This window comes from Scylla paramamosain, chromosome 25 (assembly GCF_035594125.1).
Source record: "Scylla paramamosain isolate STU-SP2022 chromosome 25, ASM3559412v1, whole genome shotgun sequence".
NCBI classification, from domain to species: domain Eukaryota; kingdom Metazoa; phylum Arthropoda; class Malacostraca; order Decapoda; family Portunidae; genus Scylla; species Scylla paramamosain.
In genome coordinates this window covers 14,995,893-15,135,892 of record NC_087175.1, presented here as the reverse complement: position 1 = coordinate 15,135,892, position 140,000 = coordinate 14,995,893, and the positions used below count along the sequence as shown (strand labels likewise).

Genomic DNA, 140,000 nt, shown 5'->3' with positions numbered 1-140,000 from the left:
GGAGAAGAACAGTGAGTGTCTACCACACCAGCAAAAGAACGGTCAGAAAGGAAACTTGAAATTAAGCTACAGAGAAAAGGATATAAACTGTAGGAGCGTGGTTTGGAAATCGAAAATTTAAGCATGACTATCTAAAGCTTTTGATATGTCTAAGGCAACAGCAAAAGTTTAACCAAAATCTCGGATGACCAAGACTCGGTAAGGAAAGCCAGAAGATCACCAGTAGAGCGGCATTGACGGAACCCATCCCAGCGATCAGATACAAGGTTGTGAAGTGATATATGTTTAAGAATCTTCCTATTGAGGATAAATTCATAAATTTTAGATAGCCAGGAAATTAGAGAGATAGAACAGTAGTGTAAGGGATTATAACAGTCACCCTTTTTAGGAACAGGCTAATACGCAAACTTCCAGCTAGAAGAGAAGGTAGATGTTGAAAGACAGAGTTGAAAGAGTTTGAATAGGCAAGGTGCAAGCATGGACGCACAGTTTCAGAGAATAATAGGGGAGACCCGATCAGGTCCATAGGCCTTCCGAAGATTTAGGCCAGCAAGGGCATGGAAAACATCAGTACGAAGAATTTTAATAGGTAGCATGAAGTAGTCTAAGGGTGGAGGAGAGGGAGGAACAAGCCTTCAATCGTCCAAGGTAGAGTTTTTAGCAAACGTTTGAGCGAAGAGTTGAGCTTTTAGAGGTAGATGTGATAGCAGCGGTGCCATTTATTTGAAATAAAGGAAGGAAAGAAGAAGCAAATTTTTTTGAGATTTTTTTGGCTAGAAGCTAGAATTCACAAAGGAAGTTAGATCTTGAAAGATTTTGACACTTTCTATTAATGAAGAAATTTTTTGCTAGTTGGAGAACAGACTTGACATGAGTCCGGGCAGAAATATAAAGTGCATGAGATTCTAGTTGATGGAAGGCTTAAGTACCTTTTGTGGGCCACATCTCTTATTATGTATAGCACGAGAACAAGCTGTGTTAAACCAAGGTTTGGAAAGTTTAAGTTGAGAAAAAGAGTGAGGAACGTACGCCTCCATGGCAGACACTGTCACTTCGGTTCTGTTTTCGATCCACAGAGATGGGTCTCTGACACGGAAGCAATAGCCATTCCAAGGAAAATCAGCAAAATACTTCCTCAAATCCCCAAACTAGCAGAGGCAAACCGCCAGAGCCACCTCCGCTTAGGGGATTCTGAGGAGGGATTGGAGCAATAGGACAAGATACAGATAGGAAACTGTGATCGGAGGAACGCAACAGAGAAGAGAGGGTAACAGCATAAGCAGAAGGATTAGAGGTTTGGAAAACATCAAGAATGTTGGGTGTATCAGTTAGAATACGAATAAAGTGTTGCACCACCAATGGGGAGTTTTCAGAACTAAACCGCTAGATGTCGTTGCTGCTTATCTAACTGTAGGAAAGAGAGCTAAAATATTGTTGTAGTAAATCCCAGGTGCGTAAAGATGCATAGAACATTGATCATCATGATACTATTGAAATGTATCGACTTTTCAATATCCGGTATGGATAATATTGAAAGAATGTGGTCAAACTTTTTTGTGTGTGTGTGTTATTATCGAGTAAACTGCTAGCATTATCTTAATTAAAGCATATTACAAGTATTAAAACTATTGATTTGGACAATGAAAAAAATAAAAAATCACACTGTAGTATATAGTATGACACAACCTTAGTAACATCGTGATATATGGTTCTAGTTTTTTTTTTTTTTTTCTTTTGTGGGAATTTTAGCATCCCTCTCACGAAGCGAGCGACAAGGCTAAGCAATCGAGAACCAAAACAAACATCTCTCAGGCGATCCTGCTGCTACTGTAGTGTCCAGCTACCGTAATCCATTGCTTAGGGCGTAGTGGAGATGTGCACCACAGCAGCATTCAACTCTTGCATTGAACTCTTCGCTCAAACCTTCACTAAAGTCTCTACCTTCGATGATATAGGGTTTGTTCCTTCTTCTCCTCCACCTTACCTTAGTCAAACTCTTTCAACTCTATTCATCAACATCTACCTTTCCTTCTTGCTTGAAGCTTGCTTACATGCAGCTTATTCATAAAAAAAAAAAAAAAAAGTGACCGTTCTTATCCCTCAAACTGCCTTCTTTATTGCTTTAATTTCGTTCCTATCTAAAGTTATTTATTTATTTATTATTTTTTTTACATATCCTCAACAGGAAGATTCTTCTTAAATATCTATCAACTTTACACTGATCGATGCCTCTCTAATGGTGATCTTTCTGGCTTTCCTTACTACGAGTAAGTCTTGGTCATCTTTTAAGAGATTTTGGTGAAACTTTTGCTGTTGCCTTAGATACATCAAAGCTTTGGTTTCCTACGGTTTCTATCTTTCTCTATGTAACTTCATATCGAGTTTCTTTACTGATCTTTCTATTGATGATTTGGCTGACGCTCACAGTTCTTCTCCTAAATTTATTAACGGTGGTGTTTCTCAGGGTTCTGAAACCACACTTCCTGTCCTGTCCATCTCCTACGCTGATGATACCACCTTGCACTTTTCCACGTCTTTTCGTAGACGTCAAACCCTTCTGGAAGTAATCAGTTCACGCAGGGATGCCAGAGAACGTCTGACTTCTGATTTCTCTAAAAAATTCAGATTAGGGCAGATTTCAGATTAGGGCAAACGTGGTTGCTCAGTGCCTGAAAAATTCAATTCCTCCATCTATCAACGTGACAACCTTCTAGACAACTATCCCCTTTTCCTCAATGACACTCAACTCTTCCCTCTTCTACACTGAACATCCTCGGTCTGCCTTTTACTTATAATCTAAACTGGAAACATCACATCTTATCTCTTGCTAAAACAGCTTATATGAAGTTAGCTGTTTTGAGACTTCTCCGCCAGTATTTGCCACACACCCCAGTTGCTAATTCTGAACAGGGGCCTTATCTGTCCATGTATGGAGTAGCTTCACATGTATAAGGGTGTTCCACTCATACCGCGGTTTTTAGACAGGGTGGAATCAAAAGTTTTTCATCTTATCAACTCCTCTCTTCTAAAATGACTATCTTCAGCCTCGTTCTCACCGCCGCAAAGTTGCATCTCTTGAAGGGATGGCCAAAGAGATGTCAGGAACCAATGACAGAGGTCGATATTCTGTCCTATGCCCTGCGAGGAAGACTCAGAGAGGATGCAGTTGTTTTCCCTAAGAATGTAAGGAAGGAGTGATATTACCTTGAGAGGGAGAAAGGAAGGAGAAAAAAGTTAAAAATAAATCAGGCAGGCTAGCTACGTGGGCACACGTGGTATGATATATATGATTGATGAAACACACCGCACGTGGAGTGAAATATATGAATGATGAATATTTATAATGATAATTGTTATGATTTTCCCCACGAAAAATGCATTCGAACATAACAATAATGAGATAGAAAATATATGAGCAATTAATAGATAATACATGACATCAGAGAGAGAGAGAGAGAGAGAGAGAGAGAGAGAGAGAGAGAGAGAGAGAGAGGGAGGGAGAGAGAGAGAGAGAGAGAGAGAGAGAGAGAGAGTACAGAAACAACAATCTTAATAATAACATACAGGCATGATAACGTAATATAATACATATACAACAAATATAAGTAATATAAATATACACATATATACAGGATATTGAAACTGTGTCATGGATCGGGGTCTCTTTTCACTTTAACACCTGCCGATCACATGCGACTCCTGGTTGAGTCTCCAGGTAGACTAGAGTAGGACACTCAAAAGAAAGCACAGTCATAAATTTCTGACTTATATTTACACAGTAACTACAACAAAGGCCTGGATAGCTATGGCTACACTCAGTGGCGCTTGGGCGGCACACAGAAAGAAATACCTATTCCTCCGGAAGTGAGGCCAATGCCCGGTCCTTTTACGTTGTGAGAGCACAGCTTTACGTTAAGTTACTGGATCACAGAGGTAATTAGCCGGCACTATGCACTGTATCACTCTGCCGCACAAGGAGCGACGACCACGTGGTCGCTGGGTGACTGGATATGCCCTCGAGAACAGGCCTTACCACAAATAACTCACCCAAGGCGTTCCACTGGTGTACTCACTCCTCCAGTCTGCTTCGATGAAAGCCAGCTTCGTCGGTCAGGGCTTCGGCTTACCGCTGCACCACGCTGTCCTTTCTGCAGGCTGATTCGGGAGGAGTCGAGGAGGGCACGTCTTGGGCGCTGGGTAACCAGGTCGGGAGTGAGGCCTGGCGAGGTCGTGACCTGCTCACCTGGGCCCGCGCGCATTGATACAGGCTCCGCCCACCTGCCCGCATGGCAAATGGTTCTCTCCTATGACAGGGCGGTAATTTATTGCCCTCTCAAAATCTAGTGTTCCTGTGCTCTCACATTACCCCATACGAACGAGGATTCTTTTTTCCTGGAAGAAAAAAATTCTAAGCCTAACTAGCTACCAACGGGTGTGTGTAGACTAAAAGGGGTCTTCGGGTGGAAGCTCAGGTGGCTCATGAGGTTAAAACCCCGTATTTACGTTAAGAATCTAGCTTAGGGGAAAAAAATCCTGAACCAGCTGAACCTTCCCTTGCCTTTTGCAAGACGAAATATCGTCAGACTTAAACCACCTTCCTATTGTTATGTATGTTTGTGTATAACATAACGGAGTGTAGGTGTTCGAGTGTACGTAATGTATGTGTAAGAGACACACAGACGCTACACCAACACGGAGTGGTGTCTTCGGATTCATCTTGGGGAAGACGCGGCGTGATGACACCCCTCTCTGGGAGACACGAGGGTGGTCTGAACGGCCTTCAGGTCGGGGTTGACCTCAGAGCCCCTCTGCCAACAAAGAGAAAATTTAGTGTCTTCATAGTACCATATACATCTCATATTCAAACACAGGACACAAGTGACAACTCATCCTGTAGTTGGGGTGTAGTAGTGTGGGTGGTTACTCGTCTCGCGGGGCCACCACATAACCTGGTCCACACTCTTCCTCTCCCGGCACCCATCCTCCCTAAGGATGCTGCTGCTCCTGCTAGGGGCGAAACTGGGGTGATTATGTGCAGGTACCCACACATTTTCTCAAAGTAGGGACACCTGGTTCTGGAATGGGTAGGCATTATGCATGACATGTAAACATAAGCACACTCCTTCAGACCGATCTAGAATATTAACTTAGTTATCTAACCAGACGCATGGCAAGATCATCTCTTTACTGATGGTGAAGAGGTACTACTCGCTCGTCTCAGCCGATGCGCTAGTTCCTTCTAAAAGGCGAGACAGCACGTCGGCCCCGACATTGTCTCGGCCACGGATGTACTGAACTCGCATCTGAAATTGTTGCAAATACAGAGCCCATCTCATTATTCGGGAGTTTGCATTCTTAGAGATACGCAGTGACTCCAGGGGCATGTGGTCTGTCTACAATACAAACTCATCCCCTTATAAGTAGAAGTAGAATTTCTTTATTCCGTCTACTACGGCGAGTAGTTCACGTTCTACCGTGCTGTAGTTCTTCTCTGCCGGTTTGAGCTTCCTGCTGTGATAGGCCACGGGGAAGATGTCGCCGTCCTTTTCCTGCAGCAACACAGCACCCTGACCTTCACAGGAAGCATTGGTCCTAGGTACAAAGGGCTTTGTAGGGTCAGGCAACTGTAGGATAGGGTCCTTGCACAGCAAAGACTTCAGTGCCTTGAATGATCTGTCCTCGTGGGGGCCCCACTCAACCTTATCTGGTGCTCTTTTCTGAACAAGCTCGTAGAGCGGCAGCGCCACCGCTGCAAAGTTGGGGACAAACCTGCGGTAATACCCTGCTAACCCTAGAAACGATCGGACCTGTCTCTTTGTGCGAGGAACAAGAGCTTCCTTCATTTTCTGAACCTTGTCCTCCAAGCAGAGGCACCGTCCTTGACTCACCTTGTGGCCTAGGAATTCGACATCTGTCTCACACTTGCTCATCTAACACTTGCTCGGCTTAACCGTCATGTTGACGTCTCTGAGTTTATCTAGGACCGTACGTAACAGTCTTACATGGTCCTCCAAATCCGTAGAATGAATCAGTACGTCATCTACGAAAACCTCGACCCCATTCAGGTCACTAGTACCTGTCTAATTCGGCGGTTGAAAACCGCGGAAAAATTGACAAGGCCGAAAGGAAGGATCCGATATTGATAGAGGCCTCTGGGGGTGGCAAAAGCCGTTATTTTCCTTGACTCGGGGTCAAGCGGGATCTGAAAGAATCCTTTCGTGAGGTCCAGTTTGCTAAACACCCTCGAGTGTGACAGCCTGCTAAATATCTTCTGTGGGTCGAACATGGGCTCTGCGTCTATTTGTGTTATTGTGTTTACCCTTCGGAAGTCGCCGCAGATCCTAACACTACCGCCTTTCTTGTGTACGACGACCATAGGACTACAGTACGGAGAATCGGATCTTTCGATAATGCCTAAGTCCTCCATTTCTCTTATTTCCTCAGCCACAGCGTCCCTAAGCTGCAGAGGAACCTGATATGGTTTCACCTTCACTGGCTTCCTGTTCGTTAGGATGATCTTGTGTGGCGCCACCAGGGCCACGCGAGGCTTGTCAGAAAAGACCTCCGTGTATTCACCCAGAAGATTCTTTATTATCGATACTTCCTCAGGTGGTAGCCTTTCAGATAATGCGACGTCATCTACAGTCTCCGTCTGACGCTTGTGTATAGTAAGTGGACCGTCTCCTACGTCCTCTGCGTCGTGAATCATGGCTGCACCGCATTTGATCTCACCTTCCTCCTTCGCAGCTGTTGAAAGGGAAAAAAATACCACGCACGGCTTTCAAACAGGCGGCCTTGTCCTCAGCATATGCTGGTTCCTGAGCCCCAGCGATACCAGAGATGGCAGGCGCATGATACTCCTTAAGCATGTTAATGTGAAGACGTTTCCGTTTTCCATCAATCAATACTACATAATTTAAGTCGGAGACGCGCTCTAGGACCTCATAAGGCTCTTTCCACTGCGCCAGCAACTTATCATTAGCAGTGAGTAGGAGTACTAAGCACTCCTGGCCAGGCTGCAGGGTACGTAGTCATGCATTCCGATCAAAATGAGCCTTTTGTACCTCCTGGGCCTTCAGGAGTTCTTCCTTGGCCATACGACAGGTTTCCCTAAGTCTGCCAGCCAGGTTTATAACGTACTCGTATGTTGTACGTACCTCCGGACTTGCCACGTCCTCGTCCCATAGCTCTCTCACCACTTGGAGTGGACCGCGCACTGCTCTCCCGTAGAGTAGCTCGAAAGGTGAGAACTTCAGTGTACTCTGCGGTGCTTCCCTGTATGCGAACAGGAGAGGAGCCACAAATCTCGGCCATTCCTTGGGTTGCTCGGCGGCCAGCCGCTGGCGCATTTTTTTTCAGGGTGCCGTTGAACCTTTCGCACAGACCGTTACACATGGGATGCCAGGGTGTCGTGTTAAGGCCCTTCATAGAGAGAATCCTAAACGTCTCGTCCATCATGGCAGACGTAAACTGAGTGCCTCGGTCGCTCAGCACCTCCTTGGGAATGCCCACACGGCAGAATATCCCTACCAGCGCTTCAGCCACCGTGGTGGCCTCTATATTTTTCAGAGGTACTGCTTCAGGCCAACGGGTGCTGAAGTCCACACATGTGGGTAGATATTTTGATCCGTCAGTCGCGCGTGGCGTGATAGGCCCAACAGTATCTACCGCTTCCCTCTCAAATGGTTCGGATATAAGGGGCATGGGTTTTAGCGGCGCAGGTTTCACACGTCCCTTGTCTACAGTTTTTTGACACACGTCACAGGATCTCACGAATCTCACGATATCGGCCATCATGCCAGGCCAGAAAAATGTGTGACTAAAGCGGTCTTGTGTTTTCTGTCGCCCCATGTGACCACCCAAGGCCGCGCAATGCCCCATCTCCATCACCGCGTGGCGGTACTGTGCAGGTACCACGAATTGCGACCGAGCCTCACCGAGGTCGGAGATGACTTCTCTATACAACTTCCCTCTGTGTTGGTAGAAGCGAGCCGTTCCGTATTTATTTACCCTCGATACCCCCTCAGCGACTTGCTTCCGAACGTTTGCAAGGGAGAGATCGGTCTTTTGTGTGGCAGTGACGTTAGCGCTATTGAGCAGCTCGTCAGGTGATGTGAGCTTGAGAGGGACCACGGACCGTGTGTCTCGTGCCTGGGCTCGCGTCAGGGCGGCACCTACTTGATCTTCGGTTTGGGTCGCGGCGTCCGTGTTCCGAACGTCCCTCACTCCTTCAACGTTACCGATTATCAATTCATAGATCGGCTGTTTCATCACAGTGGCCTGAATTCTGCCAGTAAGGAATGGCGTCTCCACGTCGACTACAACTATCGGGCAAGTAGCCACAGAGCCGTTAATCATGACGACTCTCACTTGTTCTCCTGTGAACTGAGCGGGGGCAACCAGGGCCTCTTTCACTACACAATCAGTAGAACCATTGTCCAGCATTACTCTTACCGACCTGCCCCCTACTCTACCGTTTTTCACAATCAATCCCCGCGGTGAATCTACTGGTACTGAGGAGGTGGCTGCTAGTCAAAATGAGTGGGGCTGTGGGGTCTTGTTATTTGCTTCAAGGGTCACCTGAACGCTATCTACGGCCGGCGAAGGGTGGTTCTGAACAGCTGTAATTGGAATAGTGTCTGCCGCTAATACAATATCGTCCGGCGTATCGAGTAGCGCGGCAGCATATCTGCCTGTGTGTGGGACAGCTTTCATAGGTGGTGCGGGACGCGATGAGCCGGTAGTCCGCCCACGTGATGGTTGAAACTTATTACCCTCCCTGGGGTGTCCTTGTGGCTTATTCTGCCGGAAGGGAGGCGGTGCCTGCTCCTTCCTTACTGGCTCCGGATCATTGGGTTGCGCCTTGTTGCCGCTCCCCGCGGAACGAACTCGGGGAACATTTTTACGTTCATGTGCGGCAAAATGGAGGTCCAGGTTTTCCGGCATTTTATTTGCCTGTAAGTTTCCCGTGGTCTTAGTTGTGGCCACAAACTCAGGCGGGCACATTTCCTCAAACCTGTCGCGTATGACTAACTCCCGCAACGCTTCATACGTGAGGTAAAAAAAAAATCCCTTCCTTTTGCACTCGCTCGTCAAAGAGGCGAGAAATTCTGGCGTGAGCCTGAACGGCAGTTTCGTTATGACTGATAGCGGCACTGCAAAATGCCTGCTTGGCTGCCTCCGCCTTTCTGCCAAACGCCTTCAAACGAGCGCATTTCATGTGCTCGTACGAGTTATCTTCGGGCCCTAGCTCATGTACGATGGAGAAAGCTTTGCCTGTAAACAGGCTGTAAAATTGGATGGCCTTCTCTTCAGACTCCCTTTGATACAACTTGGCCAGCCTCTCGAAACGGGAAATGAAGGCATCGATGTCTTCCCCTTCACGGTAAGCATTAAGTTTCACCCTATGTAAGGCACGAAGAGTGCTTCCCTCAGAATTTTGAGATCGAGTCTCTTCTGCCTCCGGACGGCGAAGCTCCCTCCATTTCAGCCATCGCTTTCTCGTGTTCCTGTTCTTTGGCACGAATCATTTTCTGCCTCACACGTTCCTGCCTTTCCTCCTCCCGCAGGCGGTCCTCTCTCTCACGTTCCTCGGCACGTAAGCGGTCCTCTCTCTCCTCACCTAGCCGCTTCTGTATATACTCACTAACCTTCGTCGCTGCTGTTATGTTCAGCGCCGCGATTTCAGGCCTAAACCTTGCAAAGGGATCGAAAGATTCACTATGACCCTCGGACGCCATTGTCTACAGCAAAAGATGTCAGCAAGGTTACTCGGTACCAAAGAATTACTCTACCGTGACTGCACTTAGTATGAGATCCCTGTTCGGGCGCCAATTGTCATGGATCGGGGTCCCTTTTCACTTTAACACCTGCCGATCACATGCGACTCCTGGTTGATTTTCCAGGTAGACTAGGGTAGGACACTCAAAAGAAAGCACAGTCATAAATCTTTGACTTATATTTACACAGTAACCTGGCTAGCTATGGCTACACTCAGTGGCGCTTGGGCGGCACACAGAAAGAAATACCTATTCCTCCGGAAGTGAGGCCAATGCCCGGTCCTTCTACGTTGTGAGAGCACAGCTTTTACGTTAAGTTACTGGATCACGGAGGTAATTAGCCGGCACTATGCACTGTATCACTCTGCCGCACAAGGACGACGACCACGTGGTCGCTGGGTGACTGGATATGCCCTCGAGAACAGGCCTTACCACAAATAACTCACCCAAGGCGTTCCACTGGTGTACTCACTCCTCCAGTCTGCTTCGATGAAAGCCAGCTTCGTCGGTCAGGGCTTCGGCTTACCGCTGCACCACGCTGTCCTTTCTGCAGGCTGCTTCGGAAGGAGTCGAGGAGGGCACATCTTGGGCGCTGGGTGACCAGGCCGGGAGTGAGGCCTTGCGAGGTCGTGACCCGCTCACCTTGGACCCGCGCGCATTGATACAGGCTCCGCCCACCTGCCCGCATGGCAAATGGTTCTCTCCTATGATAGGGCGGTAATTTATTGCCCTCTCAAAATCTAGCGTTCCTGTGCTCTCACAAACTGGATGATTAAACCTTAGAGTAGGAACGAAGTTTTAGTCTGTAAGAAGGTGTGTATGTGGTTAAACTGGAGTCGCTTGGAGGATCTGGTTAATCGGAATGAAATGGTACCTGATGTGCACACTCATCATCGAACCCTTTGTTCACACGCTTCAAATGATCGGCATGGACGATTTGTTCAACTAAGGTCTGGAACTTCAACTAAGATCTGGAATTTTTTAGTTTATGGAGAGATTCAATTACACGATGTGGCCCAGAGAACAATGGATCTAATTTAGAGCTGCAATCGTGAATTCTGGTGAAGACGATATCACCGACCTCGATAGAAGAATATGTTGCTTTACGATGTGAACTGTTGAGTTTATAGAGCAGGCTGGTTGAGGAAACCATTCGTCCCATGAGTGCTTCCTTTTATGTAACGCAGAACGTCAAGGATACGTTTATTACAACGCTCTACTTTGCCATTTCAACTGGGCAAGTGAGGAACAATGTTACATTTTCTTTATATTAAAAACTTTACAAATCTTCTGTAAGACAGAGTTAATGAATTCAACGCCATTATCAGATAAGATGACACGAGGAGAGTCATAGGGATATATTATGTTGTCAATGATCGCGCGACCAAGAGAATTTGCAATTTTGTCCTTGAGAGCAACGAGAATGGTGAAACGAGTGAAACTATCCATGCAAACAAAAAGATACTGATAACCATTCTATGTAAATGAAAGTTTCAGCAAATCAACAGGGAATGAATTCCAAGGAGCTAAGGCGATGGGGTAAGGAAGTGAGGGACTGTCGTGAGCGAGTTTAAGACGGTGCGAAGTACACTGAGAATGAATCGCACAATGCTGAAAGATATCTTTCCTCATAGTCGGCCAGAAATATGATCGTTTTGCTTGTGCGAAGCATCTGTCCCGACCTGGGTGTCCTGCGTGGGATTTCTCGTAAACATGGTGAAAGATGGTACTCACTAACGACTGAGATATCACGATCTGATATAAACGCTCACTAGAACTGTCAGTAGAGACCACTCGACTTATACAGGAGACCATGAAAAAAAAAAAAATTGGAAGACTTGTCTCATCACCAGATTTGAGGTAATAAGCAACACTAGAACAAAACGCGTCGGAATTATTATTATTATTTTTATTTTTTTATCCATAACATAGCAGGATTCCCTGTGATGGCTGAGATAGCGGCAACATTGCGTGAGTGCATCAGTCACTGAGTTTCCCTTACCAGGAATGTATGAAAATGTAGGATTGAATTCTTGAATCATGAGATGCTATCGAGCAAATTGACCTATGAAGTTGTTGCCTTTGAAGGTCTCTGTGACAGCAGTGTGGACATGAATTTTATAGCTTAATATGCGCTCACGAAAATTACTTAACGCCCAGATCACAGCGAGACATTCATGTTTCGTGACGTCAAAATATTTCTCTGCCTTATTGAAAAGTCTGCTAGCATACGCTAATACGCGATGTTTACCATGAGAACAGCAGTGATTCCAGAGTCTGAAACGTCAATGTATAAGATGAAATCTTTCTCGAAATTTGGAATAGCAAGGACTGGTGCTTGACACAACGTAGTTTTGAGAAGATTGAAGGCAATTTGTCCCTTTTCAGACCAGATGAATACAACATTTTTCTTGAGCAAATGAGTGAGAGGCTTAGACAAAATTTTTTGATGAACTGGTGATAAAATCCAGCAAGACCGATAAATTGCCAGATCTGATCGATATTAGTAGGAACAGGGAAATTTTTCATAGCATTTACCTTGTCATTTAAAGTGTGAATACCATCTTTGTCGACTTTAAAACTTGCTGTTTGAGAAACGAGCATTTGCTGAGTTTGATTTTTAAGCCAGCAGCCTGAAAGTGTGACAGGACGAGAGACAGTGTGTGGAAATGCTTTGATGCAATCATAACGTCAAGGAAGAAGAACACGCTTCTACCGATGAGACCTGAGAGAAAAGAATTCATCAGTCTTTGAAAAGTTAAAGGTGAGATACGTAAACCTTGAGTCATGCGTCTGAACATGAATTGGCCAGAGGATGTAGTGAAAGCAGTGTAAGGCCGCGAACTTTCCTCGAGTTCAACTTGAAAAAATCCTGATGGAAAATACCGCATTTGAATCACCAAGAGGCTGAAGATCACCTAACCTTGGCATTAGATAACGGTCGGAAACAGTAGGTGTGTTTTATTTCCTGAAATCGACAACGACATGCCAATCGCCTTGTTTCTTAGGAAAGAGTAACAATGGAGCGTTATGAGGTGAACCGGCAGGTTCCACAACATCCTGAAACAACATACCTTGCACAGCTTCGTCAAGCAGAACTCTATGGCTGTGTGGCATCCTGTAGCTGGGGATGTAAGATGGTTTGGACCCAATCTAAGATGGGTGCCAATCAGATGCTAGGAAATAGGGTAAAGGGACCAATGACAGAAGTCCTTATTCTGACCAATGTCCTCCGAGGAAGACTCGGAGAGGATGCAGATGTTTTCCCTAAGGACTGGCAGGAATGTAGGGAAGGTGTGATATTCCCTTGAGAAGGAGAAAGGAAGGAGAAAAGGTAAAAACATAGATCAGAGTGGCTGGCCACGTGGGCACACGTGATGTGAAATATATGAATGATGAAACACCGCACGTGGAATGAAATATATGAATGATGAATATATATAATAATGATAATTGTTATGACTGATACAGATATTTCATGTCTTTCAATTTTATTTATTTATTTATTTATTTATTTATTGCTAGTAATCATTTGGGTTGCATTAAAAAAAAAAAAAAAAAGGTTGTTGGGTTCATGTGGGCTTCAAGAATCCATCCCATTGGCACAATTTTGTAAAGGTCTCACTATACAATACCGTACAGTAAGAGAGCAGAGCGCAATGTACGTATATAGATAATTAATTTGAACACTGAACAGGGTTACTAACGTTCATCATAGGAAATGGAAATTACGGTGGGGTTGGCTACCCAACCGTTCTTAATGTATGGTCTTCAAGCTTATGATATGGAAATTAGGTAGGAAACTAGGTCAAGACCTGGTTTCTTTTCATTACAGGAAGGGGACGGTTGTAATCTATGCTCATAAATGAAGAAAAACTCATAATTTGATTCGTGGCACACAGAGAGCGTTTTCCTGGTTACAATTGTTGCATGTATAAACATTGTGACATAACTTCCAATCTGTGGAATATCATCTCACTATCTCTAAACCTCACCCTCTATTCCTTACTGAAACACATGTCAGAGGCCACGGCAAAACGATATTTTCATGTCTTCTCCTCCTTTCTTTATACTTAAGTTCAGTATCAAGCTCTTTGCTGTGTCTGTGCGCAATCATATAACTTACTTTCGTGTCTACACTCTTGAGTCTTCTTTGTCACTCTCGCAAATAACTTCTCAGAGTATTTAAAGTTCATTGACTATCTGACTTCCGGAGCAGAGCACATTACTGAAAATTCCATTTTTGGAGAGTTCCGTGTTCGCAAGCAGCTTTGGCTATCATCTTTCATTGATTAATTTGAGAACAAAACGTAGATGCAGCCGCAAGAACCAGGCTCCAAGGTAGAGTGCTTATACACGTTAGATACTTTTTTTTTTTTCTTTCAGAGATAGGAAGCGTAGGATGACAAAGTGCTTACCACGGGCAAGGATAGGGAAGGTAGCAGGTACGCTATACACGCACTTGGATAATGATGGGACCAAACCCTTTTATTTTTTTTTTCCTAAATGAGGAAAGGAACGACCTTGGGAAGGTCAACAACGAGTTGTTTAGGAGGTTAAGATTTTGTTCACACTAGCGGTTTTAAGCACACGGAAGCTGTGTTACTGACACTAGCTAGCATAATAAGTCGTGACACACACACACACACACACACACACACACACACACACACACACTCTCTCTCTCTCTCTCTCTCTCTCTCTCTCTCTCTCTCCTGTGTTTCCGCAGAACTCCAGAAAAAAAAAAAGCTTTTTCCCCAAGCTACATTTCTTTGCTCCTTTGTACTTGTAGGTACTGAAAGTCATGTTTCATATGGCTGGACGTTTTTCCACTTCATCAATGAAGAGATCTTTGTCGAAGCGGTCTCACTCCATCCTCGTATTCTTCCAGTTTTATATCCCCCAAATATTAATACTAAAGCCAACCTAGACTTCGGCAGGACTTACCATGTATTATGACAACACTCGACGTGGATACCCGCATAGGATGTGATGACAACGGTACATCTCTCTTCTGATTTCCTAGGATCAAGGGCCAAGCTAACCAATAGAAGCGTAGTGTGGCCTTCAAATCGTCAAGTGTTTACATACATTCCCACTGAAATGCATGTGAATCGACTCGTGCGTTTTTCGTGTGGGTGGGTAAGCCTTGACCCGCGCGGAAACAGCAGCGGAAGGAAAAACTGGCATTGTATGAACGCCTCCATTGACTTCCATTGTAATTGCACCGCTGTAGTTTGAACAGCGCGAGTGAAACCGCCTAGTGTAAGCACTTCCAATATACAGACGTGGTATAAGATAAGGGACATTGTGTATGCAGTGTCTTGCCGAGGAGTGGAGGTAGTGCTGAGTGGCTGTTACGGCTTATTTCAATAAATCCCAGACTCACGATTCATTTTAAGAGTATGGGATGGCCGTTCATTGAGATTTAGAACAACTGGGACACCTATTATGCCTGGGGTACAGTGCATTTATCTCTCCAGGATGTTCGGGTTTTAACCGGAACACTCGAGTTGGAGGTAACTATTTTTTTTTTTTTTAATTAGGAAGAGACCAATGAGGATGAAAAAAAAAAAAAATCTAGATATGTAACCAACTCAGCGGAGGCGAGAGATAACTGAAATATTCATCATACAATATGTAGTGAGAGATAGCTAAAGTGTTTATCATACAATAAATAGGAATAAAAGAGAGAGAGAAAAAAAAAGAATTGCCTAGGGAGAATGACAAGTATAACTTTGATATTAATACATTAACAGAAAATTGGCTTGATATGTCAGGAAAAATATTTCATCCAGAGGTTCAGGTAGATGACATTATTCTATAAAGACAGGCAGAGGAAGAGAGGATGAGGCTTCACGCTTTATGTTAGGAATGCAATGATGTGATAACAATAACATGAAATTAGATAGCAAGACAGAGTCGATATGGGTTAATATGAAGGCAATGATGTGATAACAATAACATGAAATTAGATAACAAGACAGAGTCGATATATTTTAATATCAAGGTAAGAACACAGTCAATAGTACTGGGATTAGTGTACTTCAACTATCCTAACCTCAACTTAGCTAACCTGACCTAACTTCGCTTCATACTACCACTGAATAGTACAAGAGAAGCTTGCAGCTCAGTATGCAAGGAGATAAACAGAACAGGCAGATACTATCAGGTATGTGTGATAGATTTTTATTTTAGGAACTTTAACTAGAGCCTAATAGTGCGCAATTGGCAACCATCCCACCAATGACATAACGCACTGATGAAGTTTGATAAGATATCACGCCCAGTGAGTGCCCGAGTAGCCGGGGACTGATTGTCCATCACTAATATGTGTGCGTGATAAAGAACGTTGTGTAGGAGAAGCCTAAGTTTTCATGAAGCTCTTTGCGCATTCTATTAGGCTAACCAACACTGCTCCCTTCCCTATCTCTCTTTTTCAGTTATGAATATTTGAATATCCGCTTCGAGAAGTTCGGACAGCTCCTCGACAACGGATCCTGGACGGGGCTGATGGGAATGCTGCAGAGAGGGGTGAGTTATTTGTAATTGCCACACTACACTCAAGACATGATTAAGTGCATAACTGATTCGGTGCTAAAGGTTTTTGATCACTTAGCCTTAATAATGTTATTGGAGGGTTAGTATGGACAAAAAAGCAGAACGTACATATTGAGGTCTGTAACAAGTGTTTTGACGCAAATAAACATTTTCTCACAATAGAAGTTGGTGATGAGGCAATGACAGATGGATGACCTGAGAGGCTTTGATGAAAAGGCATTTTTTTTTATTTATTTATTTATTCATTTTTTTATGTAGGAAGAACGCTGGCCAAGGGCAACAAAAATCTAATAAAAAAATGCCCACTGAAATGCCAGTCCCATAAAAGGGTCAAAGCAGTGGTCAAAAATTGATGGATAAGTGTCTTGAAACCTCCCTCTTGAAGGAATTCAAGTCAGAGGAAGGTGGAAATACAGAAGCAGGCAGGGAGTTCCAGAGTTTACCAGAGAAAGGGATGAATGATTGAGAATACTGGTTAACTCTTGCGTTAGAGAGGTGGACAGAATAGGAGTGAGAGAAAGAAGAAAGTCTTGTGCAGCGAGGCCGCGGGAGGAGGGGAGGCATGCAGTTAGCAAGATCAGAAGAGCAGTTGGCATGAAAATAGCGGTAGAAGACAGCTAGATATGCAACATTGCGGCGGTGAGAGAGGGGCTGAAGACAGTCAGTTAGAGGAGAGGAGTTGATGAGACGAAAAGCTTTTGATTCCACCCTGTCTAGAACAGCAGTATGAGTGGAACCCCCCCAGACATGTGAAGCATACTCCATACATGGACGGATAAGGCCCTTGTACAGAGTTAGCAGCTGGGGGGGTGAGAAAAACTGGCGGAGACGTCTCAGAACACCTAACATCATAGAAGCTGTTTTAGCTACAGATGAGACGTGAATTTTCCAGTTCAGATTATAAGTAAAGGACAGACCGAGGATGTTCAGTGTAGAAGAGGGGGACAGTTGAGTGTCATTGAAGAAGAGGGGATAGTTGTCTGGAAGGTTGTGTCACGTTGATAGATGGAGGAATTGAGTTTTTGAGGCATTAAACAATACCAAGTTTGCTCTGCCCCAATCAGAAATTTGAGAAAGATCAGAAGTCAGGCGTTCTGTGGCTTCCCTGCGTGATATGTTTACCTCCTGAAGTGTTGGACGTCTATGAAAAGACGTGGAAAAGTGCAGGGTGGTATCATCAGCGTAGAAGTGGAGAGGACAAGAAGTTTGGTTTAGAAGATCATTAATGAATAATAAGAAGAGAGTGGGTGACAGGACAGAACCATGAGGAACACCACTGTTAATAGATTTAGAACAACAGTGACCGTCTACCACAGCAGCAATAGAACGGTCAGAATGGAAACTTGAGATGAAGTTACAGAGAGAAGGATAGAAACCGTAGGAGGGTAGTTTGGAAATCAAAGCTTTGTGCCAGACTCTATCAAAAGCTTTTGATATGTCCAAGGCAACAGCAAAAGTTTCACCAAAATCTCTAAAAGAGGATGACCAAGACTCAGTAAGGAAAGCCAGAAGATCACCAGTAGAGCGGCCTTGACGGAACCCATACTGGCGATCAGATAGAAGGTTGTGAAGTGATAGATGTTTAAGAATCTTCCTGTTGAGGATAGATTCAAAAACTTTAGATAGGCAGGAAATTAAAGCAATAGGACGGTAGTTTGAGGGATTACAACGGTCACCCTTTTTAGGAACAGGTTGAATGTAGGCAAACTTCCAGCAAGAAGGAAAGGTAGATGTTGACAGACAGAGCTGAAAGAGTTTGACTAGGCAAGGTGCAAGCACGGAGGCACCGTTTCGGAGAACAATAGGAGGGACCCCATCAGGTCCATAAGCCTTCCGAGGGTTTAGGCCAGCCAGGGCATGGAAAACATTATTGCGAAGAATTTTAATAGGTGGCATGAAGTAGTCAGAGGGTGCAGGAGAAGGAGGAACAAGCCCAGAATCGTCCAAGGTAGAGTTTTTAGCAAAGGTTTGAGCAAAGAGTTCAGCTTTAGAAGTAGATGTGATAGCAGTGGTACCATCTGGTTGAAATAAAGGAGGGAAAGAAGAAGAAGCAAAGTTACTTGAGATATTTTTGGCTAGATGCCAGAAATCACGAGGGTAGCTAGATCTCGAAAGATTTTGATATTTTCTGTTAATGAAGGAGTTTTTGGCTAGTTGGAGAACAGACTTGGCATGGTTCCGGGCAGAAATATAAAGTGCATGAGATTCTGGTGATGAAAGGCTTAAGTACCTTTTGTGGGCCACCTCTTTATCATGTATAGCATGAGGACAAGCTGTGTTAAACCAAGGTTTAGAAGGTTTAGGACGAGAAAAAGAGTGAGGAATGTATGCCTCCATGCCAGACACTATCACCTCTGTTATGCGCTCAGCACACAAAGACGGGTCTCCGACACGGAAGCAGTAGTCATTTCAAGGAAAATCAGCAAAATACCTCCTCAGGTCCCCCCAACTAGCAGAGGCAAAACGCCAGAGGCACCTTCGCTTAGGGGAATCCTGAGGAAGGATTGGAGTGATAGGACAAGATAAAGATATGAGATTGTGATCGGAGGAGCCCAACGGGGAATAATGGGTGACAGCATAAGCAGAAGGATTAGAGGTCAGGAAAAGGTCAAGAATGTTGGGCGTATCTCCAAGACGGTTAGGAATACGAGTAGGGTGTTGCACAAATTGCTGTAGGTCATAGAGGATAGCAAAGTTGTAGGCTTGTTCACCAGGATGGTCAGTGAAGGGAGAGGAAAGCCAAAGCTGGTGGTGAACATTGAAGTCTCCAAGAATGGAGATCTCTGCAAAAGGGAAGAGAGTCAGAATGTGCTCCACTTTGGAAGTTAAGTAGTCAAAGAATTTCTTATAGTCAGAGGAGTTAGGTGAGAGGTATACAGCACAGATAAATTTAGTATGAGAGTGACTCTGTAGTCGTAGCCAGATGGTGGAAAACTCGGAAGATTCAAGAGCGTGGGCACGAGAGCAGGTTAAGTCATTGCGCACATAAACGCAGCATCCAGCTTTGGATCGAAAATGAGGATAGAGAAAGTAGGAGGGAACAGAAAAGGGGCTACTGTCAGTTGCCTCAGACACCTGAGTTTCAGTGTGGAAAAGAAGATGAGGTTTAGAAGAGAAGAGGTGGTGTTCTACAGATTGAAAATTAGATCTTAGACCGCGAATGTTGCAGAAGTTAATGAAGAAAAAGTTGATGGGGGTGTCAAGACACCTAGGGTCGTCGACAGAAAGGCGGTCCGACCTGGGGACATTTATGGTCCCCTCCCCAGATGGGGACTCCGAGGCTGGTGTAGGAGTCGCCATGATGATTTTAAATTTTTTGAGTGAAGGGTGTGTGTGTTATTAGGTGCTTGTAGTTTTGTGTGGAGAAAGAGAGTTGTCTTTAGAGGGCAGGCTGTGACTGCCCCCTTGTATTGTGAGACACAAAGGGAAACGTTCAGTGAGGTCACAGCTGGGTTTAATGATAAGTTCACAGCACCCCCTGAACAGTGCTTTAGACCTCACTGGGAGTAATTATCGTTTCGGCAGGTGTCTTACTGCCTCCTCCTGAGGCTGACACAAAAAAAAAAAAATATTGCAGAGTACAATTCATACAATCCACTTACATTATAAAATATATTTTGATGCAATTAATTCAAGACCTACAATCCTTATACTTCCTATTTTATATTATTGTTATTTTCACCTCAGTTACATAGATATAATCATAGTATTTGTAGATTTCATATCCCTCTAACTTCATACAATAATTAGTTTTCCTTAATAATGTAGTTAGTAGTACAGTAGTGTACTTAATTAAAAATTACTTAACTAAATCTTAGATAAATGTGTGTTCCGACATGGAAATACTTGAACTTCGTTTATTAAATTTTTATTATTATTGTATATAATAATAATAATAATAATAATAATAATAATAATAATAATAATAATAATAATAATAATAATAATAATAATAATAATAATGATAATAATAAACTAATGGGATCTATGGATATGACACAATATGATAATGTAACTATTACAACGTTTCACATGTGTATACTTAAGATGAAGGAGGAGGGGGAAAGGAATAAGAGGAAAAGAGGGGGAGAAGGAGGAGGAGGAAGTGTAAAAGAAGGAAGGAAGGAGGTAGTGTAGAGGACAAAGTCAAAATGTATAGATGATTAGGTTAGGTAAAGCTACATAAGTGAGATTACGTTAGGAGAGGTGAAATGAGGTTACGTGAGGTGGGATGATTAAAGTTAGGTGAAGTTAACACTGCTCTAAGCTGTATTCTGCTGCCGCGGGCATCGCTGCGTTACCCACCCCCCTTCTTCCATGTCAACAGGTCATCTCAGCTGACGACCCGAACAAGGGCTTCGTTCTCACGTAATCTATAGGTCAACATTTTTAGACGTAAACATCGTGCCCTTACCACACTTACAACACCTCCTCTTTTCTCTCTCTCTTTCTCCCATCTTCGCTACTTCCTATCTTTCTCTAACTTTCTCTTCTTCTCTTATCTTTACCATTCTCTCTCTCTCTCTCTCTCTCTCTCTCTCTCTCTCTCTCTCTCTCTCTCTCTCTCTCTCTCTCTCTCTCTCTCTATGGCAGTACTATTTCTCATCCACTCAGACGCAGTTGACAGACATACATATGGCGCTACAACATGCCCACAGGTCCTCATACATATGGACTCTATAATTGTCATCAGATCCCTACACGCACAACTGAGTAACAATCCACACTTAACACAAAGGTTTTGCACAACAGCCGGAAGCATACAAGCCATGGGAAAGACCATCACCGTCAACTGGACCCCCTCCCTTGTGGGCATAGTAGGGGATGACAGGGCCGACACCCTAGCCAGGAAAGGCGCGCACCAGAATTGAACTTTAATATTACCAAAACCCTGAGACTGCTGATGAACAGGATGCTGCGACAGGTAAAGATATGCCAACAACAAAACATGCAAGCAGTCGGAGGATGGAGGAAGTGTCAGCGTAAAGTGGTTCAATGAGGAGAATGAGGGCGCAGTCATCTGGCCAGCCGGGGACTGTCAAGGCGGTATGAAGTGGTGCGTTCGCGGATACACCTCGGTTATCCCTGTAATTATAAGGCAGATCGGTATTGCCACAGCGGAGTAGAGACGGTGTCGCCTTTGTGCAGCGAGTGACTCTCACATACTTGAACACTACCTGAGAAACTGTGTGTGAGTGTCCTACCTGCGGGAAAAGTGTCCAGTGTAGTCCCCTAGATTAAGTCACTTCATCAACATCATCCCACAAACACTTACTGCTCACCCAGTTTTTATGATGCTACCTCATGACACCCATGAATATACATCCTTTTAGATTGTTAGTAATTATAAGCCATCAGGCGCCAAGACTGGTCCCTGGCCGACTTATATATATATATATATATATATATATATATATATATATATATATATATATATATATATATATATATATATATATATATATATATAAAATCGTTACTATTTGTGAATAAAAGTTCTGAATCTGAATTTCAATTTGTAGTGTTCTCCACGCCAAGGACACGGAGGCAAACACAGACCACAGTCTTGGGTTTATTACTGTTGTACAACAATGCCCGGGCGAGCTGCCACGGGTGACCAGCGCGAGAGTCGAGGCGAGACTGACCGCTATCCCGTGGGTGCCCCAGCTCCCAGGTGTTTGACCTGACCTGACTTCGAGTCTTTTCGGTCCCACACCTAGGAAGCTTAGCATGTAGGGAATCCAAGGGGATAGCGCGGAGTGGCTAGTCGGCTGGCCAGTCAATACATTACCCCTCTCCCCACGGAACGAGAAACAAAAGGGTACTACGAAGGCGGTGGCTGGAGAGACGGGAAAGGGACAGGGAGTAGTGGGGGTAAGAGGGGCGGGAGGGGGGGCCTGTCTCCAAGGCAAGGGAGTGGCTGGGCACAGGGCTCAGCAGAGAAAATCCATGCCGAGGAGGCGAGGGCAGGGGCTAGTCGGGTGCGCTGCAGGGACGGGCGGCGGACGGGTAAAGCAGGCGATGCACCAGAGGGCGGCGGGTGGATAGGACAGGTGGTGCACCAGCGGGAGGCGTCGTTGCGGGACTGGAGGTGATGCACGAGCGGGCTGCGTTGGGGCGGGACGGCAGGTGGCGCACCAGCGGGCGCGGCGGGCCGGGACAGGATGCGGTGCACCAGCAGGCGGCGGTGGGCCGGGACAGGAGCCGGTGCACCAGCAGGAGGCGTCGGGGAGGGAGAGGAGGTGGTGCACCAGCGGGCGGCGTCGGGGCGGGACGGAAGGTGGCGCACGAGCGGACGGCGGCGGGGCGAGGACAGGAGGCGGTGCACGAGCTGGCGGCGTCGGGGCGGGACAGGTCACATCACACCACAGCTGCGAGGGGGAGTCCTGGATGCGACACCGAAACCTCTGTAGAGCCGTAGGGCCTTCCCGCAGGGCCCGCAGCTCTTGGTCGCCTTCTTGCGCCGCCACTAATGCTGCATAGTCCACGGGAGGGGAGGCGTGTGAACGTGGCCACGCTGCGTGGGAGGCCACCGTCCCCAGAGCGCGTATCGGCACACCATCCCAAACAGTTTCGAGGTGAGGAAAACATGTGGCCACGTCAGGCGTGACGGCGGGAACGTCACGCATGTCGCTTGTGGTCGCCGTCGCGTGTCACGGCGTCACTCCAGGGATTACCAACTGTAGTGTTCTCCACGCCAAGGACACGGAGGCAAACACAGACCACAGTCTTGGGTTTATTATTATTGTACAACAATGCCGGGGCGAGCGGCTGCTGTCACTCATGGTTGCAGAGAAGTATCCCTCACTCTCAAGTAAACCCGTAAGTTTTATAATATAAATCATGACATTTTTTCAAATGCAGTATGTAGAATTAATGTGGATGTCACTCATAAGAATGCGGAAGATGCCGCTACTAATGTGCCTGAGGTTTTGTACGAGTGTTGTCAGCAGAGTCGATGCAAGGCAACGGCAAGGAGCCCAGCCACGGGTGGCCGACACACAGACGGCTGGGACACGCTCCTGCACGACCCTGATGACTCTCGTGTGTGGAGGGCCATAGACTGGAAAGGACACTATCAGACAAACACTAAAACACATACTACGTATCCTACCGATCAAGATTTTAAAACGTTTTTTGATGATTTTTTAAATCCAGCAGATGTGCACCCTGTAGGATCATATCCCTGTAGGATCAGATGATTCATTCGTCTGTTAATATCCCCCCTGTTAGATGATCCCATAGGTACAGAGGAAGTTCAACACCAAATCAATAATATTAAACCTGATAAGGCGTGTGGCTCCGATGGTATTTCACCTGGCATTCTCAAAATATTCCCAGCACAGTGGCTATTGACACTTACTGCAATGTTCAACAACGTATTTTTGTCAGCCACCTACCCTCTGTCATGATCTGTAGCCAAATTATCTACATTATACGAGTATAAGCGTGGAAACAGAGAAGAACCAAAAAACTATCGTGGTATAATACGGTGTGATAAATTTGTTAGCCAAGTTGTATGATATGGTGCTGTGTGCACGGTTAGGGAGATGGTTCAAACCTTACAATGAACAGGCTGGTGCACAAACAGGACGTGGTTGCATCGAACATATTGTAACTTTACGTTTATCAACCGACCAGCAAGGAAAAAAAAGAAAAAGAAAAAGCTTTTTGTAACCTTTGTAGATTTTACCCAAGCTTACGATCTGGTTCCGAGGCACATGTTATTCAGGATTTTGAAGCGTACTGGTTGTGGGTCGGTAATGCTCGCGGCGCTCGCCTCTATGTATCAAGTGACGAAGAGCATTATTGGTACGGCGCTTGTTACAGCCACTGTCGGTGTGCGTCAGGGAAGCTCCACGTTATGTCTACATGTGTTCGGTCCACATACTCTGCCGTTGTGACTCATGCTCAAAGTAAGATGTTCCATCTCAACAAATTTGTGTAATTTTTTAGTAAGAACAATGATGTCCCTTTTACTGTAAAAAAAAAAAAAAAAAAAAAGAGAAAGAATTTTTGATGCTGCGTTAATGTCTGGCATTTTGTATGGTTGCGAGTCTTGGCTGAATGCTGATGTGAAGCCGGTCATAAAAATATATAATTGGGGACTCAAACAGTTACTCGGCGTCTATAAAACAACTTGCAATGATGTGTACTACATCGATGCTGGCTATCCACCTTCACAAGATCTTGTACGTAGTAGGCAAAGAAAGTTTTCCGGGAGAATGTGGCGAAAACAATCTCAAATGAGGGATGACCCTCTCATGTTTGTTGTGCGCATTGTCATAGACGTACGATTCCATTGCGATGGAAACACTTAAGACCAATACACTGACTTCAAATTCGTCACGGAGAGTAATATACAGGGATATCAATCGCGATTTATCTTTACATGAAATTTACGTCAAAAAGCATAACATCCCTAAACATGAGAGGTTGTCATTCACCCGTTTCAAAATATCACCGTTTCAGAATATTTCCTGCGGTAGAGTGTGGTAGATGGAATAGAAGAGGGCGCGGGCGCATACATTTTGATTTTTTTTTTTATTATGTAGGAAGGACACTGGCCAAGGGCAACAAAAATCCAATAAAAAAAATGCCCACTGAAATGCCAGTCCCATAAAAGGGTCAAAGCAGTAATCAAAAAATGATGAATAAGTGTCTTGAAACCTCCCTCTTGAAGGAATTGAAGTCATAGGAAGGTGGAAATACAGAAGTAGGCAGGCAGTTCCAGAGTTTACCAGAAAAAGGGATGAATGACTGAGAATACTGGTTAACTCTTGCGTTAGAGAGGTGGACAAAATATGGGTGAGAGAAAGAAGAAAGTCTTGTGCAGCGAGGCCGCGGGAGGAGGGGAGGCATGCAGTTAGCAAGATCAAAAGAGCAATCAACATGAAAATAGCGGTAGAAGACAGCTAGAGATGCAACATTGCGGCGGTGAGAGAGACGCTGAAGACAGTCAGTTAGAGGAGAGAAGTTGAGAAAGACAAAGAGCTTTTGATTCCACCCTGTCTAGAAGAGCAGTATGAGTAGAAACCCCCCAGACAATGTGAAGCATACTCCATACATGGACGGATAAGACCCTTGTGCAGAGTTAGCAGCTGGGGGGTGAGAAAAACTGGCGGAGACGTCTAAGAACACCTAACTTCATAGAAGCTGTTTTACCTAGAGATGAGATGTGAAGTTTCCGGTTCAGATTATAAGTAAAGGACCGAGGATGTTCAGTGTAGAAGAGGGGGACAGTTGAGTGTCATTAAAGAAGAGGAGATAGTTGTCTGGAAGGTTGTGTCAAGTTGATAGATGGAGAAATTGAGTTTTTGAGGCATTGAACAATACCAAGTTTGCTCTGCCCCAATCATGAATTTTAGAAAGATTAGAAGTCAAGCGTTCTGTGGCTTCCCTGCGTGAAATGTTTACCTCCTCCACAGGAGGAGGCAGTAGACACCTGCCGAAACGATAATTACTCCCAGTGAGGTCTAATGCACTGTTCAGGGGATGCTGTGAACTTATCATTAAACCCAGCTGTGACCTCACTGAACGTTTCCCTTTGTGTCTCACAACACAAGGACGCAGTCACAGCCTACCCTCTAAAGACAACTCTCTTCCTCCACACAAAACTACAAGCACCTAAAAACACACACACACCCTTCACTCAAAAAAAATTTAAAATCATCATGGCGTCTCCTACACCAGCCTTGGAGTCCTCATCTGCGGAGGGGACCATAAATGTCCCCAGGTCGGACAGTCTTTCTGTCGACTACCCTAACTGTCTTGAGACCCCCCTCAACTTTTTCTTCATTAACTTCTACGACATTCGCGGTCTAAGATCTAATTTTCAATCTGTAGAACACCACCTCTCCTCTTCTAGACCTCATTTTCTTTTCCTCACTGAAACTCAGGTGTCTAAGGCAACTGACAGTAGCCACCTTTCTGTCCCCTCCTCTCTATCCTCATTTTCGATCCAAAGCTGGATGTCACGTTTATGTGCGCAATGACTTAACCTGCTCTCGTGCCCACGCTCTTGAATCTTCCGAGTTTTCCACCATCTGGCTACGACTACTGAGTCACTCTCAAACTAAATTAATTTGTGCTGTATACCTCTCACCTAATTCCTCTGACTATAAGAAATTCTTTGACTGCTTAAGTTCCAAAATGGAGCACATTCTGACACTCTTCCCTTTTACAGAGATCTCCATTCTTGGAGACTTCAATGTTCACCACCAGCTTTGGCTTTCCTCTCCATTCAGTGGCCATCCTGGTGAACTAGCCTTCAACTTTGCTGTTATCCACGACCTAGAGCAATTGGTGCAACACCCTACTCGTATTCCTAACCGTCTTGGAGATACGCCCAACATTCTTGACATTTTCCTGACCTCTAATCCTTCTGCTTATGTTGTCATCCTTTCTTCTCTGTTGGGCTCCTCCGATCACAATCTCATATCTGTATCTTGTCTTATCGCTCCAATCCCTCCTCAGGATCCCCCTAAGCGAAGGTGCCTCTGGCGTTTTGCCTTTGCTAGTTGCGGAGACCTGAGGAGATATTTTGCTGATTTTCCTTGGAATGACTACTGCTTCCGTGTCGGAGACCCGTCTTTGTGTGCTGACCGTATAACAGAGGTGATAGTGTCTGGCATGGAGGCGTACATTCCTCACTCTTTTTCTCGTCCTAAACCTTCTAAACCTTGGTTTAACACAGCTTGTTCTCGTGCTATACATGATAGAGAGGTGACCCACAAAAGGTATTTAAGCCTTCCATCACCAGAATCTCATGCACTTTATACTTCTGCCCGGAACCATGCCAAGTCTGTTCTCCAACTAACCAAAAACTCTTTCATTAACAGAAAGTGTCACAACCTTTCAAGATCTAACTCCCTTCGTGACTTCTGCCATCTAGCCAAAAAGATCTCCAATAACTTTGCTACTTCTTCTTTCCCTTCTCTATTTCAACCAGATGGCACCACTGCTATCACATCTATTTCTAAACCTGAACTCTTCGCTCAAACCTTTGCTAAAAACTCTACCTTGGACGATTCTGGGCTTGTTCCTCCCTCTCCTCCACCCTCTGACTATTTCATGCCATCTATTAAAATTCTTCGCAATGATGTTTTCCATGCCCTCTTTCAGATCTGTCTGTCAACATCTACCTTTCCTTCTTGGTGGAAGTTTGCCTACATTCAACCTGTTCCTAAAAAGGGAGACCGTTCTAATCCCTCAAACTACCGTCCTATTGCTTTAATTTCCTGCTTATCTAAAGTTTTTGAATCTATCCTCAACAGGAAGATTCTTAAACATCTATCACTTCACAACCTTCTATTTGATCGCCAGTACGGGTTCCGTCAAGGCCGCTCTACTGGTGATCTTTTGGCTTTCCTTGATCATCCTCTTTTAGAGATTTTGGTGAAACTTTTGCTGTTGCCTTGGACATATCAAAAGCTTTTGATAGAGTCTGGCACAAAGCTTTGATTTCCAAACTACCCTCCAACGGCTTCTATCCTTCTCTCTGTAACTTCATCTCAAGTTTCTTTTCTGACCGTTCTATTGCTGCTGTGGTAGACAATCACTGTCCTTCTCCTAAATCTATTAACAGTGCTGTTCCTCAGGGATCTGTCCTGTCACCCACTCTCTTCTTATTATTCATTAATGATCTAAACCAAACTTCTTGTCCTATCCACTCCTACGCTGATGATACCACCCTGCACTTTTCCAAGTCTTTTCATAGACGTCCAACCCTTCAGTAGGTAAACATTTCACGCAGGGAAGCCACAGAACGCTTGACTTCTGATTTTTTAAATTTCTGATTGAGGCAGAGCAAGCATGGTATTATTCAATGCCTCAAAAACTCAATTCCTCCATCTATCAACTCGACACAACCTTCCAGATAACTATCCCCTCTTCTTCAATGACACTCAACTGTCTCCCTCTTCTACACTGAACATCCTTGGTCTGTCCTTTACTTATAATCTGAACTGGAAACTTCACATCTCATCCGTAGCTAAAACAGCTTCTATGAAGTTAGGTATTCTGAGACGTCTCCGCCAGTTTTTCTCACCCCCTCCCCCAAAGCTGCTAACTCTGTACAAGGGTCTTATCTGTCCATGTATGGAGTATGCTTCACATGTCTGGGGAGGTTCCACTCATACTGCTTTTCTAGACAGGGTGGAATCAAAAGCTTTTTGTCTCATCAACTCTTCTCCTCTAACTGACTGTCTTCAGCCTCTCTCTCACCGCCGCAATGTTGCATCTCTAGCTGTCTTGGCCTCGCTGCACAAGACTTTCTTCTTTCTCTCAACCCTATTCTGTCCACATCTCTAACGCAAGAGTTAACCAGTATTCTCAATCATTCATCCCTTTCTCTGGTAAACTCTGAACTCCCTGCCTGCTTCTTTATTTCCACCTTCCTATGACTTGAATTCCTTCAAGAGGGAGGTTTCAAGACACTTATTCATTAATTTTTTACTACTGCTTCGACCCTTTTATGGAACTGACATTTCAGTGGACATTTTTTTTTTTTTGTTGGATTTTTGTAGCCCTTGGGCAGTGTCCTTCCTAAATAAAAAAAAAAAAAAATGAAAAGACGTGGACAAGTGCTGGGTGGTATCATCAGCATCGGAGTTTATAGGACAAGAAGTTTGGTTTAGAAATTGATAGATATAGATATTTAAGAATCTTCTTGGGACCCTATCAGGTCAATTAGCCTTCCGAGGGTGTGTTTAAGTCAGCGAGGGGATGGAAAATATAATTGAGAAGGATTTTAATGGGAAGCATGAAGTTGTCAGAGGGTGGGGGGAGAGGGAGGGACAAGACCTGAATCATTTAAGGTAGAATTTTTACCAAAGGTTTGAGCGAAGAGTTCAGCTTTAGAAATAGAAGAGATGGCATTGCTGCCATCATGTTGAAATAAATGAAGGAATGAAGAAACAAAGTTATTGGAGTTTTTTTTTGGCTAGGTGCCAGAAGTCACAAGGGTAGTTAGATCCCGAAATATTTTCACACTCTGCTGATTCCCCGGTCACATTTTTAAAAAGAATGAAAATAAGATAATAAACACTCACCTATTCAGGAAATAAAGATAAAATTAAAGTTAATGAAGTTGAGGGAGGTGTCAAGACATTTAGGGCCGAAATTAGAAGAGCAATCAGACCCTGGGGACATTTGTCGACCCCTTTCCAGATAAGGATTCTGAGGCTGGTGTAGGAGTCACCATACTAATTTTTAATTTTGAGTGAAGGATTTGTGTGCAATTAGGTACATGTAGGAAGGAAGGACATGTGTGAAGGAAGAGGGTTGTCTTTAGACAGCAGGCTGTGACTGCCTCCTTGTGGAGTGATGTCACGGGGGAGAGGGGGGTGCTAGGTTAAGGTTGAGTTTAGGTTAAGTGTTGTTTCTTTGTTTTAAATAAGAAAAAAATATATTAAATTTTGGGGTATTTTATTTAAAGTTGGTATTGATGTGCTTTTTATTTTGATTTACTTTATTGTTTATTTTAGTTTTGATTTAGCTGTTATTAATATATATATATATATATATATATATATATATATATATATATATATATATATATATATATATATATATATATATATATATATATATATATATATATATATATATATATATATATATATATATATATATATATATATATATATATATATATATATATATATATATACACTAGATTAGGTGCCACAAGTCATGCTTTCTGCCAAATACTTTTGACCTTGCTTTATATGGTACCGTTTTAGCTGGAGGTCTATAAGGCACAAGGAAAAAAAAAAAATCCGTGACAATCAGATTGAGTTTTATTGATGTTAGCTTCTAAATAAGAAATAGTTTTCTCTTCTGATTCATAATGATATCTAGAGAAATTAGTTCTGTTACCTTGAAGTTGTGGGACCTCCTATATCGGGGACTATGATAACTAACCAGTTCATAATAATAACAATTTAAAAGAATATATTTTAACAAGTAATCGGTGCCTCAGGAGTTTACCTTAATTTTTTATAGAAAACATCCTAACTGTGTAGGTGTTACATTCTACTCGTATGGTGTGTGTATCACTGGTATTTGACAACTATCTTATCATGACTTATGACTACTACCTTATCATAGAACAATTACCTTAATCTGTTTACACTCCAATATTTGTTTCCTTCCCTCTAAAAAAAAATAAAATAAATAAATGAATAAATAAATAAATAAATAAAAAATAAAAAATAATAATAAATAAATTAATTAATTAATTAATTATTCAAATAAATGAATGAATAAATATATGAAAATAAATAAATAAATAAAAATGAATAGATAAATAGATAACTGTTAAAGGGAATTTATACATCCTTCTCTCTGTGAACAACGATGTCGGTTAGGCTCTCACACAAATAATAATTTTGTGATCTAAATATTAACACAGAATTTCTCTCAAAATACATATCATAATCAGTTCTGGTATATTTTCTCTTAACCTACAATGTTTTGTGATTAGTATTTTTCATGAGACGAGCCCAGGAGAACCCGGGAATATTATGATAGTTTGTCCATATATATATATATATATATATATATATATATATATATATATATATATATATATATATATATATATATATATATATATATATATATATATATATATATATATATATATATATATATATATATATATATATATATCATATATATCTTTCATTATTTATATATATATATATATATATATATATATATATATATATATATATATATATATATATATATATATATATATATATATATATATATATATATTATAAGTTCAAGTTTGTCAAAGTGAGACTCAAGATCACGAGACACCAAGATCATATCATCAAGGTATACAAACAAACTATCGCCAATAAGACCTTGAAAAGGACTATCAACAAGTCGCTGGTAAGTCAGGGGTGAGTTACGTAAACCCATTGAGGTACGGAGCCACTCATAATGACCTGATGGCGTAAAGAAGGCAATAATCTCACGGCTACTAGAATCCAAAGGAATTTGCTAAAAATCTGATTCGAGGTCAAGAGTATTGAACAAAGAGTTATCTTTCCCTATGGACGGCAAAAAGTCCCATAAAACAGGAAGAGGATAACGATCAGGGACGGTCTGAGTTAACTTTTCGAAAATCAACTACAGCACGAAAAGAACCGCCTTTCTTTGGAACTTAAAACAGTGGTGAGTTCCATGGAAAATGTGATCCTTGGATGATACCGTCTTTCAACATTCCATCAACGAAATTCCGAACAACAGCACGCTGATTGTGAGGGAAACGATAGGAAGGCACAAAAGAAGGACGTGTACCACGTTTTAACCAAGAGGCTCATTAGGCAAAGCAACAGCTGGTTTGTGTTTGACTAGCAAGTCGAGGAGACGAGACTTTGTTGTTGGGAAGTGAAAACTGAGAAATGAGATCAGCAGCATCATGAGAAATATCTGTATTAGGAGAAACAGAAGCAACAAGGTGTGGAGAGTCATGAAAGAACCTGGTGTCGCAGACTTCAAAAGAACCAGGAAGTATGCCGTTCTTGAGGGAAATCGGGACATCAATTAGGCATCAGTTACATGATCTCGGACACAGGAAAGAGTACTTTCAAGAGCCAACCTATGAATGCGGACAGACTCTGGCAAAGATAAGACGCAGAAGTCAACATGTGTATTTATCACGCGAACGGGAGGGCGAACAGCATTGTGTTTGACTAGCAAGTCGAGGAGACGAGACTTTGTTGTTGGGAAGTGAAAGCTGAGAAATGAGATCAGCAGCCCAGCAGCAGCGAGTGGGCCCCATCGCTGATCTCCAATCACAACACCAGAACAGACATCCAAAGTAGAGACTGAACGTTTCGACTCTGTGAAATCAGGCAATGACAAACCGTGATCTGTAGTGCATGAATGCTTTAAAGTGCGATTCCATTGCATAGATAACAATATCCTGACATGAAACAACATGATGTTGAGGAAAAACAGCAAAACCATGAGTCACAAGTGAGTCAACTCCTAAAAGACCATTGCTGTTGAGGAAAAAATCATAAATTCCCCCCCCCCAAAAAAAATGCTTCAAATGGTGGTGAATTTTTGGCAAGAGACAAGGGGGGAGCAACTGTACCAAGGACACGTAAGGAAGAACCTTGTACACTGAAAAGATTATTGTTAGCAGGCTGTAAAAAAAAAAAAAAAAAAAAGTTTTGTATCCCACCGCTGCCATCAAAGATACGGGGCTGCGTTAGTACCTGTAGTAATGTGTAAATCCAGGGATAACATCAAACACTGTAAAATATCTCCCAGTATAATAACAAACTGCCAAGTACATAGTAAACCTTACTTCTCAGAGGCCGGCCGTTGACAAGAGAGACGTGCATGACGCCCTCTAAATAGTGAAAAAAAAAGAGGAAAGAGAGGCGTCGTACATACAAATCAATATAAAAATAATACTCATATCAGTTGGAAAAAAAAAGGTTAGTAAATATAATTCAGGGTGGGTGGTATGATATTCGGTGATCCAGTCTACTCTCTCATCCCTTTCTCTCATTTTATTATTATTATTTACTTTTTTTTTTTTTTACTTTTTTACTATTCCTCATTCTATACCTCAGCTGAGGTTCTTGTGTTCGGCCGGAACACGTCCCCCGAGATCCAGTTTCCTGTCTCCCATCATCAATCTTTTTATATTAAGTGCAGGCAGTGTGGTTTGTTAGCTTCTTTATCTAACACAGCAGGAGCGTAATACTGCTACTACCCTAACTGTAACTACTATGTATACCCCTCAAAAATATACCAAAATCCTGCAAAATAGCCACGTCCTTCTCTAGCGACCAAACAAAGCCGACTAAGATGGAAACGATAGTGAGGATGCAGTCTCACTGCTGCGAAAAAGGAAGGTGCGGGGATAATGGATGCAAGACGGAGATGGGGTGAAGCCAGCCCGCTTGGCTCCCTGCTTTCACTGTCATTGCTACAAAAAGAACATTTCTTAAAAAAAAAAAAATGTCATGGTTGTATTTGAGGGGGTAACTGAAAACTGGCTACGTTATTCAAGAGGGCAAGTCTTCTTGCCCTTCTTGTCTTCTTCGTCTTGGTTTCCAATCGATTTGTACATTCCTTACTTGTAGTCTGAAGGTGTTAGCTACTGTGAATATCTTGGTGATGGTTTGGGTGTTGTCAGTTGCTGTGGGGTTTTTAAGTGCGTGTATGGCTCCGAGGGAATCTGTGTATTATTGTGTTTCTTTGTGTAGAGTGTGTTGTAGTGTTTTCTGGATTGCCACTAGCTCGATTTAGAGTGTAGATGACTCATGAGGAAGTCTGTAGTGTTCTGTTTTATTCATAATGCTGAAAGCTACACCCGCTCGACTGTTTCTGAAGTCCAAAGAGCAGTTCGTGAAATAGGTGTCCGTGTCTTCTGTAGAAGGTCATTAAATGCATTCTTAGCTACCACTCTGAGGATGTTTGGGTCCATGTTCTTATTTTGCTTCTGGTAATAGGTGTCTGGATGTTTTGATGATTTTTTTTTTCCCAGGGAGGCGTGTTCCCGTAATTTACGTCGGGATGGTCATTGTGGAATTGTGAAAAAAAAAATTGGTTTACTCCTATTGCTCTGATGTTGCTGCTTGTTGTGAGAGCCCACATTAATTTCCAAAACATATCCTGGTCTTGGGCTGGTGCTTGCTTAATTCTTGTTCCAGGTTCTTTGTTTTGTGCTCTGAAGAACTTAACTAGGTACCCAACAGTAGCTTAGTACAGTCTTCAGTTGATCGAGGGTACCTATGTTTGTTTCCATCCACTTGGTGCTCACATCTCTATTTGGGTGCTTCTGTTATCGTTCTTAGTGGCTTGTTTTCGATCCAAGGCGATCATATTGAAGTGGGAAGTGTTTGCCAGGCATGGAGCTCCGTATTCCACGATGGAGCGAACGGCTTGTATATAGTACACGTGTAGTCACAACACCTCTGGAACTGCGTCTCCTTGATTGCCTGTGATGGCTCTCATTATCCTGAGTCTTGCCTCAGTTCTTTCTTTAATAGCTGTTATGTGCATGTTGAATTTAAAGCAACACATGCCAATATATTGGTGGCAGATTGTCCACTCGATTTCAGTGCCGCGGATGGTAAGGGTGGTAAATGTTTTTGGGAGTCAGTGCAGGGCACGTCTTTTTTTTTTTTTTTTTTTTTTCCCGGGATGATTTTCAGCCCGGGATCTTGGCATTTTCCGGCGATGGCTTGATGTACTGTGGTGATATATTTATATTGTGTAATCTCTACTAAATCACGATTTCGGGTCCGTGATCCCTCTTCACTAGGATGCTTTACTCTCGATGGTTGGGGAGAGAATGAGCAGCTGGCTTGACTTGATTGATTCGTGAGGCACAAATCCCTACATGGGCTATAAGTGTCCTTGAACAGCTGGTTTAGATGACTAGTTTTTAAGGCTGCCCACTTCCTCCCGCGCGCGGTGTCGTGGCTTGTGATTAGTTATTTTGCAGCGCCGCTGTTCTCATGTTAGGCAACATTTTCAAGGCTTCTGATTGGATGTTGGGGCTCGACTCATCTCCCTTGTTGTACAGTGCTTCTAGGATGACAAAGCATTTGTCCTCGGAGCACGACGTGATAATTTCCGAGTTTTGTCCAAATATTTTTTTTATTGTTGGCCTTGAATTGTGTTCTTCCAGATGTTCCTTCGGGACGCCTGACGTGAAATGATAGCTAAGGCGTCTGGACAGCTTCAGCTCTCTCTCTCTCTCTCTCTCTCTCTCTCTCTCTCTCTCTCTCTCTCTCTCTCTCTCTCTCTCTCTCTCTCTCTCTCTCTCTCTCTCTCTCTCTATATATATATATATATATATATATATATATATATATATATATATATATATATATATATATATATACTTACCTGTATCTGTATTTCTTTTTCCTTTCTTTTTTTCTTTGTTCATTCCCTCTTCCATTCTTTCTTTATCATTATTAATCCATACGCAACAATAGTTTTGCGTCTCCTCGCTGTCCGAGGCTTAGTGGCGGTGATGTATTCAGTCTGGCGTTGTCGGTGTTCTACACACTGTGATAGTGTGTTAGGGTCCTTTATCCCTAAATCCTTTATATTTGATTATAGTTAATTATAAGTTATATCATAGTTGATAGTTGATTATATTATAGTTGATCTTGATATCGCAACTGAGTTACGGGCACCCGCAGTAGCTCGTAAATTTCGAGGACTATTTATGATATAATATGGCGGCACCTATGTTTCGAGTATGCATCGTAATCAGTTAAGAGAGCGGCTGTGTGATTTATGAGAGCTTGTAGGAGATGCGAGGTTTCCTGTATTAGGCCCCAGGAAGCTGGCTGGAGTATTAATTGCTGTTTGAGTGGAAGGCAGTAGATATCTGCTGAAGCATTGGATCAATGGGTACTGTGAACTTAGCAATAACCCAGCTTTGACCTCACTGAACGTTTCCCTTTGCGTCTCACAACACAAAGGGGCAGTCACAGTCTGCCTTCTAAAGACAACTATCTTCCTAGCACAAAACTACTTGCACATAAATACACTCACACCCTTAGCTCAAAATCCTAAATTAGTATGGCGACTACACCAGCCTCGGAGTCCCCATCTGAGGAGGGACTACAAATGTCCCCATGTCGGACTGCTCTTTTGGTATCGCCCCTAAGTGTCTTGACACCCCTATCAACTTTTTCTTCATTAACTTCTGTAACATTCGCGACATTATATCTAATTTTCACTCTGTAGAACACCTCCTCTCCTCTACTAAAGCTCATCTTCTTTTCTTCTCTGAAACACAGATGTCTGAGGCAAGTGACAGTAGCCCCTTCTCTGTTCCCTCCTACTTTATCCTCATTTCTAATGCATAGCTGGATGTTGCGTCTATGTGCGTAACGACTTAACTTGTTATCGTGCCCACGCTCTTGAATCTTCTGAGTTTTTTATCATCTGACTACAACTACAGAGTCAATCTAAAAACAAAATTTGTCCGTTCTGTATACCTATTACCTAATTCCTCTGACTATCAGAAATTCTTTCAATACTTCCAAAGCAGAGCACATCCTGGCTCTCTTCCCTTTTGTGAAGACCTCCATTCTTGGAGACTTCAGTGTTCACCACCAGGTTTGGCTTCTTTCTCCTTTCAGTGACCATCGTAGTGAGCTAGCCTTTAACTTTCGTATCCTCAACAACCTAGAAAAATTGGTGCAACACTCGTATTCCTGACCATCTTGGAGATAAGCCCAACATTCTTGACCTTTTTTCTCACCTATAATCCTTCTGATTATGCTGTCACCCTATTTTCTCCGTTGGGCTCCTCCGATCTCAACCTCATATGTATGTTTTGTTTTATGGCTGCAATCCTTCTTCATCATCCCCCATAGCAGAGATATTGCTGACATTTTGCTTCTATTAATTGGGGAGGTGGGGACCTAAGGAGATGTAGGATTATGTATGATGTATCATGATGTATTATGATGTAGGATTATGTTGATGTTCCGGGTCAGAGACCCGTCTCTGTGTGCTGAGCGCATAACAGAGGTAATAGTGACTGGCATGGAGGCGTACGTTCCTCACTCTTTCTCTCGCCCTAAACCTTCTAAACATGGGTATAACACAGCCTGTTCTCGTGCTATACATGATAGAGAAGTGGCCCACAAAAAGTAATTGAACCTTCCATTACCTGAATTTCATACTCCTTATATTTCCAGCTGGAATCATGCCAAGTTTGTTTCTCCAAGTAGCCAAAAACTCCTTCATTAATAGAAAGTGCCAAAATCTTTCAAAATCTAACTCCCCTTGTAAATTCAGGCACCTATTCGCCTTTCCCTTCATTATTTCAACCTGATGGCACCATTGCCATTTCATTTCACTGAAGCTGAATTCTTAGCCCAAATATTTGCTAAAAAATCTACCTTCAGTAATTCAGGGCTCTTTCCTCCCTCGCCACCACCCTCCGATTACTTCATGCTACGCATTGAGATTCTTTGCAGAGGTGTTTTCCATGCCTCCGCTGGTCTTAACCCTAGGAATGCTTATAGACCTGATAGGGGTCCTTCCTTTTGTTCTCCGTGCTTGTACCAAGCTCAGGCAAACTTTTTCAACTCTGTTTATTAACATTTACCTTTCCATTCTGCTGGAAGTTTGCCTATATTTAACCTGTTCCTAAAAAGGGTGACCGTTCTAATCTTTCAAACTACCCTATCGCTTTCATTTCCTGCCTCTTTAAAGTTTTTTAATTTATCGTCAACAGGAAGATTCTTAAACATGTATCACTTCACAATTTTCTATCTGATCGCCGGTATTCGTTTCGTCGAGGCAGTTCTAATGGTGATCTTCTGGCTTTCCTTACTGAGTCTTGGTCATCCTCTTTTAGGGATTTTGGTGAAACCTTAGACATATCAAAACCTTCTGATAGAGTCTGGCAGAAAGTTTTGATTTCCAAACTCCTCTCCCACGGCTTCTATCCTTCTCTCAGTAACTTCATCTTCAGTTTTCTCCCTGACCGTTCTATTGCTGCTGTGGTAGACAGTCACTGTTCTTCTGTAAAGTGTATCAACAGTAGTGTTCCTCAGAGTTTTGTCATGTCACCCATTCTCTTTCTATTTATAAATGATCTAAACTTTTTTTTTTTTTTTTGTCCTATTCACTCCTACGCTGATGATACCACCCTGCACTTTTCCACGTTTTCTGTAGACGTCCAACCCTTCAGGAAGTAAATAGTTCACGCACGGAAGCCACAGAATGCCTAACTTCAGATCTTTCTAAAATATCTGATTGGGGTAGAGCAAACTTAGTATTGTTCAATGCCAAAGAAACTCAATTGCTCCATCTATCTACTTGACACAACCTTCCAGACACAACCTTCCTCTTCTTCAGTAACACTTAATAGTCCCCCTCTTCTACACTGAACATCCTCGGTCTGTCCTTTCTTATAATCTAAACTGGAAACCTCACATCTCATCTCTGGCTAAAACAGCTTCTATGAAGTAGGTGTTCTGTGTTGTATCCGCCAGTTCTTCTCACACCCCCTCTCCCCTCCAGCTGCTAACTCTTATCCATCCATGTATGGAGTATGTTTCACATGTATGGAGGATCCACTCATACTATGCTTTTAGACAAGGTGGACTCAAAAGCTTTCCGGTTCATCTATTCCTCTCCTCTAACTGATTTTCTTTAGCCTCTTTCTCATCGCCACAATGTTGCATCTCTTGCAAACTTCTACCGCTATTTTCACGCTAACTGCTCTTCTGATCTTGCTAACTGCATATCTCCTCTCTTCCCGCAGCCTCTGTACATAAGACTCTTTTCTCTTTCATCCCTATCCTGTCCACTTCTCTAATGCAAGACTTAACCAGTATTCTCAGTCATTCATCTCTTTCTCTGGTAAACTCTGAAACTCCGTACTTGCTTTTGTATTCCTATGACTTGAACTCTTTCAAGAAGGAAGTTTAAAGATATTTATCCTCCATTATTTGAATTTTCTCATCAAGAACAACTGAGAGATTATCGAATATGGAAACATTGCCTTCAATAACCTTATAGTACTTTCCCAATTCTGGAGCTTTGCTAAAAATGAGCTTTGCTAGAAGGGCATGAAGATAATCCATTAAGTGAAACTTATTTATGTTCTTGCAGCTTATCAAATAAGTCTTTTCAAATAAGTCTGCTAAATATGCAAGACGTGGCTTCCACAACATCTCATTGAAGTGATAAGATAATTTTTCGTGCATTTCCAGGAACAACTTAAGCTCTCTCTCCGAAGTTCAAACACTCGACTCACACCATTGCCTTTGGAGTAAAAGAGAAGGTTCTCAATCCATGTTTCGACAGTGTTTATGGAATAAACAAGATTTGAGATCTCTAGCTTTTCACGAACTTAACACATTTGACCTCTGTCTCCATGATCTAGCAAAGTTCTTCTTGGAGAGTTTTCGATGCCATTGCAAAGCGATGCATTATGCAATGCATTCATTGCCTTGACATTCGGAGCTAATTCACTGATAGGCTTATGGATCCCTGATTGCTGGAGCTCCGCAACACTTTTCCCAGTTGATCCCGTTAGCAGTGAAAAAAAGAAACCATTTTTCCATCACATTTACAGCTTTTGTTGTGGCTCCAAGCTGAGTACAGAACAGATATCCATCTTTGATGCCACACAAGATAACACACCTAACGGACACAAATACCTCTGAACAAGAACCCACGTACGTTGATTCATCCAGTTGTATTGCAAACACCAGTTCAAGATAACTTGACCTCACTCTTTCCTTTATATCATCTGACATTTCATCAATTCTCCGTTTCACTGTGTCGCTTGACAAAGGAAATTGTTGAATTTTGCGTGCATTTGCAACTCAAAACATTCGCTTGACAATTTTTAAAGCTTAATCAGTTTTCACCAATACCGAAAGAAATCTCGTATGATGCCTCGTTTGTCGTTGGAAAACACCACTCTCTTCCAGCTTCTTTTTTTCCCAAACTCCGTTCATGGGGCCTGAAGAAATCGGTGTTCCTTTCCGCACACTGTGGGTGAATCGTCATCAGATGATGCTTCAGCTCACTAGGCCTCAAAGATTAGTTCCGCGGCACTTTGAAGCACAACATACACTGAGGTTTTCTCATTGCCATCAGCGAGGATTGATGTGAAGCCATAGTTAATGTATCTATCTATGTACTTCTGCTTTTTCGTAAACATTGTGAATTTAGGGAAAATAGAGAAAAGACATGTCTGATTAGACAAACTCGTGATAAAGACGAGAGAATGTTAAAGACTGACATTTATGTCGTAAGTATGAATACCGAAAAACACCAATGGGATATTTAATATAAGTAGATCATACGTATTTCATCCATGTAATGTAGCGATCACTTATGAAACAAACTAAGTAACACCATTCAAAGGACAGCATATTATGCTTGAATCAAACTCAAACACAGTAATAGTTCTGAGACAATATACTGCAATTACATGTTTCTGTGATGATTTTCACGCATGCACGGATATGTACTTTATAATGGATCGGGTTAACACTCACACAACACCGATCTCGTGTACCCCCTGGTTCAGTCTCCAGGTAGACAAGGTTGGAACACTCAAAGGAAAGCACATTCACCATTTAATGAGGTATATTTACAAACATTACAGTAACGGCGGTATGGATAGCTAAGGTTAACACCTGTGGCGCGTGACTGGCACACAGGAATGTCCGTCCCCTGCAGACACCACGACGTGCCCACCAGCTAAGACTAACGCAGCCAAGACTAACGCCCGTGGAGCAAGCGGCTCAGAAAAATGTCTGTCCCCTGCAGACACCACGACGTGCCTAAGACTAACGCCAGTGGCATGTGTGCAGCACACAGGAATGTCTGTCCCCTGCAGACACCATGACGTGTCCAGGTGGACGGTGAACGAGAGAAGACAAAGTTACATTACAACAGCACAACGTTACTTTAGGTTTCAAAAGCACGGAGATGGTTAATAGCCGATACACACTAAATTCGATGAAGGGCAGCTTCGTCGATCAGGGCTCCGGACTTAACGCTGCACCACGCTTCCCCTCTGTAGACCTGGATCTTGGAGCTGGTGAGGGGAACGTCTTTCTCGTTGAGTGGCTGGGCGGGAAGTGAGGCGAGGGGAGGTCATGACCCCTTTACCTTAGCTAATCCCTTCACGAAAATATTGCTCACATGCCTTCACATTATCCTATACAAATGAGGATTTTTTTTTTGGGGGGGGGGAAATTAAGCCTTAAATAGCTACCGCTGTGTGTGTAGAATAAATGGGTCTCAGGTGGAAGGTCAGGTGGTTCAGGATGGGAGAAAAAAAAAAAAAAAAAACTTACTTTAAGACTCTAACTTGAAAAACTCCAGAGCCCTCCTGAACTCTCCCGCACCCCAATGCCAGACAAAAATTTGGCAGACTTAACACGCCCTCCTATTATTATGTATGTACGTGTATGACATAATGCATTGTAGATATTCGGGGTGTCCGTGGTGTATATGTAATAAAAACGCAGACGCTGCACCAACGTGGAGGTGGTGTCTCAGGATCCATCATCATGAAGACGCAGCGCGACGACACCTCTCCTTCGAGAAAGTGGGTGTTCTCCGAACGGCTTCAGGTAGAGGGCGGCTTCAGCGCCCCTCTGCCAACAAAGGGAAAAAAATAATGCCTTCACAGCACCATATACGCCTCACATTAAATACCAGAACACAAGTGACAACTCATTCTGCGTGATTAGAGCGGCGGTAGTCTCGGTGGTTATTCGTCTCGCAGGAATCACCGTGTAGCGGCACCATGAATACCATAAGGTTGTTGTTGCTGCTGCTGTTAAGAGCGAAGCTTGAGGGATTATGTGCCATTTTCCTGAAAGTATTGACACCTGGTGCTGGAAAGAGTAGACATTATATGTGACATGTAAACATCTACGCCCTACTGCAGATCGACCAAGACTATTAACTGTAGTGATTTAACCAGATGCACGGCAAGATCATCTATTTACTGATGAAGAGGAGATACTACTCGTTTACCTCAACCGACATGTTAGTTCCTTCTAGGAGGCGAGACAACAAGTCGGACCTAATATTGTCTTGGCCGTTTATGTACTGCACCCGCATCTGAAACTCATGCGACAGCCCTTCAGATAACTCTACGTCATCAAGTCTCCGTCTGACACTTCTGTATAGTGAGTGGGCTGTCTCCTGCATTCTCCGTATCATGAATCACGTCCGCACTGCATATAATCTCACCTCCCTCCCTTGTAGCCGATGAAGGGGACAAAATACCACGCACTCCCTTCAGACAAGCGACCTTGTCTTCACCATATGCTGGTTTCTGAACACCAGCGCTACCGGATATAGCGGGAGCATATTAGTGTGGAGACGTTTCTGTTTCCCATCAATCAATATGAAATAGTTTAAGTCGGATACGCGTTCCAGGACCTCATAAGGACCCTTCCACTGCTCCAGCAGCTTATTATGAGCAGTAGGCAGGAGCACTAAGCATTCCTGGCCAGGCTGCAGGGTGCGTAGTCGCGAATTTAGATCATAATGCGACTTTTGCCTCCTGGATCTTCAGGAGTTCTTCCTTGGCTATAAAGTTTTCCGGCCAGGTTTACAACGTACTCTTATGTTATACGTACTTCTGGACTCAGCACGTCCTCGTCCCATAGTTCTCTCAACACTTGGAATGCCCCGCGCAGAGCTCTACCGTAGAGTAGCTCGAATGGTGAAAACTTCAGTGTACTCTGTGGTGCTTCCATGTACACGAACAGGATAGGGGCTACAAATCTCGGCCATTCTTTGAATTGTTCTATGGTCAATAGCTTCAACATCTTTATTAGTGTTTCATTGAATCTCTCGCAGAGACTGTTGCACATGGGATGCCATGGTGTCGTGTTAAGGCCCTTCACGGAGACAAATCTAAATGTCTTGTCCGTCATGGCGGACGTGAACTGAGTGCCTCGGTCGTTCAGCACCTCCTTAGGAATACCCACACGGCAGAATATTCCTACCAGCGCCTCAGCTACTGCAGTGGCCTCTATATTTTCAGAGGAATTGCTTCCGGCCAACGAGTACTGAAGTCCACACACGTGAGTAGATATTATGATCCATCAGTCGTCCATGGCATAATAAGCCCAACAATATCTGCTGTTACCCTCTCAAATGGCTCGGATATAATGGGCATGTGTTTTAGAGACACAGGCCTCACACGACCCTTATCTACACTCTTTTGACATACGTCACAGGACCTCACAAATCGCGCAATATCGGCAATCATGCCGGGCCAGAGAAAAATTTGACCAATATAATCATGTGTTTTCTGTCCCTCCATATGACCGCCTAGAGCCCCGTAATGTCATATCACCATTACCGCATGATGGTACTGTGAGGGCACTACGAACTGTGACCGAGCCTCTCCGAGATCGGAGATAACTTTTCTCTACAACTTTCCTGTGTTGGCAGAAGCGAATTTATTTCGTATTTATTTACTCTCAAAATTCCCTCAGCGACTTGCTTACGAATGTTTACATGGAAGGGATTGGTCTTTTGTGCTCCCATGACGTCAGCACTGTTGAGCGGGTCATCAGTTGATATCCTTAAGAGGCACTAAGGGCAGTCTCTCTCAGGCTTGTGCTCGCGTCAAAGCGGCATCTGCTTGAGCTTCGGTTTGGGTCACGGCATCTGTGCTTTGGGGGCCCCTCACGCATTTACTAGTAGTGTTATAGATTGGACCTTTCATCACAGCGGCTTGAATTCTGCCATGAAAAATGGCGTCTCCACGTCGACTATGGCTATCAGGCAAGTGGTTTATCATAACAACTCCAACTTGTTCCTCAGTGAACTGAGAGGGAAGAACCAGGGCCTCGCTCACTACATAATCAGTAGAACCGTTCCGCATTACTCTTACCGACCTGCTCTCTACCCTACCGTTTTTTAGTCAATCCCCGCGGTGAATCTACGGGTACTGAGAAGGCAGCTGCGAGTCAAAATGAGTTTGCTTGTCGCGTGGTGTTCTGTGCTTCGGGTGGCACCTGAACGTTGTTCACGACCTGCGAGGGATGGGGCTGGACAGCGATAACTGGAGCAGCGTTAGCCACTGGTGTATCATCTTATGCCTCGAACTACGCTACGCTCGAACTACGTTGTGTCTATAAACAGTGTTAATGGTAGCTTAATGTTGATAACTTGTCAATCTCCTTTCTGTGGTGCGGATGCCTTTGATTGAGAGGAAGTAGCAATTAGCAATTAATGGGATTTCTTATTGGGTTGGAACTCGGCGATTTCGTTTATCAGCTTTGAAGCTGTGGCCGTGCATTTTTGCAACATTCGTGGTGTTCACCATGATCCAGATTTGTATCTCTATAACAGAAGAATCTTTTGTGTGGAGGAAACTCGTTTCCTGGGACTTTGGTAACTCGACTTCGTTATAATATGGCAGCATGTATGAAGGCGCAGTCACTCCTTAGTCTTGGCTCATACCTCTTGGCGTGCTGACAGACAGACCCTCGTCTTCTTGCACCGCACTCTTATTCGAAATTGGAGTATGGTTGCGAGGTTTATTCGTCTTTTACCGAGTCACGAATTCGTGTGTTGGACTCCTATCCTATCCAAGCTTTAAGAACTATTTTTACTCATTCCGCCTTATGTTTTACAATTTTTAGCAACTTTCGCAGTGTTCTTTCCGCTGTTCAACATTTTAGCCTTTCATCCCTTTATCCGTTTATCGTTTTATCGATTCTTGAGTGGCTTTACCTTTTAAAGTGTACAGATTACCACATCGGGTTTTGCTAGGTTCCTGCACACGTTTGAGTTCAGGGGAATGAGACGGCCGATAGGCTGGCTGGAGAGGCGGCAGTTCAGGTAGCTCCTTCCAACCCCATTTCTTTTCATAACTTATACTATAATATAAGGGTGCTAGTTCTTTCCAATATGATTAATACACTTGATATTATGCGCTACGTTTGCCGATATCCCTACATTTCTACTCTGCATTAACATAAATTTAAAGAAATTTGAAATTTAAAGAAATTTTTATTCCTCAGCAGAACAATATCGTGGCTTTAGCATTGGAACAAGATTTGATATTTATCCTCTATTAACCCACCATTACACTTGGTACAATAACGTTCCTCCCTATCTATTTCATTATGCCTACAAGAGATAATTGCCAACTTATTATTTTTCGTACGAAATTTTGATAAGCATATAGAATTTTTTATATTAAGTTTATCCAGGCATTTCTTAATTCCATAAACTTTACATAATTATTAAGTGTTGCATATACCTTTGCATGTTACATTTCCATACCACTTAGTTATCCAGGTACCTCTTAGTTTCTGTTCCATAGCTTTCCTGAACTATTTGGGATTTTATATATATATATATATATATATATATATATATATATATATATATATATATATATATATATATATATATATATATATATATATATATATATATATATATATATATATATATATATAAAATCCCATATAAGCTATATATATATATATATATATATATATATATATATATATATATATATATATATATATATATATATATATATATATATATATATATATATATATATATATATATAAAATCCCATATAAGCTATATATATATATATATATATATATATATATATATATATATATATATATATATATATATATATATATATATATATATATATATATATATATATATATATATATATATATATATATATATATATATATATATATATATATATATATATATATATATATATATATATATATATATATATATATATATATATATATATATATATATATATATATATATATATATATATATATATATATATATATATATATATATATATATATATATATATAATTTTTTTTTCTTATTTTATGTAGGAAGGACACTGGCCAGGCGCAACAAAAATCCAATAAAAAAAAAATGTCCCCTGAAATGCCAGTCCCACAAAAGGGTCAAAGCAGTGGTCAAAAATTGATGAATAAGTGTCTTGAAACCTCCCTCTTGAAGGAATTCAAGTCATAGGAAGGTTGAAATACAGAAGCAGGCAGGGAGTTCCAGAGTTTACCAGAGAAAGGGATGAATGATTGAGAATACTGGTTAACTCTTGCGTTAGAGAGGTGGACAGAATAGGGGTGAGAGAAAGAAGAAAGTCTTGTGCAGCGAGGCCGCGGGAAGAGGAAAGGCATGCAGTTAGCAAGATCAGAAGAGCAGTTAGAGCAGTTAGGATGAAAATAGCGGTAGCAGACAGCTAGATATGCAACATTGCGGCGGTGAGAGAGAGGCTGAAGACAGTCAGTTAGAGGAGAGGAGTTGATGAGACGAAAAGCTTTTGATTCCACCCTGTCTAGAAGAGCAGTATGAGTGGAACCCCCCCCAGACATGTGAAGCATACTCCATACATGGACAGATAAGGCCCTTGTACAGAGTTAGCAGCTGGGGGGGGTTGAGAAAAACTGGCGGAGACGTCTCAGAACGCCTAACTTCATAGGAGCTATTTTAGCTAGAGATGAGATGTAAAGTTTCCAGTTCAGATTATAAGTAAAGGACAGACCGAGGATGTTCAGTGTAGAAGAGGGGGACAGTTGAATGTCATTGAAGAAGAGGGGATAATTGTCTGGAAGGTTGTGTCGAGTTGATAGATGGAGGAATTGAGTTTTTGAGGCATTGAGCAATACCAAGTTTTCTCTGCCCCAATCAGAAATTTTAGAAAGATCAGAAGTCAAGCGTTCTGTGGCTTCCCTGCGTGATATGTTTACCTCCTGAAGGGTTGGATGTCTATGAAAAGACGTGGAAAAGTGCAGGGTGGTATCATCAGCGTAGGAGTGGATAGGACAAGAAGTTTGGTTTAGAAAATCATTAATGAATAATAAGAAGAGAGTGGGTGACACAACAGAACCCTGAGGAACATCACTGTTAATAGATTTAGGAGAAGAACAGTGACCGTCTACCACAGCAGCAATAGAACGGTCAGAAAGGAAACTTGAGATGAAGTTACAGAGAGAAGGATAGAAACCGTAGGAGGGTAGTTTGGAAATCAATGCTTTGTGCCAGACTCTATCAAAAGCTTTTGATATGTCCAAGGCAACAGCAAAAGTTTCACCAAAATCTCTAAAAGAGGATAACCAAGACTCAGTAAGGAAAGCCAGAAGATCACCAGTAGAGCGGCCTTGACGGAACCCATACTGGCGATCAGATAGAAGGTTGTGAAGTGATAGATGTTTAGGAATCTTCCTGTTGAGGATAGATTCAAAAACTTTAGATAGGCAGGAAATTAAAGCAATAGGGCGGTTGTTTGAGGGATTAGAACGGTCACCCTTTTTAGGAACGGTGAATGTAGGCAAACTTCCAGCAAGAAGGAAAGGTAGATGTTGACAGACAGAGCTGAGAGAGTTTGGCTAGGCATGGTGCAAGCACGGAGGCACAGTTTCGGAGAACAATAGGAGGGACCCCATCAGGTCCATAAGCCTTCCGAGGGTTTAGGCCAGCGAGGGCATGGAAAACATCATTGCGAAGAATTTTAATAGGTGGCATGAAGTAGTCAGAGGGTGGAGGAGAGGGAAAAACAAGCCCAGAATTGTCCAAAGTAGAGTTTTTAGCAAAGGTTTGAGGGAAGAGTTCAGCTTTAGAAAAAGATGTGATAGCAGTGGTGCCATCTGGTTGAAATAGAGGAGGGAAAGAAGAAGAAGCAAGGTTATTGAAGATATTTTTGGCTAGATGCCAGAAATCACGAGGGGAGTTAGATCTTTTTTGACATTTTCTGTTAATGAAGTTTTTGGCTAGTTGGAGAACAGACTTGGCATGGTTCCGGGCAGAAATATAAAGTGCATGAGATTCTGGTGATGGAAGGCTTAAGTACCTTTTGTGGGTCACCTCTCTATCATGTATAGCACGAGAACAAGCTGTGTTAAACCAAGGTTTAGAAGGTTTAGGACGAGGAAAAGAGTGAGGAATGTACGCCTCCATGCCAGACACTATCACCTCTGTTATGTGCTCAGCTCACAAAATCGGGTCTCTGACACGAACGCAGTAGTCATTCCAAGGAAAATCAGCAAAATACCTTCTCAGGTCCCCCCAACTAGCAGGGGCAAATCCCCAGAGGCACCTTCGCTTAGGGGGATCCTGAGGAGGGATTGGAGTGATAGGAAAAGATAAAGATATGAGATTGTGATCGGAGGAGCCCAATGGAGAAGAAAGGGTGACAGCATAAGCAAAAGGGTTAGAGGTCAGGAAAAGGTCAAGAATGTTGGGCGTATCTCCAAGACGGTCAGGAATACGAGTAGAGTGTTGCACCAATTGCTCTAGGTCATGGAGGATAGCAAAGTTGTAGGCTAGTTCACCAGGATGGTCAGTGAAGGGAGAAAAAAGCCAAAGCTAGTGGTGAACATTGAAGTCTCCAAGAATGGAGATCTCTACAAAAGGGAAGAGGGTCAGAATGTGCTCAACTTTGGAAGTTAAGTAGTCAAAGAATTTCTTATAATCAGAGGAGTTAGGTGAGAGGTATACAGCACAGATAAATTTAGTATGAGAGTGACTCTGTAGTCGTAGCCAGATGGTGGAAAACTCGGAAGATTCAAGAGCGTGGGCACGAGAGCAGGTTAAGTCATTGCGCACATAAACGCAACATCCAGCTTTGGATCGAAAATGTAGGATAGAGAAAGTAGGAGGGAACAGAAAAGGGGCTACTGTCAGTTGCCTCAGACATCTGAGTTTCAGTGAGGAAAAGAAGATGAGGTTTAGAAGAGGGGAGGTGGTGTTCTACAGATTGAAAATTAGATCTTAGATCGCGAATGTTGCAGAAGTTAATGAAGAAAAAGTTGACGGGCATGTCAAGACACTTAGGGTCGTCAACAGAAAGGCAGTCCGACCTGGGGACATTAATGGTCCCCTCCCCAGATGGGGACTCCGATGCTGGTGTAGGAGTCGCCATGATGATTTTAGAATTTTTGAGTGAAGGGTGTGTGTGTTATTAGATGCTTGTAGTTTTGTGTGGAGGAAGAGAGTTGTCTTTAGAGGGCAGGCTGTGACTGTCCCCTTGTGTTGTGAGACACAAAGGGAAACGTTCAGTGAGGTCACAGCTGGGTTTAATGATAAGTTCACAGCACCCCCTGAACAGTGCTTTAGACCTCACTGGGAGTAATTATCGTTTCGGCAGGTGTCTACTGCCTCCTCCTCTGGGCATATATATATATATATATATATATATATATATATATATATATATATATATATATATATATATATATATATATATATATATATATATATATGTATATATATTGTCATGTTATTGGCCGTGTTTACCTTTCTTAGTGTTCTCCGTGTTTCGTTTGCCTACCTTTTTGACATTATCCTTATTCATATTTATAAATTAGTATAAGGCTTATTTACTGATTTTATATCATGTAGTATTATTCTCTTCATAATTTAAGTTCTCCATATGTTTGCATGTGTAAGGGAAGAAGTGTAATTGAGGTGGAAACATGTTAAAGTGAGGGGAGCTTGAGTGGGCAAGACCGCATTCCAGAGAGCGGAAAGCAGGGTGTCTTGAGTTTTTGAGGGGAACAGAGAGGGTGGCGTTCTCAGGGGATAAATTCGAGTGTGGAATGGTGATGGAGTGAGTGTGTGGAGGTATTATTGATGTGGCGCTATAACCTTGATATACAGGATCAGGTTGGTGACTCTTTTGTGGTACCAAGAGCTCTTGTCCGCTGAAATTTGGTTGGTGAATTGTGCCGGTGACGCTGGTGTATGGGGCAGAGAGACAGCCATTTTGTGAGTGAAATCTATGGTGATATCCTGGAAGGCTGCGGTTGTGACCTTGGAACCGATGTTGTGGTGTACTGGTGATTTTCCGGACGGTGTTATGGCGTTATAGGTGATCGTTGATGATGATTGTGATGTCTTGTGAGGTTTGTGGAAGTGAAATACGGGAATTATTGTTTGGGAACGCGACGACAGCGTCTGGGTAAATTCCTGTAGCTGTGGGAAATATTTCAGTGGCCAGTGAAGGTGTAAACGAGTTCTGATGTTAGCTGAAGTGACGGAAATGTCATATGTTAACTTGTACTACCTCAGTTTGTTTGTGAGTTATCATTAGTACTAATATATCTGTTTATGACATGGAATGATTGTGTTTTCTACTCACTAACATTGATCTGGCATTTGAGGTGATTCCTGGTGTGCTGTGTCAAGGTAAGGGTACAGTGAGAGGGTGTAATTCTGGCAATTGCGGATAGGATGGGTAGGCATTCTAAGCCTTTAAAAATCCAGACCTTCAATTTTTTTGGGGATGAGGGTAACGTCCACTTTCTTGGAAAGATAACCGTGATCGTGACCATGACAATATATATATATATATATATATATATATATATATATATATATATATATATATATATATATATATATATATATATATATATATATATATATATATATATATATATATATATATATATATATATATATAGTTGCCTGCAGTGAGATAAGGCGATGTAAAACGAAGAGAAGAAATAAGAATTAATGAAAGAGTACAAAGCAGGGAAGAATGAAGACGAAGGATATATATATATATATATATATATATATATATATATATATATATATATATATATATATATATATATATATATATATATATATATATATATATATATATATATATATATATATATATATATATATATATATATATATATATATATATATATATATATATATATATGAGGTGTGTCATTAAAGTTCCAGGACTGGTGTCCTAAAAGATGAATTTCAAACCCAAGCCACAAACCACCATATTTCCCCTTCAAAGTAATCCTTCTGGAGTATACAACTGCGCTCCCAACCCTCTACAGTCACTAATCTTTTTCTTACGTGCTTTTAAAATCATGTCCTCTGTTGCAGGTCGTTTAACAATGAGCGCTGAACAGCGAACAAACTTGAAGTTTTTGGTGCAGTTGGGGAAAACGCCGTCAGAAGCACTGGGTATGCTGCAAAAAGTGTACGGGGATGAGACAATGTCACGCTCACGTGTTTTTGAGTGGTGCAAGAGGTTCAAAGAGGGCCGGGAGGACGTGGAAGATGACCCCAGGAGTGGAAGACCCTCAACGAGCAGGAATGAGGCCAATGTTGAGCGTGTCAAGCAGATGGTGCGTGACGATCGTCGGTTGACTGTTCGAAAGATCGCAGATGAGCTTGGCATGAACCACAACAGCGTGTGGAAGATTATCACTGAAGATCTGGGCATGCGGAAAGTCTGTGCGAAGATGGTGCCGAGACTCCTGAACGATGACCAGAAGGGACGACGCATGCAGGTGTGTCAGGACATCCTCGAGCGTCTGGAAACTGAACCAGACTTGCTCAGGAGAGTCATCACCGGCGATGAGTCCTGGGTATTTGAGTACGACCCGGAGACCAAACGCCAGAGCCTTCAATGGAAGAGTCCGGCGTCGCCACGGCCGAAGAAAGCAAGGCAGTCCAGGTCCAGCTTCAAGGTCATGTTGATCGCTTTCTTCGATGTGAGGGGCATCGTCCACTGCGAGTTCTTGCCACAGGGCCAGACAGTCAACCAACATGTGTACAAAGAAGTACTGCGGCGTCTGCTTCGTGCAGTGCGCGAGAAGAGGCGGGAGTTGTGGCAGGGCAACTCGTGGCTGCTTCACCACGACAATGCGCCTGCTCACAATGCCCTGAGCATCAGAGAGTTCTTGGCCAAGAAGAACATCGCCGTGCTGGAGCAACCGCCCTACTCACCTGACCTCGCTCCGTGCGACTTCTTCCTCTTCCCCAAGCTCAAGGAGGTCATGAAGGGGACCCGTTTTGATGATGCGGACGACATCAAAAAGGCCGTGACGACGGAGCTGAGGAGCATCCCGCAAGAATCCTTCCAGCAGTGCATGCAAGCCTGGCAGAGAAGGATGGACAAGTGCATGCGGTGCCAGGGGGATTACTTCGAAGGAGATAACCTATAGTTTGTAGCCTGGATGTGAAATAAAACTTGTGTGGCACCAGTCCTGGAACTTTAATGACACACCTCGTATATATATATATATATAAAGAGAGAGAGAGAGAGAGAGAGAGAGAGAGAGAGAGAGAGAGAGAGAGAGAGAGAGAGAGAGATGAGTATTACCATTACCATTTCACGGCTGATTAAAACAAACTAGTTCTCTTAGTGCATCCCACATCAAGCAATAACACCATGGCTAGAGTGAAAATAAAACACTCAGACCCTGGACGTGCCACCAAACTGAAACTCTTAAGAATTTCTATGTGAACTTCATATAGTAGTAGTAGTACTAGTAGTAGTAATAGTAATAGCAGTGGTAGTAGTAATAATGGTAGCAGTAATACTGGTGGTAGTATATAATAAAACACATATAGTACATTATTCCGTAGTATGTAGTAATAATAATAAAAACTGCACATAAATTATATACAATATATATATATATATATATATATATATATATATATATATATATATATATATATATATATATATATATATATATATATATATATATATATATATACAATGATATAATACCGGTTTCTCAATGCTAATCGGCCATTTTGCCTTTAGGAAGTGGATATGGGTGGCACGATGTTTTCTGTGACGTGGCGGCGGTGGCAGTCAGTGGACTTCAGTGCACCTCTTTATCTAGATCAGTCTAATGTGATGTACATGAAACCTGAGGTTACTTCCGATGTAGGTGGCTTTATCAAGCCATACACTTTGACGGTAAGGACTTCCAGTGTATATATATATATATATATATATATATATATATATATATATATATATATATATATATATATATATATATATATATATATATATATATATATATATATATATATATATATATATATATATATATATATATATATATATATATATATATATATATATATATATATATATATATATATATATATATATATATATATATATATTCTCTCTCTCTCTCTCTCTCTCTCTCTCTCTCTCTCTCTCTCTCTCTCTCTCTCTCTATCTCTCTTTTTGCAGTATTTTGTAGTCTTATTGAGTTTTATATACAGAATAATCGTATTAATGTGGTGGTAATAATCAGGTGTCTTTTGAGTTTTTTGTGATATATATTTTCCATATATACTATGTTTTTTTTTAAGAACTATGGAAAGGATATATTTTTTGGCCTATGATCGATGATGTAAAGTTACCCTTATATTTCTATAACGTTTTTTTTTCTTTTTTTTTTATATAATAAAATATCTATATACCCATCGGCAAAATACCTTGTCTTATACTGGTCTATATTTAACGGCATAGAGGATGTCACTTTCTAGGACAATTAAATATTTCTTAATTTTATCACTATGTGCAGTGAAGACAGTATTGTGTACAATATTGATTCGTTGTCTGACTCTCTTATTGGAGCTTTCTGCTTGTAATGGCAGGTAAGCATAATTATTTATTTTATTTTTTTTATTGTTTACTACTTGATCAGCATAATTTTTTTTTTACTTTTAAGTAACTACTATCTGACAATATTATACCAACTTAGCCACAATATTGAAATAGAAAACAAACAGAGGTATTAGAAATTCGATTATTTTCCTGTATTTCATCGAGGTTACGCGATTGAATAAACATCAACTTGTTGGGATGATGAGCCAATCATTCAATACACGACTGTCATAAATTAACCCTTAACTCTCCAAACTAATAATAAAAAGAATTATATCTTAATTACATTAATATACATTAATTGTTTACAGTGAACTAACATTTAAAAAATGCATTTCAAAGGATATAAGTACTATGTGTAAGATTTGAGACATATTTGTTTAATATGATTTCTTGTAAAGAACTATGTATACTGCAGTCTATCATACATACATTCGTGATGCTAAATCTAGAGTTGGATGATATTACATCAGGATATTTCTGCCCTTTATTTGACTTTTAAATCAAACCATGAAACTGTTTTTACGGAATTCATGAGAAATGGCAATATTTCACTGTGTCACTCTGTTTAGTTTCAACTAGAGCATTGTCATGAAAATTCATTTTCTCATCCATACGTAGTATTCCAAGAAGTACCTAAGATTATCACGTATATATATATATATATATATATATATATATATATATATATATATATATATATATATATATATATATATATATATATATATATATATATATATATATAACATAACACTATATTGAACAGAACCAAAACTTGATAAATGGCGTGGAAAAAAAATCGCATGATATGTCACATTTTTTCGAGCTTGTAGTGTGTTGTCCGAAAACATTCTTTATTTGTAACTTAAATGTCGTGTTGATATATATATATATATATATATATATATATATATATATATATATATATATATATATATATATATATATATATATATATATATATACATACATATAGCTAGAAGCTCGAAAAAATGACATATGATGCGATTTTTTTACACGCCATTTATCAAGTTTTGGTTCTGTTCAATATAGTGTTATGTTATGTTATGTTATTTATTTATTTATTTATTTTTATGTAAGAGGGCCACTGGCCAAGGGCAAAAAAAATATAACTATGAACAAAAAGGGCTCACTTATTACCAGTTCCTATACAGATGTCAGATGAAAGAAGAAAAAAAAAAAAGAAAACTTCCCTCTTGAAAGAGTCCAAGTCATAGGAAAGAGGAAATACAGAAACAGGCAGTGAGTTATAGAGGTTACCAGAGAATGGATGAATTTTTGTTAACTCTTGCATTAGGTGGACAAAATAAGGGTGAAAGAAAAAAAAAAAGTCTTGTGCAGCAAGGACGCAGGAGAAGGAGAAGCCATGCAGTTACCAAGATCAGAAGAGCAGTTAACGCGAAAATGGCGGTAGAAGATAGCAAGAGATACAACACTGCGGCGATGAGAGAGAGAGAGAGAGAGAGAGAGAGAGAGAGAGAGAGAGAGAGAGAGAGAGAGAGAGAGAGAGAGAGAGAGAGAGAGAGAGAAGACGATCATTTTGAGAAGAGTTGATAAAACGGAGAGCTTTTGATTCCACCCTGTCTAAAAGAGCGGCATGAGTCTAATCCCCCATAAGCACATGAAATATTCTCCATACATGGACGGATAAGGCCCTTTTACACACTTAGCAGCTGGTGGATTGACAAAAACTGGTGGAGACGACTCAGAACACCTAATTTCATAGAAGCTGTTTTAGCTATAGATGAGATGTATAATTTCCAGTTTAGATTATAAGTAAAGAATAGACCGAGGATGTTCAATGTAGAAGAGGGGAACAGTTAAGCATCATTGGGTAGAGGGGGAGAGTATCTGCAACCTTGTGTTCAGTTGGTAGAGGTATTGAATTTTGAGGCATGAACATTAATAAGTTTCCTCTGCCCAAATGATAAATTTTTAAGAGATCAGAAGTCAGGCATTCTGTGGCTTCCCTGCGTGAGTTGTTTACTTCCTGAAGAGTTGGATTTAGCATGATTCCGGACAGAAATATAAACTGCATGAGATTCCCAAGTACCTGTTCTGGGCCATCTCTCTGTCATGCATAGCACGAGAACAGGCTGTGCTAAACCAAGGTTTAGGAAGGTTTAGGGAGAGAGAACGAATGAGGAATGTACGTCTCCATACCAGACACTATCAACTCTGTTATGCGCTCAGAACATAGAGATGGGTCTCTGACACAGAAGCAGTAGTCATTCCAAGGAAAATCTGAATAATACTTCCTCATATCCCCCAGTTAGAAGAGGCAAAACACCAGAGGTAGTTCCGCCTTGGGGGATTCTGAGTGATTGGGACAATAAGACAAGATACAGATATCAGGTTGTCATCAGAGGAACCCAACGGAAAAGACAGGGTGATAACATAAGCAAAAGGAAAAAGATCAATCTCCAAGACGGTCAGGAATACGACTAGGGTGTTGCATCAAATGCTCTAGGTCGTGGTGGATAGCAAAGTTAAAGGCTACATCACCTGGATGGTCAGTGAAGGGAGAGGAAAGCCACAACTGATAGTGAACATCGAAGTCTCCATGAATGGAGATTTCCACAAAAGGGAAGAGAGTGAGGATGTGCTTCATTCTGGAAGTTAAGTTTTTTTTTTTTTTTTTTTTCAGAGGACTTAGGTGAGAAGTATACAGCATAGATAGATCTAATTTGTCCTACATTAAACTACAGGGGGTAGTCTGGGACAGGGTTCTTCAAAGTACAGGTTGGGACACAACGCAAGCTCTTGTTCAGCAGATCACCATATTGATAACTGACGTACGAACAGCAATATAGAGATACAATAGGATAGACGTACTGGGTCGTGTAGGAAGTATATGAGATCAAACTGGGTTGTGATGAAAAAAGTTTGAAGAACACTGGTCTAGGCCAGAAAAGGTGACCGGAGTGAGTGGCAGGTGTAAGAAGGACTGAGTCATAACAATGTGTGTGTGTGTGTGTGTGTGTGTGTGTGTGTGTGTGTGTGTGTGTGTGTATATATATATATATATATATATATATATATATATATATATATATATATATATATATATATATATATATATATATATATATATATATATATGTTACAATCGCTTGATCACGATATATTCTGTTACGATCATACGATCTCGGTTATCTTTCCAAGAGAGTGGACGTTACACTGATCCTGGAAAATTTTAAAGGCCTGGATTTTTAAAGGCTTCGAGTGCCTAACCGACCTATCCGAAATCGCCAGAATTACACCTTCTCACTGTACCCTTACCTTGACACAGCACACCAAGAATCACCTCAGATACTAGATAAATGTTAGGGGAGTATAAAACACTGTTATTCTATGTTACAACAAAATACATTAATACTAATGATAATTCACAAACAAAATGAGGTAGTACACGTTAATACATGACGTTCTCGTCACTTCACACAACACCAGAACCCGTTTACACCTCCACCGGCCACTGAAATATTTCCCTCAGCCGCAGGAATTTACTCAGACGTCATCACCGCGTTCCCAAACAATAATTCCCCTGTTTCCTCTCCTCACAACTTACAAGACGTCATCATGATCACCAAAGATCACCTACAGCACCATAACGCCATCCCCAGAATCATCAATACACCACAACACCAGCTTCCAAGGACAACACCACAGCCTCCACTCACAAAATGGCTACTGGTTTGACCTATGATCCCCTCAAACCAGCGTCGGTGGCACAATTCACCGAGTTTCAGCGGACAAGAGCTCTTAGTACCACAAAAGACTCACTGGCCTGATCCTGGATATCAAAGTTATACCACCATATCACTAATACCTCCACACACTCACTCCATCACCATTCCACACCAAAATTCTTCCCTGAGAGACGCCTCCCCTCCGTTCCCCCTCCCTCCCTCTACGTTCTAAGGCGCTCTGCCTTCCCCTCTTTGGATTGTGTTGTTGCCCACTCAAGCTCACCTCGTTTCAACATATTTTCACCTCAATTACACTTCCTCCCTTATACATAGAAAGATATAGATAACTTAAATTATGAAGAGAATAATACTACATAATATAAAATGAGTAAATAAGTCTTATACTAACTTATAACCAATAATAAGGATAATGTCCGAAAGGCAGGTAAACAGAATACTAGGGACACTAAGAAAACGTGTTCCCTTTCAAGGTAAACTCAGCCAATAACATGACATTCCCTTCCCAAAAGAGGCGTGAGGCACCTGATTAGGATGCCTCATGACTCGACAGGGCACAAGAAAAGGCATCGGCAGTTACATTCTCACTGCCTTTTACATGGTTAATCTCTAGGTCATAGTCCTGTAAGACCAGACACCATCTCATCGGCCTCTGATTGGTGTTTTTCATTTTATGCAAGAAAATGAGCGGATTGTGGTCGGTGAAGACCTGCAAAGACTGTCCCATCCCTTTGACATACACTTCAAAATGACTCAAACTCAACACTAGGCCCAAAACCTAGTGTTGAGTTTGAGTGTTGTAAGCCCTCTGATATGGTAACAACTTTTCGAAATAATAGCCTATGGGGTGCTCAACTCCCTCATGTTCCTGCATTTACACACCACCCACACCATTATGACTGGCATCCACATACAATATAAATGTTTTTTTTTCATAATCAGGTATTAGCACTGGGGCACTGACTAACATTTTCTTAATCTCCACAAAAGCTTCTTCACAATTTTTATCCCAACAAAATTTTGACTTCTTACTGAGCAACTTGGTCAGGGGCATGGCAACATCAGAGAATTTTTTACAAAAACGCCTGTAATATCCACTGGCCCATAAGAATCTCAATAGCTCCTTCTTATTGGTGGGTGGAGGGAGATTTACAATGTCTTTCACCTTGGTTTCCACAGTTCTCACTTCACCTTTCCCTACCTTGAAACCTAGGTACTCCACATCAACTTGCACAAAATGACTTTTTGCTAAGGTTGGCATCATCCAGCCTGCTGAACGCTTCCTCCAGTAACTGCACGTGTTCCTCCCAGCTCTTAGTGTACGAGTACAACAAAATGTCATCTATGTACACAGAACATCCCTTCAAGCCCTTCAGTACTCTGTTCATCAATCTCTGAAAAGAATTATCACTGTTCTTCATTCCAAACGGAAAAAGTTTGTACTGATACAATCCATCCATGGTGACAAAAGCTGATATGGCTTTTGCCCTCTCAGTGAGCCCTACTTGCCAGTACCCTTTTAACAAGTCAATTTTGTTATAAAGTTGGCATTTACCACATGATCTATGCAATCATCAACTCTAGGGATAGGGTATGCATCAGGTTTTGTCACCACGTAAACCTTCCTATAGTCCGTACAAAAACGGAAACGCACTTGACCAGTTTTGGGCATCAGTACACATGGCGAGCTCCATGGACTCTCACTGGGCTCAATCAAGTCATGCTCCAGCATATACTCTACTTCCTTTCTCATGATCACTCTTTTCTGTGGGTTAATTCTGTAGGGATGTCGTTTGATGGGTTCAGCCTCCCCAACATCCACATCGTGCACCACCACATTTGTTTTCCTAGGCGCATTAGGGAACAAAGAAGTGAATGTTTCAATAATCTCCCTAATCTTTTCCTTCTTTTCTAGCTCCATGTGTCCCAGTTTATCACTCAAATTCCCCAACACGGCTGAGTTCTCTAGCACCATTCCCTCACATCTACTCGGTTTTACTTCAGACCACTTCTCTTCCGCCTCAGTGGTTACATTTACAGCATTCACGGTTTTTACTCCTACTTCACCTTCCTTTTCTCCTTCCTTTTCATGAAAAGGCTTCAACATGTTTGCATGACACAACTGGTTCTTTTTCTTCCTCCCTGGAGTTTTTACAATATAATTCACATCACCTACTTTCCTCTCAATCTCCCAAGGTCCACTAAACCTGGCTTTGAAAGGATCACCCTGCAATGGGAAAAGGACCAAGACCTTGTTCCCAGGCTGGAAGGATCTGACCCTCGCCTTCCTGTCATACAAGCCTTTTATCTGACTCTGACTACCTTCCAAATTTTTCCCAGCAATTTCTCTAGCTCTCATCAATCTGTCCTTGAAATCTGACACATACTTCACTACATTAGGAGGCTTCTCTGCCCCTAAACACTTTTCTTTCACCATCCTCAAAGGACCATTTACCTCGTGCCCATACACTAACTCGAATGGACTGAAACCAGTTGACTCTTGCACAATGTCTCTTAACGCAAACAAGGCTAGTGGCAACGCCTCATCCCACTCAACACTCATCTCCTCACAATACATCCTGAGAGTTTTTTCAGAGTCTGGTGAAATCTTTCTTCACAACCCTGAGACTGGGGGTGATAGGCACTCGACAGTTTCTGTTCAATCTTCAGACCTCTTAGAATGTCCTTGAACGTGCGAGAAGTGAAATTACTTCCCTGGTCCGACTGCAGCACCTTAGGAATTCCCACCCAGGAGAAAAATTTTACCAACTCCTTCACAATGTTCTTAGAGTTTATACTCCGGAGGGGAATGACCTAAGGGAACCTGGATGACATACACATAATAGTCAGCAAATACTGGTTTCCCTTCCTGGTTCTTGTTAAAGGATCTACACAGTCTATCACCACCTTACTAAAAGGCTCCTCAACCACAGATATAGGGTGAAGGGGTGCAGGGCGAATCACCCGGTTCGGCTTGCCCACCTTCTGACACAAAGCACAAACACAAAACACAAAAGTTTTACAAAACTCTTTCACATCCCCTCTCACTCTGGACCAGTAAAAATGAGACAGAATTTTTCCTAGGGTCTTTCTGACCCTCAAGTGTCCTGCCAGATTTCCTTCATGAGCCATTTCCAAATTTTTCTTCCTATACACCTGTGGCACCACAATCTGGCGGGAGTACTCAAAGGCCTCCAACTTCTCATTAATACACCGTTATCCACATAATAACCCACATACTCATCGTTAAGCTCACCCAGCCTTTTAGCCTCATTCCAAATAAGCTTCAAGCTTTCATCACTTTTCTCAACTTTTATCAACTCGCTCTTCTCTACCACAAAATCAAGGTTGGGCTCCGCCTGGTCTACAACCCGTTCATCACTCGCACGCTCCGGGCTATTCCCTTTTTCATCAGGTTCCCCGAACAGGGCGTCCAGGCCTTCGTTCTCCTGTGTTGCTCCCTCGGTGTCCATGCATTCCTTCCGGGCCATCGCTCGGGTCACCGTGCAGACTAGGAACAATTCAGGCTCTTCTGCCTCCCCATTTGTTGAGTGAGTGACTGCTGCCGGAGAGGTGGTTTCTGTCATCTCTACCAGAGGCTTGTCTACTATGTGATGTCTAGGGATAACTCGGCCTCCAGCCAGGTCATTCCCGACCAGCATATCCACTCCTCTACGGGCAGTGTTTCCTTCACTCTCAGTGACACTCTCAGTGGCATATCCACAGTCCAGCCAAACTTTGTGCAGGGGACTACTGAACTTGCCTCCTGCACCCTTGCATGAGACCTCTCTGCCAGTGCTGGTCTCTTCATTCCATTGGAGTACACTACTTAAGATCAGACTCTGGTTAGCTCCCATATCCCGAAGGATTCTGATCACCTTCTCAGGACTTCCCTCTACTTTCACTGTGCCCTCACTGGTTATGACCGGATTCATGTTTGTGTTGATGTATAATTTAATGGAGTATCACTCCATTGTTTAGCATGATCATCCTCCTATCATTAGTATTAAAATTTGTATTTGGTACATGCATTGTACTGTATGGGTTACTGAAGGGTATAATGTACGAGTATTATGGTATCATTATTATTATTATGGACATTTGGTATATTAATAAGTGATTTTGGTAATTATATGATTACGGTCAACTACCACAGTTACAATCGTTGGTTGTACAATTGTTCGTTACAAGCCAAAAGGCAGGTATCAGGAGTTGAGGTGTGGTAGGTCAGCGTGAGGTGTCGGCAGTATGTGGCAGGCAGTCAGACAGTGTTAAAGGGTGAAGCGGAGTTTCTTTGCTGGCTAAACGGAATCGGTGAGTTGACCAGATGTTTGTAATATATTTTGCTATTGAAATGTGTGTGGCAGGCAGTCAGACAGTGTTGAAGGGTGAAGCGGAGTTTCCTTGCTGGCTAAACGGAGTCGCATGTCTGCTTGATTATTGCTGCTGGTTTAGTTGTTTCCGATTTGAAACTCAGTCTCAACAATAAAAGGTGTGTGCTTTTACTGAATTTGTGTATTTGTACTTACTTGCATTGCTTAATGTTATACTTGCAAAGTGCCAGCCAAAATGTATTTATTATCAATTGTGTTGTACCTACAACTACAGCAGTCGATCTATATTGTCATCCTGGGCAGGGACAACAACACTGGTGAAATGCTCAAAGCCCTCATCCTTCTGCAGCTCCTCTTGTACCTCTGCTGTCATATTCTCCACATACTTTACCAGGTCTCTTTGGGCGGCCACTGCTCCCACTGGCTTCGGCTGTCCCTTCGGATACTGGTACTTTTTATGCCCACTACTTCCACATCCAAGGCACTTATCAGTACCTCCATCTCCACTACCCTTCTGGTAATAGGTAGCGCTCCCGGGCCTACTCCTGTGGGGCATAGACCTCACGTTATGATCGGATGGCGGGGTCATATTGTTATTGTGGGGAAAATTATAGTTGTTAGGGCGGAACTGGCTTGGTCTGTGGAATTATGTCGAGCTCATCTGGCGGTCATTCTTATATCTCTGATGACCATCACTTTTGTTGGAGAATGACTTTCTCCCTCCATGGTATTCACCTCTGTTCAGTCCATGGATTTCACAGTAACCATCAGTCCTGCGTCCAGCTTCCATCACATCTTTCACGTTGTGTGATACGAGCTCATATTTTAAACTGAGGGGCACTTGGCTCATAAATTATTCCATCCGCATAACTGCCTTTATCTCATCGGCTGTAGTGGCTTCCTCAGCCTTCATCCACCGGTCCAGTTTAAGACCGACCTCTCGAGCCATCTCGAGAGGTTGATCAAGGATCAGTTACGGTGACACTCCGCTTGATGGGGTGTTCCTGAGTAGTTCTCCATTGATGGAGGCATCAACCTAGGAGATGAGGAAATGAAAACATTCCTCTTAAAGTGCGCGTTAAGCATGTCCATATCATCGGTACACTTCCCCCAGTTTAATGGCAGGATGGAGGCAGTAGTCAAATATGCGGAGAGAATATTGCGTATAACGCCGGGACAGACGGAGCCTCGACAACAAGACGTCGCTCGCCCTTCTATAGTACCTCAACATGCAGCTACGTGATATCAGTAAATCTCCGGCCCACCTGGCGACGGACCGCTGTCTGCATAACTGTGTGCCAGCTGTCAGGCGCACGAGGTGGACAGATTCTGGGGAAGGACCTTACGGCAGCGGGAGAATCGAATGGGTCGAAACAATGACAGTGCTAGCTGAAAGTTACAACAAGCGCCACCGGCAACCCCTTGACCATGACAGCAAAGCGCTGGTACAGTACCAGCCCAATAAGGTATGAAATTGGTGATAGAGGCCAAGGGAAAGAGGCAATACCTGATCAGATTAGAGGGCAAGGGGCGCATCTCCCTCAGGAATCAGGACACACGAACCCAGTACGTCCGCACCATCCAGCTAATGACAGCGGTACCACGACTCCTCAGCCGTCTGAAGTGACACCATCACTCGACCTGACTCACCACCAGCCACCATTGGCCCCGGGCAAGCAGGCTAGACAAACCCCAAAGTGGCTACAGGATTATGAAGAATGATTGGACGTCACTCAAGCTGGTATTTTGTTAAATTGTTAAGTTGTTTCATTTTCTATTTATTTATTTTTATTATTATTATTATTATTTTATATTCTTGGGAAACATTAATTTCTGAGCTTGTACCCTGTCATGAATCCATTACTTAGGGTTCAGCTTCTGTGGGGTGGATGGTGTGGGATTGACAGTAGTATAGTGTATCTAACATTTCTCTTTCCAAAGTCCGCCCAAAGGGCAATAGTTTCTGAGCATTTGTCTCACGTATTGGACAGTCCCTGTTGCTACGGGTCTCTTAGTAAACCAACAAGGATGATATATGTGTTTACCAAATACCCAGTCTTAGAGAAGTATTCTCACTGTTTCATGATGTAAGGATACATTAGATACAATGTTATGATTTTTTTTTTAGTTGTACATCTAGATAGATATTCATTTACATATTTTACCTATGCGTGAGGAGACGCAAGTGGAATGCGCTTCCCTGCCAGACATGGATGATATATATATATATATATATATATATATATATATATATATATATATATATATATATATATATATATATATATATATATATATATATATATATATATATATATACATACAAGAGCATCACTGGCCAAGGGAAGACAATTATAGGGGAAAAAATCTTAAAAAAAAGCCCACTTAAGGAAGACTAAGTTGGCGACCTGAAATTTTTTTTTAAAGATTTTCTACATTTTTTCCGCTTTTTTTTTTGGTATATGCAACATTGTGATCTTTTTTGTGTTATCCAGTGAGGTGTCCCGTCATGAATTTCTGCGGTTTTACGCGCCGCTATACAGGTATGATAATTTTGTAGTGTTCTCCACGCCATGGACACGGAGACAAACACAGACCACAGTCTTGTGTTTATTATTGTTGTACAACAATGCCCGGGCGAGCGGCCGCGGGTGGCTGGCGCGGGAGTGGAGGCGAGATTGACCGCTCCCTCGTGGGTTCCCCAGCTCCCAGGTGCTTGACCTAACCTGACTGAGTCTGACCAGTCACACACCTGGGAAGCTTAGCATGTACAGAATCTACGAGGATTAGCGTGGAGTGGCTATCTGGCTAGCCAGTCACTACATTACCCCCCCACCCCCTTCCCCACGAAACGAGAAACAAAGGGGTATTATGAAAGCGGTGGCTGGAGAGGCAGCGAAGGGACAGGGAGTAGTGGGGGTAGGAGGGGCGGCGAAGGGGGAGGTGATTGGTGTTGTCTCTCAGGCAAGGGAGTGGCTGGGTACAGGGCTCGGCATGGATGCAGGAGTCCGACAGCTGGTGACAAAGGCACCGACGGCGGGGGGGTCCACGACATGGGGAGCTCGTGAGCCGCGAGGAAATCCATGCCGAGGATCGGGTGGTCCACATCCGCCACCACGAATGTCCAGGGAAAGTGAGAGCCCGGCAGGAGGCCCAGGCGGAGACGGGTAAGCGGGGAGAGGCGACCCACGTGGCCAAGCGAGGTGGCGAGGGCGGGGGCGAGTCGGGCGCGCTGCAGGGTCGGATGACGGATGGGTAGGGCAGGTGATGCACCAGCGGGCGGCGGGTGGGTAGGACAGGTGGTGCACCAGCGGGTGGCGTCGGAGCGGAACAGATGTTGCACGAGCGGGCGGCGTCGGGTTGGGACAGAAGGCGGTGCACCAGCGGGTGGCGGCGGGCCTGGACAGGAGGTGGTGCACTAGCGGGCGGCGGCGGGCAGGGACAGGAGGCGGCGCACCAGTGGGCGGCGGCGGGCCGGCACAGGAGGTGGTGCACTAGCGGGCGGCGGCGGACCGGGGCAGGAGGTGGTGTACGAGCGGGCGGCGTCGGGGAGGGACAGGTTTCATCACACCGCAGTTGCGAACGGTAGTCCGGGACGTGACACCGAAGCCTCTGTAGAGCCGTGGGGCCCTCCCGCAGGGCCCGCAGCTCCTGGTTGCCTTCTTGCGCTAGTGCTTCGTAGTCCACGGCCACTCTGCGTGGGAAGCCGCCGTCACCAGAGCGCGTATCGCCACACTATGCCAAACCGCTTCGAGGTGAGGAAAACATGTGGCCACGTGAAGGCGTGAACGTCACACATGTCGCTTGTGGTCGCCATCGCGTGTCACGGCGTCACTCCAGGGGTCACCAACTGTAGTGTTCTCCACGCCAAGGACACGGAGGCAAACACAGACTTGGTTTCATTATTGTCCGGGCGAGCGGCCTCGGTTGGCCGGTGCGGAAGTAGAGACGAGACTGACCGCTGCCTCGTGGATTCCCCAGCTCTCAGGTTCTTGATCTGACCTGACTTTGAGTTTGGCCGGTCCCACACCTGGGAAGCTTAGCATGTAAGGAATCCACGAGGATTTGCGTGGAGTGGCTAGTCGGCTGGCCAATCACTACAATTTTATTTCCTTTTTTTTTTTTTTTTACTTATTTTTTTCTGAAGTATCCCGTTTTCTTGAGCCTCCTATGAAAATCTACGGTTCTCTCTCTACATATAGAAAAGAAAATGAAAAATTTTAGCTATAATTAATATTTCCCGAATTTACTTACGAAAAATAAAAATGTATAATTATTTTTTTTCGTAAATCCACCAAATAATCAATGTATCTGCATCAGATATCTTTTGAATTAATATTTTATATATTTCAAACAGTGGAACACTGGTTTTTACTTAGAAATATGGCGAAATATAACAATATCCTTGTTCCCTTCCCCCCAGATCGCTAATAAGCGTGACATCATGAATATCTCTAGGCCTATGTACAAAACCAATCAGAGTAACTAAAAGAAATTCTGTCTATTTTTTCCACGTATCCTAAATTATATATCCTGTGAATATCAAGTCCCTAGCTACATTAGATAAATTACACTAAATTCTTAAACTAACCGGTTGATATCTCAAAATCGAGGATTTTGCATTATAAAAATTATTTCCCACGTTGCTATTCCTGTTATACAAATACGGCTATTGCAGCTTATGGAAGTATGAGGGAGGAAGAATTCCTACCCTCTGAAATGTTGATTGAAGTTAATTTTTATTTTTGGCTAATATTAAAGACGAAAAAAATAAATAAAAATCACATTTTTCACTGAACTTTAAAGAAATATTTTTTTTTTACTATTATAAAAAAAAAATAGGGTAGGATTTATTTTCCTATCCTTCATTATTAAAATCTTTTTTGAATGAAAGAAATTGGTCCATAAATAAGGGAGGAGATACAAGTTGAATACAAGCAATTTAACACGGGATTCGCGAGTTTACAATCCCCCTGAAGTGCCAGATCCGAAAAGATTGCCGAACCGAAAAGTCAGGTGACGTAAGATAAGTGTCTTGAAACCTCCTTCTTGAAAGAGTTCATCTCATAGAAGAAGGATATACAGAAGCAAGAAGGGAATTCCCAAAGTTTCCCAAAGAAAGAAATGAACGATAGAGGATGCTAGTTAACTCTTGCATTAGAGAGGTTGAGAGGATAAGAGTAAAAAAAAAAAAAAAAAAAGAGCTATGCACCAAGGCCGCGGGAGGAGGAGAGGCATACAGTTAGCAAGCTCAGAAGAAGTTAGCATTAGGTGCAACATTGCGGCGATGAGAGAGACTGAAGATCAGTTAGAGGAGCTAAGCTGTATTAATGTATCCTTATTTTAAGTAAATATTGTTATTACTATTTTTTTTTTTTTTTTTATTATATTTTCGTGAAAATAAAAATTAAAACGTAACAGATGAATGTGTCATGGATAATCTATTCGCGTCATCGTTAGTAAGGGTCTCCTATAAATGTAATTTATCTTGTGTATATATATATATATATATATATATATATATATATATATATATATATATATATATATATATATATATATATATGTGTGTGTGTGTGTGTGTGTGTGTGTGTGTGTGTGTGCAGTAGTGTTAATGACTTATTACTGTGATGCTTATTATTTATGTTCGAACTTAGTGCATTAGAAAGTTAATACTTCATAGAAAAAGTTAATACTTTATAGAAAAAAGCTTAAGCATTTAAAGCAATAATTGGATGGAAGTGGACGGAGCCTCCTCGGTGTAGGACGTGGTCTTCAGTGTAAAATAACCACCAAATTAAGTCACATTTAATGCATGATTAATGAATACATTGATCCAACCGTAAGAAGCAACAGAGAAATACTATAAATCGGAGAGGTAGACTATTGTGTTACATTTTTTTTTTCTGCATCCCATGCATTTTGTTTTAGTTCTAACAACATAGGACCGAATATCATTAACCTAGTGTACTGCTGTTTCACAGATTTAATGGTAAGTCCACGTGCTCAAGTATGCCTTATTGGGCAATCTATACTTATGGTACTGGGTGCTCGATTTCCTTTTGCTGGAGACGTTCTACGCCAGTTTTTTTTATTTTTTTTTTATTCATAAAGAACAGGTTTTGAATAACCCGGCGAAAGAGGTGTTATCATTATTTACTAAATTCTGGGAGAGATGAATGATCCCGATCATCACTGAGAAGAGCAATGATAGAATTCTACGTGGTCAGTTTATTTATTTATTTTTCTTAACAGACACAAAACAGAAGAAAGAGAAAATGTTTTCTGCTAATTTGGAGGACCTCTTTGAGCTACCCACTCCAAGGCAATGGAGCTCTTGGCCATTGAAGAGGATTGGGTATTCCTAGCAGCCTAACATGATGAAAGGAGAAGAGGCACAATGGGGGGGAGTAGGCAAAAACTCAGCTCATTTTGTTAAAAGTCAGGAACAAGCCAAGAGTAGGCAATACTGCTTCTCAGTGCAATTTTACACTCTACTTCATCTTCTGCGTCTGCAACACTGAGCTCTTCCTCATCATTTACAGGTTTACTAATGGCCTCTCCTCACAAACGTAAGCCACATGCCTTTATCGAAGTCATCACCCATGAGCATTGGATTGTGTTGGGATCGGCCACCATGCAGGATTCTGGATTGTTGGAACTATACCTACCAATTATGGTTATGACCCACAAGAACCTGTACCCATGAAACAATGCGTCAACTGCGAGCAAAATAACGTTGAAAAAATATAGAAGGAATCAAAGCAAGCGAAATGGTAATTGTGCATTGAGATAGAAAAATTAATTGAGATGAAGAGGGTAGAAACTATTGACTAACCATTTTGCAACAGAAGTCAATACCGAGAAGTTACTTGACGCCTTAAAGCTGACTTAAATAACTGGAAGAGTCATCGCTTCTGTAGTGAGAAGTCGCATTTGCCGGAAAAAAAAAGAAAATAAATAAATAAATAGATAAACAAATAAATGTTTCAGCAATGAAATTTAATACAACGGCATCAGACATTGGATAATTGTAGAGGGCACAAAGAGGAAAAAAAAAAAAAATAAATAAATAAATCGGCTGCAGTCTCCTGCATCTCGCGTGTCGTCACCACATCCTCGAGTTCGTTATTGAGAGAGCTTATGTGGAATGTATGGGAGCTTCCTCTGGACCTCTTCAAGCGAGACTTGAGAGCGTTTTTCAAGACCTTATGAGAAACGAGAAACTTCACCTTACCAAACATCAGCCACGTGAGAACGACCTAATTGCAAGCTCACGGAGCCTGCAATTAGGAGCCTCGATGGAACTTTACGAAACTTTCGTCTCCGACGACCCGGAGCACGTCAGCTGATAGATGGCAAAGATCATTTATGTTCTGAAGATTATGTTTCTTACCAGACAGTTGAAACGGACAACACATGTGGCACCTGGTCTAAAGTAGCTTGCTTTTTTTCACACTGGAATTGTGTGTCAGTGCATGTTGTTCGAACTTATGGTCCTGCCAATGATCTGCAAGTATCATGATGATCTCAGCGCAGACTCACTGTCTCTAATTGTCACTTATACTTGCATGAAAACTTGGTTCCCCTCGCTCTCTATGATCAAGAAATCAAAGCATATGTGAAGAAGAAAAAAAGAAAAAAAAAAAACATTGCCAGGGCAATCCCTGAGAAGGAAGCTTCCGATGATGTACCAAAACGTGACTATGTACCTTCCTCCATTTTCACTCAGTAACTAGTGGGTTTTGAAGATCAAGGAACAAAGGTCTTCTTTCAATGTTTCAAAGTTAAGACCGGCTTCTTGGCGAAAGAACCTGAGATGTAGCCTGAAGACAGTAACTTTATAGCTAGGGTTGCTGTGGTTGGAGACTTTCAACTTGCCAATCCCATGCCAGAGCAAGGGATTACCTTGAGTCAGTTCTGACAACAAGATCACGAAGTGTGAGGGGCGTCAACATCTGCATTTGGTTGCAAAACAACGGCGGCCACGGTAAGGAATATCAAAGCAGAATTCTCCAACCAAAAATATGGCAACAGTAAATAGACTGGAATCAGACTCAGTCTATCCAGACTGAGTCTGATTGAGGTACTACTTATTACGAAGAGAATCTGGTACTGTTTAAAAAAATAAGTAAATCATGTATGAGAATAAGCATTACTAATAGGGGGAACAAAGTGTGATATAGTGAACAAGTCATTTTCCCACATTAGCATAAAACACCCCCACAAAAAAACAAAAATAAATAAATAAATAAATAAATAAAATAAAAATGGATAAACAAATAAATGTAATTTGCAAAAGTTATTGTTAATATTATTGTATTAAATTATTACTGATCTCGAAAATATATACAAAGTTTCATTTATCAATAAAAAAAAACAAGTAAATAAAAAACATATAGAGACGTTGTCGTTCCTTTAGGTCAATCTTGACTAAGTAATATGGCATGATTATATTGAATGATGTTATCTTCTATTTCTAATTTAATTTTCTTTTCTTCATTTTATTTATTTATTTATTATTATTTATTTATTTAATTATTTATTTATTTATTTAGTTATATTTATATTTATATTTTTATTTATTTATTTATTTATTTTATTTTATTTTTCTGTCCCATGAGATGGCTTTGCCCTTTTGTTCAATAACTTTCACAAGATGTTTTAACCTAGACATATCACATATAAAAAATATCAAATGTATAAAAACAACAACTATAAAGATATCAACCATATCGGTTACCAAACATGCCCCCCTCCCCGCACAAGAAAAAATAAATAAATCTAAGTGGGTTGGTGTGGTGTTTGGTGATCAATCTTTTTCTCATACTCTTTTTCAATTTCTCTTTTCTCTCTTCCATATTCTCCATTTTATGCCTTAACTGAGGTCTTGTGTTCGGTCAAAACACGTCCTTTTTTTTTTTTTATTTTTTTTTTTTTAGTACAGGTAGTATGGCCCTCTCAATGGAGAGACTGGCTTTCTCGAAGTGGACATACGGCTCTGTGCGATCCCTAACCTAACATCCCAAAAATACAATGATGAATCATACCAGGCATTCTAATACACAAAAAAACAAATAAAGGTCAATCACCCCCGTCCCCCCCCAAAAAAAATGGAGTTACTCAATCTTCTTCCACTCAACTATCAGTCCTAGTAAGAATCCCTCAGGGTTACACCTAGTAGCCCCTTCGTTCTGAAGATGCACTCACTCCTGCACTTTTTGGGGAAATGTATGGTTTGGTACTTTATCTCTAACTTCAGTAGAAGTCAGAGTCTGAACATTTCTTGTTATAATCGTAGTACGATATTTTTTTCTTTCTTTTTGCTCTCTCTCTCTCTCTCTCTCTCTCTCTCTCTCTCTCTCTCTCTCTCTCTCTCTCTCTCTCTCTCTCTCTCTCTCTCTCTCTCTCTTTCAGAGACGGAGTATGCTGCGTTTCCCAATGCTTTCCCTATCCAAAACATCACCACCACCTACTCCTATAACTTAAAACAGAATATGGCACTCGTGTATTTTCTTGGAGGTCTTGTTTCTGGTCTTTGAACTTCATGTTATACGAGTATTACCACCTTGAGCCAGCGGAGAGGATACACTTTTTTTTTTTTTTTTTTTTTTTTTATGTAGGAAGGATACTGGCCAAGGGCAACAAAAATCTAATAAAAAAAAATGCCCACTGAAATGCCAGTCCCTAAAAGGGTCAAAGCAGTGGTCAAAAATTGGTGGATAAGTGTCTTGAAACCTCCCTCTTGAAGGAATTCAAGTCATAGGAAGGTGGAAATACAAAAGCAGGCAAGGAATTCCAGAGTTTACCAGAGAAAGGGATGAATGATTGAGAATACTGGTTAACTCTTGCGTTAGAGAGGTGGACAGAATAGGAGTGAGAGAAAGATGAAAGTCTTGTGCAGCGAGGCCGCGGAAGGAGGGGAGGCATGCAGTTAGCAAGATCAGAAGAGCAGTTAGCATGAAAATAGCGGTAGAAGACAGCTAGAGATGCAACATTGCGGCGGTGAGAGAGAGGCTGAAGACAGTCAGTTAGAGGAGAGGAGTTGATGAGACGAAAAGCTTTTGATTCCACCCTGTCTAGAAGAGCAGTATGAGTGGAACCCCCCCAGACATGTGAAGCATACTCCATACATGGACGGATAAGGCCCTTGTACAGAGTTAGCAGCTGGGGGGGTGAGAAAAACTGGCGGAGACGTCTCAGAACACCTAACTTCATAGAAGCTGTTTTAGCTAGAGATGAGATGTGAAGTTTCCAGTTCAGATTATAAGTAAAGGACAGACCAAGGATGTTCAGTGTAGAAGAGGGGGATAGTTGAGTGTCATTGAAGAAGAGGGGATAGTTGTCTGGAAGATTGTGTCGAGTTGATAGATGGAGGAATTGAGTTTTTGAGGCATTGAACAATACCAAGTTTGCTCTGCCCCAATCAGAAATTTTAGAAAGATCAGAAGTCAGGCGTTCTGTGGCTTCCCTGCGTGATATGTTTACCTCCTGAAGGGTTGGACGTCTATGAAAAGACGTGGAAAAGTGCAGGGTGGTATCATCAGCATAGGAGTGGATAGGACAAGAAGTTTGGTTTAGAAGATCATTAATGAATAATAAGAAGAGAGTGGGTGACAGGACAGAACCCTGAGGAACACCACTGTTAATAGATTTAGGAGAAGAACAGTGACCGTCTACCACAGCAGCAATAGAACGGTCAGAAAGGAAACTTGAGATGAAGTTACAGAGAGAAGGATAGAAACCGTAGGAGGGTAGTTTGGAAATCAAAGCTTTGTGCCAGACTCTATCAAAGGCTTTTGATATGTCCAAGGCAACAGCAAAAGTTTCACCAAAGTCTCTAAAAGAGGATGACCAAGACTCAGTAAGGAAAGCCAGAAGATCACCAGTAGAGCGGCCTTGACGGAACCCATACTGGCGATCAGATAGAAGGTTGTGAAGTGATAGATGTTTAAGAATCTTCCTGTTGAGGATAGATTCAAAAACTTTAGATAAGCAGGAAATTAAAGCAATAGGACGGTAGTTTGAGGGATTAGAGCGGTCACCCTTTTTAGGAACAGGTTGAATGTAGGCAAACTTCCAGCAAGAAGGAAAGGTAGATGTTGACAGACAGAGCTGAAAGAGTTTGACTAGGCAAGGTGCAAGCACGGAGGCACAGTTTCGGAGAACAATAGGAGGGACCCCATCAGGTCCATAAACCTTCTGAGGGTTTAGGCCAGCGAGGGCATGGAAAACATCATTACGAAGAATTTTAATACGAGGCATGAAGTAGTCAGAGGGTGGAGGAGAGGGAGGAACAAGCCCAGAATCGTCCAAGGTAGTGTTTTTAGCAAAGGTTTGAGCAAAGAGTTCAGCTTTAGAAATAAATGTGATAGCAGTGGTGCCATCTGGTTGAAGTAGAGGAGGGAAAGAAGAAGAAGCAAAGTTATTGGAGATATTTTTGGCTAGATGCCAGAAATCACGAGGGGAGTTAGATCTTGAAAGGTTTTGACATTTTCTGTTAATGAAGGAGTTTTTGGCTAGTTGGAGAACAGACTTGGCATGGTTCCGGGCAGAAATATAAAGTGCATGAGATTCTGGTGAAGGAAGGCTTAAGTACCTTTTGTGGGCCACCTCTCTATCATGTATAGCACGAGAACAAGCTGTGTTAAACCAAGGTTTAGAAGGTTTAGGACGAGAAAAAGAGTGAGGAATGTACGCCTCCATGCCAGACACTATCACCTCTGTTATGCGCTCAGCACACAAAGACGGGTCTCTGACACGGAAGCAGTAGTCATTCCAAGGAAAATCAGAAAAATACCGCCTCAGGGGATCCTTAGGGGGATCCTGAGGAGGGATTGGAGTGATAGGACAAGATAAAGATATGAGATTGTGATCGGAGGAGCCCAACGGAGAAGAAAGGGTGACAGCATAAGCAGAAGGATTAGAGGTCAGGAAAAGGTCAAGAATGTTGGGCGTATCTCCAAGACGGTCAGGAATACGAGTAGGGTGTTGCACCAATTGCTCTAGGTCATGGAGGATAGCAAAGCTGTAGGCTAGTTCACCAGGATGGTCAGTGAAGGGAGAGGAAAGCCAAAGCTGGTGGTGAACATTGAAGTCTCCAAGAATGGAGATCTCTGCAAAAGGGAAGAGGGTCAGAATGTGCTCCACTTTGGAAGTTAAGTAGTCAAAGAATTTCTTATAGTCAGAGGAGTTAGGAGAGAGGTATACAGCACAGATAAATTTAGTATGAGAATGACTCTGTAGTCGTAGCCAGATGGTGGAAAACTCGGAAGATTCAAGAGCGTGGGCACGAGAGCAGGTTAAGTCATTGCGCACATAAACGCAGCATCCAGCTTTGGATCGAAAATGAGGATAGAGAAAGTAGGAGGGAACAGAAAAGGGGCTACTGTCAGTTGCCTCAGACACCTGAGTTTCAGTGAGGAAAAGAAGATGAGGTTTAGAAGAGGAGAGGTGGTGTTCTACAGATTGAAAATTAGATCTTAGACCGCGAATGTTGCAGAAGTTAATGAAGAAAAAGTTGAGGGGGGTGTCAAGACACTTAGGGTCGTCGACGGAAAGGCAGTCCGACCTGGGGACATTTATGGTCCCCTCCCCAGATGGGGACTCCGAGGCTGGTGTAGGAGTCGCCATGATTTTAAAATTTTTGGAGTGAAGGGTGTGTGTGTTATTAGGTGCTTGTAGTTTTGTGTGGAGGAAGAGAGTTGTCTTTAGAGGGCAGGCTGTGACTACCCCCTTGTGTTGTGAGACACAAAGGGAAACGTTCAGTGAGGTCACAGCTGGGTTTAATGATAAGTTCACAGCACCCCCTGAACAGTGCTTTAGACCTCACTGGGAGTAATTATCGTTTCGGCAGGTCTACCTGGATTGTTTTCAGTTTCTGTGATAGGGTTCCCCTATGGCATTCCTTTCGGGGGTGGTGCGGGGTGGTGTAATGGACTTCTCTCTGTTGTCTTCTGCAGACTCCTTCGTCTTGTGGTGTACATTCCTTGGCATTATCCTTTCCTAATGTTCTAGGACTCCTAATGTCTGTTACAAAGTTTATCATGTTCTGGTGAGTAATGTTATTCAATCCTATTTTTTTGTCAAGTTCTGCCCTAGCTGTCATTTGATGAGTTTTCTGTAGTTTAAATTTTGTCTCAGTGGGACTAATTTAAATTAGATATTGACTATAACGATGGGTGAGTTTCCGGTGTAGGTTCACTCCAGCACTCGTGCGTGAACAGCATGCCATATGTAGGTAGGATTTGATGATTCATTTGTGCTCTGCCGTCACGGAGTGAACATCTATCAGATGGCAAATGGTTCCACCAACACCAGTGATAGACAAATTCCTGGGTGCAGTTAAGTACCTCGTTTAGCCTACTAACATAAATAAAAGAACAGGCTTTATCACCTGGTGTTCTGAATATTCTTACTTCTGCTCCTGGTACACCCAAATCATGGGGCAACTGACTGTGGCCCACTAAACTTAGTTTTTCCATTCTCTCCTAAGGGTTCCTCACTCTAGGTAACAGATATCCCACCGCTAGCCTCCAGTGTCACGGGGAAGGCGCTTGATTGATTAAGTTTTGAAGTTCTTTGGTTGATTCTTTTGATTAATATTATTATTAATATTAAGTTGGATGATAATTTGTTAATGTGTTTGTTTACTTTGTTTATTGTTAAAAGTAAAGCTACTAGCCACCAGCCATGGGTTTCTTCCTAATATATATATATATATATATATATATATATATATATATATATATATATATATATATATATATATATATATATATATATATATATATATATATATATATATATATATATATGTATGTATGTATGTATATATATATTTGGTGTGCTAGCGTTCTTATTCAGTAGCCAGGGTTCTATAGGGCACTAGAAAATTCCATGACAAAAAGATAAGTTTTATTCGACATATCTTTATAAAAAATGTAGGCTTCATATTATTATTATTTTTTTCTAAATACACAATGATTTATCTAGTAGATTATTTTGTTACCTTGGAGTTGTTGTAGCTATATACTAGGAAAGTGACAATGCCCTTAATCAAATAATGAAAAAAAAAAAAAAAAAACGAAATGAACAATTTACAGAAAGTTAATTTAAGTGTGCCCAAAGTTACCTTCACTTTCAGTATTAAACATCCTAAAGTAGTGACGGTGTTACATCGAAATATGTTGTGTATCACTGGTTTGTTCACTAATACATAATCCCCAGAGAATTTACCTATCTAATCTGAATTTAAGTTTACATCCTGAAATTATTTCTCCTAAAAACTAAATAAATAGCTGGCCGAAGAAGTTACATTTTCTTCTCCCTGTGAACAAACAGTCTGTTTAGTGTCTCACTCTAGTAATTATTTTATAATAAGCAAAAATGGTTATTTTTATATAGACACGTTTTATAAACAATATAAGATTCTCGGAACAACGTGACGTATCTCAACGAGCAGTCTGTTTACCGACTGTCGTCCGCGTTGTTGCTGTTAGATTGCCATCATTAGGAGATGGCATGGGCCTCGTGAGGGCGGCCCACAGTCCAGTGTTGCTAGATGGCCCCGGTAAAATTTCTGACATTTTGTTGTCAAAATTTTTAGAGAGAAAAAAAAAATATGACATTTGACATTTTCATTGTTAGGGTATATCACATTAAGTTACGCAATGCAATTAGTTTACCTTATTGGGAGATCCGAGGGGGTGTGAGAGCGAAGACATTCCCCACTACGGTCAGGTCACAAATTGTTAGATTAGGTTATTTTACCTTATGGGAAAGTCCAGTCGTTCCCTTAGGTTAATTTTGACCAAATTATTTGACATGATTGCTATTGAATGATGTTATCTTTCATTTTCAGTTTAATTTTTTTTTTTTTTTTTTTTTTTTGTCCCATGACACACAGACCAGGACAGCAGAGTTATATTTTGTGCGTCCAATCAGAACGCTTTTCGATCTTGTTTTTTTTTTGTTTTTTTTTAATACAGAATACAAATAAACATCTGATTCAGAATTGTAGCCTACAGTTTGGTGCATCAACTCTCAGTAGGAAAACGGTATAATTGGGGGAATCCGTCATCAAGGTGGGCAGGATTTACGAGTATTTCACCATCTAGATTTGCTAGCATTTTTTTTTTTAATGTAGATTATCTAAAAGTTTGCGTTGCATGTTTCATTTATCTCTGTTGCCAGGGAAACGTGGAAGGATGACAAACCTAACCGTTATAGTTACATGATATATATATATATATATATATATATATATATATATATATATATATATATATATATATATATATATATATATATATATATATATATATATATATATATATATATATATATATATATATATATATATATTTTTTTTTTTTTTTTATAATAAGTAACTATATCCAACATTCAACCTCCAAACCAATTAGCAATTTCAATGTAGTATTGTGGTTCACAGTTTAACAAACGACTAAATTACCGGCTAATTCCTCTTAATTGATTAGCTTTCTTTTTCATAATGAACATTGTGCTGTGGATGTATGAAGTCTGGTATGTTGCAGATTTGGCTGATGCTGTTCATCGCTTCCCTGTTGGTGTTTTCAGCCACATTCCTCATCCTCAGGGCTGAAGCATTCCTCAAGACAATGACAAAGTAGGTGCTACTAATATATATATATATATATATATATATATATATATATATATATACATATATATATATATATATATATATATATATATATATATATATATATATATATATATATATATATATATATATATATATATATATATATATATATATATATATATATATATATATATATATATATTCCCTCACTCTTATAATTGTATGTCATTAACCTCTAGACTGAATAAAATGGTTCCCGGTGCTGTCCACCAGGGGGACCACGTTTTGAAGTCGTCCTGTGTTGGATGCTTGAGTGTCTGGGGCCGTATTAACAAAGATTTTTAACTAGAGAGGCTTGACTCAGCCCATCTCTTATTCTTAGAGTTGTGCTTAACTTCCCAAGTCGTGCTGAGTCTAGGTTTTAAATATACGACAGGTCCGCATGTAGCTCAACTTCAAGAGTTACGCTAAGACTAAATTAATCAATCAGCCCGCCACCTCAAGAATTATCAATCCCGTAAGGATGTTCTCGATGACCTGAATGACTTTGAATTGTTGGACATATATCGACTAAACCTACAGGAGTGTTACTTGTGACAGATCTGGCTGAAGATTCCTTGGAGAGCCCAAGAGGAAGGAGTGATGTACTAACGCTAGTAATTAAAGTAATAATATATGTTATTTAGCTAATGGGAAATGCAGCTTTACAGCAATGATGACCCTGGGTTTTCCTGTGTCCTGTTGCTGGCGTGTCTCATTTACCTTCTTAGTAATAGACCCTATGGATTTTTTTTTCTTTTCTTTTCTTTTTTTTTTTTTTTTGTGCCGATGAATGAGCGAAGCCCTTCAGGCTACATCTCTCCCCATAATGCTGGCTGGAGGTGGAAGGAAAGTCTCACCACATGCTCAGCTTAATCTCCCCTAGTGGCTTTTTCGGCCTTAGGTGCCATCATCTCTATGCTAAAGAAAAAGGACAGGAAACGAGGCGCTGCTGAATGAGAGTGGCGGGAAACGCAAGCTCAAGGAGACAAAATACACGCACCTTGAGCTGGATATAATTTGCTTATTAATAAACACAAATTTATGAGCTCAAATCCTTACAAAATCCATGACAATTTTTTTTTTTTTTGTAATTTAATATATATATATATATATATATATATATATATATATATATATATATATATATATATATATATATATATATATATATATATATATATATATATATATATATATATATATATATATATATATATATATATATATATATATATATATATATATATATATATATATATATATATATATATATATATATATATATATATATATATATATATATATATATATATATATATATATATATATATATATATATATATATATATATATATATATATATATATATATATATATATATATATATATATATATATATAATGTACTATTAACTCAAAACTGAGAGATATAAGATTTCACTATTTTGCTCTTTTACCATTTCATGCTGGGACGTTAGAGTTCGCCACAGCACGCTTAGGAAATAAGTACAAGTGTAACCAGAAGGCTGAGACACACTCTGAGAATCTTTGTTAATACTGCCCCTGGGCTGAGTTGTGTAGGGGCAGGTCTTCGCTTCGTCGTGGACAAACTTTCGAATCCTAAGGGGCATCTTTTTAAAAATGAGTAACTCCCTGACAACAAGGTTTCCCGTTCGCAGGGGCCAGCGCTCGCTCCACTTGCATTCCTAATAGGCGGTTGCCTTGCCCCTGGAGTAATTTATTTAATATACAATACTTTACGAGTATAAAACAAACTTCCTCTGGTTCTTGAGAGGCGGTTGACCAGGCCCTAGACACGTCACCTTCTGGTCGTAATGGTGATGCAGTCTAGAGCTTCTACTACATCTGCTGCTGCTTCTGATGCTGGAAGATCCCGTGAGTCACTTGTTGACTCTTTGTCTTGACACACTTAAGCTAACTAATGGCTATCCGTCATTATTATACCATGCTATCCACTTGTGTTTTCAAGCCTTTCGGAACAGTTCTCCGTATCTATTTTAAATATGACGGTGACTGTCTTTCTAATCAGTGTTATGTGACATTTACATCTGATATTCCCGCCAGAGATGCATTTGAAACAATAGATTCTCTGTCCGACTTAATTGCTAAGATCATTCGATCAAGGAATGTAGTTAGCGAAAATTATTATTATCACGACGTCTTTGATGATGCTGAAGAGTCTTCTCCCAGATTTCGTCACGTCCCTACACCTGTTCCTTCAAGCTTAGGATTTAACACAGGCCATGATTCTCCTCCATCTATTTTGGCCTTCTGATGGGATGGATCTTTGAATTCATCAAACCACATCGAACGTTTAATTACTGCAAAGGGCGTGTCTTTTATCAGGGCCAATATATTATATGTGTCTCGAAAATGTCCAACGGGTGTCAAACATTCAAGAAAGTAAGAACATGATCGTGGTCACCTTTTATGGCTCTTATCTCCCTGAGCGTGTAAAGAGTGGTATTTTTTTTTTTCTCCCTTTACAGTGTTATTAATGTTATGAGTTCAGTCACAGAAAAAAATATTCTACAAGTCGTTCTTGGTGCTGTTATTGCTCCGATCTTGACTCACATCCTACTCCAGAATATGAATCTGAACCCTATTTTTAATGCAGGGAAGCTCAACTATTACGTCTTGACAATGAAAGAAGTGCTGTCTTGAGCAAGGCATTCTTCAACTGGATAATTCTTAATTTATCAGTCTTGGTAGTGCCAGGCGAGAACTTCTTTTTAGACTGAAGAAGGATGGTGGAGCAAAAACATACACCTCCTTTCACTCTATTTCTTCCACTTGTGCATCCAGTACAATTATAACTCCTTCTCGCTCTTCTAAACCACAATTATTTCTTCCCGTTCTTGAGAATGTTGTTTCTGCTCTTACTGTCTAAAACAAATTTTCTTGCAATCTGTTGCAAAAATGTCACATCAGCCCTCCACTGCATCTTCAAGGCTTATTCCTTTAACTTTATTTGGAATACCAATGATTTTCGCTTTTCCTGAGGTGTAGCTGTAATAATCCCAATCCCAAAGCCTATATAGCAGGGGTTACTAACCTGGGGTACATTTGCATTTTTCAAGGGATACATTGCGTCTCAGAGAATAACCACTACTGAACAATACATGGTGTTGTAATCGGCAGATTACATGTGGGATGTGTATAGCACTGACTCGAGACTGGGGGGCGGTACCGGCCTGAGTCACTCAGTCCCACTAACACTCAGCTAGTGAAGGTGTGATAATGTTACTCGTCGCCATCACTGTTGCCGTAGCTTTGTTGCAAAAAGAAAGAAAGAAAGAAAGAAAGAAAGAAAGAAAGAAAGAAAGAAAGAAAATAAATAAAATAAAATAAAAAATAAATAGATAAATAATATTAAAAATAATAAAAAAATAAAATTAATAATAATAATAATAATAATAAATAAAAAAAATATTGGAAAATAAATAGAAAAAAAAGACATGAATATCTGAGAATAATCAAAGGAAGAAACAAAAATATCATATCAATATCAGGCTTGACCCAAATTTAGTACATGTACTCATCTTTAAGTGCACAACATTATGTACCTATATTTTTTTTCTTACTTGGATTTCCGACCATTTTACAAGCACTTTCCAGTACAGTACAACTTGAAAATGTAAAAGTGAATGGTGGTGTTTGACAAGCTGTATGGGTGGAGGTGACGTAAGAGATTAGGAATTAACAAAGCTGTGTCCTTTGGGAGGCCAGGTATGTTAGCCTGGTGGCATTGAGATCATGTGAGGTTTAGTGATACTCCTGATATGCAAATAGGTATAAATGCAAGTGTTGAGACACATCTGTCATGATAAATGCCTGAACGAGTAGGCTGTCCCACTGACAGTGACACTGACAATTTCATTTTTTTTTTTTTAATCCTTAATTTATTTAGGAGTACTTGGGAACCTACAAAAGTGTCTAAGGGGTACGGAGGAACAAAAAGGTAGGGAACCCCTGCTGTATAGGATCATCAGTTGGCGATCAGTTATCGTCCCATTCCCATAACTTCTTGCATTATTAAATTGCTGAAAATATCAAAGCTTATTTTGTTACTTGAGAGAGGCAATTGCCTGTTGCCTGTTCAATATAGCTTCCGGAAGATACGGTCTACGTCTGATGCTCTTCGTCTTTAGAATCTTCTATTTTAAACAATGAAGAAATTATACGACACGGCATGGTGCCACCACATTTTAGTTAGGAATAGTCTGAGTTTGGCCTCTGTGCTTATTTCCTTATTTTTATATAGCAGTTTTTATTTTTATTTTATTTTTTTATTAAATGTTATAATGATAATGATGATGATAATAATAATAATAATAATAATAATAATAATAATAATTATAATAATAATAATAATAATAATAATAATAATAATAATAATAATAATAATAATAATAATAATAATAATTATTATTATTATTATTATTATTATTATTATTATCACAATTATTATTATCACAATTATTATTATTATTATTATTATTATTATTATTATTATTATTATTATTATCATTACTATTATTTTGTATCTATTTATTTATTTTCTTTTACGGGGACAGATTGGGGGCATCCTGTCCCACTTTTCGTTGTGGCTATAAATATTGTCATCGGCGTGCTTTCATATTGAGTTCATGGTAGCTCATAACGTCAATGATTTGTCAGTCCCTTTTTTTTTCTGGTGCAGATGCCATTTTTTAATACTGTGGCTATACACTTTTGCCTCCTTCGTAGTGTTCGCCCAGAACCAGATTTGCATCTATAAGGTGGCAGAATAGTCTCTCCTGTGTCTTATGCGCAGGAATCGTTTCTTTCGAGTTATATTTGACAACCCCTTGACGTGGGTACTTCCACCTCCGTTATATGAAGACAGCTTGTATGAAGGCGCTGTCAATTACTAGCTAAAGGTTTTTGGCAGGGACCGATGAAAATTAGAAGTACATGACGGGCAGTCATTTGTGACCAAGGTACATGACTGTCCATGAAACAGTAAAGGCGGTACCAATGCAGTATCAATGAGCGACGGAGCATGTCTAAAAGGGGAACGTCCGCATCCACCAACCGGATCCAGTTGTCAAGCGAAAACAGCTATAATGGCAAGAATCCAGTGTACTGAATCAGGCGTAGATAGTGAATGAACAGTGAACATCCATTATCTACGGCCTAAAAACTGTGTTTCATGCATAAAAAATATCGTACTGCCATCCAGATATGTCAGGGTCTGCATAAATCCCATAGATAGGACAAAAGTGGTTATCATTCTGCTAAGATATGCTGGCTGGGAACACATGCAACTTCCACTTACTGATTCACGCACACCATCAGGGCACACACACTAACGTCACCGTTGATAGCCACTGCAAAAAGAGTGGCATCAAGAATGCTTGCCTTTGATATCCAAATGGACAATGTAGCCATAAAAAATCGGCCACGAAGGCAAAGGTAAAAATTTAATGAAATGTCGTACTGCCAAAGAAACGAGAAAAGAAAAATAAATAAATAAAATAAAATAAAATAATATATATATATATATATATATATATATATATATATATATATATATATATATATATATATATATATATATATATATATATATATATATATATATATTATGTACAGCAAAATAGAGAGTAGAGATAGCGAGAACATAACAGAGAAGGAAGATAACGAGAGAGCGGGAGAGACGAGTGGTAGATGCGTCATGAGATGCCGAGAGTTTACAGTAAAAAAAATCTATAAATTTAAAGTTGTTCTTCCTCCTCTCCCATTCCTTCTTGAAAGTTGAAATTAATAGAGTTGCTCTTTCTCACAGTGTATTTAGTTTTCATCCATTTCTCTAAATAGCCCCACAATAATTTCTGTAAAATAATGTTTAGTTTGTGTGAAAGGGCGACGTAGTGAGTAGGGATCGCGTGGCAGGGCAGGGGGCAAGCCTCTTAACCCCCAGTCCCTACCCCTCTTTCTCACCTTTCCCACCACTTCCTTTCAACATGAATCATCCCGGACGTGTTAAAAGTGGTATGGGTGCTTTTGTTTAGTAGCAGGCTGGAGACCATAGCGGATAGATGTGGCGTAGAGATAGAGGCGTGTTAAAACATAATAGGAAGGGTATATCATTATTTTAAACCTGAGGGTGGAATTATTGCGTTACACCATTTTATATTGAGAACCAATGATGCCTCACAGGAAGCCAGCATTTAAACAGTTCTAATTATTATTTCAAGGGCATGTCAGGGCCCTTGTACCTCACTATTACCGTTAGGCTGGATAAGTGACCACCTGCGGTCTGTATGATCTGACTGTCTACTGTTTTTGTGCCTGTATTCAGATGGAAGCAGACACTGTTCTCTCTCCCCTTTACGTCATGTTGTGAAACTAGTATGTGTCTGATTGTCGTGAGTGTTGTTTCGTGTGTTAGTTCAATGCTACTGCTCTTTGGCCCACAATATAATCCAGATGTTTATATTCTGTTTGAGGTAGACTACAGCTGTCTACTTTCTTCCCGGATTTCCACCAATTTCATAGGAAGTCAGAATTTGTCTGGAAGATTATACATAAATGTTACCTGACCAGTGAGTGTGTAATGTTTCCGTTGGATAGCGGGTGATTGTCCTATGGGGGTGTTACTTTCACCCTGATTATGTGTCATCTATAATGTCTGTGCTCCCTAGCTTGTGGCTTACCATTTTTTTTTTTCTTCCAGCTTTGATAATTAAGTCTGGCGTTTGTTATATTCCCTTTTCCGTGGGTGGATAAATGGAGTAATAATCTAATTGAGTTTGGATAGTTGCTGGCGATCAGTTGGTGCCTGGGTTTGTTCTATTTGTGCCCCGCGCTAAGCTACGTAAAAGGTAGCTGAGGGATATATATATATATATATATATATATATATATATATATATATATATATATATATATATATATATATATATATATATATATATATATATATATATATATATATATATATTTTTTTTTTTTTTTTTTTTTATGTAAGAAAGACACTGGCCAAGGGCAACAAAAATCAATAAAAAAAATGCCCACTCAAATGCCAGTCCCGTAAAAGGGTCAAGGCAGTGGTCAAAAATTGGTGGATAAGTGTCTTGAAACCTCCCTCTTGAAGGAATTCAAGTCATAGGATGGTGGAAATACAGAAGCAGGCAAGGAGTTCCAGAGTTTACCAGAGAAAGGGATGAATGATTGAGAATACTGGTTAACTCTTGCGTTAGAGAGGTGGACAGAATAGGGGTGAGAGAAAGAAGAAAGTCTTGTGCAGCGAGGCCGCGGAAGGAGGGGAGGCATGCAGTTAGCAAGATCAGAAGAGCAGTTAGCATGAAAATAGCGGTAGAAGACAGCTAGATATGCAACATTGCGGCGGTGAGAGAGAGGCTGAAGACAGTCAGTTAGAGGAGAGGAGTTGATGAGACGAAAAGCTTTTGATTCCACCCTGTCTAGAAGAGCAGTATGAGTGGAACCCCTCAAGACATGTGAAGCATACTCCATACATGGACGGATAAGGCCCTTGTACAGAGTTAGCAGCTGGGGGGGTGAGAAAAACTGGCGGAGACGTCTCAGAACACCTATCTTCATAGAAGCTGTTTTAGCTAGAGATGAGATGTGAAGTTTCCAGTTCAGATTATAAGTAAAGGACAGACCGAGGATGTTCAGTGTAGAATATATATATATATATATATATATATATATATATATATATATATATATATATATATATATATATATATATATATATATATATATATATATATATATATATATATATATATATATATATATATATATATATATATATATATATATATATATATATTCTACACTGAACATCTGAACATTTTTCTTCATTAACTTCTGCAACATTCGTGGTCTAAGATCTAATTTTCAATCTGTAGAACACCACCTCTCCTCTTCTAAACCTCATCTTCTTTTCCTCACTGAAACTCAGGTGTCTGAGGCAACTGACAGTAGCCCCTTTTCTGTTTCCTCCTACTTTCTCTATCCTCATTTTCGATCCAAAGCTGGATGCTGCGTTTATGTGCGCAATGACTTCACCTGCTCTCGTGCCCACGCTCTTGAATCTTTTAAGTTTTCCGTCATCTGGCTACGACTACAGAGTCACTTTCATACTAAATTTATCTGTGCTGTATACCTCTCACCTAACTCTTCTGACTATAAGAAATTTTTTGACTACTTAACTTCCAAAGTGGAGCACATTCTGACCCTCTTCCCTTTTGCAGAGATCTCCATTCTTGGAGACTTCAATGTTCACCACTAGCTTTGGCTTTCCTCTCCCTTCTCTGACCATCCTGGTGAACTAGCCTACAACTTTGCTATCCTCCATGACCTAGAGCAATTGGTGCAACACCCTACTCGTATTCCTGACCGTCTTGGAGATACGCCCAACATTCTTGACCTTTTTCTGACCTCTAATCCTTCTGCTTATGCTGTCACCCTTTCTTCTCTGTTGGGCTCCTCCGATCACAATCTCATATCTTTATCTTGTCCTATCACTCCAATCCCTCCTCAGGATCCCCCAAAGCGAAGGTGCCTCTGGCGTTTTGCCTCTACTAGTTGGGGGGACCTGAGGAGGTATTTTGCTGATTTTCCTTGGAATGACTATTGATTCCGTGTCAGAGACCCGTCTTTGTGTGGTGAGCGCATAACAGAGGTGATAGTGTCTGGCATGGAGGCATACATTCCTCACTCTTTTTCTCGTCCTAAACCTTCTAAACCTTGGTTTAACACAGTTTGTTCTCGTGCTATACATGATAGAGAAGTGGCCCACAAAAGGTACTTAAGCCTTCCATCAACAGAATCTCATGGACTTTATATTTCTTCCCGGAACCATGCCAAGTCTGTTCTCCAACTACCCAAAAACTCCTCCATTAACAGAAAATGTCAAAACCTTTCAAGATCTAACTCCCCTCGTGATTTCTGGCATCTAGCCAAAAATATCTCCAATAACTTTGCTTCTTCTTCTTTCCCTCCTCTATTTCAACTAGATGGCACCACTGCTATCACATCTATTTCTAAGGCAAACTTGGTATTGTTCAATGCTTCAAAAACTCAATTCCTCCATCTATCAACTCGACACAACCTTCCAGACAACTATCCCCTCTTCTTCAATGACACTCAACTGTCCCCCTCTTCTACACTGAACATCCTCGTTTTGTCCTTTACTTATAATCTGAACTGGAAATTTCACATCTCATCTCTAGCTAAAACAGCTTCTATGATGTTAGGTGTTCTAAGACGTCTCCACCAGTTTTTCTCACACCCCCAGCTGCTAACTCTGTACAAGGGCCTTAACAGTCCATGTACGAGTATGTATGCTTCACATGTCTGGGGGGGTTCCACTCATACTGCTCTTGTAGACAGGGTGGAATCAAAAGCTTTTCGTCTCATCAACTCCTTTCCTCTAACTGACTGTCTTCAGCCTCTCTCTCACCGCCGCAATGTTGCATATCTAGCTGTCTTCTACCGCTATTTTCATGCTAACTGCTCTTTTGATCTTGCTAACTGCATGCCCCCCCTTCTTCAACGGCGTCGCTACACAAGACTTTCTTCTTTCTCTCACCCCTATTCTGTCCACCTCTCTAACGCAAGAGTTAACCAGTATTCTCAATCATTCATGCCTTTCTCTGGTAAACTCTGGAACTCCTTGCCTGCTTCTGTATTACCACCTTCCTCTGACTTGAATTCCTTCAAGAGGGAGGTTTCAAGACTCTTATCCACCAATTTTTGACCACCGCTTTGACCCCTTTATGGGACTGGCATTTCAGTGGGCATTTTTTTTTATTAGATTTTTGTTGCCCTTGGCCAGTATCCTTCCTACATAAAAAAAAAAAAAAACCGGAGTCAGTGGCAGCTGTGAGAGGAGGTGAACCTGGTCGTAACATAATTGGCGACCTTGGCAGGATTTCGATCCAAAGCTGTATGCTGCGTTTATGTGCGCAGTGACTTAACCTGCTCTCGTGCTCACGCTCTTAAATCTTCCGAGTTTTCCACCATCTGGTTACGACTACAGATTCACTCTCAAACTAAATTTATCTGTGCTGTATACCTCTCGCCTAACTCCTCTGAATATAAGAAATTCTTTGACTACTTAACTTCCAAAGTGCAGCACATTCTGACTCTCTTCCCTTTTGCAGAGATCTCCATTCTTGGAAACTTCAATGTTCACCACCAACTTTGGCTTTCCTTTCCCTTCACTGACCATCCTGGTGAACTAGCCTACAACTTTGCTATCCTCCATGACCTAGAGCAATTGGTGCAACACCCTACTCGTATTCCTGACCGTCTTGGAGATACGCCCAACATTCTTGAGCTTTACCTGACCTCTAATCCTTCTGCTTATGCTGTCACCCTTTCTTCTCCGTTGGGCTCCTCCGATCACAATCTCATATCTTTATCTTGTCCTATCGCTCCAATCCCTCCTCAGGATCCCCCTAAGCGAAGGTGCCTCTGACGTTTTGCCTCTGCTAGTTGGGGGGGACCTGAGGAGGTATTTTGCTGATTTTCCTTGGAATGACTACTGCTTCCGTGTCACAGACCCGTCTTTGTGTGCTGAGCGCATAGCAGAGGTGATAGTGTCTGGCATGGAGGCGTACATTCCTCACTCATTTTCTCGTCCTAAACCTTCTAAACCTTGGTTTAACACAGCTTGCTCTCGTGCTATACATGATAGAGAGGTGGCCCACAAAAGGTACTTAAGCCTTCCATCACCAGAATCTCATGCACTTTATATTTCTGCCCGAAACCACGGCAAGTCTGTTCTCCAACTAGCCAAAAACTCCTTCATTAACAGAAAGTGTCAAAATCTTTCAAGATCTAACTCCCCTCCTGACTTCTGGCATCTAGCCAAAAATATCTCCAATAACTTTGCTTCTTCTTCTTTCCCTCCTCTGTTTCAAATAGATGGCACCACTGCTATCAGATCTATTTCTAAAGCTGAACTCTTTGCTCAAAACTTTGCTAAAAACTCTACCTTGGATGATTCTAGGCTTGGTTCTCCCCCTCCTCCACCCTCTGACTACTTCATGCCACTTATGAAAATTTTTCGCAATGATGCTTTCCATGCTCTCGCTGGCCTGAACACTCGGAAGGCTTATGGACCTGATGGGGTCCCTCCTATTGTTCTCCGAAACTGTGCCTCCGTGCTTGCACCTTGCCTAGTCAAAGTCTTTCAGCTCTGTCTGTCAACATATACCTTTCCTTCTTGCTGGAAGTTTGCCTACATTCAACCTGTTCCTAAAAAGGGTGACCGTTCTAATCCCTCAAACTACCGTCCTATTGTTTTAATTTCCTGTCTATCTAAAGTTTTTGAATCTATCCTCAACAGGAAGATTCTTAAACATCTGTCACTTCACAACCTTCTATCTGATCACCAGTATGGGTTCCGTCAAGGCCGCTCTACTGGTGATCTTCTGGCTTTCTTTACTGAGTCTTGGTCATCCTCTTTTAGAGATTTTGGTGAAACTTTTGCTGTTGCCTTGGAAATATCAAAAGCTTTTGATAGAGTCTGCCACAAAGCTTTGATTTCCAAACTACCCTCCTACGGCTTCTCTCCTCTCTGTAACTTCATCTCAAGTTTCCTGTCTGACGGTTCTGTTGCTGCTGTGGTAGACCGTCACTGTTCTTCTCTTAAATCTATTAACAGTGGTGTTCCTCAGGGTTCTGTCCTGTCATCCACTCTCTTCTTATTATTCATTAATGATCTTCTAAACCAAACTTCTTTTCCTATCCACTCCTACGCTGATGATATCACCCTGCACTTTTCCACGTCTTTTCATAGACGTCCAACCCTTCAGGAGGTAAACATTTCACGCAGGGAAGCCACAGAACGCTTGACTTCTGATCTTTCTAAAATTTCTGATTGGGGCAGAGCAAACTTGGTATTGTTCAATGCCTCAAAAACTCAATTCCTCCATCTATCAACTCGACACAACCTTCCAGACAACTATCCCCTCTTCTTCAATGACACTCAACTGTCCCCCTCTTCTCTACTGAAAATCCTTGGTCTGTCCTTTACTTATAATCTGAACTGGAAACTTCACATCTCATCTCTAGCTAAAACAGCTTCTATGAAGTTAGGTGTTCTGAGACGTCTCTAGCAGTTTTTCTCACCCCCCTCCCCCAGCTGCTAGCTCTGTACAAGGGCCTTATCCGTCCATGTATGGAGTATGCTTCACATGTCTGGAGGGGTTCCACTCATACTGCTCTTCTAGACAGGGTGGATTCAAAAGCTTTTCGTCTCATCAACTCCTCTCCTCTAACTGAATGTCTTCAGTCTCTCTCTCATCGCCGCAATGTTGCATATCTAGCTGTCTTCTACCGCTATTTTCATGCTAACTGCTTTTCTGATCTAACTGCATGCCTCCCCTCCTCCCGCGGCCTCGCTGCAGAAGACTTTCTTCTTTCTCTCACCCCTGTTCTGTCCACCTCTCTAACGCAAGAGTTAACCAGCATTCTCAATCATTCATCCCTTTCTCTGCTAAACTCTGGAAATCCCTGCCTGCTTCTGTATTTCCACCTTTCTATGACTTGAATTCCTTCAAGAGGGAGGTTTCAAGACATTTATTCATCAATTTTTGACCACTGCTTTGACCCTTTTATGAAACTGGCATTTCAGTGGGCATATTTTTCTTATTGGATTTTTGTTGCCCTTGGCCAGTGTCCTTCCTACCTTAAAAAAAAAAAAAACACACAAAACTACAATCTTTATTTTGCCATAGATAAGTAAGATACCTGCATGATATGCATTCCAGAGGTTCAGAATATAATGGTAATGAGAGAGGCAAAAAAAAAAAAAAAATATTCTAGAATACTTTTAACGAAAATTAAAATTCATGGAAAACTCGAGGCATCACAGTTTGTGAGATCATATAGTAATATTTGAAATAAGTTGTAGTTCACATCACTTTTGTTTTATCTAACGTAGAAAAAATATATGTAAGAAAAGACACTATCCTACATAATCTTTAAACGACTATTTTTTTTCATCATCATCTCTATAATGATTGTCTTAATGACTATTTTATCATAATTCAGGTGTGTGTACTACATTAAATGACTTAACCAAAACTTGAGCAGAGGTTATTAGTTATTCTTGCAGACAAGTCAATGAAATATTTGAAGACCATCACATATGATATTGTACATCACAAAGCCTTAATAATTCTAAATAATGGTACGTGATTTGATAAGAAGACTCCCCTTTGATACCAGGATAAGGTGTTTTGTTTCATATTGTAACTCATCATATTTTATTCTACCCCGGCACTTTATGATTTGTTCTTCATACAAGTAGAGCCCAAGATTTTTTGTTGTTTTAATCTTAATTTTGATCAGTCACCTAGTGCCTTATGGATGTCTACTAAGAATTCATGTTTTTGTTTAAAATCTAAGATTTTAAAGTATCTGGCATTACTTTACACAATTTCTGAGTAAAGAAATTGAATGCTCTTTTGGTTACATTAATTAACTTTTTGAAAGACTAATATTTCCTAATATTTATGGCCAAATTGAGTGGATGGTTGGCCCGAGGTTGAACTTTACTAAGTTAACTGCTGCCTCTTTATATGCCTTTTGGGTGGATCAGCTTTGTTTCTGGGTCAACCAGTTTGGCCTGTGGAACCATTTGATCTCCTTTAATAGTTTGGTGAATGGTATATCCATAGTTAAGAGATATGCCAGGTTTTCTTTAGTAGTAATATGGTCGGACTCGAAGTCCCTTTGCGTCGACAGAATTTATTGTAAACTATTTTTTTTAATATATAGATTCTTGTTTTAATTTTTATTTATACAGTGTAAGCAGATTTTACTGTCGGTCTATATTACTGCATGCCTAAAGAGAGGATTTACCTTTACTCTCAGGCTGATCTTTTGTGGTTATTTCCTTTAAGCTAACCGAATGTCCATTTCTATTGCCGTTTATTCTGATTAAGGCAAGGTTCAGGCTTTCATCGGTACTACTCATCATTTTGACTTTATTAACTCACTATGATAAATTCTGTGACTAAGCGGGTTGCAACGCCATTTCCCTGTGCGGACGCGTCACAGAAGATGTGAAGTTGTATATCGTCATTATGACTCACGAGTAAATCAAATTGTCTGGGGATAGAGACCTCAGTTCCAGCAATACAATCCTCTTTTATTATATCCCATTCGGAAGACGGTATCGGAACTAATTTTCTCCTTCCAAGCTTCTCGTATTAACCATACATTTTAGTTTTTCAATAAAAAAAAAAAAAAACTGGATAAATAATACTGTTTTTAGGATGCAAATAGTTATCATATACTGTGACATCATTTTTGTATTTGTTTTTATAAAGTTACAGGAATGTTGCTCCAGCGCTACATTGTGCTCCGCATTGCTATGAAAATACCTCTTTCTTACAAAGTAATAATGTTTTGTTTGAAAATAACTGACTGGCAATTCTTAGGTATAAAGCTTCTTCAAAGTCAATAAGGAAAACTTTCATCCTTAACACAACAGACAGGCACTTCTTTATCACTGAATATTTCCCTTATAACAAAAAAAAAAAAAAAAAAAAATCTTTCTGGCAATTAACATACCTTTATGAAACATATATTCTTTCTGGCAATTAACATACCCTTATGAAATAATGTTTAGTTTCCTCAATAAGCCATCAAAAGGAAAAAAAATATCTATAGTAGCAGTTCTTTAGCATTGATTATTACAATACCCCATTCATAATTCAAAATTATATTTCTTTTGAAAGCATAGATAAAAATTGTTGGCACATAATGGGTAACTACTCAAAATTATATGCATCCTAAAAGTTAATGACAACCTCTTGCACTAATAATATATCACATATTGAACTCAAAATTAATTTAGCTATAAGTGAAACTTCATGAAACAGTTAGATTTGGGTGTGAAACAAATTCACTTTGCATTTGCAACATAACACCTTGCGGATTCCAGAACATCCTGGGTTCTTGCATCGTCCCTTTTTTTTTCCATATTCTGGAAAGTAGCCAAACATATCAGTCCTTACTGGTTTGGCTGGTATTTTTAGTTTTGGATCCCTTCTTAGCTTTGGCTTTGTATAGCTCATCAACATCCACTGATTTAAAAAGCCTTCCTCTTTTTGTTCCATAAGATTTATCTTTCAGAAGAAGCAGTCTGCTAGTTCTAGTGTGAACTTCAGAAGAGGAAGTTTATTTATTTATTTATTTATTTATTATTATTATTATTATTATTATTATTATTATTATTATTATTATTATTATTATCATTTTTATTTATTTATTTATTTATTTATTTATTTATTTATTTTTTTTTTTCTGGAGCACTGCTCAACTCAAAATCTCTGCTTCACAATAGCCATGCTAAGATGAGCATTATGTCAAAGAAGTGCCAAAGCAGTTTTTTATACCACCTTTTGCACCTTAGACAAATTCTGTACAGGGCAAAGAGGTAATCGAGGTCGACCCCACCCATGGACTTGTTATAGAGCATAAAAATTGAGGGACATGATATATCTTAGTATTGCTTTGCCTTAGAGTCCAACCTTTTGATTGTACTTTGTGGCTCTAGAGCAGCAAAGTTACTGGTAAATGTCACACCTCTGTTATCATGCCACTTTACTACCCTTAGTTCTACATCATCCACTTCTGTCACTTGAATGCCACTTGTACCTCGCCCAGACTTTTTCATCAGTGAATCAGAAGGCATGGTGCAGCCAGAAACACGATTCAGTTTAACTGTCCCAAGTGAACCAAAACCCTGTTTCCATAGTGTTATTTGCAGAAGGGAGCTGTTGAACCAGTTGTCAAAGTAAACTTTATCCCATACCCCTTTTGATATTGGCAGGAGGAGGTCAAGGACAATGTTATCAGAGGCTTTCAGATCTGCTTGAACTGGAACAGGACTTATTTCCTGTGTAAAATTTGAAGTTGTAGACTAAACCATCAATCTCTGAGAGAACAAAGTTTTTATAACTCCACTTCTTGGGTTTCTTTGGTTCCTTACTCTTCCATATAGTTCTTCTGTTTACTTTCTTCCACCAGAGATGCTTGGGGCCTTCTCATCTTCTCTTCCTTCATGATTTGTATCATCCTCGTAATGGAGGTCTTCCAAATCTTTTTCAACATCATATTGCTCATTTTCACCCTCCAAATATTCATCCTCAGATTCATAGCTTTTGTCGTACAATGATGAAGGTTTCATGGCTGAAAAAAAGTATACAAGCATACAAGTAAACACACACACATCATGCCTAAAGAGATGTCTCTTAAAGGGAATATGTTGCCTCAAAGAGACAAGCATGCAGCACATCAAAGTACATTATGTTGCTTCAAAGACACAATCAAACAACACCTTGTCTATAGTAGCTGAGGTGTAGAATGTTGCCTCAAAGACATAAGCATACATCACCTGAAGTGCATAATGCCGCTTCAAAGACACCAGCCACCTTGAAACTAGCGATTAACAAAAACTGAAGAAATTTTGTAAACAAAGTGCATAATGTTGCTTCAAAGACGCAAGCATTCTTAAACCAAAAGAGGGCCATTTAAATTTCAGATTTTGAAAGTGACCATCACAATGTAATTACACATGATTACTTTACACACTGTGATTTTTGGGAAAACGTACCTGCATATGTGTTGGAGCGATGTGCTTGTAAGTTCCTGCCAGAACACGTGAGGACTCAGGAGTTCACGGGGCAGACATTCTTCTCCAGTGTTTCCCCGAGTACTGCTGGTGTGGTGTGAGTGTAGCATAAGAAACAAAACTCCAAGGATAGGAAATACCAGATTCCAAATCATTAACCTCTTGCCATGCCGTTAACTATTTTTAGGTTCGTTATCCTCAGGCAGCATTTTACAATCTAGAATTAACAATTTCCCTCTTATTGTTATAGAGCTTATTATACCCAAGGGATGAACTAAGAGAGATAATTGGCTTAGTAAGAATCTTTTAGTCAGACTTTGTGCAGTATATTGAGGCTAGTGTAGACTTGTTATTCTATCATCATTCACATCCCACACCACACCAAATAAGTTTTGCCCTAAAGGGTAACTCTGATTCAGTTATGCAGGATTATTGAGTTGCTATTTCAACTCTGCAGAGGCATGTTAGAAGCTAAACATTCCTTTCTTGCCTTTTTTCATACAGAGTTACTTGTGTCGACTGTTATTTGTAATTTGTCCATGTAAAACGCACGACCTGTTTCAGGACAACCAGCTTTGTCGAAATGATCATGTAAGGTCGAACATAACAGAAATGGACTGGAACATGACACAAAGTGGACAGATATAAACCGATACACGTCCGAAGGACTATTCTCGTCGCTGGGATCTATCGGCCATAAGAACTTAATGAAATCTCCTTCTTTCTAACCTATCCTTAGGAATGATTTTGATATGTCTGCTACCAGAATGTATGGTTTCAGACGGAATTTCACCAACACGTCAAGTAAGTTTTCAGTTAGGTTGGATCTCGTATACAAACAGTAATTGCTCCCTTGGTTGCCCGTGAATTACAATTGAAGGCCACCCTTATTGGGGTGGGAACAGTCCTTTTTTACCGCATGATAAGGAAGGTAGTGACCACTGTTATGATTTATTGGTTCCTCTAGTCTCTATGAAGTTACTTGGGGTTTGATTTCTTATGATATTATCATATTAATTTAGCAGGATTTTGTTTTTCTTTAATTTAGTTCACAAGTTGTTTCGTTGATCCTTGGTATTACTATATTTGGTTGGTAGGGATGATGAATTTATTTTCCATGTCTGACCCGATATTGGTCTTTATATTATGTTCTTTCGTTGAAGTTCTAAATCTTGGATCATTTGCCCTTCGACATTTGGAACATTAGGATTTATTCCTTTAGTATCTAAGTCCCATAAGGGTTCGTTCCCTTCCTCTATAATGTCAGGCAGTTCACTAGGGATAATTTGAGCTCCAATATGGGCTACTAGTAGAGACTACATTGGTGTCACAAAGATGGGGTCTAATGGGTGAGTTGGTAGCTTCTACCGCTATTTTCATGCAAACTGCTCTTCTGATCTTGCTAACTGCATACCTCCCCTCCTTCCGCGGCCTCGCTGCACAAGACTTTCTTCTTTCTCGCACCCCTATTCTATCCACCTCTCTAACGCAAGAGTTAACCAGTACTCTCAATCATTCATCCCTTTCTCTGGTAAACTCTGGAACTCCCTGCCTGCTTCTGTATTTCCACCTTCCTATGACTTGAATTCCTTCAAGAGGGAGGTTTCAAGATACTTATTCATCAATTTTTGACTACTGCTTTGACCCTTTTATGGGATTGCTTTTATGGATTGCTGGAGGCTCTAATGGCCACGTGGGAGAGACGATCTAGTGTTGCCTGTCTGCTTGTCATTGTGTGTCAGTGTCCAGACTAAGCCATGGAAGAAAAAGCTGGTAGCGGAAGTGACTCGCGACCTGAGTCTCCTGCGTCTGCCAGAAGTGGTAATGTAGATCTGACACAGTTCGGTATCAGAACCCATAGTCCATTACAGATAGCGCCTGTGGCAATACAAGTCCTTCTCACAGTATTGGTAGGTTCTCAGAGACAGAAGGAATGTATAAGGAGATGATATTTAAGTTGGAGATGAGGAGACTGGAGATGTAGGAGGCTAGAGATGTTAAGAGGAGGTTGAGAAGGAGATGGGATGGCTTGAATTGGAATCTAAAACCGAAGGGAGAAGGCTAAACGCTGATGAGATTAGAGAAGCCAGAAGGCTTGAGACCGAGAGGAACGCCAAGAGAATTAAGGCCGAGAAGGAAGCGAAGTTGTTTGAGATACAGAAGAAGGCAAGTTTAATTGAGGTGGAGGAGGTGAAAAAAATATGCGAGAGATGAGGTTTGGGGTGCCGAGAGAAGCTGAAGAGAACAGAATGTTTGAGATGGAGAAGACTCCAACAGAGGTTAATTCACCTCATGGTTTGCGGAGAGGAGTGAGGGAAGATACAATAGGAAGCCAGATGGTGCGAATATTTTAAGTTAATGAAAAGTATCATGGAACAAATAGCAAATAGGAGGGAAATATTCAAATCAAGAATTCAAATAACAATCCTGCAAAATTATTTAAAAGACTAGTCTAAAGGAACGATCCTGACTTTTCGATATGTACATAAAACTTTGCATATACTTTTGAAACCAGTAAAAGTTTAGAACAAAAATATTAAATAAAATCATAATCTAGAAGTTAATAAATTAGATGTTGATATATTGAGATGAGAAAGGCAGTCGCGTAGGAATACTTTCCTCCCTCCTCGCCTAGAACAAGAAAAACGGAAAAAATTAAATAATGTTCCCGGTATTTGCCGTCAGTCATATATATATATATATATATATATATATATATATATATATATATATATATATATATATATATATATATATATATATATATATCACAAGATGCTGTAGATTAAGGGAAAACATTTATGTTATTTAGGGAGAATTTCGTCATTACTATTTGAATCCTGAAATTTAACAATAGACCATGTAGATTTTGGGAGTACGTGGGACCATCGGTGAAAATATATATATATATATATATATATATATATATATATATATATATATATATATATATATATATATATATATATATATATATATATATATATATATATATATATATATATATATATATATATATATATATATATATATTTATTACCGAAATGCCAGACGTTATCTAGTGTCACGGTAAATAATTTGACAGAGACCATTTATTTTGTGTCATTTGTTCGTTTATATTTCCGTTATAATGTGCCATGTTTCAAAGTGAAAACCAGTATTCTACTGTTTAAAATCAATAAAATATCAATAATGCAAAAGAAATTTGATGCAGATTCATCGAGTATTTGTTGGATTTACGAGGAAAATATATATTTTTGTTCCCGCGATCAAATTAAAAAAGAAAAATATTTGGAAGGGCTAAAATTTGTCGCAATCTGATGTACGCAGAGAGGGAACCGTAGAATTTCACGGAGAACTAAAGAAAAATACTACCTCAGAAAAATTATCTCGGAAATTCATGACGTCAGAAATTCTGGACGCCTTATTTGCATTAGGTCATTTTTTTTAATGAAAATTTTGATATAATTAAAAAAAACAATATATATATATATATATATATATATATATACGAGTATATATATATATATATATATATATATATATATATATATATATATATATATATATATATATATATATATATATATATATATATATATATATATATATATATATATATATCAGGAATTGTACAAAAAATTCATGTGACTACTTAGATGATAGGAAAGCGCAAATAAAGGTTAATGGTTACCTTGGACCAAATTTTGCACTCCAGTCAGGTGTACCACAGGGCAGTGTACTTACTACAACCCTTTTCACAATTTACAAAAATAATAGTCCACCTACATATAGATGAATAAATATATCATATGCCGACGGTATTAATCAGATCATAGGCTATCCAGTGAAATCAAAACAAATGCTAAATAAGATCAAAGAGAAGGAAATATCGATAGTAAACAAATTTGAGGAAAACTGGAAAATCCAGACAAACATCAACAAATTCACACCCATATATGACAATAAAGAAATTCATAAATAAAATAAAAAAGAATAATAAAAAAATGTATAAATAAATAAAAAAAAACAAGAACCTGGGTCTAGCCATTACTAACACCGGTTACATAAAACATACACGACAGAAAAAATAAAATAAATAAATAGATAAATAAACATTAAGAGTCCTTTTTTCGAAACTATACAGACTATCAAACCTTCCCGAAAAAATGAAGACATATTTTGTTAATGTATTAATGATACTGATCGGCCAATATCCACCTATCCCCATACACCGCATGAGCAAAAAACAAATAAGCTTTCTTCAGAAAAGTTCAAAATAAAGGCTAAATGAAAGATAACCATTTACATTGAGCACAGAAGATATACACTTATATATTAAATCAAAACGCTAAACATATTCCTCCACGAATAAGCAACTAAGATTTGGCACACACTAGAAAATATGATTCATGAAATATTCATTAAACTCAAAGAATAACGAGAGCACATATACTAATACCTTAAAAAACTTCCCAAGCAGTCTATTTTCAATCATTCAAGTTCATTGTACCAATAAAAAACAACCAATATTCAGTTAACTTACCTGAAAGCAAGGATGGAGGGAAGTTCGGTGGCGAGGGTCAGGTGAGACGGAGCGACGAAGACGGCATTGTCAGCCACCGTGCCCATCACAGATCACCACAGTGCCGCGACAAAGGATGCGGGCCCTGCAGATCGGACGTGTCAAGCCTGAGGTCGGGCATGGAGTGATTGCTCCCACCCTGACCAAAGGCGGAGTATAGTTCGTCCGCTCCATAAAAACTGGCTTCCTGCCCACCCCCCATCTCTCTTGCTACTGCCAGATCTCTAAAAATACAAACAAATAAAATAATTAAAACATATACATACTTTCATACAAATTTACAAACTAAGGTGGAATTGTTTAGATGCAGCAAATGCACCTAATATATTTTTATTAGCGTACACACACACACACACACACACACACACACAAAAAAAAAAAAAAAAAAAAAAAAAAGAACAATTACATTAAACACATACACTAAAACAGCCATAATCGTGTAGGTAACACCAGTCTCGGAGTCCCCATCTGGTGAGGGGACCACAAATGTCACCAGGTCGAACTGCTCTTCTGGTATCGACCCTAAGTGTCTTGACATCCCCATGAACTTTTTCTTCATTAACTTCTTACACATTCGCGGTCTCAGATCTAATTTTGAATCTGTAGAACACCACCTCTCCTCTACTAAACCTCATCATTTCCTCACTTAAACACAGGTGTCTGAAGCAACTGACAGGTAGCCTCTTTTCTGCTTCCTCCATCTTTCCCTATCCTCATTTTCATTCCAAAGCTCAATGCTGTGTCTATGTGCGCAACGACTTAGCCTGCTCTCGTAACCACGCTCTTGAATCTTCTGAATTTTCCACCATCCGGCTACGACTACAGAATAACTCTCAAACTAAATTTATCACTTAACTCCACTGGCTATAAGAAATTTTTTACCTACTTAACTTCCAAAGTGGATCTCCATTCTTGGAGACTTCAATGTTCGCCACCAGTTTGGTCTTTCCTCTCTCTTCACTGACCATTATGGTGAACTAGCCTTTAACTTTGCTACTCTCCACGACCTAAATCAACTGGTGCAACTCTTACTCGTATTCTTCACTATCAGGGATACGCCCAACATTCTCGACCTTTTCCTAACTTCTAATCCTGCTTATGTTGTTATCCAATCTTCTCTGTTGGGCTCCTCCGATCAAAATTTCTAATCTGCATCTTGTCATATCGCTCCAATCCCTCCTCAGGATCCGCCTCCAAAGTGGAGGTGCCTCTGGCATTTTGGCTCAGCTAATTGAGCCCACCTCAGGAGGTTTTATGCTGATTTTCCTTGGAATGACTATTGCTTCCGTGTCAGAGACATGTCTGTGTGTGCTGAGCACATAACAAAGATGATAGTGTCTGGCACGGAGGCGTACACTCCTCACTCTTTTTCTCGAGCTAAACCTTCCAAACCTTAGCTAAGACAGCCTGTTCTAGTGCTATACATGATAGAGAGGTGACCCACAGAGAGTACTTAAGCTTTCCATCACCTAAATATCATGCGCTTTATATTTCTCCCAGGAATGATGCTGAATTTGTTCTCGATCTAGCCAAAAATTCCTTCATCAATAGAAAGTGTCAACATCTTTCAAGGTCTAACTCCCTTCTTGACTTCTGGCACCTAGATAAAAAAATATCTCTAATAACTTTGCTTCTTCATCTTTCTCTCCTTTATTTCAACCCGATGGCACCATTGCCATCTCATCTATTTCTGAAGCTGAACTCTACGCTCAAACCTCTATCTTGGATGATTCAAGGTTTGGTGCTCCCTCTCCTCCACCCTATGAATACTTCTTGTTACCCGTTAGAAATCTTCGCAATGATGTTTTCTATGCCTTCGCTGGCCTAAACCCTCGGAAGGCATATGGACCTGATGGGGTCCCTCCTATTGTTCTCTAAAACTATGCCTCCGTGCTTGCCTACTCAAACTCTTTCAGCTCTGGTTGTCAATGTCTACGTTTCCTTCTTGCTGAAAGTTTATCTACATTCAGCCTGTTCCTAAAAAGGGTGACCGTTCTGATCCCTCTAACTACTGTCTTATTACTTTAATTTACTGTCTATCTAAAGTTTTTTTTTAATCTATCCTCAACAGGAAGATTCTTAAACATTTATCACTTCATGTCTGATCGCCACCGTGAGATCCGTCAAGGCCGATGTACTGCTGATCGTTTGGCTTTCCTTACTGAATCTTGGCTATCCTCCTGTAGAGATTTTGGTGAAACTTTTTTTTTGTTACCTTAGACATATCAAAAGCTTTTGACAGTCTGGCACAAGCCTTTGATTTTCAAACTACCCTTTTTACGGCCTCTATCCCTCTCTCTGCAAGTTTATTTCAAGTTTCCTTTCTGACCTTTTTATTGCTGCTGTGGTAGACGGTCATTGTTCTTCTCCTAAATCTATGAACAGTGGTGTTCCTCAAGGTTCTGTCCTGTCACCTACTCTCTTTTTATTGTTCAGTCAATGACCTTCTAAACCAAACACTCTTTTCCTATCCACCCCTACGCTGTTGATACCATCCTGCACTTTTCCACGTCTTTATGTGGACGTCCAACCTTTCAGGAAGTAAACAGTTCACACAGGGAAGTCACAAAACGCCCCACTCCTAATCTCTCTAAAATTCCTGATTGGGGCAGAGCAAAATTAATATTGTGCAATGCCTTAAAAACTCAATTTCTCCATCTATCAACTCGACACAACCTTCCAGACAACTATCCCCTCTTCTTCAATGACACTCTACTGTCTCCCTGTTCTGCACTGAACATCCTCCGGACGCCAGGGCTGGCGTCCGGAGACAAAGTGTGTGAGGGTTGAACTCACACCACGCGATTGGCTGAGGCTGGTGTCAGGTCCCAGGGGACCGAATAATGGAATGCAGAAGCGGGCGAAGCGTCCCGCCACACTTTTCGCCTGATCAACTTCTCTTCTCTGACAGTCTTCAGCCTCTTTCGCATCGCCACAACATTGCATCTCTTTTCTTTGTTATTTATTTAAATGTTTATTAACTTATGTATTTATTTACTTATCCATTTTACATGCTACAGGAACCAGAACCTATCGTGTCATACAGCGGTTGGGTGGGTACCGACGGCTAACCAATCATCTGCCTACACTTGGTCCACGCTGTTGGCCCAAAGTAAGTTGTATTTCTTAATTGTTTGATTGATTGATTTTAATTAAAGAAATATAAATATATAAAAAAAATCCCGGCCCTATGACCTCACTACAAAATGTTGAATGCAACTAATAAAGTAAGTTAAGATAGTAACAGTAATAACAAAATTGTGGTAGGGTGAAAACTTACTTAAAATCATTATTACAATATATATATATATATATATATATATATATATATATATATATATATATATATATATATATATATATATATATATATATATATATATATATATATATATATATATATATATATATATATATATATATATATATATATATATATATATATATAATGAGATTGATCAAGGAGAAACTGAATGGAATTGAATTATTAAAATTATGTATAATTTTAACAATTCAATTCCAATGTTTTTCGCCGATCAATCCCATTATATATATATATATATATATATATATATATATATATATATATATATATATATATATATATATATATATATATATATATATATATATATATATATAAAGGGAATGATCAGCGAGAAACTGAAAGGAACTGAATTATTAAAATTTTACCGCTCAATGCCCTGCAACAGCAAAGTCACATGGCGCCGTTTTAAAATATTAAGATATTAAAATATTGAAAATGCAATAATATTAAAATATTAACATTCTGAAATAAAAAAAATCGAAATATTAAAACATTACAATTTGTCAATAAGGCCAGCCTACAGGACCTCATGTCCCATGGTAAGACACCTATCCCCGCGTCTCGGAGGAAGACATAAAATTCTGCTCCTGCAAGTCCCCCCAACTGGGGCACTCACCCAGCAAGTGCCGCACAGTGAACCTGACCAAATAGTCATCACAGTATTACTGAAAACTCATGACATGAGATAGCCGTAAGTCGAACCATGCGTGGGCAACAGTCAATGTTATTTCGCCCATCTTTATGGTGGCAGCCAAAGCCTCCCACCTCATCAGCCAACTGCCAAGACATTTTTTTTTTTTTTTATGTAGGAAGGACACGGACCAAGGACAACAAAAATCTAATAAAAAAAATGACCACTGTCCCATAAAAGGGTCAAAACAGTGGTCAAAAATTGATGGATAAGTGTCTTGAAACCTCCCTCTTGAAGCAATTCAAGTCATAGGAAGGTGGAAATACAGAAGCAGGCATGGAGATCCAGAGCTTACCAGAGAAAGGGATGAATGATTGAGAATACTGGTTAACTCTTACGTTAGAGAGGTGGACAGAATAGGGGTGAGAGAAAGAAGGAAAGTCTTGTGCAGCGAGGCTGCGGAAGGAGGGGAGGTATTCAGTTAGCAAGATCAGAAGAGCTATCCTCAGAAGAGCTATATTTGCTATCCTCCATGACCTAGAGTAATTGGTTCAAAACCCTACTCGTATTCTTGACCGTCTTGGAGATACGCCCAACATTCTTGACCTTTTCCTGACCTCTAATCCTTCTGCTTATGCTGTCACCCTCTCTTCTCCGTTGGGCTCCTCCGATCACAATATCATATCTGTATCTTGTTTTATTGTTCCAATCCCTCCTCAGGATCCCCTAAGCGAAGGTGCCTCTGGCGTTTTGCCTCTGCTAGTTGGAGGGACCTGAGGAGGTATTTTGCTGATTTTCCTTGGAATGACTACTGCTTCCATGTCAGAGAACCCTCTTTGTGTGCCGAGCGCATAACGGAGGTGATAGTGTCTAGCATGGAGGCGAACATTCCTCATTCTTTTTCTTGACCTAAACCTTCCAAACATTGGTTTAACACAACTTGTTCTCGTGCTCTACATGATAGAGAGGTGGCCCACAAAAGGTACGTAAGCCTTTCATCACCAGAAATTCATGCACTTTATATTTCTGCCAGGAATCATGCCAAGTCTGTTCTCCAACTATCCAAAAACTCCTTCATTAACAAAAAGTGTCAAAATCTTTCAAGATCTAACTGCCCTCGTGACTTCTGACACCTAACCAAAAATATCTCCAATAACTTCTTTCCCTCCTTTATTTCAACCAGATGGCACCACTGCTATCACATCTATTTCTAAAGCTGAAATCTTCGCTCAAACCTTTGCTAAAAACTTCTGGGCTTGTTCCTCCCTCTCCTCCACCCTCTGACTACTTCATGCTAACTATTAAAATTCTTCGCAATGATATTTTCCATGCCCTCACTGGCCTAAACACTCGGAAGGCTTATGGACATGATGGGGTCCCTCCTATTGTTCTCCAAAACTGTGCCTCCAAAACTGTGCAAAACTTGCACCTTGCCTAGTCATCTTTCATCTCTGTTTGTCAACATCTACATTTCCTTCTTGCTGGAAGTTTGCCTACATTCAGCCTATTCTTAAAAAGGGTGACCGTTCTAATCCCTCAAACTATCGTCCTATTGTTTTTTTTTTTTTTTCCTGCTTATCTAAAGTTTTTGAATCTATCCTCAACAGGAAGATTCTTAAACACAATTTCACAACATTCTATCTGATCGCCAGTATGGGTTTCATCAAGGCCACTCTACTGGTGATCTTCTGGCTTGCGATCCTGTTTCCTTACTGAGTTTTGGTCATCCTCTTTTAGAGAGATTTAGGTGAGACTGTTGCTGTTGCCTTGGACATATCAAAAGCTTTTGAGAGAGTTTGACACAAAGCTTTGATTTCCAAACTACCCTCCTATGGTTTATAACCTTCTCTCTGTAACTTTATCTCAAGTTTCCTTTCTCACTGTTCCATTGCTGCTGTGGTAGACGGTCACTGTTCTTCTCCTAAATCTATTAGCAGTGGTGTTTCACAAGGTCCTGCCACACACTCTCTTCTTGTTATTCATCAATGACCTTTAAACCAAACTTTTTGTCTTATCCACTCCCTGCACTTTTCCACGTCTTTTCATAGACGTCCAACCCTTAAGGAAGTAAACATTTCACGCAGGGAAGCCACAGAACGCCTGATTTCTGATCTTTCTAAAATTTCCGATTGGGACACCAAACATGGTATTGTTCAATGCCTCAAAAACTCAATTCCTCTATCTATCAACTCGACACAACCTTCCAGACAACTATTCTCTCTTCTTCAATGACACTCAACTGTCCCCCTCTTCTACACTGACCATCCTCGGTCTGTCCTTTACTTATAATCTGAACTGGAAACTTCACATTTCATCTTTAGCTAAAACTGCTCCTATGAAGCTAGGCGTTCTGAGACGTCTTCGCCAGTTTATCTCACCCCACCAGCTGCTAACTCTGTACAAGGGCCTTATCCGTCCGTGTATGGAGTATGCTTCACATGACTGTGGGGGGATTCCACTCATACCACTTTTCTAGACAGGGTGGAATTAAAAGCTTTTCGTCTCATCAACCCCTCTCCTCTAACTGACTGTCTTTAGCCTCTCTCTCATCGCAGCAATGTTGCATCTCTAGCTGTTTTCTACCGTTATTTTCATGCTAACTGTTCTTCTGATCTTGCTAACTGCATGCCCCCCTTCCTTCTGTGGCCTCACTGCACAAGACTTTGTTCTTTTTTTCACCCCTATTCTGTCCACCTCTCTAATGCAAGAGTTAACCAGTATTCTCAGTCATTTAACCCTTTCTCTGCTAAACTCTGGAACTTCCTGCCTGCTTCTGTAAGGAGAGCCAGAAGATCACCAGTAGAGCGGCCTCGACGGAACCCTTATTGGCGATCAGATAGAAAGTTGTGAAGTGATAAATGTTTAAGAATCTTGTTGTTGAGGATAGATTCAAAACCTTAGATAGGTAGGAAATTAAAGCAATAGGACAATAGTCTGAGGGATTAGAATTGCCTCCATTTTTAGGAAGAGGCTGAATTTAAGCAACTTCCAGCAAGAAGGAAAGGTAGATGTTGATAGACTGAGCTGGAAGAGTTTGACTAGGCAAGGTGTAAACACAGAGACAGTTTCTGAGAACAATGGGAGGGACCCCATCAGGTTCATAAGCATTCTGAGGGTTGAGGCTAGCGAGGGCATGGAAAACATCATTGCGAAGGATTTTAATAGGTAGCATGAAGTAGCCAGAGGGTGGAAGAGAGGAAGGAACAAACCCAGAACCAACCAAGGTAGTTTTTAGCAAAGGTTTGAGTTAAGACTTCATTTCTAGAAATAGATGAGATGGCAGTGGTGCCATCAGGTTGAAATAAAAGAAGGAAAGATGAGGAAGTAACGTTATTAGAGATGATTTTGGCTAGGTGCCAGAAATTACAAGGGGAGTTAGATCTTGAAAGATTTGAGACTCCTTTAATAGAGAACACACAATTCTTTAGGTCATGCTGATATAGGTTGTTCCGGTTGGACAAAACCTGTGTTAACTTGCGCTTTATAGGAAATGAACGCATCAGACTTGACTACCTTTATATATATATATATATATATATATATATAGAGAGAGAGAGAGAGAGAGAGAGAGAGAGAGAGAGAGAGAGAGAGAGAGAGAGAGAGAGAGAGAGAGAGAGAGAGAGAGAGAGAGAGAGAGAGAGAGAGAGACCTTAATTATCAATATAATATAGAACAAAATTTTGGTATATAAAAAAACTTTTGGGGGGCTGCTATTTATTTTTTTATTTATCTAATTAATTAATTAATTAATTAATTTATTTATTTATTTATTATTATTATTATTATTGTTATTATTATTATTTTATTTTTATGCCTAACATGTCTCAACACCATACATCCAACAGCCGGAGTGAACGTATGCAATTCCTCATGTTCCGGTCACTGACATGAGCAGACTGTAAGACAGTAAAATACCTAAGCGAACAGTAACTCGATTCATAGATTCAGAATAAAGTTAACATACCACCTTCACGGTACAGCATGGCGAATGACAGTTTGCATTATCACCCATATATGACTGATCAATTACACATAGACAGCTGATTTTGTAAAACTTACAAAGCTCAAACACAAGTTCACACCAGTTAATATTCACAAGACAACTCATGGAGTCAAAAGTATAATATTCAGGTATAAAGCAAATTACAGTGGCTATAATCATCACATAAGCACCTGTATATTACATCGTCTTAATACTTTTGGTTAAACACCCATTTCTTAACACACAGAAATCACAGAAATCGAATCTGTTATCACAGTAATATCATGAGAATATCATATACTTAAAATTGTTAAGATCGGCTTAACACTAACCCATATGGCCGATACAGGATCTAACTACACCCCTCACAAAATCGCCACGCAGCCAGTACATGAGTATGATTATACTGAAAGACACACAATTCACAAATAAGAGAACCCAAACGGTCGTCGTCACACTTCACACCTCAAACATGGCTGCCCCTGTATTCAACGCCGGCTCCATCACACTAGGGAGCCGCCATCCTCCATTCCACCTATATCACCTGGCACACGCACAATAAAAAAAAAATGAGCGGCGGAGCGTGGTCACAAATTCAGTGAGTTTACATATAAAGCCAACTCAATACAAACAACCCCTTAATGATATAAAAAAAATAAATAAATAAAAATAAATAAATCATCATAATTTGTAATGATACATTCCGGCCAACACCAAGCTTTTACCCACCATCCTTAATATTATAAACTTAATCAGAAAATTTAATCAGTAGTAGACCCAGTGTACACATTTCACAAATGAAATGTAATAATAAATAAATTTGATATTATAGGTATGATCAGAAAAATCTGGTCACTTGTACACACAATTTACACATTTCACAAATGGGAGAGATGATAGTCTAGAGATCACAAAGTTAATTCCGTTCCTCCACAGATGAAATTACCATAATGCGATGAGCTGATCTTACAATTACATACTTTTCTCCCTTTTACTCAAATCAAACTTCTTTAGTTTGTATTTGAGACTAACATCCTGAACTTTACCATCTTTCCCCTTCATGGCTGCAGTAACCTCAACCAATTTCCAATTTCCCTGCATAATGTTACTACTGTCTGCGAGCTCGAGCATCTTTTTTTTTGCAGATCACGGCGTTCGGCATGTCACTTTTGACACATTAGAAGGTTTGGAAAGAAGTCCCGAGTCCATTTCTTTTGAAAAGAGTCCACTATGCATTGCTGTAATTTTAATCAAGATTCATGACTAGGAAAACTTTTAAATACTCAATTTGGAGCTTTGTTTGAGGTCCGTCCTAACAAAAGATAATTCGGGCAAAGATATCTACCAATTTCTGGATCACATCATGGTTTCATATCACTAGATCTGTCATTAGGTCCAAAGTAGTTTGTAATTTACTGAAAGTTAAAATGTCCTCAACAATAGACAAAGTCAAACTTCTTTTGAAAGATTTGATAAGACTTTCACTAACCACATGCCTAGGGGCATCAGCTGAGTTACTGAACACCCACTGAATCTCTCCCCCATTGTCTTGTGTGAAATCTTGAACTTTATCAAAGTTGTATTTGGACATGCCCTCCAGTTCTTTGTCAGTAGCAATGAGTTGAGTACTCCTTTCCGAATATATATACCTGGGACATCTCCGGATAGATATAAACCTTCTAGGTCCATCAAGCAAGTGTTTGGTGTTATAACCTTTGATTAGATCAAAATGTAAAGCACGGGTAGACAAGCAATTAAAAATTATCCCATAGGACTTGCCTTTAATCAGGCCCTTAACTGTGTCCTTGACAAAGAAAGGTCCATATAACTCCACAGCTGTGTAAATAAATGGCGAGATAGTTTTAGCCGTTCTTCCGTTCCATAATCTGTCCAGAAATTTCTTTCCTCAATTTTTCGATAAGTAACACGATTATATTTTACAGACTTAATCATGTTACGGACCTTGGACACCCAGAAATTGGACTGAATCTTAGCTATAGCTGTTTCTATACCAGTGTGATACAAATAATGAATGTATTTTACATGCAATTTAGTAAATTTATAGTCAGGATAAAGCTAAATTGTGGCAGGACGCTTCGCCCGCCACTACATTCCATCGCGCGCCTTTCTTCTGGGACCAGACGCCAGCCTCTAGCCGCCTCGGCTATCACCACGTGGGAGCTAGGTCAAGCCTCCTCCATTTGTGACCTCACGAGCTATTGATCTTTCTGGCCGTGTGACTTCCCTTCACCTCACTAGTCCCAGCCTGACCTGAGCTGGCAAGCCCAGCAACCACACCAGAATCATCGGTAGTCGCGTCCACCCAGGCCTCGGGGTTGAACATACGGCTCCTGGCAATTAGACAGCTTTGTTGCTGATCCCGTCGTTCTAAGACTTTGGATTTCATGTCGCCAGTCTTCGCATCTGCAAGTCTTGGCATTCCCTGTCCGTTTGATCTTTCCTGCTCGTGACTTCCAGTGCATAATCTGCCACGATCCACCACACTTGAAGATTTTATCGCTATGATGTGCGTTATTTGTGCAGCGTTATGATTTTTGCGGTGTAATTTTATTTGCTATTTATTTGGCATAGAAACGCCTTGTTCTGTTGTTTTATTGCCTCTAGTGTTGTCCTAGTTTTCTTGCCCTGTGATTCGCTGTACTAACGTCATAGCTAGTGTGAGTTTTGTGTTTGGCCACTGTACTCTTTTCTGACGTCTCTGCTATGTGAGTTTTTGTGATTCGCCGGTGCGTACTCACTTTTCTGTAATCTTTGTTCTAAAAGTCTTCCGATTAGCTATAGTGTATACATACCGTTTCTTACACAGATAAGCTCGTCTTTATTATGCAAGTCATGTGATTCAATGAGCTCACATCACCTCATATGCTTTGTTCGCTGCGGGGACGCCGCGAAATGGGTGGCTAAGCAAAGTGGCACCACGCTTCGCCTGCCCCTACAGGTCCCTGGGACCTGACGCCAGCCTTTGGTCGCCTCGGCTGTCATCACGATGGAGTGAGGTCAACCGACCTCCCTTAGTCTCCGCAGTTCTCCGGCCTGTTCCATGGCCGGTTGGGTTCCCTGGACTTCACGAACCCTTTACCTTTCTGGACGCGTGACCTTCATTCACCTCATGAGTCTCAGCCTGACCTCAGCCTGTAGGGCCAGCAACCACCCAGGTCTCGGGGTTCGACGTATGGATCCTGGCAACTCGATTGCTTTGGTGCTGATCCCATCATTCCAAAACTTAGGATTTCATGCCACACCTTTCCCTTGGGACCTGACGCCAGCCCCGGCCGTGACCCGAGCCGGCCCAGCAACCACTGCATCATGGGTAATCTTTATCCATTTGGCCTTGATGGCGGACATGTGGCTCGCTGGCAGCTCATCACTTATCATTTTGTACAGTTTTATTTTATCAATATATCTACAGCTGCTTTACAACGCGTTTATTTGTATCTACAAAATACTACTGGAAGAAGCAGATTTCCCTAGTCCTTCTTGATCATAATTGTTTTTTTGGGATACTTTGGGATACGCTAACCTACCACAATTAACCCAGACTCTTTAACAGATGGCCCCAGTCTAAAGTACCTAACTCTCCAATTTAAAGCAAACCTAGACTGGACATACCGTAGCTACAACATCTCCCTTAAAGAACCTAAGTCTAATCACCTGCATGACGCGACTAGTAACCTTTGTAGTTTGTTTATCATAACTACTGAATCCGAAAATGTTGAACACCAAAAAGATCAATACCACTAGGAGGAACATTAACATGAGAAACAGAAACGCCTACTCTATCAGGGAAATTTCAAACAGGGTTTTTTCGTCAATGGCGACATACTGGAAGAGAGAGAAAGGGAGGCCCTACTTGCCAAATAGATTCTACATCAAGCTCAGCAAGTTTAGCAGGCTTAGTGATCATGTCTTTAGGATTCTCATATCCTGATATCCACCATCATTCCCCCGGGTCAGATTCATAATGAATCTCGGCAGTCTTTGTGGTTCTAAATGTACCAATACCACTAGAAGGAACATTAACATGAGAAACAGAAACGCCTACTCTATCAGGGAAATCACAAACAGGATTTTTCCCCAATGGCGACATACTGGAAGAGAGAGAAAGGGAGGCTCTACTTGCCAAATAGATACTACATCAAACTCAGCAAGTTTAGTAGGCTTAGTGATCATGTCTTTAGGATTCTCGTATCCTGATATCCACCATCATTCCTTCGGGTCAGATTCACTTCTCTAGGCAGTTTTTGTGTTTCTAAATGTACCAAATCAAAAGTTTTTTTTTTTTTTTGTGCACGAACAATGGCAGAATCAGCAATGTGTATTACAACCTCAGAAGTATAATCCATTTCCTTTACAATCGTTTCTCTCATCTGGGCTCCAACCAACGCTCCACAAAGTTCAATCCTGGGAATGGATAACTGTTTCAGCGAGGCGAGCCTAGACTTAGCCATCAGTAGCCTAGAACGAAATACTCCAGTTGGAGGTTCCCATCTAATACACTGCAGGCACAAGCACCGTACGCTAAAGCAGAACCATGTGAAAAGATCACTGATACCGGATTACCAATGGCATTAGTTTCTCCTATACACATCGTGGAAAACACAAAGATTTCAGTTTAAAAAACATTTTGAAATAATTCAGCCATTCGCCTCTCATCTGGGTTGACATTACATTATCCCAATCACATCGCTTATTCTTGCCATCAACCTCATCCTCAGTAAAGATAAGATGCCTCATCATTAGTTCAGCTCTCAGAGATACAAGACGAACAAGGCGCAAAGGTACTGAGTGGCTATCCGACTCAAAATAATTCTTGTAGTCAAGTGATGTGGCAGTTCATCAATGAGATTGTCCAACCTTAGGCTGGTACGAATTTTACGGTGTTTGGAAGTGAAATATATTTTGACTTCAGATACAAACACGTCCTTCTTTGGCTCCTTCTTTGCCTCAAATCCTTCTTTGGCTTCCATACAACACCCAAGACTTTTTTCTTTTTTTCTGTCAACTTCTGCAAAATCTACTTTGCAGTTTGCAGGATTTTGTCTTACAGGATCCAGTAGTTAATTTTGAATATTCCCTTCAGTGCAATAATCAATTCGATATTTTTCACCAAGTTACCAACTGTTTCATAGTCGCAACGATTTCCTAATATGTCATCCACATAGCTATTATTCACAGTAATTTGGGCCGCATTAAAATATTCATCTTGATTCATTTCAGCCGTAAATTTCGGAGCAGGCATGGCAATGGTCCAGCTTGGTTTATCACCACAGGAAACACGAGTTAAGACGTAGAGATCAGATTTGTTGTGTGCATTCAAATCACGCCGTAGAAAACGATGGCAATGTTGATCAAAATGTGACATGACGACAGTATTGTACATTTTGCTCAAATCACACACAAATGCTACCTTGTTTTCCCTAAATCTCAACAAGACTCCTAATAGAGAATTTAAAAGATCTGGACCCTTTGACAACATTTCATTCAGAGAGATATTAATATACTTGGCAGAGGAGTTGAATACAATCCGAAGGGGAGTAGAGCTTGAATTGGATTTTAGTAAATGTGAGGTATGTTAACCACACGTCCCCCATGACCACAGATCTCTTCCTTGGTTAATTTCAGAGCAACCTTCGGATAACCACGCCTTCGATTTGGCTGTAGTAAGCTGTACAGTGATCTGGTCCAGGCTTGCTTAATCTCTTCTCGGCTGCAATCAAACTAGCAATGACAAGTGATATATTATTGGGTGAAAGATTTGGATCCTTTAGCTAAGGGTAACTGACAATCCATCTGCTTTCTTCAGCATTAAATGACAATCCATTTGTGATTAGAGCTATTTATCTCTCTTCCTTCCGAGAAAAAAATAAATAAATAAAATAAATAAATATATATATATATATATATATATATATATATATATATATATATATATATATATATATATATATATATATATATATATATATATATATATATACCAGGAGCACAATTCCCACATTTACAACTAAAACATTTGGGACTATGCCAAGTGCCAAGGTTTTGAATGAAAAAAAAAAAAAAAAAACTATTCAATGTCTCCTTTATAATTTCATCCAAGTCTGCAATTTTCACTTAAGGAAGAAAAATAATTAGCTCCTGACACTGACATTCAACAATAATTTAGTCGAGGTTAGTCAAGCGAGAATGACTGCCTCTTATAACAAAGAGTTGGCTATTTTGCATAACTACGTAGAAGATTGCCGTTCGTCTCTACAACCTGAGGCGTAAGACTGCAATGATCAACTCTTATCAACAGATGTATCTCTCCACATCGTCTTGTAATTGGATAGTTTTCTAAACTAGGGAAAAGTGCACTCACGACCTTCAAGTCAATTTGGTCAATAGGAGCGGTTATTTCGTCCATACCATACACACCGATCTCTCATTCAACATCATCTAAATCCACCATGAGGACCACATAGTCTCTACTAGATATAGTTTCAACACTATTACAAACTTTGGTCACAGTAACATGCACATCTTGGCCAAATCTTATGCCTTTGCATGAGTTACAATAGACACATTGCTACCACTATCCCACAGTACATTAATCTGTCCTTATTGACATTTCAAACAACTCACCATCAGAAGATGACCATCCCTTGATCTAGATTACTCGTCACATCAGCAACATTTGTTGGTCTGGAAAGCAGATGTAACATCTGATGATTTTCCAATTAGCACCTCTTATCCTTGACAGTTACATTACAAGTTGCAGTACCTGAGAATTTGCAGTGCTTTGAAAGGTGACTTATATTTACACATTTGAAGTAGACTCCATTTTTTCTAAGACAAACAAATCTATCTGGGTTACTTAAATGAATGAATGTCATGTCCCTCTGTGTCATGGTATCAGCACTGTTTCTTAGTATTCTGACAACTATCACGGTCACCATTTAGTCCAGACACCAAATTTGTTACTATGCTAAGACACTCAGTGATCATATTATTTTCCGTGTTGCCCTTGAATGAATTTTATTTCCTGTAATGTGTCTTTCACATTTTCACTCAGTGAGTTGCTACTTTAGTTGTCCTACTTCTTAAATCTCTTAAATTCACACACTTTCCTCTCAGCAAGAAATCCAACATATTTTCAAATAAATCCTTCGGGTCAACAACTCGTTGAGCTCTCAATAGCCATGAGTGTTTCAAAATACTGGACAATAAACGCTTAACCAATGCGACCATGAACGTAGTTTTAATTTCAGAGTCCAAACCTATTTTTCTTCATGTCCAGCCAGACATGTTCAACCACTTTCATCATGTGAAAAAAAAATTTCGAGTCACAGTCTATTAATGTTACAAGATTTTTCAGTAGGATTTTGAGTGAATGGTGTTTGTATAATTGAGTGCATGTAATTTTGTGTGAAAAAAGAGCTTTTTCTTTAAAAGCTAGGCTGTGACTGCCCCCTTGTGTTGTGAGACAAAACGAAACGTTTAGTGAGGGCAGAGCTGGATTATTGAGCTGTTCAGGAAATTTAGGCAGGCCTTAGATAGGATCAGGGACAAGGGAGGGATCCCTGTGGTATGTGGTATCTTCCGGAGGAGGGGGGTTGGTGATGAGTGGCTGTCCAGGGCTATTACAGTTAATCGCAGGCTCGCGATTTATTGTAATGAATGGATGGATGTAATGGATGGACTTTCATCGACAACTGAGACCTTTTCTATGGTAGGGACACCTTGTATGCCAGAGATGGAATGCATTTATCACGCCAGGGTGTTCGGGTTTTGGCCGGGACATTCAAGCGAGAGGTAACTGCACTCCAGCACTTTTTCCGTTAGTCAGGAGAGAGGAAGGAAAAGGGAGGACGAAATGAAGGATAAATTAGATCAATCAAGAAAGGTAACTAGCTCAGCGAAGGCGAGGAATAGCTTAAGTGTTTACTACACGAATTGCATAAGTATTTTCAATAAACTAGACTTGCTTAGGGGAATTTCGTGTGTAGAGAATCTTGATGTCATTGCTTTAACATAAACTTGGTTAGATATGTCAGGAAAAGTATTTAATCCAGAGGTTAAGACAGATGGTTATACACTGTTCTATAAAGACAGAGAACACAGGAGAGGAGGCGTCGCGTTATACGTTAGGGACACATTACAGTGTTGTATCAGCAGTAGAATTAAAACAGCAAAACAGAGTCGATATGGGTGGATATTAGGGAAGGATCACAGTCAGTAGGACTGGGAGTAATGTTCAGGCCACCGAATAGTACAAAGGAAATTAACACCTCACTATGGCAGGAAATAAATAGAGCAGACAGGTACAGACAGGTATGTGTGGTGGGATATTTTAATTTTAGGAATATCGACTGTAGCCTGATGGTGGGTAACAGGGAAGCAGAGGAATATCTTAAGGTAAATTAGGATTTTTTTTTTTTTGAACAGGTAAACGTAGAACCCACAAGGGGAAACAATATTCTAGATTTAATTCTAACAGGGAGGAAGCAGTTACGCAGGTAGAGTCTGGAGAACAGCTAGGTAATGGTGACCATTGGGTAATTAAATAGAAATTAAAATAACAGGAAACTTTTAAAAGCAAAAACACCAGTAAAATACCTGACTTTAGAAGAACAGATTTTGAGGGATTAAAAAGTTACCTACAAGGAGTTGACCGGCAACGGACGCAGGGTGAAGTGAGGTCCAGGACGGAGATGAGAGAGATATGGCAGTATGAGGGAGTTGAGGTGAGGTGTGAGGATGTAGGGCAAGAGGAGGGAAGAAGTGTCCTGAATGGTCGGACGATGGAGAGAAGGGGAGATATGTGTATGTTGGAGGGTCAGGTCATGCTTGAGATGGGCGAGGTGAGGCCAAGGCGAGTAGATGAGTGAGTGGGGAGGCTGGAAGGAGCCGAGATGAGAGATGAGCCGAGATGAGAATTGGGTGATGTAAATGTAGAAGAGTTGTATAAATATTTCGTAAGTAAATTACATACTGACAGTTTGCAAAACATCCCGTATACTCGTAGACCAATAGGATCACAGAAAAATTATTCTAAATGGAAGAATGTTCGGTTAAAACGCTATATAGGGCGGAAGAGAAGTATATATAAGAGATTAAAGGGAAGAGATTTTAAGGCCACAATATAAAGAATTAGAACAGTCAGGAGGTTAATGAGGGAAGCTAAAAGCAATTATGAATTAAAGATAGCCAGCCAGGCGAAAACGGACCCCAAGGGGTTTTATCTGGTATACAGGAAGAAGAATAATGAAACAATAGGTCCATTAAAGGCAGCAGATGAAGAGTTGGTTAGTTCTAGGAAGGAAATTAATAAAACTCTTAATGAGTATTTTTTAGCTGTCTTCACTCAGGAAAACATGCAGGATATGCCGAATAGTAAGCAGATGTTTAGAGCAGATGAGGATGAGAAGCTGACAGATATTACCATAACTAATGAGATAGTGAATCATGAGATAAATAGACTAAAAAAGTTTGTCACCAGAACCAGATGAAATATATCTCAGAGTATTTAAGGAATGCAAAGACGTTATTAGTGGGCCATTAAATTTCTGTCTTTAGGAAATTACTTGAATCAGATGAGGTACCAGTATTGTGGAGGCAGGCTAATGTAGTACCCATCTTTAAGAAAGGAGATAAAACTTTAACGTCTAATTATAGACCTGTCAGCTTAACTTCTGTTGTAATGGAGTCAATGATACCAAAGAACAACTTCTGTTGTAGGTAAAACAATGGAGTCAATGATAGCGAAGAACATTAGGGAGTATTTAGACAAATATAACTTGATAAATCAGTCATAGCATGGCTTCACGAAGGGGAAGTCTTGCTTAACGAACTTGTTGAGTCTTTACTATAAAATTTACGAGGCGGCAGATAATAGCGATAGTTATGACATTATATATCTGGACTTTAGTAAAACGTTTGATAAGGTACCCCATTGGAGGCTCCTGAGAATACATGCGGAATAGATGCGAAGGTACTAGGCTGGATAAGATTATGGCTAAGCGACAGGCGACATAGAGTTATAATAAACGACTCTAAATCCGAGTGGAGTCATTTATTTAGTGGATTGGCACAGGGACCAGTATTAGGACCACTGTTGTTTGTAATATATATATATATATATATATATATATATATATATATATATATATATATATATATATATATATATATATATATATATATATATATATATATATATATATATATATATATATATATATATATATATATATATATATATATATATATATATATATATATATATATATATATATATATATATATATATATATATATATATATATATATATATATATATATATCAATGACCTGATTAGTAAATTTGCGGATGACACAAAGATAAGTAGATTAATTAGGTAGGAATCGGATGCCATCGTCTTGCAGCCAGATTTAGAAAGAAAGGATGAGCAGACAGATGGCAAATACAGTTTAATATCAACAAATGCAAAGTACTTATCGTAGGTAGGTACAGTAGGTACACAATAAACAACGAAACTGGTAGGTTCAGGGTACGAACAACATTTAGGAGTCATAGTTAGCTCTGAACACCGTCTAAGAAAGCAATGCATAGAGGCCAGAAACAGGGTAAATAGAGTGTTACGATTAATTTTTAGGATTGTTAAAAATACAAGGCCCGAAGTAATATTGAAGTTATATTTGGCGCTAGTCAAACCTCATCTAGACTATGCTGTTCAGTTCAGGTCCCCATATTACAGGAAGGATATAAGCCTATTAGAATCAGTACAAAGGAGAATGAATTCTGTGCACAAAATTCGACTTCTACACTTGTACAGCAAAGGAGTCGCTTTCCTGGGTGTAGTGTGTAATTCACTACTACACTTACTGTCAGAATAATACGGAGACTCTTATTCTATTTTACATAAATGGGCCTGGGCGTACAGCCGATAATGACTCGCATATCATCCTTAAGGCAAAACTGACACGGTAAATACTAGAGTAAATACGTCTCAATACATCTGCTCCTTCCAACAACAGGGTAGCGTCTCCTTGGAAAAGTGCTCCAACCGTCTTCCCGCGCTGTTGCTAAAGGGTAGGGGAGGAAGGGGTGCGACACACACCGCTGTCTCTACTTGAATAAAACGCTTTATTTAAAAAATTCTTCTAATCAAACAAAGGGGGCCAGATGAATACTGATTATTTAATTGTCAAGGGCAACTCTTCTGCTGCAAAATACGCGTCACTCAAATTGATTGATAAAAGAGAAATAAGGTAAATTAATCGGGGAAGGAGAATGTCTGGACGGGGAAATTCTTATAGTAAGTTACGGGCCCACAAAAGGTACTTAAGCCTTCCATCACCAGAATCTCATGCACTTTTTATTTCTCTCTGGAACCATGACAAGTCTGTTCTCCGACTAGCCAAAAACTCCTTCATTAACAGAAAGTGTTAAAATCTTTCAAGATCTAACTCCCCTCGTGCCTTCTGGCATCTAGCGAAAAATATATCTAATAACTTTGCTTCTTCTTCTTTTCCTTCTTTATTTCAATCAGATGACACCACTGCTATCACATCTATTTCTAAAGCTGAACTCTTCGCTCAAACCTATGCTAAAAACTCTACCTTGGACGATTCTGGGCTTGTTCCTCCCTCTCCTCCACCCTCTGACTAATTCGTGCTACCTATTAAAATTCTTCGCAATTATGTTTTCCATGCCCTCGCTGGCCTAAACCCTCGGAAGGCTTATGGACCTGATAGGGTCCCTCCTATTGTCCTCCGAAACTGTGCCTCCATGCTTGCACCTTGCCTAGTCAAATTCTTTCAGCTCTGTCTGTCAGCATCCACCTTTTCTTCTTGCTGGATCTTTGCCTACATTCAGCTTGTTTCTAAAAAGGGTGACCATTCTAATTCCTCAAACTACCGTCCGATTGCTTTAATTTCCTGCCTAACTAAATTTTTTGAATCTATTCCCAACAGGAAGATTCTTAAACATCTATCACTTCACTAACTTCTATCTGATCGCCAGTATGGGCTCCGTCAAGGCCGCTCTACTGGTGATCTAGCTTTCCTTACTGAGTCTTGGTCATCCTCTTTTAGAGATTTTGGTGAAACTTTTGCTGTTGCCTTGGACATATCAAAATCTTTTGATAGAGTCTGGGGGTTGCCACTTATACCGCTCTTCTAGACAGGGTGGAATCAAAAGCTTTTCGTCTCCTCTAACTGACTGTCTTCAGCCTCTCCCTTATTGCCGCAATGTTGCATCTCTAGCTATCATCTACTGCTATTTTCATGTTAACTACTCTTTTGATCTTGCTAACTGCATGTCTCCCCTCCTCCCGCGGCCTCGCTGCACAAGAAGGAGGTTTCAAGACAGTTATCCTTTAATTTTTTACTACCGCTTTGGACCCTTTTCTGGGACTGGCATCTCAGTGGGCTTTTTTTTTTTTTTTTTTGTTGCCCTCGGCCAGTGTTCCTCTTACATAAAAAATAAAAAAAGAGCGGCCACTCCGCATTGTTCACCTGGCGTCTTGGCCCAGCTCTCTCTCTCTCTCTCTCTCTCTCTCTCTCTCTCTCTCTCTCTCTCTCTCTCTCTCTCTCTCTCTCTTCTCATTTATTATCTTTTCTTTCATCATTCTTACTTTCTTCATTGCGTTATCTCGCTGCACATTATAATATATATATATATATATATATATATATATATATATATATATATATATATATATATATATATATATATATATATATATATATATATATATATATATATATTTACTTCGTTGAAGAGGATACTTAGTTCAGCGTTTATGGTTTTCTTCATGATGTTTTCTTTTCTCGAAGGAGTGTCTTATTCTCTTTTGTAAGAATAGTTATGATTTTCCCGTAGGATATCATCTTCGCCAGATCGTGATTTCGGGTCCTTGACCCTTCTTCAGTGGCAGAGGAGGTTGTTGTCTTCTCAGAGGTTGTGTAGAGAATGACAGCCCATAAGATAAGATAACAAAGAGAGAAAAGATGGGGAGGGGGAAGTGGGGATAGTGGGAAGAATAGGGGGGTGATAAGACGAAAATTGTAGTAGGAAAAATAGTCTCTGGGACTTGACCGAGGCGCAATTTGAATTTTTGTTTTATTATTAGGAAGGACGTCTATTTTTTAACGTGATATACTTAAGTTAAGATAGCAAGGGAGACAAGGTCCTTATCGGGGGAAGCAGGAGAGTCCGCCACCAACCGAGCAGGCCAAGCCCAACACAGCCGCAGCCACGGACGCCGCCCACGCACCCAAAACCCCGGGCCAAACCACGCACAGGTTCGGGGCCAGACTATCCAGAGCCTGCACCATCAGGATGTGAAAGATGAGTGAAGGACAGTCAGATTAAAAAGTGTTTTTTTGTGCTTTTATTGGTTCAAAGAAGGACAGAGGAAGAAGTACATCCGTATAGCGGAGGGACCTACAGTTTTACGTGGGTTCCGAACCACGGATAGTAGTAGAGTGATTTGGTGATGGCAGGGATCTTTATTGCATGTAATGTGATGGATGAAAAAGTGGTGTCGGTCCTTTCTGCTCGTGTCCTGTGACTCGTCCTGCAAAAAGGCCAACTTGCTAAAGAAAAGAGAAAAATAAAAAATGTCGTGGTGTTATGTGCATGGGGAGGGTGAGGATGGTCTGTGATAATGATTGACGTGATGGTAGGATGTTCATTGACAGAGGCTCGAAAGGCTCCCTCACCGCAGCGAGGGGTCAAATCTACCACCATCTGTTTCATCATCTGTTTGCACGCGGTAAGTCGCCGGGGGGGGGGTGTGAAAAAAAAAATGAATACAAAGCCATAAGACAAAAAATATGAAAAAAAAACACTAGGTGTTGGCACACGACTCCACTCCCTCGGTCAGAGGCATGGAATGTTAATGGCGGTGTTTTTTTTTTTTTCGGGTCCCTTTCCCAAGAGCGGTCCGGTGCCTCCTTAAAACCTAGGCTGCGAGACAGAAAAATAATGTTGGACTCCTCGTGAATGGAGAGAGAGGTTCGGAAGTCGAACTATTTCGTCCCAAGAGCGAAACGAATTGCTCGATTTTGAACCTTCTGAAGTTTAGAGAGGTTGGAGGGAGCAGAAAGAGAGAGGGCAAGAGGGCAGTAGGTTAAGAGAGGGAGAATGAAAGCTTTGTAGAGGTGAAGTTTTGTTTTTGTGCTGCTGTCGCGAAATCTTTCCAGGTTGCTCAGGGCCTTGGCGGCTATGGTTGCTTTTTGTTTTATATGTATATTTGAGGTGCTTATCAATGGTGAGGCCAAGCACTTTGTTGTTGTTACTGATGGGGATTGGGATGGGGATTGGATCAATTCTGTTTAGTGAGATTTGGCGGGGCTGACTTCTTTTAATGTTGAAATAAGTGACTTTTGATTTTTCGGGATGGGAGAAAATTCGCCATTTCATCTCCCATAGGCTAGTCGCCATCAGTTCCCGTTGAATTTTGTCGGTGAGGAGATCTAACGACCTGGCACGGGCCAATTGCGTTACATCGTCTGCGTATTGAATAGTTAGTGAGTCATTGTGGGCTTGGAGGGGTAGGTCAGCTGTATACATGTTAAAAATGGTGGGGGAGAGTACGGAGCCTTGTGGGACTCCAGCCTGGGGGGTAAAAAATGTCGAAAAGTTGCCCTGGTGGCGGATTCTTGTCTGTCTCTCTTCTAGAAAACTACACAAGATGCGTTGTGTTAGAAAAGGGAGACTGAAGTTATTTTAAATTTTGCATTTTAAACCGGTGTGCCAAACGGTGTCAAATGCTTTTTTGACATCTTTTGTCACGAGGGCTGTCTTGTAATATGGCTTGTTGAAATTTAGGTAGGCTACTATGCTGTTAAGGGCATCCTCCGTTGAGGCGTTCCTCCGGAAACCGAAATGCTGTGGTGCCAGCAATCCATTACCTTCGAGGAACGCTCTCAATCTTAAATTGATTAGACGCTCAAAAGTTTTTCCAAGAATATCAAGCAGGCTTATGGGGCGATAGTTTTCTGGTAAATGAGAGTTTTTTCCGGGCTTGGCAATAAGGGTGATGTTTGAAATTTTGAAAGCCTTTGGGAAGTATCCAGAGGCGAGGCATGCATTGAAAATTTTTGTCAGGCTGGATATGATTTCTGGAGGAAGGCTCCGCACCATCGGCCAGGTGACTCCTGAGGGGCCGGGGGCTCGCCGCGGAGTGCGCCTGAGCAACCTGGCGACACTGGCCTAGTGACAGGCCAGTGCCGCGGTTTAGGCTTCCCTTCATATTCGGGAGTGCTTGTAGGTCTTGGTTCTGTATGTTAAGCTTTGGCTCTAAGTTCTTGATATATAGGGCTTCTAAGATGGGGAGGCGTCTGTTATCCTTGCATGTGGTGATAATCTCCGTTTATTCTTCAAGATATTTTCTAGTGAGTGCGGTTTTATGCACTTGGGTCACGTGGGTCTTGGGCGCGCCTGATGTTAGGGGGTAGCTGAGTCTTCTACTTAATCGCATTGTCGTCATGTCGATATAGGTTGATTGAAGGGCTGCACAGTTCCCTAGGATGCAAGTGAACTTATACACGACATGAGACTGCTGCATTTTCTCCTTTTGTTATGGTGGACTGTTTCGGAGTAGGAGGTGGCTGGTTTTCTTGCTTTTGTAATAGATGGTAAGGGTTAACTTCTTCTCAGGTCTGTTGGTGTGACATTTTTCTTGACGATTTGCCGTATAATTCTCTTATCTTCCTTACAACTTGTTGAGAAGTGTGCCTTGTAATAAATCTTGATGTTTTCTTTTTCTTCCTTGCTGTCTGCTTTCCGGCTGCAATATTCATTCAGTATTTTCTTGATTTGTTTGTTTATTTCTTCCGCGGTGAATCCGTTGTTGAGGAGAACATTTGTGGACCTTTTTATCTCTTCGTAGACTTCTTTCCACTCGCTGTAGTGTGTGATGGCTCTTCTTATGTAGGCAGCAATCGTTGAGTCTTTGTAGCAGTGAGGGCACTCACTTATTCAATTTAAACACTGTCCTGTGTTATTTGGCTTAATGTAGACGCTGGTGGAGAAACTCTCTTCAGTTTGTGTGACTAACACGTCAAGAAATGGCATTTTTCCATCATTGCTTTTCTTTGTGGTGAAGTTGAGTCCAGAAGTCTCTTGCAGGCAGGTTCTTAGATGTTCAACCGGGGAATAAGCTTAGACCCATCATTTTACAAATCCCTACCCCAACCTACAGCATCGCGAAGAAACTCTGCAAGATACTTACACCCTATGTATCAGCAACATACAGTCTGAGCTCGGCAACAGATTTCCTGGACATCCTGAAGAACAGCAAGACAAAAGGAACCATCGCATCACTGGACGTCGTCGCTGTTCACTGATGTACCTGTCGACCGCACTATCAACTACATCACAGGACGAATTAATAGAGATGACACCACGCCGACATTAGATGTCCCTGAAGAAGTCTTACGAGACCTATTGCAATGTTGCACCAAAGAAGCACTCTTCACCTGTCCTCGAGGACAGAAATATCAGCAAGTAGACGGTGTAGCAATGGGATCACCACTCGGAGTCCTCCTGTCAAATTTCTTCATGGGCTGCGTAGAAGAAGTCTCCAGTAAAATCAGCAAACCAGACATCTACTGCCATTATATTGACGATATCTTCATCAAAACAAGAGAAGAAAAGTAAATTGAACATCCAGGAACCTGCCTGCAAGAGACTTCTTGACTCAACTTCTCCCACAAAGAAAAGCAATGAAGGAAAAATGCCATTTCTTGACGTGTTAGTCACACAAACTGAAGAGAGTTTCTCCACCAGCGTCTACATCAAGTCAACTAACACAGGACAGTGAAATTAAAGCATTCTGAAAGGCTAATGGGTGACTGTTTTTTTTTATCCGGTTTATTTGTGGAAAAAAACAACACTTGTAATATTTTGTTTATCAAACATACATGCATTGTTTATTTCTGTCCCTGTGTCAAGTTGTTTCAACAGCATTTTTAATGAGATTCACCATCATTGAAGCTATTCTTGATTGATGTACTAATTTTATTAAGCAAAAACGTAAGCGACACTCGTGCACATACTTCCTAATCTGACCAGCTAATAACAGGAGAGAATGATAAATGGTAGAAAAACAGCTTTTGTATGTAGGCATTCTGTAGTGCAAAATTACTGGTGGCCCAAAATTCCCTGAGGAAGACTGTGGCTATCGGCAATGTAATTTTATCATAGCAGCCATCAGCACAGGGAGGCCCTTACTCGCGCTTGTAGGGCGGCTTGTAGACCTGCTCACGTTTGCTTCTCCCATATTCATTCGTCTTTCTTCCACTCTGCAGGATTACGGACACTTTTCCTTTCCTAGGCCTAGAGGGTTCTGTCTCCTCAGGGGGCACGTTGTTTTCCTCCATAATGATGAAATCTTGCATATTAGCGTAAAAAGAAAGGCAGAGTGTCATTCACTGGTGGCGAGATGGCGGAGGGTGCATGAGTATCTGTGGGTGTGAGGTGTGGGGGAAGTAGGCTGCTGTAAGTTGTGTCACACGTGACGCGTAGCGTGTGCCGTCATTGGCTCCCTGGCTGCTTGGCGGGAGTTACTTCATTCTGGCACCACCCACTCATCGCCTTGCTTCGAGAGCGACACGAAGGGTCTACAGATAACTGCATTTGGCTGCATTTTCGACCCTATTGAGTTGTCCATTCTGACTTCTCTGCTTCCCGCCACAGTAGGAAGGAGGGGCAAGACAATACGATAAAAATTATAATTTCGGCCGGAGTATCGCTTACGTTACTCTGGCTCTAGGCTCTCTCTCTCTCTCTCTCTCTCTCTCTAATTTTTTTTTATATCAATAGTTTAACCAGTAATCATTGATTTTCTTTTAAGCTTTGCAGTGGCGCCATATGGTCGTGATGTTGCGGCGTCAGAAATTGAATCAATCAATCATACAATGTATATCCCATTCCTTTGACTTGATCTCTTTAAAGTGGGGGGTTTCAAAACTCTTATATAAATGTTATGTTTGCTGTCATGTTATTTGATGAGGGAAGGGGAATCGTGTCGTAGTCTGGATGGGGTGACGCATCTCCCGGCGTATAACCTTCTTGACTGACTGATTAATTCCTGTAGATATTTTTTGACATAATACAAACAAGTATTCACAGATGTACCACATATGCCAACTGGTGGGTGTGCCCGGCTTGCGGTGGGCATGTGGCTCCTCATTGCTCTCATCCTTGGCACGGTGTACCGCAGCAACTTGAAGGCCTTGCTCATCATTCCCAAACTGGAGCTTCCATTCGATAGCATGGAAGATCTGATCAAGTCGGGCATTACCACTGCCGTAGTTGCTGGAACTAGTGTGCATATGGATGTTATGGTAAGAGAGAGAGAGAGAGAGAGAGAGAGAGAGAGAGAGAGAGAGAGAGAGAGAGAGAGAGAGAGAGAGAGAGAGAGAGAGATTTTTATTGAGAAATGTTAAACATAACACACAGGTGACAACACACTACATTACCACCTCCTCGCTCTAAATTTGTCCATTTTGATTCTCTCGTTTTTTTTTTTTTTCGTGAAAGTATAACAGTTAAAAGAAGGATGCATCCGAGGTAGTCCATCTCGAAAGATTATCATGTCGATCAAATACTGAGCTCTTGAATTTCCTCGTGGGAATTAAGTGACACACTGCAAATTATGTTAAAAAGAAAACGTAATTGGATACGAATGTCAGTCGACATCTTTTGTCTACATCCGGTGTGATGTTTTCCAAGCATGCACGAGCGAAGTACTGGTAAACTTGTTTACCAGTACTGTCGTGTATGAGACACCAAAGTAGGAAGGATGATGCGAACACTGAGGTCTTCATATCAGACTTAGATATGCCCTAAAAGGCATAGTCACGTTGAATTAATATAATTTATTGAAATTTGGGATATAAGGGAAGCAGCCACAATTATCCGTCACAATCGGCGACACCATAATTATCCGTCACAATCGGCGACACCATCACTCCTGAGAAGGTCAGAATTCCTAGCGAACGGACGTGTTTAGTGAGCAGTGACCTGACGCTATAGCTGGCTACTGTAGACATGGCGCCTTGTGTTGCTGAGTCGTCTAGTTGTGTTAGTTCTCCTGTTCTCGAAGCCTTCGTTGCGAAGGTTTCAGGGTTCCATCGAAGGATCTCGGAGGTACAGGCTGAGTTTCGTGAGAGGATCTCAGACCTGCAGTTCTGTAAGAGGATCTCAGCACCTGAGAAGAGGGTCGTGACCTGCCATCACACCTAGTAAAGCGACGGAGGAGCAGTGGTCGGTTGTGTGCAGTGGGAACAAGAGGTTGAAAGTCCTCAAAGCACCTCGCCTGGAGACGCGCCACGTGGAGACGAGGAATCCCTTCAGTGTACTGGAGGGAGTGACGGAGGAAGAGGTGGACGTGGTGGGAGGAGACAAGGAGAAGGAGAGGGCAGACGCAGTTATCTTGCCCCAAGATAGAGTGCTTGTGGTTGGTAATAGGTTAGGCACTTAGATAGTGCGTCTTGTGCCAGAGATAGAAAGGGTGTGTTTGCCGTGGGCTGGGATAAGGAAGGTACCAGATAGGCTGGACACGCGCTTGAAAAATTATGGGACTAAGCCCATTACTTTTCAAAGCGCGGTAGGGAATGGCCTTGGTAAGGTCAGGAGTGAGGAGCTGTTCAGAGTGTTTAGGCAGACTTTGGATAGGATTAGGGACAAGGGAGGGATTCCTGTGGTATGTGATGTCTTGCCGAGGAAGAAAGTTGGTGCGGAGTGGCTGTCCTTGGCTATTACAGTGAATCGCATTCATCGATAACTGAGACCTCTTCTATTGTAGGGACACATTGTATGCCAGGGATGGAGTGCATTTATTCTGCCAAGGTGTTCGGGTTTTAGCCGGAATACTCGAGCGGGAGGTAACTGTACTCCAGCGATTTTTTCGTTAGTCAGGAGGGAGGAAGGGATTGTAAGTACGAAATGAAGGACAAATTAGTTAAATCTAGAAAGGTAACTAGCTAAGCGAAGGCGAGGAATAGCTTAGGTGTTTACTACACGAAATGTAGAAGTAATTTGAATAAAACAAACTTGCTTAGAGGAATGGTTTGTGTTGAGAACCTGTATAGCATTGCCTTAACAGAAACTTGGTTAGATATTTCAGGAAAAGTATTTAATCCTGAGATTAAGATAGATGGTTATACACTACCCTATAAAGACAAGGAAAACAGGAAAGGAGGAGGTGTCGCGCTGTACGTTAGGGACACATTACAATATTGTATTAACAGTGGAATAGAAAAACAGAGTCGATATGGGTAGATATTAAAGAAGGATCACAGGCAGTAGTAGTTTGATTAGTATACAGGCCACCAAATAGTACAAAGGACATTAACAACTCATTATGGCAGGAAATAAATAGAGCAGGCAAGTACAGTCAGGTATGTGTGGTACATTTTAATATTAGGAATGTCGCCTGGAGCATGATGGTCGGTAACAGTGAAGCAGATAATTTTTTAAGTTAATTCAGGATTTATTTTTTAAGCAGATAATCTTAGAATCCACAAAGGGGAATAATAATCTAGATTTAATTCTAACTTACAAGGAGGAAGCAGTCACGTAGGTAAAGGTTGGAGGACAGCTAGGTAACAAAGACCATTGTGAAATTAAGTACAAATTCAAATTAGAAGCAAAAACATCTATAAAATACTTAACTTTAGGAGAGTAGATTTTGAGGGATTGAAAAGTTTCCTCCAAGGAGATAGTTGACTGGCAACGGATTGAGGGGGAGGTAAGGTCCAGGACGGGATTGAGAGAAATAAGGCAGAGTGAGGGAGGCGAGGTGTGAGGGTGGAGGGCAGGAGGGGAGAAGTGTCCGGAAGGGTCGGAGGAGTGATTGAGGGGGAAATATGTGTGAGTATGTTGGAGGATTAGGTCATGCTGAGATGGGCGAGGTGATGTCGAGGCGAGTAGATGATGGAGTGGAGAGGATGGAGGGTGCCTGGAGGAGAGAGAAGATTAGGGTTAGTAAATGTAAATGAGAGTATAATATATTTCGTTGACAAATTACATACAAGACAATTAGCAAACATCCCTTATAGAGCAATAAGATCACAGAAGAATGACTCTAAATGGATGACTGTTAGGTTAAAACACTACATAGGGCGAAAGAGAAATATATATAAGAGATTAAAGGCAAGGGAAGAGGTTTTAAGGCTATAATATAATTAATTAATTAGAAAAGTCAGTAAGTTAACGACGAAAGCTAAAAAAAAATCATTATCAATTAAAGGTACCCAGTCAGGCGAAGACAGACCCCAAGGAATTTTATCAGATATGTAGGACGAATAATAGAAAATTAATAGGTCTATTAAAGGCAGCAGACGGGAGCTGGTTAGTTCTGGGGAAGAGATTAGTAAAATTCTGAACGAGTATTTTTTTTTTTTTACACTCTCCACCCAGGAAAACATGCAGGAAATGCCGAATAGTGAGCAGATGTTTAGAGAGGAAGAGAATGAGAAGCTAACAAAAATTATCATAACTAAGGAGATAGTGGAACAGGAGATAGAAAGTCTGAAAAGTTCAAGACACCGGGACCAGATGAAATATAATCCATAGTACTTAAGGAATGCAAAGATATCATTAGTGAATCGTTAGTTTCTATCTTTAAGAAATCACTTGAGTTAGGTGAAGTAACGGTAAGGTGTAGGCAGGCGAATGTACGACCCATCTTTAAAAAAAGGAGATAAAACTTTAACGTCTAATTATAGATCTGTCAGCTTAACTTCTGTTGTATATAACATAATGGAGTCAGTAATAGCGAAGAACATTAGGGAGCATTTAGACAAACATAATTTGATAAATCGGTCACAGCAGCTTCACGAAGGCGAAGTCTTATCTGACGAACTTATTAAGTTTTACAGTAAAATTTACGAGGCGACAGACAATGGTTATGACATTCTATATTTGGACTTTAGTAAAACGTTTGACAAGGCACCTCATTAGAAGCTCCTGAGAAAGGTTAGGGAGCACGAGATAGATGGGAAGGTGTTAGACTGGATGAAGTCGTGGCTAAGCGACAGGCGACAGAGTTGTAATAAACGGTTCTAAATCCGAGTGGAGTCAAGAAATTAGTAGGGTGCCACAGAGTCAGTATTATTGCCGCTGTTGCTTTTAATATATATCAATGACTCGGATATTGGAATTACTATCGATGTTAGTAAATTAAATTAATTAGGTCATAATCGGATGCCATCGCCTTGCAGGCAGATTTCGACAGGATGAACGAATGAACAGACAGATAGCAAATGAAATTTAATATCAACAAATGCAAAGTACTTAGTGTAGGTAAAGGAAACCCACAGAGTAAGTACGCAATAAACAACGAAGTCCTGGTAGGTTCAGGGTACGAAAAAGATTTAAGGGTTATAGCCAACTCTGAACTCTAAGAAAGCAATGCATAGAGGCCAAAAACAAGGCAAATAGGGTACTAGGATTAATTTTTAGGAATGTTAAAAGCAGAAGTCCTAAAGTAATATTAAAGTTATATCTAGCGTTGGTCAGACCTCATCTAGACTACGATGTGCAGTTCTGCTCCCCATATGACAGGAAGGATATAGGTGTATTACAATCAGTGCAAAGGAGAATGACTAAAAGGATGCAGGGGATGAGGAGTATTCCTTACGAAGTAAGACTTGAAGCTGTTAAATTTACATTCTTTAGAGAAATGTAGGTTAAAAGGGGAGCTGATAGAGGTCTTTAAATGGTATAAGGGGGAAGTATACAAAACTCTTTGGATCAGTAACCAGGATAGAACTAGAAATAACGTGTTCATGCTTGAAAAATTTAGGTTTAAAAAAGGGATAAGAAGGAATTAGTTGTCAAACAGAGTGGTAGATGAATGGAACGAACTCATAAGAACATAAGAACATAAGAAATAAGGGAAGCGGCAAAAAGCCACCGGACTTACACGTGGCAGTCCCTATATGAAATATACCTGCCTATCTCCACCAATCATCCCCATCCATAAACACATCTAATTAACACGTCTCTTAAACTCTACCTACATTTGTAACTCTACCTACATTTGTGTTATCCGCAAATTTACCAACATCACTACTAATTCTACTATCCAAGTCATTAATATATATTAAAAACAGCAATGGCTCTAATACTGATCCCTGTGGAGCCCCACATGACCCCTACTCGGATTTAGAACCGTTTATTAGAACTCTCTGTCGCCTGTCGCTTAGTCATGACTTTAACCTAACACCTTCCCATCTATTTAGTAATCAAATTGTTAGTGTTGAGTCATTAGGGGGCTTTAAGAGAAGATCAGACAGACTTATGGATGGGAATGATAGTTAAAAATAGGTAGATATATTTCCTACAGGGATTGTCACGTGTAGGCCTGATGGCTTCTTGCAGCTTCCCCTATTTGTAATGTTCTTATATATATATATATATATATATATATATATATATATATATATATATATATATATATATATATATATATATATATATATATATATATATATATATGTGTGTGTGTGTGTGTGTGTGTTTGTGTATTAAAATGTATGTACATTTTTCAGTAATATTAAAAGAAGGTAACTAATTTAATAAATGGTCTTTCCGTTCTTTCTTTGATTAAAATTGATGAATCAATCTAAAATTTAAATCCCTAAACATCATTGCTTTGTTACATTATCAAATTAATGTTTTATACCAAGGCAGTGGGAATGCGTAAGAATTGCAATCAGATCTATCTTACCAAGGTAGTGGGAATACGTAAGAACTAATTCCTACAATTCGTACGTATTCCCACTGCCTTGGTAAGATTGTATATGCAAATCCAGAAGCTTTTTATTTATTTATAATATTAATTTGATGATGTAACCAAGTAATGACGTTTAGGGATTTAAATTTTAAATTGATTCATCGATTTTAATCATGCATTTTTACATTTTAATATATATATATATATATATATATATATATATATATATATATATATATATATATATATATATATATATATATATATATATATATATATATATATATATATATATATATATATATATATATATATATATATATATATATATATAGAGAGAGAGAGAGAGAGAGAGAGAGAGAGAGAGAGAGAGAGAGAGAGAGAGAGAGAGAGAGAGAGAGAGAGAGAGAGAGAGAGAGACTTGATTTGATAAATCTGGCGACAAACTGTGGTACAATGAGATATGTACAAAAACATGCCTATCATGCAAGACACGTTGAGGGCCATGAAAGACGGAAACACACACACACACACACACACACACACACACACACACACACACACACACACACACACACACACACACACACACACACACACACATAAAGAAGGAAACTTATAAGTACTACATAGTTAGTATTCACCGAAATGTAGATATCTCTCAAGAACAGTGTTCAGGTTGTCACTTTCAAGTAAGTATCTCACACATGTATTAGGTCACGTACCTGATGCAGCAAGTCTCTCACAGCGGGGCACTCAAGACAATAATGAGTTAGTGTGTTGCCACCAGCAGGGTCACACAATTTACAGGTGGAGCAATGCGGCACGTCCTCTGCCTGTGACACCTCCCACACTTGGCGGTGCTCTAACCTAAGTGTGGCGCTGACCACATTGTGTCTGCAAACCATCATCCCATGACGGTTGTAGTTGTGGGCACAAGTCAGAAAACTGTCATAGTGTTGTATTGATACACTGTTTACACTTTTGTCATTTCTGTGTTGCACTGTTGAGACATAAGCAACAGAGTATACAATTGTATACGCTGATACGGAGTGAAAGGCCGATTGGGAGTCACAGACCACCACGTCTCATCTCCGCGGGGAGAACGAGAGAGAGAGAGAGAGAGAGAGAGAGAGAGAGAGAGAGAGAGAGAGAGAGAGAGAGAGAGAGAGAGAGAGAGAGAGAGAGAGAGAGAGAAAGTCAAATTATTATTAAATTTTCGAATCTAGTTTTGGTTCACATCATTTATATTTACTATCTCATCTATTTCTTATTTTACAGAATGCAAACAGTAATAGTATACTAGGAAGATTAAGGGAAAAAGTGTTGGTGTATCCAGCTGACTCCCTTGACCGTGTTGTGAGTCGCACTATAAGTGGCCTTCACGCAGCCTTTGGTCCTGAACTTGCACTTTTTGGAATCTTTCATCTTGATTTTTCAAAGGTTAGTCTTTACGTTCGTTTACGAGGGAAAAAAAATAAATAAATAAATAAATAAATAAATAAATAAATATATATATATATATATATATATATATATATATATATATATATATATATATATATATATATATATATATATATATATATATATATATATTCCTGCCAGTCCTCAGGGAAAACACACACACACACACACACACACACACACACACACACACACACACACTCAGACACACACACTCTTCTCTTCAGTACCCATTACACGAGAGAGAGAGAGAGAGAGAGAGAGAGAGAGAGAGAGAGAGAGAGAGAGACGGCACCCGTTTGGGAGCTCTGTGGAAGGATACGCTATCAGCGACAAAAATTTCTCTCTCTCTCTCTCTCTCTCTCTCTCTCTCTCTCTCTCTCTGTTTGAGTAAGGTGTTATTGAGATACATTGTTGAGTTGATTGTTGAGTTGATACATATTGAGTACATGAAATATGATCATTTCTGGAGACTGTTAACCTGGTGTCGGTAACTCGTGTGTTGTTCACAGCACAGTGAACATACGTAATTTCTATAATATTCTCTCTCTCTCTCTCTCTCTCTCTCTCTCTCTCTCTCTCTCTCTCTCTCTCTCTCTCTCTCTCTCTCTCTCTCTCTCTCTCTCTCTCTTTTATATATATATATATATATATATATATATATATATATATATATATATATATATATATATATATATATATATATATATATATATATATATATATATATATATATTTTTTTTTTTTTTTTTTTTTTTTTTTTTATGTTTTTGACCACGTACGCTATCCTTTGGTAAGAATGGAATTCGAGTAAAATTTATAATAACGAAAATAAACATACCGCTTATATTTACATGTCTTGAAAAAACAATCCGGCAATGTAAGGATTAATAGATTTAGAAGAACAGTGACCGTGTACCACATCAACAATGCAACAGTCAGAAAGTATACTTGGGATAAAGTTACAGAAAGAAGGATAAAAGCAGTAGGAGGGTAGTTTGAATGTCAAAGCTTCGTACCAGATTCTATGAAAAGCTTTTGATATGCCTAAGACATCAGCAAAAGTTTCATTAGAATCTCTAAAAAAGGATTGGAGACTTAGAAAGAAAAGCCAGGAGATCACCAGCAGAACAGCTTTGACAGAACCCATTCTGGCGATCAGATAGAAGGTTATGAAATGATCGATGTTTAAGAACCTTCCTTTTTTTTTTTTTTTTTTTTATGTAGGAGGGATACCGGCCAAGGGCAACAAAAATCCAATTTAAAAAAAAAGAAAAAAAGTCCACTGAGATGCCGGACCCGAACAGGGTCCGAAGCGGTAGTCAAAACTTGAAGGATAAATGTCTTGAAATCTCTCTCTTCAAAGAATTCAAGTCATAGGGAGGTGGAAACAAAGAAGTAGACAGGGAGTTCTAGAGTTTACTAGAGAAAGGAATGACTTATTGAGAATACTGGTTAACTCTTGCATTAAAGAGGTGGACAGAATAGGGGTGAGAGAAAGATGAAAGTCTTGTGCAGCGAGGCCACGGGAGGAAGGGAGGTATGCAGCAAGATCAAAGAACAGTTAGCATGAAAATAACAACATAATATAGCTAGAGATGTAACGTTGTGGCGATGAGAAAGAGGCTGAAGACAGTCAAAGGAAAGGAGTTAATGAAACGAAAAGCTTTTTATTCCTGTTGAAGATAGATTCAAAACCGTTAGATAGAAAGGAAATCAACGCAATAGGACAGTATTTTGAGGGATTAGAACGGTCATCCTTTTTAGGAACAGGCTGAATGTAGGCAAACTTCCAGCAAAAAGGTAAGGTAGATGTTGAAAGAGTTGAAAGAATTTGATTAGACAATGTGCAAGCACTGAGGCACAGTTTCGGAAAATAGTAGGAGGAACCCCATCAAGGCCATAAGCCTCCGAAGGGTTTAGGCCAGGGAGTGCATGGAAAACATCACTGCGAAGGATTTGAATGGGTAGCATGAAGTAATCTGATTGTGAGGGAGAGGGAGGAACTAGCCATGAATTATCAAAAATAGAAATTTAGCAAAGTTTGAGCGAAGAGCTCAGCTTTACAAATAGATGTTATGGCAGTAGTGCCATCAGGTTGAAATGAAGGAGGGAGATAAGAACAAGTAAAGTTATAGGAGATGTTTTTGGCTAGGATTAGAGGTCATCAGAGGAGTTAGACCTTGAAAGATTTTGACACTATTAATGAAGGAGTTTTTGGCTAATTGTAGAGCAGACCTGGCATGAATCAGGGCTGAAATATAAAATGCATGAGATTCAGGTGATGGAAGGCTGAAGTACCTTTTGTGGACCATCTCTTTATCATGTATAGCACGAGAACACTCTGTGGTAAACCAAAGTTTGCAAGTTTTAGGTCGAGGGAAAGAGTGTAGTAGTCAAGTGTGCTCCACTTTGGAAATTAAGTAGTCAAAGAATTTCTTTTAGGCAGAGGACATAAGAGTTAGGTGAGAGGTATACAGCACAGAATAAATTTGGTTTGAGACAGGCTCTGTAGTCGTATCCAGATGGTGGAAAACTCGGAAGATTCAAGAGAGCAGGTTAAGTCGTTGCGCACATAAGCGCAACATCCAGCTTTGGATTGAAAATGAGGATAGAGAGAGTAGGAGGGAACAGAAAAGGGGCTACTGTCATTTCTCTCAGACACCTTTGTTTCAGTGAGGAAAAGAAGATGAAATTTAGTGGAGGAGAGGTGGTGTTCTACAGATTGAAAATTAGATCTAAGAGGGTGAATGTTGCAGAAAATAATGAAGAAAAAGTTGAGGGGGTTGTCAAGACACTTTGGATCGATAACAGAAGAGCAGGGCATTTGTGGTCCCCTCCCCAGATGGATTCCGAAGCTGGTGTAGGGTGAAGTGCAGGATGTATCTATAATTAGGTGCATGCAGTTTTGTGTGTAGGAAGAGAGTTGTTTTTAGAGGGCAGGCAGTGACTGCCCCATTGTGTTGTGAGATATGAAGGGAAACGTTCAGTGAGGTCACTGTTGGATTTAATGATAAGTTCACAGCACGCCTTGGTCCAGTGATTCAGACCTCACTGGGAGTAATTATCGTTTTGGCATACTTGAAGCATCACACACCCTCACAACCAACCCGAACTTTGGTTGGAAGCTTGGCTGCCCACTTACGTATATGCAACACACACGTGGATGTGACCTTCCTGGCCGTAATCCCATTTCTTCAACGGCACAGTGCCGAGGCGGGAGGCTACAAGGATAGGGACTTTAACCGCCACTCTTGCTACCCATGGCCATCAGAAGAAATCCCCGTGCCGGACGTTGAAGGCAAGCGCCGGGGCAAACCACCTGGGTATGGGTAAACCTACCTGCCGGGGATCCTCTCCCCAACAGGATTCTGAGAAAGAACACGCCACGATCTCACTCTATCGGTTGGCTACCATCCTCGGACGGAGTGGCCTGCAGACCAGAGACTCTTCAATTTCCTATTTTAACGTCTTAGGTTCGACGCCCTAGTCTTTCAAGAATGAAGCTGAGGCATGCACCAACCTCTAGAACCAGGTGGGGATAATATAATAGTTGAGTTCCTACGCAATGATAATGGTATCGGAACGGAGCTCCGAAACATTATATTACAGTATGTATTTGACTTATGTTAAGTTATTATTCAATTGTGGATTTATGTGCGTAATATACATAGCCTCTAATAATTTTGTGTCCATACTGGACTCTGTCTTATGTAGTATTCTGAAATCTTTGTCACAAAAGGGATGATCATGTTCATGTGAATGGGAACGTGTTGCTGAAAATGATGGAATAGTTCATCATTTGTTCGGGAAGAAATACCTTTATGTCCAGCAATTCCGTGTGCAAGGTTACGTCTAGTCTCACCAATATATCGAACTTTACAGATCGAACACATGAATTCATATATTACACTGGAGGTAAGACTAGTGGGAATGACATCTTTGTATTTGAAGAATGATCCTATTGTTAAGGAATTTGTAAAAATAAATATGAATTTGTAGTCAGGGAGGTGAGTTTTAAGCAACTGTCCTAATTGTTTCCTAATCGAGTAGCATAAATGCCCATAAAAAGGAAACTTAATATTTATTTGTTACCTCTTGTATAGGTGAAGTTTGATAACTAACTATCAAGATATATTTGCTAAGAACTAAATACTGTATCTTCAATAACATTCATAAGGAAACAACTTCTTTATCAAAATTAATCCAATTTGATGCCAGACTATAACATTTATACAACAAGGATTTATTTGAAGTCACCTTAAACACTTGTGAAAAGAAAGATGAATAAACATTGTATACCAAGACCCGTTAACGTTTGTTGACGATACACTGATGTGGACAGCTTGTTGCCATAACGAGTAATTAAGACATCCAGGAAAGGTAAAGATAAATTATTCTCAAGTTCACATGTAAATTTAATATTAGGGTGCTGTTTGTTTAGGTACTCTAAATACAAAGGAAGTATCAATATGTATATATATATATATATATATATATATATATATATATATATATATATATATATATATATATATATATATATATATATATATATATATATATATATATATATATATATATATATATATATATATATATATATATATATATATATATATATATATATATATATATATATACATACATATTGAAGTGATAGGTGTTTAAGAATCTTCCTGTTGAGGATAAATAAAAAAAAAAAACTTTGGATAAGTAGGAAATTAAATCAATAGCACGGTAGTTTGAGGGATTACCCTTTTTAGGAACAGGTTGAACGTAGGCAAACTTCCAGCAAGAAGGAAAGATAAATGTTGACAGACAGAGCTGAAAGAGTTTGACTAGGCAACGTGCAAGCACGGAGGCACTGTTTCGGAGAACAATAGGAGGGACCCAATCAGGTATATATATATATATATATATATATATATATATATATATATATATATATATATATATATATATATATATATATATATATATATATATATATACCTGATTGGGTCCCTCCTATTGTTCTCCGAAACAGTGCCTCCGTGCTTGCACGTTGCTTAGTCAAACTCTTTCAGCTCTGTCTGTCAACATTTATCTTTCCTTCTTGCTGGAAGTTTGCCTACATTCAACCTGTTCCTAAAAAGGGTAATCCCTCAAACTACCGTGCTATTGATTTAATTTCCTACTTATCCAAAGTTTTTTATTTTTTTTATTTATCCTCAACAGGAAGATTCTTAAACACCTTTCACTTCACAACCTTCTATCTGATCGCCAGTATGGGTTCCGTCAATGCCGCTCTAATGATGATCTTCTGGTTTTCCATACTGAGTCTTGGTCATCCCCTTTTGGAGATTTTGGCGAAACTTTTGCTGTTGCCTTGGAGATATCCAAAGCTTTTGATAGAGTCTGACACAAAGCTTTGATTTCCAGACTACCTTCTACGGCTTCTATCCTTCTCTCTGTAACTTCATCTCAAGCTTCCTTTCTGACCGTTCTATTGCTGCTGTGGTAGACGGTCACTGTTCTATTAAATTTATTAACAGTGGCATTCTTCAGGGTTCTGTCCTGTCATCCACTCTTCTTATTATTCATCAATGACCTTCTAAACCAAACTTCTTGTCCTATCCACTCCTACGTTGATGATACCACCCTGCACTTTTCCACGTCTTTTCATTGACGTCCAACACTTCAGGAAGTAAACATTTCACGCAGGGAAGCCACAGAACGCCTGACTTCTGATCTTTCTAAAATTTCTGATTGGGGCAGAGCAAACTTGGTATTGTTCAATGCCTCAAAAACTCAATTCCTCCATCTATCAACTCGACACAATCTTCCAGACAACTATCCCTTCTTCTTCAGTGACACTCAACTGTCCCCCTCTTCTACACTGAACATCCTCGGTCTGTCCCTTACTTATAATCTAAACTGAAACTTCACATCTCATCTCAAACTAAAACAGCTTTTGTGAAGTTAAGCGATCTGAGACGTCTCCGTCAGTTTTTCTTACCCCCCTAGCAGCTAACTCTGTACAAGATATATCCGTCCATGTATGGAGTATGCTTCACATGTCTGGGAGGGTTCCACTTATACCGCTCTTCTAGACAGAGCGGAATCAAAAGCTTTTCGTCTCATCAACTCCTCTCCTCTCACTAACTGTCTTCAGCCTCTCTCTCACCGCCGCAATGTTGCATATCTAGCTGTCTTCTACCGCTATTTTCATGCTAACTGCTCTTCTGATCTTGCTAACTGCATGCCTCCCCTCCTTCTGCGGCCTCGCTGCACAAGACTTTCTTCTTTCTCTCACCCCTATTCTGTCCACCTCTCTAACGCAAGAGTTAACCAGTATTCTCAATCATTCATCCCTTTCTCTGGTAAACTCTGGAACTCCCTGCCTGCTTCTGTATTTCCACCTCCTATGACCTGAATTCCTTCAAGAGGGAGGTTTCAAGACACTTATCCACCAATTTTTGACCACTGCCTTGACCCTTTTACGGGACTGGCATTTCAGTGGGCATTTTTTTTATTGATTTTTGTTGCCCTTGGCCAGTGTCCTTCTTACATAAAAAAAATAAATAAAATACTTGTTAATATCAAGTTCTACAGACAGGAAAGTGCCGGGTTTACATGATGTCGCGAGGACTGCAGGGCCCTAGAAGCCTCGGTCTTGCTTTACCTAAAGGTTCGCCGCTGACGTCCAGGATCAACTCTTTGTAAGTCTTGTTGTATATCTAAGCACAAGGTAAAATCTGCCTCAGTTCGACTTATATATATATATATATATATATATATATATATATATATATATATATATATATATATATATATATATATATATATATATATATATATATATATATATAACAACGATAATGGCAATAATAATAGTAATATAGTCTGTCTCACGTAAACTGACGAAGAGAAGCCCTCCCTGCGGGAAGGTGGGGGTAGGGCATAACCTGTCATTCAAACCTGAGATTGGCTGGTGTAAAGCGAACGGTGCGGTTTCAGTCTGGATTCATTTTGGTGATCAGGAAGGTGTAGGTGAGGTGGTGATTTACCGCAAATCCTCACCCAAGCCGTGGCCACCCCCCCTCCACCACACACACACACACACACACACACACACACACACACACACCACCACCAAGAACCCGGACTACTCGCCACTGCAAGCAATTCTGGAGCGACTGCAGACGTGGACGGAGGAGAACAGGATGGCCATCAACCACAGCAAAACTGTGGTGATGCATTTCTGTACCTCCTCTGTACCAGTGCCCCCTCCCCAGCTCACAGTGGACCCTCATCCCCTGCAGGTGGTCCGATGTGCCAAGCTTCTCGGAGTCACGGTGGACGACCAGCTGACCTGGAAGCAGCATGTCGCCAGCACCGTAAGATCAGCTACCTGCAGGCTGTACATGCTGCGCAGGTCACTGGGGACGCCGACAGATGAGTTAAGGGGGGTGTACCTCACCTTCATCCTCCCCAAACTCATGTTCGCCTCCCCAGCGTGGTCCTCCTTCCTCACACAGGGCGTGCAGGGTCATCCTTGGCCCTGCCTACACCACCTATGAAGAAGCCACCCTGAGTCTGTCCAGACTATCCACCAGGCACCGAGAGGCTCTGGAGAAGTTTGGAAGGGGACTACTGCATCATCCACGTCTCAGAACATGCTACCGCCTGACGCGCCTCGCCCGGTCCGTGCCACCAGACACCACAACAAGATAACGCCCCTAAAGGCGCCGCGCACGGACCGGTACAGACTCAGTGCGATTCCCACCATGGTGCGAGCCATAAATCAATAGTCCCTTCTAGATTAGACTTACCTTTAGGATTAATGTTAAGTATATCTCCACCCCCTATGTACATTTTCAGTTTCTTAACTGTCTAAATGATAAACCGTTTATTATCATTATTATTATTATTATTATTATTATTATTATTATTATTATTATTATTATTACACACACACGTGAACAGGAGGAGGGAGATGAGGAAGGGTGGGATTGAAATGTCAAGATCGGGTCATTAACCCTCGCGCGGTCACTTGTAGTCTATGGATCAGTTTGGCGCAAATTTTGATTTTCTTTAAGGACTCTTGGCTTATTCTTTCTTTGGTAGACATATTCATGTTTTATACTTAATGATACACTCACGTGACATTTCATTTCTTACAATATTATGATGTTTAATTATATTGTATATAATAATACAAGTTAAAGGAAGTCATTCGAACCTTAATTAATCGAGCAATTAACCTCACAATGGGACCGCAATGACCCAAGCCAAGTCCAAGCACAACGCGGTGACCTCTCTGTCACTGCAACTCACCTATTTCTCTTGCGGTGTATTTCATCTCCCCTTCTACATCATAATATTCTTAGTGAATCTTGTTTGATAAATTTATTCACGGTGACAGTGCTGTGTTTCACGCGAAGCTTATGGAAATATAAGTGAAATAGTAAGGTGCTGTTAAATTACCCATTTCCCAGT

At 40.5% G+C, this 140,000-nt stretch overlaps 1 protein-coding gene and 2 long non-coding RNA genes across 3 annotated transcripts in view; 2 read left to right on the top strand and 1 right to left on the bottom strand.

Moving 5' to 3' along the window:
* Positions 1-22,273: 22,273 nt before the first annotated feature.
* LOC135113373 (uncharacterized) lies at positions 22,274-22,969 on the bottom strand. The gene has a single exon (XM_064028629.1). It carries the CDS (start codon positions 22,967-22,969, stop codon positions 22,274-22,276), a length of 696 nt encoding a protein of 231 aa, XP_063884699.1.
* A 29,504-nt stretch (positions 22,970-52,473) lies between these two features.
* On the top strand, positions 52,474-101,461 carry LOC135113446 (uncharacterized). The gene is made up of 3 exons (XR_010274842.1): positions 52,474-52,623; positions 76,957-77,048; positions 101,370-101,461. It is a non-coding gene; the product is annotated as an uncharacterized LOC135113446 (long non-coding RNA).
* A 29,879-nt stretch (positions 101,462-131,340) lies between these two features.
* Positions 131,341-140,000, top strand: part of LOC135113445 (uncharacterized) — a 10,868-nt gene continuing 2,208 nt past the window's right edge. Inside the window, exons 1-2 of the long non-coding RNA XR_010274841.1 lie at positions 131,341-131,492; positions 138,114-138,220. This is a non-coding gene — a long non-coding RNA (uncharacterized LOC135113445). The remainder of the gene's footprint in view (positions 131,493-138,113; positions 138,221-140,000) is intronic.

Bases quoted from the DNA above. Each gene is read 5' to 3' on its own strand.
- LOC135113373 (XM_064028629.1), bottom strand. From the start codon at position 22,969: ATGCGTGACGTTCCCGCCGTCACGCCTGACGTGGCCACATGTTTTCCT.